The 137,871-nt window shown below is 38.0% G+C and overlaps 10 protein-coding genes and 2 pseudogenes across 12 annotated transcripts; 8 read left to right on the top strand and 4 right to left on the bottom strand.

Moving 5' to 3' along the window:
- Positions 1–3,801: 3,801 nt before the first annotated feature.
- Positions 3,802–4,934, top strand: LOC145890131 (serine protease 41-like). The gene is made up of 4 exons (XM_082981167.1): positions 3,802–3,877; positions 4,001–4,136; positions 4,364–4,490; positions 4,770–4,934. Exons 1-4 carry the CDS (start codon positions 3,802–3,804, stop codon positions 4,932–4,934), a joined length of 504 nt encoding a protein of 167 aa, XP_082837293.1.
- A 13,696-nt stretch (positions 4,935–18,630) lies between these two features.
- Positions 18,631–23,829, bottom strand: LOC145890130 (uncharacterized). The gene is made up of 12 exons (XM_082981166.1): positions 23,778–23,829; positions 23,385–23,512; positions 22,899–22,926; positions 22,586–22,660; positions 22,123–22,206; positions 21,837–21,941; positions 21,453–21,580; positions 21,335–21,393; positions 21,171–21,279; positions 20,954–21,112; positions 20,718–20,848; positions 18,631–18,823 (listed from the first exon to the last, which is right to left on the bottom strand). The coding sequence occupies exons 1-12, from the start codon at positions 23,827–23,829 to the stop codon at positions 18,631–18,633; spliced, it is 1,251 nt and encodes a 416-aa protein (XP_082837292.1).
- Positions 23,830–26,569: 2,740 nt separating this feature from the next.
- On the top strand, positions 26,570–76,417 carry LOC145890129 (uncharacterized). Its single transcript, XM_082981165.1, has 14 exons — positions 26,570–26,689; positions 26,922–27,073; positions 27,495–27,522; positions 27,574–27,648; positions 73,095–73,142; positions 73,351–73,416; positions 74,202–74,255; positions 74,314–74,415; positions 74,532–74,689; positions 75,109–75,167; positions 75,232–75,340; positions 75,543–75,701; positions 75,838–75,968; positions 76,330–76,417. The coding sequence occupies exons 1-14, from the start codon at positions 26,638–26,640 to the stop codon at positions 76,415–76,417; spliced, it is 1,281 nt and encodes a 426-aa protein (XP_082837291.1). The 5' UTR covers positions 26,570–26,637.
- On the top strand, positions 29,368–32,647 carry LOC145890363 (uncharacterized). Of its 2 annotated transcripts, none has more exons than XM_082981353.1 (8): positions 29,368–29,430; positions 29,778–29,879; positions 30,001–30,158; positions 31,544–31,602; positions 31,665–31,773; positions 31,998–32,156; positions 32,285–32,412; positions 32,553–32,647. In XM_082981353.1, exons 1-8 carry the CDS (start codon positions 29,394–29,396, stop codon positions 32,638–32,640), a joined length of 840 nt encoding a protein of 279 aa, XP_082837479.1. In that variant the 5' UTR covers positions 29,368–29,393; the 3' UTR covers positions 32,641–32,647. The 2 variants fall into 2 exon arrangements, with proteins under 2 accessions (XP_082837479.1, XP_082837480.1); XM_082981354.1 differs by having other exon boundaries at positions 31,998–32,176.
- Positions 36,728–48,492, top strand: LOC145888907 (uncharacterized). The gene is made up of 26 exons (XM_082979778.1): positions 36,728–36,891; positions 36,977–37,149; positions 37,291–37,321; positions 37,384–37,458; positions 37,519–37,572; positions 37,701–37,847; positions 38,021–38,116; positions 38,460–38,534; positions 38,721–38,795; positions 40,169–40,261; positions 40,421–40,495; positions 40,825–40,899; positions 41,099–41,194; positions 41,546–41,620; positions 42,057–42,137; positions 42,248–42,322; positions 42,538–42,612; positions 43,267–43,341; positions 43,599–43,664; positions 44,314–44,403; positions 44,638–44,795; positions 44,863–44,921; positions 44,979–45,084; positions 45,709–45,867; positions 45,993–46,123; positions 48,061–48,492. Exons 1-26 carry the CDS (start codon positions 36,834–36,836, stop codon positions 48,146–48,148), a joined length of 2,361 nt encoding a protein of 786 aa, XP_082835904.1. The 5' UTR covers positions 36,728–36,833; the 3' UTR covers positions 48,149–48,492.
- A 2,719-nt stretch (positions 76,418–79,136) lies between the features above and the next one.
- LOC145890127 (uncharacterized) lies at positions 79,137–82,551 on the bottom strand. The gene is made up of 12 exons (XM_082981164.1): positions 82,463–82,551; positions 82,058–82,185; positions 81,573–81,600; positions 81,220–81,294; positions 80,757–80,840; positions 80,475–80,579; positions 80,091–80,248; positions 79,973–80,031; positions 79,809–79,917; positions 79,592–79,750; positions 79,399–79,479; positions 79,137–79,205 (listed from the first exon to the last, which is right to left on the bottom strand). The coding sequence occupies exons 1-12, from the start codon at positions 82,512–82,514 to the stop codon at positions 79,137–79,139; spliced, it is 1,107 nt and encodes a 368-aa protein (XP_082837290.1). The 5' UTR covers positions 82,515–82,551.
- A 6,959-nt stretch (positions 82,552–89,510) lies between these two features.
- Positions 89,511–91,732, top strand: LOC145890126 (uncharacterized). The gene is made up of 8 exons (XM_082981163.1): positions 89,511–89,554; positions 89,613–89,714; positions 89,831–89,988; positions 90,407–90,465; positions 90,530–90,638; positions 90,842–91,000; positions 91,136–91,266; positions 91,645–91,732. The coding sequence occupies exons 1-8, from the start codon at positions 89,539–89,541 to the stop codon at positions 91,730–91,732; spliced, it is 822 nt and encodes a 273-aa protein (XP_082837289.1). The 5' UTR covers positions 89,511–89,538.
- Positions 91,733–100,221: 8,489 nt separating this feature from the next.
- Positions 100,222–105,124, top strand: LOC145889346 (uncharacterized). Its single transcript, XM_082980290.1, has 14 exons — positions 100,222–100,312; positions 100,560–100,717; positions 101,200–101,227; positions 101,728–101,802; positions 102,055–102,129; positions 102,197–102,250; positions 102,314–102,397; positions 102,504–102,569; positions 102,735–102,892; positions 102,975–103,033; positions 103,088–103,196; positions 104,215–104,373; positions 104,489–104,619; positions 104,951–105,124. The coding sequence occupies exons 1-14, from the start codon at positions 100,261–100,263 to the stop codon at positions 105,036–105,038; spliced, it is 1,296 nt and encodes a 431-aa protein (XP_082836416.1). The 5' UTR covers positions 100,222–100,260; the 3' UTR covers positions 105,039–105,124.
- Positions 105,125–105,922: 798 nt separating this feature from the next.
- LOC145890125 (putative 4-coumarate--CoA ligase 2) lies at positions 105,923–106,706 on the bottom strand (annotated as a pseudogene).
- A 1,872-nt stretch (positions 106,707–108,578) lies between these two features.
- Positions 108,579–111,734, top strand: LOC145890124 (uncharacterized). Its single transcript, XM_082981162.1, has 7 exons — positions 108,579–108,658; positions 108,898–109,055; positions 109,688–109,715; positions 109,770–109,844; positions 109,982–110,029; positions 110,756–110,913; positions 111,549–111,734. The coding sequence occupies exons 1-7, from the start codon at positions 108,595–108,597 to the stop codon at positions 111,732–111,734; spliced, it is 717 nt and encodes a 238-aa protein (XP_082837288.1). The 5' UTR covers positions 108,579–108,594.
- A 3,067-nt stretch (positions 111,735–114,801) lies between these two features.
- On the bottom strand, positions 114,802–118,937 carry LOC145890123 (uncharacterized). Its single transcript, XM_082981161.1, has 12 exons — positions 118,886–118,937; positions 118,493–118,620; positions 118,008–118,035; positions 117,677–117,756; positions 117,219–117,324; positions 116,937–117,041; positions 116,552–116,709; positions 116,434–116,492; positions 116,270–116,378; positions 116,053–116,211; positions 115,817–115,947; positions 114,802–114,889 (listed from the first exon to the last, which is right to left on the bottom strand). The coding sequence occupies exons 1-12, from the start codon at positions 118,935–118,937 to the stop codon at positions 114,802–114,804; spliced, it is 1,203 nt and encodes a 400-aa protein (XP_082837287.1).
- A 5,705-nt stretch (positions 118,938–124,642) lies between these two features.
- Positions 124,643–132,391, top strand: LOC145890122 (uncharacterized; annotated as a pseudogene). Its single transcript, XR_014399546.1, has 20 exons — positions 124,643–124,707; positions 124,958–125,115; positions 125,619–125,646; positions 126,128–126,206; positions 126,640–126,765; positions 126,849–127,003; positions 127,057–127,142; positions 127,178–127,368; positions 127,439–127,611; positions 127,661–127,673; positions 128,665–128,739; positions 128,807–128,860; positions 128,924–129,007; positions 129,115–129,180; positions 129,346–129,503; positions 129,586–129,644; positions 129,699–129,807; positions 131,135–131,293; positions 131,410–131,540; positions 131,925–132,391. The product of XR_014399546.1 is annotated as an uncharacterized LOC145890122 (transcript).
- Positions 132,392–137,871: the final 5,480 nt, after the last annotated feature.

The raw sequence follows: 137,871 nt of genomic DNA, 5'->3' as shown, positions 1-137,871 counted from the left end.
TTTTCAAAAACGACGACACGTACAAACCTTTTGTGGTTTATATGTCAAGCGAATCGGATTGGCCGGAAGTGAGACGAATTGAAACATCGCAATCCAATCCTTAATTCGCATGTGTTTACATGTGAGGTTTGGTCATTTTTATTGACTAAAAACGTGGTAAAATAAGCAGAGATCTAAAAATAAGCGAAATTCTCCTGAACAACCTCCCGTTTGCGATGAAATCGGAGAAAAAACAAGAAATAAACTAAAAAGATTAAGTGTGCTGGAATCCATTACACTGCGTGCAATGTGGACGGTCTACACCTAAAACAACTTTAAAACCTATGTCAAGCACATATCTTTTAATGTTTATCATTTATCTAATGCAATGTGACAAACTTAAAAAAACGCACACCTCTTCTGTTCTCCAAGTGGATTGAAAGCGAAGCGAATTCAATACACCTCCTTCGAACGGATTGAGCGCGAGAGCGATTGAGCGCTCCGTCGCTCCTCTTGCGGAAAAAAACGGGAGGAGCGATAGAGCGAAGCGCATTCACTTCAATTGTTCATGTAAACGGGCTTCCTACTGTCGTTTTGCTTTTGTCCACTCCCGGCAAAGGATTAGTATTAAAGGCTAGCAATGACTGTTATGAAAAACCTTAAAACCAAGATAATAATGGACACCATTAACCTATACAACAATAGATAAATTTATTGTTGTCACAGACGTTTCTGTTATTCCACGTCAACCAATTGCACTAAAATCGGATGCGGGCTTCCGCAGATATCATAGTAGTGGTAATAATGGTATCATTTGATCACTAATACTTGAATTGATGCCTAGCAAACTTTGAAGATAATAATAAATGCGCTAATTCCGGAGGAAGGAATTATTCGCCGCTTTCGTCCTTTTTTCAATAACAAAAAAAGGTGTAAACAAGGGGGATCAAGTGGCGTTTATGGGTCACGGGTCCCGCGACTTTTAGTTTTTGACAAGATTTTGAGGAATGTGCGCTGAAGTAAAAGTACTTTTTTGCATTGCTGTGTATTGAAACATATATACTAAGCGCTGGAGTCCTGCAAATAAGGAAGTAGAATTGCGTCTTTGGCGGCAATCCAAATTCACGGCTTGCACCACATGTTACGAAACTAACTGATTTCCAAAAAAATGTTCACTGCAAGATAGCCCTATAGACGGGGAAGTGGCATTGCGGCTACTGGCGCACATTTAAATATACATGGGTTAGAGCTACAACCACGTCACAAACCAAGCAGGAAAACAACACTTAAGGAAACAATTTTATTGAACATAAATGCAAGTCTGATTTTGATTAAAGCAAACTTATTGGGTCGTGATTTTTTGACATCGGCCAATTTTGGTTTCGCATGGTGCATATATCAATCATTGGGATTCACCATGATACATCAATGACTCATTTGGGGCTTTTGGCATACAGCGAAGTTTAAAATATTGCTGATCCGTTGCAGTAGTAGTTAAATCTCCAGGTATATGATTTTATGTGCAGTTAAAACTTACCAAGGACTTACCAAGGGCAGTCATCCTATTAGACGTTTTTGAAGATGAATGGTTTCACAAAATCAACTCAAAAATGAAACTTAATCGCCCTTTATTGCCCATTATAAAGTAAGTGTTTTTACGGCCTATCGCCCCTGTTTCCACTGACATCGTTGTAGGCATGATAACTGTTATCAGTAGAGTCAGGTCGCTGCCGGCAAATTTCCTTAAATTTGTTACCATTCTTTTCTGCCGTTGTTCTCCCTTTTTTCCATCCACCCACCGCTTCTATTGGTTTTATTCAGCAGTTAATCAAGTACCTTTTAGTTTTTGCTGAAGTCGACTGTTCGTTTCACAATGTTACATCTGCAGAGTTGTGAGCCTTTTTTACATTAACATTCTTATATTTATGTTAGTTTTAAAACGTGTTGTTTATGTGTTTTAGTGATACTGATGATGCTTAAAAGCATAAATGAAATATATACTGTGGAAAACCCCATAAATGAAACATATAAGTAACAAGGAAAAACCTTGTCAAACAAAATACTTAGTCTGTCGTTATAAATGCAGTAGTAGTTTGATTCTGGCGTATAAAAACATATCGTCAGCAAGTAAAAGGACGTCAAACATTGCTTTGTGCATACAATCAAAAAAGGATCGGTGTATTTCAGTTAATAGTGGGGAATATATTCACAATTGTCAATAGTTAATCTACAAAATGGGTACGTGATGGATCAAGCATAAAACCAACACAAATTTTCGTGTCTTTTATGGTTTATAGATGGTTTGGAAGACACGAATAAACTCAATCAGAGCAGCCCTCAAGCTTTGTGAACTTGTATATGCAGATGGATGTCTGAAAAAAAAAACTTTTTAGTTCAGGCTTGATTATGTTCATTTCTTCAATCACATTTAAGAAGTCCGTTGCACTCAGGTATGGATCGCATTTTCTGCGTGTTTGAGGCAAACATCAATAAATGAAAGACTTGGCTTGGCCGTTTGATGGGCGAAATGGTAGTATAGTCACTAACGCTACACTGATGAGACCTAACAGGTAGAAACAATGGCTCAACATGCAGCATAATTAAACATAGTATTGGCTTCATTGCTTTAGCAATAAAGTTGTGCTAATCTATAACCAAACAACCTACTGATTTCCAGTTTGTGTATTTTTTTCTGATTTTTTCAAGAAACACATTCTATGCCAATGCACATGACCTCACTTGACAGCCTACACTGTTATACCCAGCGAAAACCCTTAGGTAAGACGATCTCTTGAAACATTTTGTTGATTTATTAAATAAATTGCTCCAACTTAAACATGAAAATCGGCCATATTGTTTACTTGGTTTTCACTTCAAACAAAAATATTAGTTTTTAGGAATTGCCTTTGTTTACAAACTGAAAAGCCAATACCAGAAAACAGCAGTGGTACATTTTTTTACAAAGCCATAATTTTAATTTATTAAAATGAATGCCACCTAACTAACAAAGAAAGTCATCCAGGTGAGCGTGGTCCCGTGAAACAAGAAATTACCACTGACTGTAAATAAATAAAGAAAGAAAGAAAGAAAGACAAAATAAGAGTAAAGAAATTGCACGAATTCCTAATAAATTTGTTTTTGTTTTATTTATTTACCTACAGTATATGTACATCCTTTCTTGCCAAATATAAATTAGAAGGAAGCGATCTTAACTTGGTCCATTAAGGTAAGCTTGACCTGCCACTTTAAATTTTGGCCCAATAATGCGTTACGGTTGGACACAGCTGGTTTAGGTAAAAAATTGTTGCAGTTAGACTGAAAACTTGTATTTGCAATAATACCAACCTTGAAGCGAGAATGTAGCAGAAGTATTGATTGCTGAATTGACCGGAAAGTCGCGCAGTGTTGTTCGTGTATCTTGTACCTGGTTTATTGGCTGTAAAGTGAAGAGTGCTTCTTCCAGTTGAATCAAAAATCTGCAGCAAACAATAAACAAATGCATTGTTTACATGTTAACATTGAACCAATGTGCGGTGTTTTTGTTTCGATCAGGATAACAATATTTCCTGTTACTTCAAACTTTTTATACAATTTCTTACTTCAGTGCTTGACATGCTTAAATATATTAAGATTCGGGTTGGTGTCTCGGTTCGTCCAGTACAAGATGGACCTTTTATTTACTTTCCAACGAATAACAACAGCAGACAAGGAATCAAATTTAACGGAACGATTCCCCTTTCCTCGCTTATTCGCCCTGTGTGCCTTCCCTGCAGTGATTCATGTTTACCAATCCAGAGCATTTTGGACGTAAACGGAAAAAGAATGATTTGCGATACTGATTCGGACGAGGTTGCTTGTCAAAAAAAGGTATTTCTTGCTCTCGTCGCTTGTGACCATGGTCTGGCGACAGTAGAATATCTTGCAAAAAATGATTTATTGTAAATGCATTTAGGTTTGAACTGCACCCTAACCACCCATTTACTGTGCTAGCTCTGCACATATTGCACTTATTTATTTCCAGGGCGCTGGTTAACAGATCGTGATACCACGGAATCAGGAGCAACAGTTATTTCAAAGGGCTTTACAAAGTCCAGTAAACCCTACAAAAAGCCGGCTGATTTACACGATGTCCAACTGCAAATACAACCAGATAATATGTTAGAAAATTAGAAAACTGTGAAACATTTGGTTCAATTTTAAATGTCTGTCACATGTGGCATTTTTTTCCACGTAACAATCTGCGCACAAATTCCTGTCATATACGTACAAGCCTTGTATATAGATCTAGCACCTAGGCCGGTGTTTCTGTTTTTATGACATCGGAATTCCAATCATGGTTTTTCAGGACACTAAACTAACGTTATCATATAATTCTTATCACTAGATGTCGGAAAGGAGTTCAACTTTTACACAGTGAATTTGCATTTAAAGGAATCTTCACAGACCGCATGTTCTGTGCGGGATCGCCATCTAGCTGCTCAGGTGTTGCTGGTGGTGCTCTTATTACAAAGGTAAATATATTCATGCAATAATGGAACGTAGATTTACGCTTAAGAAACAGGGCACGTTTATCTTAACTTTTCTAAAACGGTTTGTTCAATATTTGGCCACGAATTGCAACAAAACGGCATGTTAATGAAACCGCATACCTGCGTCATTACACATTGTGAAGGCAATGATAAACCACTTTTATGATATCATCTTTAGGCATTTGTCCCTTATGTTGTAACGAATAAGACGCAATGCGCGAAAACCTCAAAGAGATATTGCTTACACAATTTTACTTCCAGCACCAAGATCTGAACACTGGAGAAGTTTATTGGATACAGATTGGAATCGTCAGCTTCGGATATCAATGTGCACACGAGATAGGGAACTTTACCCTTCCTGGCTACTACACCGATGTTTCCCAAGTGAACGGGTGGATACAGGAAACGATGGCACACGTCCCATGATCATCTTGACTCAAATTAGAGCTGCAGACAGGGGTACACAACCCGAAATAGTGTGTTCATTTGAGTATGATGGCATTTTAGCGCCCACATTTTGATTTAAATTGTGTGTATATACTTGTATTTGAATTCAACACTTTTATTGTTCTGCGACAGACGCCTATATTTGCCGCATCTATGTATATATGGACGTGTTTTGTTGCCATGTTAAAAACAATGTTTCTAACAATGTTTGTGATAAATATCGCCTGTCTCGTATAAATTCCGGTTGGTGTCGAGGTCAGTATTAATTGTATTTTCTTTCATCGAGAAGTGTTTCATGTTTTCGCAAGGCAAGGCTGCAAAGCTATTATAGCTATCGTATATCGATCATTAGGTTCACTGCCATCGCAGCAGCCAAGCTTGATAAGTATTTTTTTACATGTCAGAACAAAATCTTAAAAATCAGGCTGCACAGGTGAAGTTTGAACTGATAAAACTGGGCTTAGCAGGCTACGCAAGCTTAGCGGTTAGTGGGTGGTCAAGATACACAGGTGAGGAAGCCTTTTCTTGCACTAACGTCAAGTTTTTAAAATTGGTTATCATAAATACTGATAGTTAATGTATACAAAAAATTATTGGACCGACCGGAAACACATTCAACGTTAGCATACTCACTGGACAAACAAACTTCATAAAATAGTGCACCTACATACTGTATGAGACGTGATATTACATTATAGCCACGCAGGGTTTCTCATGACGCGGAAGTTTTATTGTTTCGAAGTTTGGAAGGAATTTTATATGTGATGAACGACGTCACTTCCGTTACTGTGAAGTCGTGGCTATCGGCATTCATGTTAAAAAGCAAACAAACCTTAAATTTTATGAATTAGTGAACCGTTTTTCATATTCGTTTAGTTTGCGAAAATCTTGTAAGGCAATCCATGACTTATCACTGATTTTCATCAACATCCCTTGATTACAGCACCATTTGTGTGGCTAATATATATAAAACGTTGCAAACAAACAACAGCTTCAAAAGCGAAACTTACCTACTTCCTTCTTCTTCGCCGAAACTTGAAGCAGCATCAGGGTATTGTTCCACAAGTCGGAGTAGTGGCCAGACGTTTTAACTGCTTTGAAATTGTCATCATCCACAGCAGAAGTCACGAAATGTCGGTTCGTCCAATACCTGATGAAAACAGTAAGCTGTTTATTTGTTAGACATTTAGCATAACTAAAGTAATTCTCTACCAAAAGTATGTAAACCTACTACCGTTGGTCGACTTAACTGTACAGAATAACTCTCGTCAGTATGATGGTAAAAGTAGAACAGATATATCTTGTTTCTCAAAATGTTCCACGACAATAAAAATATTTTTGATCATTATTTGCTTCCAAAGCAAAAAATCTTCAATGTTTAAGATTTAGCTTAAATGGTTTACGCTGTAGTTTATGAGGAGGCTTCACCACGGCAGCAGCCTCTAGTTGACCATGAAACGGTTTCAAAGTTACGTTCTGAATTTAATCAAAGTTTGAAGAGTATGAAGATTATGCTTGCGGTGTTTGGTGCAGTTATGTTGATGACGAGTGCTGCTACACTTGGCATAGTAAGTAAACCATTTACTTTGTAAGGTCACTATATGGTGTTATTTTAATTGCGCGTTAATTTTTTACGCATTTTTGTAACTCCAAGTATGTTGGAGGGATTGGTTTCCGATATTTATTCACCAAACGAAAAGGGTCAACATGGAAACATATAGTTTATTCAGAAATGGAAATATAGGGGAGATTGTGCATTTTATGAGTCTCACGCTCGCGCAATGGAGTTTTGTAACCACCAATCTAGGCACTCTAAACAAAAAAAATATTGATGCAAAGTTTGTTCAGGTCTGCGATTCTTGATAAACCCCAAAGATCTTCGTTAAGTTATATAACTTTGTTTGGTTAACTTGCATCGCCACTTTTGTGCTACCTTTGCGATCGACCATTACCCGCACCTACAAGTCATCAGTTTTGGGGTTGAGAAACAGTGAAACTGAAACGTTCGCTTATTTATTGGCAAATGCGCTTGTTTCATTAATTATTGCATGTTTTAGGTTTTGATGCAGATCTTCCAAATCAAAGGTACGTGAACAAGAAATTATGCACAAGATTGTATAGAGAGCTCGCGAGTGCTTGGCATGCAGCCTGTACCGAAAGTACGAACTAATAAGTTTGCCACACACTTCTTGCAACATTGAACAGTGCTCATTTCATCCAACCACCAATATTTTTCAATTATAAAATTACATGAGCAATATTTTGTCCTCATAAAGACATTAGTCTATTTCATGCCATTGGGAAAGTCGGCCCGTGAAACTAATTCCTATGTTAAACCGGTGTTTGATCCCCGATCAACAATTTTCAAGTGTTAGAAGCCCAATCTCTGCTACCAAGTAGAAACAATATCGTCAAAGACAATCGCGGGAAGTGTGGCTATGACGCAAAACTGAACGAAACAAACACAGTAAACACCGAACAGCATCAGATGGTCGCAGTTTCAAGAGCAAATAAAACATACAAATGTTTGTTGTGCAGTATGACATAGTGTAGTAAAGCCTTACCATACTTTCAGGTCAAGTGGAAATAAATCATGTAGAAGCCACCCAGGAGGGTAGAGCAATGCAGGAAAGTGTAACCTTGAACCAAGGCAAGTTTCGATTTTAGTACGTTGCAGTAACTTTCCAAAAATGCATGGAAAAGTAATTTCGTTTTAACTGCTACAACAGTGCATATGTGCTGTTTTCGGTAGATGTATTGCCTTGTAGACGAGCTATTAAAGAACGAAACCCGCAGCTAAGAAGGCGGACGATCTTCACAAAACGCGTTTTTGTCACTGCAAGATAACTTACAACCTTCCGAATACTCACTTTTCACAATGTAAACTCTCTCGTTTATTTAGACGAGTTTCAAGATTATGTTGAAGCCACGATTGACAAAATGCAAACCCTGCAAATTGCTGTTACTGGTGTTGAAGGTAATAGAATAACAAATACTTGCGTCCATACCATGGAGTACCCACCACTATTTCTCTTTAGATCAGCTGCAAAGTTACGGGAATCGCATTACTGACAGAGTTGCGTCAATGGAAGGTACTGCAATATCATGCACACACAAATTCGCACTTACGCGACAATAAACTTAACGTTGTGTAGGTAAGCTTTCTAGATTCAAAAACGACACAGCTCAGTCCTTTGAAACATTACGGAATGGAATAAAGATAAATAGAGTTTGTAGCGGTATGTACAAAATACTTCAATATAGAAAAAAAATATGTAAATCTGTAAAATGATGAAACTATGTATGACAGTGTTGCCATTTATAAAAAAGTGTTGATATTTATATAGTTTCAGCCATTGAAACGGCGACCTCCAAATTAGCAACGTGCGTTTGGGACCAGAGTATAATTAAAGGTAGTGGTTGTTCACTATTGCAATAAAGCATCACAAAACCATTACATCAGTTCTTATATCTCGCTTATTTCGGTAAATACACCTGAAACAAATTAGATCAAAATCCTTACAGAACCTTTACGTAACTAAAAGAGAAAGAATGTGTTTTGTCGTTTTGTTTTAAAGACAAATGGTATCTGGCGCGATACGTGCGAGCACTCAGCAGGGCTGCAAACATTACCTTCGGGAACTCAATTACTAATTTTTACCGATTTAACTACGATGGTAACCACAAGGACAGAATAAGCGATGGGGGCCACGACATGTATGACAACGGAAATAAGGTGAAGGATTTGATTTAAATACTTAATTCAATCACAATTTTTTGCAATATTTTATTGAATAAAACTTTGTTGTCGCTTTCAGTTACGAGTTTGGAAAGACAACGATCAAGCAATATCAATAGAATACAACGAAACGTACAGGTTGGTCAGCAGCTGTTAGTAGCCAGATGCAACTAATACAATGCCATTTATCAGTGCTGAAGATGGATCGTTCACGGTGACTTCTGTTACCGATCATCCATTTATCTTGGCGATGTTAATCAGAAACAAAGACCAGCAAAGTGAACATAGTTTCTTTATTGAGGTAAAAATTCCGTGCGGCAAATCGCCTTAAAATGTTGCCAACCTTCCTGTCGAGTTGGATACTTTTAGGGCATACAAAAATGGAGAAACACCAGTTTATAAGAAGCCGCATAACTTTTTTAAAACGATCTGCCAACTCACCATGACTTCGCTAAATGGAAACCTTCGCCAGAAAAAGTAGGCATTTGTTAATTGTAAGCTTGTAGTCATCGAGTCGAGGCATCGTCGGCATTGTAGGCAGTCTAGGCAATGAGTCTAGGCATTCTAGGCATTGTAGGCATTGAGTCCAGGTATGCCTGCAATGCCTGAACATTATTAAATGAAGTACGAATCCGTTTCGTTCACGCTATACTAAAATATTTTTGATTCTATTGTCAACTTTATTAGCAGTATATTTCCATATTTTTTCTGTGATTTTAACTTGAACATTTAAAACAACATGAAAAAAGTAATACACAAAGTAACTTAATAAAACGATATTGCGGGGAAAAAACAGAAGCAAGTGAATAATAAAGTGCGTTATGTGTTAAGTGGAACAAAAACAAGGGGTAAATTCAAATAAAGCAGTGAAAGAAAGCGTTTGTTACTTTCTAACATATGTTGTTTGTTGATGCAGCTGTAAGCGACATTTCACTTCCTATATAGGTCGATCTAAAAAGTGTCTTTCCTGCGGCAGCAGCGGACCGCAAACCGCGTTGCGTCATTTCTAGTTTTGTATATTTTGGAGTCTTTACCTTGAATGTGGCATATCGGGTTGATACTTATACCGACAATATAAAATTGGCGCCTTACCTCCCTGGTTTAATGGTGTCGGTTATTTTATCGCTGTCTTGGCCAGGTGGAAATCACGGCAGGAATACCACCATAAAAAAGACTTCATAATAGCAAAAATCAAGTGGCGTCCCATACCAACACTTTTCATACACAAACAACAGTGCTTACACACCAGCGCCAGGTCACTGCGCTCAATGAACTGCTAGTTTTCCAACAAACGCCTTAAAAGAAAGAAAATTTTTCAGGAATCGGGAGGCTTGGGAACTGATGGACTTGGACAAGACGCAATGGGTTCCGGTTCGTTTACCCAAGGTTCAATCTACTCATCATACCGGACTTATCAAGTGTATGGAACATCCGACCCATCCATCATACAGATATTTCTAAGCATGTCAAGTACTCATGTACGAAATTACATCATAAATTTCAATAAATCCTTTTAACCAAGACTTAATTGAAAAAAAACACCACAAATCGCTTTAGTCCTGTCATGTAAATAAAGTATGTTTTGATTTACAGGATTTCAATTCAACAGGAAGCAGCAATCTTTACTTCAACAAAAACAGCCCAGGTATAGATCCAACAAACAACATTGCACGACTTTCCGGCCGCTTCAACAATCAATATTTCTGCTATATGCTCGCTTCAAGGTAGGTATTATTCAGCTTATACAACCGACTACCTAGCGTTTACTGAATAAAGGATCTGAACCACAAACTGAAAAGGAATATAATATATATTTAATAGGCATGTGCTTTTGATACTGCCTAACTTTTAACAACAACTTTTTTATTGAAGCTCAATATCGTTCTGTAGCATAACTTAAATGCCAATCTATGAAGAAAACAGGCATGACCAGATTGTTGTGCTCACCGTCAATAAGAGTTTGGTTGCGACCCAAATCTCAGAGCGAAATAGATTTTGGGTGATGATAAGTACAGGTAATAATGTCCAAACTAAAATGTATTTTGTGTGTTTCAGGTATCCATCCGCGTATATGAGTTCATCAAGCATGAGAACTGTCTTGGTTGAGTTTATTCGGGTCTTTCAAACGATCTATAAACCTTAAAAAGCAACCGAGGGTCTAAATCTCAATCTACAATAAGTCAAATTGTATTAATGTGTAGTTTGTAAAGGGACTTTAATTCTGTTGTTTCGAGGACAAGATCAACAGGATTTGCAACATTTAGTTGTATTGCGTCATACTTATTGTAAATATGTTAGATTTTTGTACATGAAATCGCCGTTTTATTCAAATATGTTTGTGTTCAAACAATTGTACAAAAATTCATTGTTTTGACTTCAGTGTCAATACTTCCATATGTCAGTTTCATAAGAAATGGCTTTTGACTGTGTAACTTTCATTACCACCAAAATACAATCTTTCAAATCATTCATGCCATGTCAATAAAAATTTATCATGTACACCACATCGTAATCTAGTTATTTAATCCAAATTAGGCAGAAAGTTTAATTCAGAATCAGTCAGTTGAGGATATAATTTCAACACCAAAAAAGCAAAACCACCGTAACATGCATCAAGTGGCAAGTAAAATCACTACTCCAGTGGAGTTTAAAATCGCAAACCCATAGGCATCGTGTGCAACAACCTTCGACTGAGCTACACGGGAAGTTATTAGTTATGTGAGGTAGATTGTCGCCAAGTTAATGTTGTGCACAATTCATGTAGAGTATTTCCACCACTGTTTGCCCTCCTGTTGGGATTATCACTCAGCTGTCGATTTTAATGATGTTAGTTATGGCATATTAGCCAAGCCAAGCCAAGTGAATGTTATTTATGCGTTGCCAGGTTATCCTGTTTATCATTTCCGACCAGCTTCTTAGTCGATGCTAGAAATCGCTCCCATAATTTCCACTATAACAAACGTAATCTACCTCAATAGAGAGATAAATAAATGTTTGGTTTCTGGAGCTTCATGATGTGAAGAGAATCTAATTAGACGAAGAATGTTTTTGTAGTGCAGTTTTGTTTGGTTTTCCAAGGCCATCAGTCTTTGGAATATGATCAATAAACTCCAAACCACCGAAGAGTTGCTGATATTCTGCCACGTGTGCATTGAAGAATTTTAGCAACTGTTCGTTTGTCAGACATTCGTCTTTTTTCACAACAAAGACTTTTGCCGCCTCATTATAAACTGGATGAGTCGTACGAACTACAACCGCTTCCACCACACCTGGATGAGACAAAAGTATTTCTTCGAGCTGGGCCGGAAAAACCGCACTATTTTCGTGAATTTTGATCATATTTTTTAGTCTGTCGACCAAGTAAACGAATCCTTGCTCGTCATAATATCCCAAGTCTCCTGTCCGAAACCAACCACATTCAAACAACACTGCTTCGTTTGCTCCTGTGTTGTTCAAATATCCTTTAAAGACACCTGGGCTTTTTACACAAAGTTCTCCATGTTTTCCGTAACCAAGTTCTGTCCTTTGAGTTGAACATTGGGACAAAGCATTCCTACACCTTCGAATGGAGTTTCTTTCGTAACGTGAAGTGAAATCATACCGGTTTCCGAAGCGCCATACGCACTGGTGACGATCGCATCAAATTTATCACTTGCTTTCTGCATCAAATCTTTTGGTGTTGGAGCTCCACCGACTAGCAAAAACTTCAAGGTGTTGTTGCTTTTCAAAACAGTTTCGTTTGTAATATTGTAAACGTCACAAAGTTACTTATAAAAGCACCATTTACCTCAAAAGGTCCACAAATAATCATGGTAAGAATCCACCAAAGCCACAGACTTTCCGAAGTATTCCATCGTTTCTAACACATATTGAGCGACGCAAACTTGGGGAATCTCAACATCTGAAAACGAACATTTCAGCACCATTGTTATCAGTGCGAAACGGGTAAATTGCGAAGTATTTTTGCTATCCACTCCATCATTCAAACTACAGACCGATTATATTTGTTGGAACAAATCTGAGCATTTTAAATTCAATCAATCATTACATTCATCAAAAAAATCCCTGAAAGTTTTAGATGAATTGGAAGTGACAGTACCACTGCTTTTGTCTATGGTTTGTTATCTGCTTCTTTACTCATTAACGTGTTTGTAATTCATTACATGGCATTTTGTGCTCGCAGTTTGCACTTGTCCTGACCAAATTTCCGATGTTCTACACTGGTAAAGGTTAACACTTAAAAAACCAAACAATTATGTCCTCAAACTCAGATGTTGTCTTAATTTCATAACGTGTGATTGTTCTTGCGAGCATTAACTTAGGAAATTTCGACGAACTATTATGTGCTTACTTCCATGAAACTATTTTTTTCATTTGATCATGGTACTTGCCACAATAGTGATCATTTGCAAAACACAAGTGTCAAACTTTCATGTAATGTCTGCCAATGAGTCATTAGGATATATGAAAATCATTTATTTGTCATTCAGGTATCCAAACGAATATACTAGTTCAAGCACATTGAGAGCGGCAATTGTGAGGTTTCTTCAGGAATATACTAAGCGCAGGAGTCCTGCAAAGAATTGCGTCTTTGGCGGCAAACCAAATTCACGGTTTGCACCACATCTTACGTCACTAACTGATTTCCAAACAAATATTCACTGCAAGGTAGTCCTGTAGACGCGGAAGTGGCATTGCGGCTACTGGCGCACATTTAAATGCACATGGGTGAGGGCTACAGCCACGTCACAAACGCAGATAAACACTTAAAGGAACAACTTTAATTAACGCAGATATTTGATATGCACAGCAAAGACCACATAACCTATGTAGTTTCTAGAGGTGACTGTTTTCTCATTTGTTAGTTAATAAATTTATCCGCCAAAAATATGTTTTGCTTATTATTTGCTTCCAAATAAAAATCTTCAATGTTTAAGTTTTAGTTTAAATGGTTTTTACGCTGTAGTTTATGAGGAGCCATCACCACGGCAGCAGCCTCGAGTTGACCATGAAACGGTTTCAAAGTTACGTTCTGAACTTAATCAAAGTTTGAAGAGTATGAAGATTATGCTCGGGGTGTTTGGTGCAGTTATGTTGATGACGAGTGTTGCTACACTTGGTATAGTAAGTAAACCATTACTTTTTAAGGTCACTATATGGTGTTATTTTAATTACGCGTTTAAAGTTTTTTTTTTGTAACTCCATCTTTGTACTCCAAGTATAAAAGAGGGTTTGGTTTCCGATATTTATTCACCAAACGAAAAGGGTAAACATGGAAACATATAGTTTATTCAGAAATGGAAATATAGGGGAGATTGTGCATTTTATGAGTCTCACGATCCCGTGACGCTCGCGCAATGGTGTTTTGTAACCACCAATCTAGGCGCTCTAAACAAAAAAATATTGATGCGGAGTTTGTTCAGGTGTGCGATTCTTGATAAACCCAGAAGATCTTTAAGCTACATAACTGTACTGTGTTGTTTGGTTAATTGCATCGCCACTTTTGTGCTGCCTATAAGCGATCGACCATGTCATATTAATTGGTCTTTCTAGCCAGTCACGATCTTTACGTAAATACAAACATGTACGAAACAACAAAAGACCGTTGTTTCGAGCTTGCATGGCATTATTTAAATGAAAGAAAGATCACCAATCAAATAAAAGCGCGCTTTTAAGTCATCAGATTTCGCGATTAAAAAGGTTAAGCCAGTAAGCAGAGAGTGCATACATTTTATTAAATGTGTTTTTTTTTCAGGTTTGGATGCAAAACTCCCAAATCAAAGGTATACGTGAACAAAAGCATACATAACAAGAGTGTAACATGAACTGTCTTTCAGACTCCCCAATGATGCATGAAGCCAACATCATGGAAGACATTCGATCTTTGCAAATCGATATTTTGTCACTGCGGGGTGACCTATAAAAAAACATTCCGAATGATTTATTCCTTGCACTAACCATTCTGTTGTTTAAAACAATTAGAAAATGATAAATTAAGTCTGTACATCAGTGCGTTCAAATCAGAATAACCACCTTTATTTCTATTTAGATCAACTGACGAATTACGGGAATCACACCAGAATCAAGTCGACGGAAGGTAAAAACCATGCACAGGCATCAACTAATTGGGCGAACTTTCGGTGCATCCCTATAGTAACTACCGCTTCTATCTAAGGTTGTGAAAAAGCGCATAGTTCAGTCCGCAGATTTGATAAGCATTAAAATACTTGTCCTTATCCTTCAGTGACAGGATAACGCATATTATATTAATCAAAACCGGGAAAAAATCGATAATGGTGTTTTCGGAATTTTCGTTGTAAGACCAAAAATATTAACGATTGAGTAACAGATATTTAGGAACATGAAGAACAAAAGACTTGCAGATTTCTACACTAATAATAAAACGTGTTCCCGAAAATTGGCTAATATGTTAAAATCAGGATAACGAAAGTTGAATTAAACTCGACATTATTACCACTACGATCGTCGTTTAGATCATTTGGATAGATGCGGCAATCATATCACTACCAGAATGACGTCGGTAGAATGTCAAATCGTGCAAAAGATAGCAACCAATTGGGCGTCAATCAACGTTTTGTTCTGTAGGTTGCGAGGTTCAGAAATCTCGCAACACAACTAAGGGTTTTGAAATGTTACAGATTCAAATGGAAACGTCTTTTAAAATTTTAAGTGAGGGTATTTTGCAAGGTAGGCGCAAAAAGATTGTGAGTCGTCCATAAAACGTAAACTAACCAGTTGGTCTTTATGCGACTTTTTCCGAATATTAACTTATTTAACAAACTCTTGTATATTTTTGTGTAAGGTGATTTTAAACTGGCCAGATTCACGAGAGCATTAACAAAGGCAGCAACCAAATCATTTCCAAAAACAATACCAAATTTTTATCGGTATAAGTACGACGGTAGCGACAACCAAAGCATAAGCGACGGCGGTCATGACATGTTTGACAACGGCAATAAGGTACGTACAAAGTCTGAGAATGAGATCTGAAAAATGATGGTTTCGGTGAGGTCAGAACTCACGATCCTGTGCAACTGCATGACTGGCAGGGTCGCCCCAGACAGGTGCGCAAACGCACAACTGCAGTGGGGCGATCTTTCCTGTTGCATGAAACACTTGTGCGTTGCCTGATCATAGTTGTAGAGTTACCCTGCATCATGTAAAGTGCAACGTACCCTGTACAAACGCTTCGCTCCTGTATCTCAGTCAGTACAGGGTTGGGTCTGGTTCAAATCTCACCGGGAGCATGATTTTTCCTATCACGCTCCGAAAAAGAAACTGAACTAACTTGGCTGACAAACCAGTATACCTAGTGATTGTAAAATGCAATTGTTGTTGTTGAAATTGCTGCTTTGATTTGCAAATTGTATCTGGTTTGGTTTCTTTTCCAGTTAACTGTTTGGAAAGACTGCTATGAAACAATACCAATAACATACAACAAAATGTTGAGGTGGGTCAGGAAGTGTCTCGAAACGTTTTTATTCAAATTTTAAAACTGCTTTGTATTTACCTAGGGCTGAAGATAATTCATTCACGGTTACTTCGGTTACCGATCATCCATTTATATTGGCGATGTTAATCAGAAACAAAGACCAGCAAAGTGAAAAGAGTTTTTACATTAAGGTGCTAATCACCTTGACTTTTCAAAACTTCGTGAAAATTATTTGTTGAAAAAATGCTTAACAATGTACATAAAATTATTTTTTTTTCGTCTATAAACCGTACCAGAAGAATCACCAGGTGGACGCGTCAACGTTTTTGACAACCACTATACGGCAGCACATTTTATGATTGATAGCATTTTATTTCTTATTTTATATTTCAGGAATCGGGAAACCTAGGAACTGATGGATATGGAAATTACTCAACGTTTCACGGTTCGTTTAGACAAGGTTCAATCTCCTCTGCATACCAGATATATCAAGTGTATGGAACACCTGATCCATCCATAATACAGATATTTCTTTCATTTTACAGTACTGAGGCAAGAAATAAAATAAAACATTTGTAATTGCAAAAACGGTTTTTATTCTAATTAGTGTAAAGACAAACAACGTATTACTGTAATAGGTTGTTTATGTCATGAAAAATATTAACTGTTCTCTATTACTGTTTTGTAGCTTTTTCAATCAACTGGGAGAAGTACTCTTTACTTAACAGATAACGAGGAAGGAACAGGTGAAACTGACAATACTGCACGTTATACGGGTCAATTTAGCAATAGGTTTTTGTGCTACATTTTAGCTTCGAGGTGAGAAAAGTTTTAAAAACGGTACCGACAAATTTTGGGAAAATATTCTTACAAATGCATTCAATTATTGCTTCAGTTTACGGTGTTACCTTTAAAATAATTATTCCAAAAACTTGTATTGTAAATATTGCTGAATGTTTACTTTGCGTCACGCAGAGATCTGTAGGATTTCAGGTATATTTATTTTATCGCATGCAGATATACATATTAACCATAAATAAAAAAGGCATAAGTATAACCCTGACAGGCTGTCGATCAATAGCTGCGAGAGTTTCTGTGTGAAGCTAGAAATACCGATCAAATTTGCAGCTCTATAATTATGAAACATCCATATAAACCAAAATGTGTTTGTTTTTCAGGTATCCATCTGAGCCTATGAGTTCACAAGCCCTAAAAGATGCTATAGTTGAGTTGATTCGAGTCTTTCAAACGATCTATAAACCATAAAACGACAACCGATGCACCAAGCCCATAACTGCTTGAGGACAACCTTATTATTTTGTAACATACGTCACAGAAACCAGTGCTTGTATTGCGTAATGTTTTGTGTGCAACTTTGCACAAGTATTGCATAATCCATTTCGTTTGCAGGTGTTACCAAATGCATTGAATATTTCGCAATTTCCGACCCAAGTGTAAACATAACCTTATAATGTGACCCAAATGATTAATCCATCGAATGTTCTCGAGTAAAGTGATTCATTTAATATCCTGTTTACCATATAAAATATTCTCACAGGATACATTTTTACTCTTGTATAAAACTAACCATTTGAATGCGTCCCAGATAACACGCGAACGATCACCTTCCGTTAAGTGTTGCACCAGAACGTGTTCACCAGTGACTCTCCAGCACACGTGAATCACCTATATCCGGTTTACATATAACCTATATGTGTCCTGGCGGAGAATATCCTGTATTTTATGTTCTTGTATTGTATTACTTCAAGCGGTTCATGATATCACGTGACATTATTGACCAATCAGCTCTCAGTAGGGAGAGCTTCAAAAAGCCCTGTGTGTGCCTGTGAATTCATTCTACTTATTCTATCGTATTACCGTTATACTGCTATTCTGATATTAACTGCAAGTCTCTCTGAACCTGGTAGAATCAACGTTCGTATTGCAGAGTCGTAATGTACTGTTTCAATGAAGCTGGTAACAGTTTTCAATACAAAAATTACTCGGGAAATTATCCGAGTTCTGGTTGCTTTACAGAACGAGGTAGAAGCAGGTTTTTGAATCCAAGAGACTCATCTCGCGCTCACGCTATCGAGGCACTGTTAAATATCTCTGAGACACAGTTATTTACAATTTCAAGACATATCGTTAAGTTTAGACAGTACTTCGCTATACCACGTCTTGATGTGTGATAAAGAATGTTTGTTGTATTCTTACTGCATCACGTACTTCGTTTCTAACCAGACGAGTAATGCAACATGTCCCCAAATATTTGGTAGTCTATAAATTAGTCATCAAAGTCATCATATTACAAACATCCTAAGGGATTACATTTGTACATAAGCACCCTATTTTCACTATAATGTTAGCTTGAAAGGACAACGTAAATTCAATGATTTTCGTCCTTGCGATATCAATTGCTGTTCATTGCGATTTATTGAATCTACCGTGGTGTTGAAAAACATTTATCACGTTTGTAGCGCTCATTTTACTGTTGGTTGTGCCTGCTGATTTTGTTGGTTCAACGCGTCGACTATTGCCAGCTTTGAGGTCGGCTGTTGGAAAGCTCCTGCAGACACCCACGTCGTGTCACATCCCAAAGAAATTGTTCCGAAGTCGTTGGACACAAGTGAAGTGCATATGTTTTCATACAAACATCGCCCGCCTTTGACACCTCTGTATGAGGGGTCATACCGGGTCATAATGCGAATAAACAAACCGTTCACGCTGGACTTGGGCGGGTGTCAACAGACAGTTTCTGTTGACCGTTTAAAGCCTGCCCACCTCGACCTGACCAAAACGGCTCAACCACCGCGTCGAGGAAGGCATGACAAGCCTACCCTACAACCACCATTGCCACCCCATTCATCTATTAAACGCAAGCGCGCTGTTCGAATTTCGCTCCCTGGCCCGTTTTCGTTTCTAAATTTTGTTGCCCGCTTCTTGTGGGGGGGTATGAAGCGCTCACTTTGCCGCATTGTATTATTAATTGCCTTTTTTCGCCGCGTTTCTCTTGTGCTGGTGTTGCGTGGACTTGTGGATTCATTCTTAACTTGGGAATGCAATAAAGCAGTGCAACGCTTGCTTGGGAGAGAGGAACCTTGAGAGAGAAACCTACGGTTGACCGTTGTACTGCGCACGGGTTTGGCTGGAGGGGATTTTCCTTGTGCTCGCAGTTTAGCGCAACAGGCGGATGCTCCGCTATTGACTTGTCGGAAAGACGAGGAATACGCAGTATTAAAGGTGCGATGCGCAAGGTCCAGTCCTACTTCACCAAAACAAGTAAGAAACGCTTCCAAACTATGTTTTTACCACCAACGTTTCGGTACAAACGCACGTCAGTGTTATCCTCCATGTTCATTTCGGGAAATCTAGCAAGCCGACCGTCTTTAGCCACCACTGTGACGGCCGGCAAAACGAGCAGCCGATTTTTTTTAATGGACCGCGTGTCTGGGCGCAACTTTTTTGTGGACACGGAAGCAGAATTCAGGGTTTTCGGGCGTACGGCTCACATCTGATCTCACTAATTTTTCCACCTGGATATTTTAAATGGAATTTTGTTTATGTCTCCAGGCCACTGCTCGGCGCAGACTTTTTGAGAGCACATTCTTTGTTAGTGGATCTCCAACAACAGCGTTTTATCAGCGCGAAAACGTTTGCTAGTGTTTCTGTTTGCAAACACGCGCGTGCTCGATGTCTTCCTCCTGAGAAACTCACTTTGGCAAGAAATGTGTTCGCCAATATGTAAAAACTGGATTATTAGACGCTCGTCCAGCCCTTGGGCTTCGCCGCTACACATAGTTCCAAAGTCTACAGGCAGTTACATGCTGCTACTTAACCAAACCGTTACTCAATCCCTCACATTCAGGACTTTTCAGCAAGTTTGGCAGGATCTACTATTTTTTCCAAAATCGACCTTGTGCGTGTCTACCACCAAGTTTCAGTTGCTCCCGCGGATGTTGCCAAGACAACAGCAATCACATTTTTAGGTCTTTTTGAATTCCTGCCGGTTAAAAATTGCCACCCAAACATTTCAACACTTAAAGGACACAGCTTGCCAGTTACTTGATTTTGCATTGTGGACCTAGATGCCATATTAGTAGTAAGCAAAACACCTGCTGTTCACTACAACCATTTAAAACGACTTTTTATACGTCTAGTCATCAACGTAGCCAAATGTGATGGTTTGTCACGCCCATTCATTAAAGTCAACCGCCAGCTAGTTGCTTCCAAATTCGTGTGGCATGGGATGAAACAACAATTTGGATTGTGGGCACGCAACTGCATACAATGTCAGAATATGAAAATCCAATATAATGTGCGTTCGCTACTTTCCGCCTCGGGTTCGTTTCACCCATGTTTGCGTGAATATTGTAGGCCCACTTCAGTCTTCACAGGGTAATACATATTTATTTCACAATGGATTTACTGTGTATGAGGTTTGAAGACAAAAGTATGTGGTTCAGTTGGAATTTTGTATGATGCGATGGTCAAGTTTAAACATGTTTTAAATATTTTTATGATTGAGGGAGGTTTCAAAAATGCTGCTTTGCTCTGCGAACAGACTTACCCCGAAGCAAGAAAATAACAGAAGTATCGGTTGCTAAATCGTCCGAATACCTCTGCAAAGTTATCAGTGTAATTTGTCACACGGCTGTAATCCTCAAACCTCAACGTAGCCGTCCCAGTCGATTTAAAAAGCTGCAATCAACAAACATAATTACAAATTAGGTTTAATCTGCTTAAGTATGTCGTTCTCAGCTACATAATGTGTGGGAAGGTTTGCATTTGTGAATATGTTCATACCTCAACACTGTACATGTTCAGAAATACTTGAATGATGGATGGACTGTCCGCTCCAAACACCTGATAAATCCGGTATGAACAGTGGATTGAACCTTGCCAAAACGAGCCGGAATGCATGCTGAAACTTCCGCTACCTTCAGCTCCCAATTTTCCCAATTCCTGAAAATGTGGATTTGTTTACATAGAATGTCGGTGGAATTTTTGGGGCATAGCTGACCTTAATAAAATAACTGTGTTCAGTACGTTGGTCGTGGTTTCTGATTAACATCGCCAAGATAAACGGATGGTCGGTAACAGAAGTCACGGTAAACGATCCATCTTCAGCCCTGAATGAAACAATTTTGTGACCCTTGTCTGTTTATAAATAAGGTCATAACTCACCTGTACGTTTCGTTGTATTTTATTGATATTGGTGGGTGACTGTCTTTCAAAACTTGTAACTTTCAGTAAAAGTGTAGTATTAGTTTATAGAGTAAAGAAATAAAGTTAGGTGTTTTACCCTATTTCCTTCGTTGTACATCCCATGCCCGCCATTGCTAATGCTGTTCTGGCTGCTGCCATCGTACTTAAAACGGTAAAAATTTGGAATGAAAGATGGAAAAGTTAGTGCCGCGGCCTTCCTGATGGCTTATAAATACCTCTCTAGTTCCAATTTGTCTAAGACGAAACAATAGCTTTCCATCCATAGTTTAATGCTTACTATGTTAACATTCCAATCTTTAAAGACTTAGGACCTACATTTATATTAAGAGTGCAAATTCCATTACGTTTTACAGCCTTAAAGTGAGTTTTACTATGTAGTGATTTACAAAACTGTAATACTCGACACATTACTGTCCAATGTTTTTAAACAATTTGTTTGTGACATTAATTTCCCATCTACCTTTGGCTGACGTAGGGTCCTGGTGGTAAGCCGTCAACTGAGTAACTTTTTCTTCTAACTCCTCCAGTTTTACATTCATTTGTTCAAGGTGTTTGTTGGCAGCATCTTAAGTATAGAAGATGCAGAATAGTCCCACATAAAAGGGTGAACTTGTTCCACTAAAGGTATTAAACTTATCTCGCCATTATGCACAAATCGCCCTTTTTCGCGTTGCGTGTTAGTATACCTAGCGTACGCATACACCTATCAGTAACAAAACTCTTTTTTGTTGTTTTGACAGATATACCAGAGAGCTGAGTAGAATTGCGCAAGCGTTTTTCCAACTTCTGAAACGCTGTAGTGAATGTCGGTAAATAGGTCTCAAGAATTTCTGAAATAAATAACAACAAATCCTGTAATGAAGAACATTATGTCATTTAGAAATCAATAATCCTGAAACACAAGGTCACAGTTCTTCTTGTTTTCGTAAAATTCTAGCAGCAACCATTTCCATAAGACTTTTGTGTTCTTGAAATCTTACAAAATCACTCATTCAATGAAAAAAATGGACTTCGAACTAAGAAACAAATTCTTACAAAATGCAAAAGGATAATATCAAGCGGCAGGCGGTTGATGCAAATGGTCATTACATTGAATGATATATGTATAGACATATAGAAATTCTGCATTATGCGAGGTTGCCCATGCCCCAAAGCACCAATGCGCATCACTTTTTGTGTATCCCTTCTGTTAACCAATTGTTCCCATACTTTGCACGGAGGATAGAGTTTTTCCCCAGAATTGTGTCTGTTCTGTAGCGTCATTTTTATCTGTTTTCAACTGGCCTAAACAGTGCAATCTTATGTTAATATCATATAGAGCAATAAACCTGCAAAATAAATTTGATACTTTTTGTCATATAACAGGATGTGATTCTGTAAATTATCTTAAACCATCGTTATCAAATCCTTAATTACGTTCGAGTGTTCTTAAAAAACGTTTCTTCAATAATATCAAACAATCGCTTTCAAGCACAAATTCCAGTAACCTGACGGTTTAACATCTCTGTTTTTATTCACCTACCTTTTATTTGAGAGATCTGTGGCGTGAGCTGAAACAGAAAATTAGTTCGTTAAATCAACTACACCAGATTCAGGTCACGATCATTGCAGTTTATGCGTTTTTGGTCCTCTGCTTGTCAATTATACGCGCGACTTGTTGGATCCGAAACTCTGTAATGATTTGTCATCCCACAGCCGATATTAAACGCGTAATTAGATTAAGATTTCCAACAACTCTCTACGACGATGATGTTTATGAGAAAATGTGATCTTGACTCATAAGGGGAGTGGATATTATGTCTGCATTGAGGATACGTGATCGACAAAAATAAAGTTTACTTTGTTGTGTTTTTTACTTCGAAGTTGAATGGCACTATGAAGATGTAAGTTTTAAAAGCTGTTTAACTTGCAAAAACACAACTGCAATCGCCCTGTCTCTGAACATAATAACTTCGAAAGAACGTTTCTGACATCCTCGAACGAACGTTACACCAAATGCATTACTTACTATAGCGAGTGTTGTTATAAAGGCAATCAACATGAGTGCACCCAACACCACCAGCAAAATCTTCACATTCTTCAAACTTTGCTTCAATTCAGAGCTCAGGTTTGAAATTTTTTCCTGTTGACTGTAAACTGCAGGACAAGGCCAATTAATTATACTTATACTTCAACTATTTCTCGTAGAGTTCCAGTTAAGCATTATTGGTTTAATCATATATATATACACGGCAAACACTAATTACAGTTATTTCGTGCATACTTTGCTCAGCATTTGTCGTTGTGCGGTATGTCTATTGCTTGTTTGGATATCAGAAAGACAAGCCATCAATAATAATCTTTAAATATATTGCTACTTAAAACCGGGCGCTAGTTTTACATGACATCTTCCAAAACTTACTGTTCTGTTGACAATTGCCATCTGCACACATTTCCATTTCCTTTCCATTCATACTCCCAAACCGTCCCGTTACGTTTTATGTGCAAAAATGTCGGTTGTTTAACTTTGTCAACTGTACTAACCACAGATATATGTTGTATCGTAATGTAGGGACTAATTCATCGTGACTAGCTTTACGCGCTAGGAACAGGAAGTGCGTAAGTTTCCCTTTGGTTTTCCCCTTATGTAACTGTTCCTTGATTGCTTGATTTTGTAACTAATGCATGAGCCAAGTATATCACAGCAAAAGTAATTTGGGTGTTTTATTCGCAATAAATTTTCGTTGAGGTCAATCATCGCAAAATGTAGGCATTTGTGTCATGCAATTTTTTTCCACTATAATATTGCTTCACTATGTGTATAGTTAACGTAATAACCATTTTTGTAGCGCGTATGAAGTGAATTCAACGCTGCTGGAGCAGATAACATCTTTACATAGTAGGCTATTATGAGTGAATTCAATCTTTACTTAGTAGGCTATGTGTCTGCTGTGCTTAATACCAAATTTTTGTACAGTCGGTAAACAGATAATTATAAATGGAATTTACCCCTATTGTCACGGCGCACTGCTAAAACCAAATTATCTAACAATTGTTTCACGAAAAGACCGTCTATTCAACTAAATCTTCTACAATTAATGAAACCTACAAATAATGCTTGGAACACACCAATAAACTCTTAAGTGTTTCCTTAATATGTTTGGTTAAAAGGCGAACTGTCTACGTAAAGGCACTGGGAAGTACTGCAACCCATTCTCAACCGCAAATACCGGTTTTTAATACGGATAGTAAAAGAATAAGTGCAGAAACATAGGCACAATTACTGAATACAAAGCAAAGTGAAGCCTTAATGATATGATTTATTTGCCTGCTGACAGCTCACATAAATTTTTGAATACATTCGTTATTGTCGATAAGATATGGCTGCACCAATACAAATTTATGAATAGATTATACACGTTTAGAAAGGGCAACGAAAGAGCGTTCATCAACAATTGCCACATAAGATCTCCCATAAGTCACACAAATATCTCTGGTACGTTGTACGAAAGACGACGAGAGTAATGGCACCTTAGCACGGCCCGCTGTCAACAAATTTTGGTCGTAACACACACTGCAGCGGTTCTTCTGCAGAAAATCCAAACCCAAAATTAAGTGGTGAGCGATGCCCGACGCGACATATAAACACGTGGGAACATCTAGCCCTCCCAGTTTAACATTTACAGTGATTTTCCCAATAACTGAAACCAAACTACCGTTAATTCCAGAAAAACGTTCGTTTTGGCCCAGCGGGGAGATTTTGAGGCGATCATTGTTCAACGTCTCTAAACACTTTTGGCTAACCAAAGAGACACTTGCACCAGTATCAACTAAAGCACATACCGGCTCTGAAGCGATAGAAATGTTGACAAACCGTACTAATCGGGGTTTGGTGGGATTCTCGCTCGTGTTCTGATTATTGGTAGGATTCGAAGTTTTGGGTTCGGTGTCCTTTAAACATAGACTTGCTTTTGCCTCTTGGGTCACAGGGGTACCAGGTCTTTTATTGAAATTCTTGCGAGGCGTAAAACTGGCATGAAAGCAGCGCTTACCTTGCATTGTGCAAAATCTTTGCAAGTGTCCTGGTTTACCACAGGCGAAACAGCGTCGATCCAACCTGTCTACCATCCGATGTGGTGTTGGTTTCCCCAATCGCTGCACCTCGCGGCGTACAAGCTCAATGTCCTTCTGGAGAGCGGTCACAGTTTTTTGGAATTCTCGAACGTCGACGTCTGCATCCTTTTCCGGTTGTTTTGATTCTGATGGACCTTGAACGTCACGACGACACACGCCTAAAACCTGGGACATTTCCGGTACATGCGTGGACAAGACCATCTGAGCGGCCGTCCAAAAGTCCCGTTTATATTGCAACCGTTGCGGCAGGGATCTGGCCATGTGCTGGTCCAACATGCCAACAAAGAGTAATGAATATAACACCTCATTTTTAATAGTCTCCTCCGTAGGATAAGCCTTGTCGCCAAGAGCTTTCAAAGCATACACAAAGTCCTTAATGCTTTCCTGTGGCAACTGCCGCCTGCCAAAAAACATGGCACGTGTTTCATGGAGGCGCGAGTGGTCAGAACCTTGCTTTAGGGCGCGGCTAATTAACTCATCGTACTTCAGTTGGAAAACATTATTGTCGTTTCCCTGAACTAGCCAGCAGAGGTCATCATCAAAAAGATGACGCTTAACTTCCTGACTAGCTTTCACACTCTTACAGTACGATTCAAATAAGGCAACAAACTGGCCAACATCTTGTCCCGGTACAAAGCGCGGTGGCGATAAAAACAAATTAAAAGACATTAAGTTCTCTGAAAGCCGTGTGACCCCTGATAAAAGATAGCAGAGTCCTGGCGTGCTCGCCAAATGTAACCGAAATTAGCTTCTCTCCAAACCGGCTAACGCCCAGGTTACTCCGCACTAACGGCCTATCGCCAAGACCTGAAGTCAGACGACCAAGGTGGCTGGTTTTGTAATAAAATGGAAACGCTAATAGGTATAAAAGAACCTGGCAAACGAAGTTCTTCGCGAATCACCCTTTAACAAAGCTTTCTTCGCGAGGGCACAAAGCTTTGTTTTTCATTGTATTGAAAGGATGGTAAGAACAGGAAGAAGTTCAAACGAAAGCGAAATTGGAGAGGAGTTGCAATGTTATTGTTAAGATTAATGACACAGCCTTGTGCCACTGCAACAAGGAGTTCATTAAAAGTTATACAAAAGTGGAGCTGCATGAAGTGCAATAGTTACTTGTTTTTTTCTGCTATGAACTGACATCGGTCAAAATGCATAGCAGTAGTCACGAAATGACAGTTCGTCCAGTATCTGCTGAAAATGGTGAGTCGTGTTTGTTTCAGAAGTTCTATCGTAAAGCGTAGATACTTCCCAATGTTGGTCAACTTTGTATTATTCTTTACAATACTAAGAGTAGAAAAGAGAACATGAATTTTACTTCTTTGACTGCTGCATGCAACATTGAATTTTATTTTGTTATAAACCACCAAGATACAGTACACTAAAACAAGAACCCACTTGTTTGAAAATTAAAAAAAACTTATTTGCATTGTAGTTTATGAGCAACCTTTACGACAGCCAGCAGATGAACAGGAAAAGTTTTTAAAGTTACGTTCTGAACTTGATCAAAGTTTGAAGAGTTTGAAGATTATGCTTGTGGTATTGGGAACATGCATGTTGATTGGTATTACTGCAACACTTGGTGTGGTAAGTCTAAATCCATTTACTTTCCAGACACTTTAGATTTGTTTCACATAAATAATCCAGGTAGAAAAACAGGGACACAAGATTTATGCACTCGTTTTTTCCGACTAACTCTTTGGTTCACTGCAACCAATAAAAAGACGAAAGGCCAATTTTAAAACAATGACATGACGTCATAGTGAAAGGAAACTTGCAGGGAATAATAGACTTGATCAAATTCTAGCCAGTCACGATCTTTACGTAAATACAAACATGTACGAAACAACAAAAGTCCGTTGTTTCGAACTTGCATCGCTATATTTAAATGAACGAACCATCACCGATCAATCAAAAAGCGTGCTTTTAAGTCATCGGTTTTCTGGAATACAATGGGTTAAGCCAGTAAGCGGAGAGTGCATATACTTTAATAAATGCTTTTTTTCAGGTTTTGATGCCGAACTCCCAAATCAAAGGTATACGTGAACAAAAGCAGACATAACAGTGTAACATGAACTGTCTTTCAGAGACCCCAATGATGCATGAAACCAACATCATGGAAGACATTCGATCTTTGCAAATCGACATTTTGTCACTGCGGGGTGACCTATAAAAAAACATTCCGAATGATTTATTGCTTGCACTAACCATTGTGTTTCGAAAAAAATTTAAAATGATAAATTAAGTCTGTACATCAGTGCGTTTAAATCGTAATAACCACTTCTATTTCCATTTAGAACAACTCACGAAATTAGTTGGCTTTTACCCTCCATCGACTTGATTGTGGGGTGATTCCCGTATTTCGTGAGTTGTTCCATTTAGAACATGCACAAGGTATCAACTAATTGGGCGACAGTAAAACTGACATTGTTTAGGTTTTGACAAAAAACTAACGGCAGTTTCAAACTCATAAAGTGTGCAACAGAAACACATATACATAAAATTTTGATATTGTTTTTGTCATAACATCTTTATTTTAGTTTGGTTGCAATAAATAAATATAAACTTTCATGTTGTTTTTAGGCCAACTGAAAATGCATCGAAATCAAACTACTCAACAGATTCAAGCATACAACAATGTTGTTCAGGGTAAATACCGCTCCTATTATTGGTTGTTAGTTGACGCATAGTTTTGTCTGCCGATTTAAGATTAACTAAATACTGGTACTTGGCATTCGAAAACGCAAAAAAACAATATTGTTCAGGGTAACTTACTAGTGATGCACCGAAACAGCTATTTTTATATTCGGCCGCAACCGAAACTAATTTTGGTATTCATCTCTTCAACACAATAAATTTAAACAAATCGTATAATCCTAACATATACAACCATTTATTGGCGCTTAAAACGAGTAACCTGGTCTTCTGTACCAACTGCTTAAAGTTAATTTTTATCATTTCTGTGACAATAAACAAATAAAACAAACACACGAGTACAGTTTAAACAAAGATTCTAACATTTTCTAAATTTTGTGTATCAGCGTTGAATGCAGTGAAAAAGTTTCGGTTTCGGCCAAATTTTGCAGAAATATTCGTCCAAAATCCAATAATTGCAAAAACCTTAGTTTATGCCGAATAATTTCGGCAAAACGAACTTTCGGTGCATCCCTATAGTAACTACCGCTTCTATTAAAGGTTGTAAAATAGCGCATAGTTCAGTCCGCCGATTTAATGAGCAAAAAAATACTGGTACTTAGCCTTCGGTGACAAGATAACACATATCGTCTTAATCAAAACCGGAAAAACATTTAAAGATTATAGTGTTTTCGAAATTTTTTTTGTAAGACAAAAATATTGATGATTGGGTAACAGACCTTTAAAAACATTATGAACCAGCACAAAATACTTGCAGTTTTCTACATTTATGAATGCTTATTCCACAAAATGCCTATGGACTAAACGTGTTCCAGAAAATTGGCTAATATACTAAAATCAGGATATGGTTCTTGCACACCATTGTCCTAAATGCAGTCTTCATTAAAATCAATACTAAATATTTGCACTTCATTACATTACGTTTAAACAGTTATACGTAGAAACTAACTGAAAACTTTTGTTCATTCCCACAATCGCACACAAACGTGTTCAATAAGGAAGTCTTTAAAACGCGCAATGGCCGAAAAGCCCTTCATTATTCAAGTATTGCAGAGTTTTGTTAAATTTTCAGTGAAAATTGCATCTAAAATTAATTAAATTGCAAACGTTGCTGCCTCTGTCCTAAAAAAAGCAAATTTTTTTTCGTAATTGTGTTGAATGTATAGCAAAGTCACGATGCACAATAATTCAAAAACATGTCATGTTATATTTAGATCAAATGCAATCACATCGAAACGAATTTATTCAGATCATGGAACGGATTCAACAAAGTGTGACGACGATACAAGGTGAGAATACCGAATCACTCTGAACGGCAAGTTATTGTGTCACAAAAAAGCTTGTTTTTTGCATATCAAATTGACACTGCTACTTGCAAATATCGATAGTCATCATTGCTACTGATTAACTAAAATTGTTTTTATTCATTCATACGGACAGAAATTGTAGCAAAGCCAAGTTTTAACCAATGTAATGTTTTGTAAAATATAGTTAAACAGTAGCAATGATGACGATCGACATTTGCAAATTGCATTTTCATCACTTCCGGGTAGCTTAAACTTTTATGTTCAACCCACAGTTACCTTCATCGCATACACTTTATCTAATTAGGCGTCAATATCGTCGCGTTATTTAGGTGAGGTTGCAAGGTTCAGAAACGACACAGCTCAGGAAATCGAAATACTACAGAATCAAATAGAAACGTCTTTTCAAATTTTAAGTGATGGTGTTTTGGAAGGTGGGTGCAAAATAATTTGTGAACCTACGTTAAATCTTCATAAACAAAACTATCCAGTTGGTCTTTATGCGACTTTTATTTCCCAAATATGTATTTATTGCTCTTGCATGTTTCATTGAAGGTGATTTTGAACTGGCTAGATTCACGAGAGCATTGAGGAAGGCAGCAACCCAAACATTTCCAAATACAATTCCGAATTTTTATCGGTTTGAATATGACGGTAGCGACGATCAAAGCATAAACGACGGCGGTCACGATATGTTTGACAACGGAAATAAGGTGAAGACAATTTCGGATAAAAAAAACTTATAAAACATATTCACAATCTTCGGAACACTATTAACGGATTTGCTCATAATTCTGACAATAAAAAGACTGGCCCATACTGTTGTTTACATTGTCATGTTTCATGTACGAAAAACGTTACGGCAAGAACTTATGCCATCATCAGTTTGAATGACGCAGTTGGTGTAGCTCCATCATAATATGGAGCTGACCTGACTGACCTCACAGATAAGGCTCGCGCGGGTAGTGACGTCATGTTGTTATCGGCCACACACCACTAGTGCGCAGTAAGCGATGCAAAACGCAATAGTACACAATAAACGGCATAAAACGCAAAAAAAACATTAAACATTGAATAGAAATAGTGGTGCAAAAGTGCCGTCCACATTAAGTTGTGGTTGTTGCTGTTGTGTGGACAGCCACTCCATCAGCAGGAGACGATACCTGTCTCTCGCCAACGCAAGGATTTGTGGCTCGCTGAACTTAACCTTGTGAGACGGGTGGTCAAGTAGGTGTTTGCACACATCCGACTTTGGCGATCGTTTGTGTTCAGCGATGCGTGTGTGCAAGTTTCGAGATGTCTGTCCAATGTAGGATTGTCCACATGAACAGGATAGCTTGTACACCACGGACCAAGAGGTGCCGGGTCTTCTGGCGATCTTTAAATGAAAACCGCTGCGCAAGTTTGCATGGCTCATGCACGCCACGCAAGACAGTTTTCTTGTTGGTGCAGCGGTCGACAAACCTTGATAGTTCCCTTCGAATTCGGTGGTTAACATGGCCTAGGTATGGCAACCTCATCACACAGAATTTAGTGCTTTTTTGTGTGGGTTTTGTGGTGTCCACCTGATATTGTTTACGTAGCACCGAACGTACGCAGTTCGCAATGAACTTGAGTAGATATACCCATTTTTGAATTCTTCGTGCATGATTTTCCAACCAACACTGGTCTCTATAGTAAATGGTCCAGCTTTGTGCCATTGCATGACAAGGTCAACCTTGTGCGCTCACTCCTTCACCGTGCCTACAGGATCAGCAGCACATACAAAATCATGCACGAAGAATTAGAGTGCATAAAAAATCTGCTAAAGAAAACTAGGATCCACTCAAGTTCATTGCGAACTGCGTACGTCACTACCCGCGCGAGCCTTATCTGTGAGGTCAGTCAGGTCAGCTCCATATAATGATGGAGCTACAAAAACCGCGTCATTCAAACTGATGATGGCATAAGTTCTTGCCGAAACGTTTTTCGTACATGAATCATGACATTGTTAACAACAGTATGGGCCAGTCTTTATATTTACAATTGTTAAATACTTTTGTTATTGTCGATTTTACTGATTGGATTAATAAAAATATTTGTGCGTTGCCATTTTCAGCTACAGGTATGGCAAGACAACGACGAGGCAATATCAATAAAGTACAACAAAAAAATTAGGTCGGTCATTGTCCAAAAATTTGTTAACTTTTAGATGCAGTTAATGTATCGCATTTATTCAGGGCTGAAGATGGATCCTTTGCAGTAAGTTCCGTTACTGATCATCCCTTTATCTTGGCAATGTTAATCAGGAACCCCGATGGCAAAAATGAACACAGTTTCTATATTGAGGTAACTTATCATACTTCCTTATCACATTTCCTGGAAACTTTGGCAGCATATTTGTTCATAAATCGACACATTATGTGCAATTACCTTATTAAAGATACTTGTTCAATATTTTTAATTTCCAAATTGAATTTCTATTTAGCTTGGCCGTCAATCAAACTTTTTGTGAATCTTGTATAAAGAGGTCAAAACAATTTTGAATCAGATTTCTTATCTTTTAATGTCAGGAATCAGGAGACTTGGGAGCTGATGGGGCTGGAAATTTCTCTGTCGATCACGGTTGGTTTGTACAAGGTTCAATCAGCGTCGCATACAACATTTATCAAGTGTATGGAGCAGGCGATGCGTCGGTCATACAAATATTTTTCACAATGTCAAGCGCTGAAGTAGGAAATGAAATAAAAAGGTTTTTTTAAAAAGAATTCTTTTATGATCTATAGTTATGAAATCCACCCCACGTATTGACTTAAGGTTGTAGTCGAAAATAAGACACTGGATTGTTTCTGTGTTGCAGCTGTTTCAATCGACTGGAAGTGCTCAACTTCACCTCACGTACATACCAGGGACTTCAGAATCTAGCAACACTGTGCGACTTTACGGTCGATTTACTAATTGGTATTTCTGCCACATGTTAGTTTCCAGGTTGGCAGTGTTATTATTTTACTAAAACTCACTTTACAATAAATACTCCGACGGCACGGTGGATTGTAATTGTTGTCAACGTTTTGAACTATGTGATGCTTTGGGATATTATTTAAACTAAAATGTTTTTGTTTTTTCAGTTATCCGTCCACACTGATGAACTCGCAAAGCTTGAAATCTGCTCTGGTTGAATTAACTCGAGTTTTTCAAACAATTTTTAAACCATAAAAGACTCGAATCAAAACGAAGATTTCTGTCAATTGAATGCTTAAATTTTGCAGTTTAATTGTTGACAATTGTGAATATATATCTTTATTGTCATTTTAATTACATTGATATATACTTATCCAGCGTTGATTATTGTATATAAAGCAATGTAAAACCGATGTTGGTTGTCAATGTCTTTCTACAATGGTTTATTTAAATTAGCATTATGTCCTGCTGCCTTCCCTATTCACTACACTAAAGCGGTTGTTAAGACACAACTCTACTTGCTTCTTTAACCCATGCCAAACAAATTTGGAGGCAACAAGGTTCTTCGTGGTGCGAATGGACGGGTGAGAACACCCGTGAACGGCATCGAACACCTTTTTTTGCCAGGACGACGGAACGACGGGCCGAGGTCTGCCCAGGGATGTGTCGCACAGCAGTGTGGTTCCTGAATTGCCAAACGGGACATCTTGCAGACGCCACCCGGTAATTGCTGTGCGATAAAATTGCACTTCATCGGTTTGTTGCGCGCGTGCCAGAGCCTCGCAAGCTAGGTCGAACAGAGGCACCCGTAGGGCGCTTAAGAAAGACCTGGAAAGTGCGTCCGCGACAGCATTCGAGTTACCGCTAATGTGACGGACATCGGTAGTGAACTCTGAAATAGAAGAAAGTTGACGTTGCTGGCGAGCGGACCAAGGGTCGGCAGCCTTCTTGAATGCGAAAGTAAGGGGTTTGTGGTCGGTGTACACAGTAAACTTGCGCCCTTCCAGAAAATAGCGGAAGTGCCTAATGGCCAGGTGCAGCGCAAGAAGCTCGCGGTCAAAGGCGCTGTACTTCGTTTTAGGCTTTCTTAACTGACGGCTGAAGAAAGCAAGAGGGGCCCAATGACCGTCTGAAAATTGTTCAAGGATCGTCGTTAAGACGACGATAATCGCCACAAGGGCGCCAACCGCCGGAAGGCTTTTCAACCATGTGGAGAGGGGATGCCCAAGGGCTAGCTGATCGGCGCACTATGCCTAAATCCAGCATTTTTTGAAACTCGGCTTTAGCCAACACTAACTTTTCAGGCGAGAGGCGCCTGACTCGGCAATGCACAGGGCGCACATCAGTTACAATGTGGTGCTGAACACCGTGCTTAGGCAAGGAATCACAAAATCTAGGTGTTTTTACCTAAAGTAAAGTCTTCTTAAAATATTGATTGACTGTGTCGTCCTTTTGCGAGCACGCTTTTTGCCCATTGCCTTGTTATCCACTAAAGATCACTGTTTTCATGAGAAGTTGGGAGATCGACCATTTCATTTCTTCTGCAAGCAGTGCGCAAGCTTCGCTTTCAAGCTACTGTTGTATCTTTTTAGCGGAAAAACCTACTTGGTTAGGAGTTCAAACCTTTACATGCTGTAGTCACAAGAGAAAAAAGTAGCATCAAAAAGAAGTGACTTGATTTGACATGATTTGGCTGCAAATCTACAGCAATCAGATCGATCATTTGAATTTTCAACACGCGCAAGTATTGGGAAAAAGGAGAATTCCTGAATATGAATATTTGTCTCTAAATATTTTAGAAGATGGGAATTTTACAGAAAAATTTATATCAGAAAAAAGTCATCTCTACAAACTGCAATGGGTATGTGGATTTTGCTACGTGCATATCACGCACCTGAAGATTTAACTACTACTGCAACGAATCAGCAAAATTGTAAACTTCACTGTATGGCAAGAGCCCCAAATGAGTCATTGATGTATCATGGTGAATCCCAATGATTGATATTTGCACTATGCGAAAACAAAATTGGCCGATGTCAAAAATCAAGACCCAAAAAGTTTGCTTAATCCAAATCAGACTTGCATTTATGTTGAATAAAATTGTTTCCTTATGTGTTATTTTCCTGCTTGGTTTGTGACGTGGTTATAGCTCTTACCCATATATATTTAAATGTGCGTCAGCAGCCGCAATGCCACTTCCGCGTCTATAGGGCTATCTTGCAGTGAATATTTTTCTGGAAACTGGTAAGTGACGTAAGATGTGGTTGTTTCCTTATGTGTTATTTTCCTGCTTGGTTTGTGACGTGGATATAGCTCTTACCCATATATATTTAAATGTGCGTCAGCAGCCGCAATGCCACTTCCGCGTCAATAGGGCTATCTTGCAGTGAATATATTTCTGGAAACTGGTAAGTGACGTAAGATGTGGTGCAAACCGTGAATTTGGATTGCCGCGAAAGATGCAATTCTACTTCCTTATTTGCAGGACTGCAGCGCTTAGTATATATGTTTCAATACACAGCAATGCAAAATAGTACTTTTTACTCAGCGAACATTCCTCAAAATCTTGTCAAACAGTAAAAGTCGCGGGTCCCGTGACCCATAAACGCCACTTGACCCCACTTGTTCGGGTCCCGTGAACTTTTTTTGTTGTTGAAAAAAGTACGACAGCGGCGAATAATTGAAGAAAACAGGAAGAAAAAAAGAAATAAAGAAATAAAGAAAAAAATACAAGCACAAGGGCGGGAATGGGAACAGAGAGACAAATTACATGGGTACACGTCAAGCAGGGTACGACTACTTTCTTTGAAATAGATTTTCAGTTTTTTTTGGACCAGCAATGTTCAACTTAATAGGTCTTGTCGATTGAAATATGAGTACAAATTCCGTCATTGCCCTTGTTTACAACCTGATTTCAGACACCTTAGAAAAGTGCTAGCGACCCCAGTGGATGTCGCGATCCACCAGTTAAAACCACTGGGCTTTCTTTCTTCCTGAATTAGCACATTTATGATTATCTTCAAAGTTTGCTAGGCGTTAATTCAAGTATTAGTAATCAAATGAAACCAATATTACCACTACTATGATATCTGCGGAAGCCCGCATCCCATTATAGTGCAATTGGTTGATGTGGAATAACAGAAATGTTTGTGACAACAACAATGAATTTAGCTATTGTTATATAGGTTAATGGTCTTCCATTATTATCTTAGTTTGTTGGTTTTAAGGTTTTTCGCAACAATCATTGCTAGCCTTTATTACTAATCCTTTGCGCGGAGTGGACAAAAGTAAAACGACAGTAGTAAGGGTAATCCCCAATGAGGGTTCGTGACCTGGCTGTGTTCTGGTGTAGTAGCATCTACCCCCGTTTACATGAACAATTGAAGCGAATGCGCTACGCTCTATTTCTCCTCCCGTTTTTTCCGCAGGAGGAGCGACAGAGCGCTCAATCGCTCTCGCGCTCCATCCGTTCGAATGAGGTGTATTGAATTGATAAACATGAAAATATAAGTGCTTGACATAGGTTTAATTTTGTTTTAGGTGTATGTAGTCCACACTGCTTGCAGTGTAATGGATTCCAGCACACTCATTTATTTCAGTTTATTTCTTGTTTTTTCTCCGATTCCATGGCTATTTCAAGAGAACCTCGCTTTTTTCAGATGTTTGTTTATTTTAACACGTTTTAGTATATCGTCTCTGTCGGCCCGAGTTTGACCATGTAATGGCTGGGGCAACCGGCGACTCTTTAAGCCTGTTCTTTCTTTGGGACAAAGTTTCCGGCCGCAACTTTTCGGTTGACACTGGTGCTGAAGTCAGCGCACTTCCCCCACTGGCTTCGAACGTCGTACCATACCTAAGGGTTCCGTTCTCAAGGCCGCTAATGGAAGCTCCATAGCCACTTACGGCTACAAAGTTGTTCAACTGCACATCCCCTCTGGTGTTTACAAATGGAAGTTCGTGTTGGCTGATGTCTCACGCCCACTGCTCGGTGCTGACTTTCTCCGCGCTAATCGCCTGCTTGTCGACGTTGTCAGGAAACGTCTTGTTCACTCAGAGGTGTTCGCGAGCTACCCCTTGAAAACGTCTCTACACCAACCGCCACAACTTCGCACTCTCAATTCCGTGCTTTGCCCCTACGAGAAGTTGCTGGAGAAGTTTCCAAAGGTAACAGTAGAGGCTTATGTTGTAATTTTTGGTGGCTCTGCAGCGTTTTTCAGAAATGTATTATGGCTGATAGAGCAATCGGTTGAGTCAGCTCCAGTCAATCGAGGGCCTGAAACTTCCTGCTTCGCCCAACATACCGTTCTGTACCGAAAGTTGGAAGTACTTCACATTCGAGCGGAACATAGGCGAGGCGATTTTAGGCTTCCTTCAAATAGTTGCATTTAAACTATTTCATTTCAACAAAATACAGTTGTAGCAAAGTACGTAACGCGAGGATCCGAAACATGAGTAAAGAAAGAGGAGAATTATTACAACAAATGGCAACGACATCGTTTGATCAAGGTAACATACCAAACCGATCAATATTCATGAAGCTCATTGGGTTTAGTTTTGTAGCTAAAATGTGGCTCTTTTCCGTTTGTTTTAGGTGGCACTGCTGGTTCGTCATGCGAAACGACAAACAAAATTCCCCGCGATGAAACCTCAGGGCAGTTACGAAATATGGAGCGCTTGATGGAAAAGACGATAAAGATTGCGGGAGTTTCAGTGTTGTTATTTGGCATCTTTATGTTAGTTGGTTTTGGTGCAACGTGCTTTTGGGTAAGCATCAATGCATTAAACAAAATACCGTTTTAGTGCGTTTAATGTATGTTGGACTTTAATGAAAACTATAATAATACAACGCATACAGTGCATATATTTCTTGAGCTTAAACCGAACGTTTCATTCATATTTTTGTAGATTGATGCAAAACTTAGTGGCCTCCCAGCAAGTAAGTGGTATTGTTTATATAAATGATACATTATTTTAAATAATACATATATTTTTACACAGAACTTAACGTCGCACCCAGCAAACAACGCGGATCTCCTCAAACAATACTTACCAGTCAGCTCAAAGAACAAAACGGTTAGAGTTATCGATTTGATTATCTTTAGTGACCCCAAACGATTTTGTCAATGGTTTCAGATATTTTGGAAAAAAAAATGGACATCATTACAGAAAATTTTGAGTTTCTCAAAGGTTCGTTGGTCTACAACACGTGTTTCGTTTAATTTTAATACTTATGGATGGCATACTACCATTTTTTATGCATGGCTTGCTACCGACATCGCAAACATCCAAACTCACAGTTTAATCTTTCCACTAAGATTTATACCAGGAAATACTTCAAATTCGTCTCGACCACAAGAACTTCACATTGACTAACGAGGGTCGCCTTTCTGTGATTAGAAGTTTAATTCGTGATAATCATGACAGTATTGACCAAACAAACTCCATCGCAAATGAAATAAAAGGTAATATTTTGTTGTTGCTGCAACCAGGAGGGGTATTTCAATGGACGTAACAACTTCTTGTGTTCACTATTGTTCCTGATTTAACTTTAAAAACAGGAAAAAATATTATGTGCAACTGTCTTAATATGGACATTTCCATGGAGAAAACTTAATAAAATACACTTGGGATTTAGGTCAGCAAAATGCTACACATCACTACATACAAGCGTTGCAGAAACATATGTCCACAACTTCAACAATTCAATCCACGAAAAGTGAAAATGTCCTTGGTAAGTTTTAACTGCACATAATATTAACCAACAGGTTTCAACAAACTTCATTGTAATTACAAATATTAAAAAATTTAGATCTAAACCACAGGCAGCAAATGTTGGCCTGGCAATCGCTATGTAACTTCCGTAATAGCATTATGCACACAACGCACTAACTTTTGACAACAGGGTCAGTCTGGCTGTTGTTTGGAATATATATTTCGCCCTGTGGGCATCGTCAGTTCCTTATCAGTAAACGCAACGATTAAATGTTTTAAAAAGCGTCTTATTCAAATACAACTTCATAATTGATTCGTTATTTGGTTTGTTACAAAAGTTATTTATGCCAATGTTTGTCTAGGCGAAATGCAGATGTATCGAAATGAAACCACTCAGAACATGCAGGAAATTCGGATAAATATGTCCGCAATACAAGGTAATGACCATTTTGATTATTATTTGTGAATTTGTATGCCTAATTCTGCATGACTTTGATGCTAGTAAACCTAACGACAAAAATTCCACAACGGGGATCGCCAAAAATGTTACTTTTCAGTTTGACGATTCCATTTAGTATTTCCTTGACTTTTCAAAGCAATAAAACACATCACGTTATGTTCAGATGAATTGAAAATACATCAAAATATATCTTCTCAGAAGTTGCAAGAAGTTAAAGAAAATCTAAGTTTCATGCAAGGTATGGGTTACCTAACGAAGGCAGAAATTCACAATTTTCGTGTACAGCAATATGATATGGTTTATATTTAAAATAAAAAATGTTTCGACCTGTAAGGTCTCATCAGTGCAGCTGTTGTGTGGCACTGTGCTAGCTTTCACACTAGCAGGCACACTAGTCTCCACTTTGTGGTACCTTTCGGTCAACGTCGATCTGCAGGGTACCCTATACTAGGTACCGAACAACAGAGACGACGAACCACTGTGGAGCGCACTATGGCCAAACGGAACTGCTTGGTAACCGAATCATTTATTTATGCCTTTTGCACTATCGGTTACCAAGCAGTTCCGTTTGGCCATAGTGCGCTCCACAGTGGTTCGTCGTCTCTGTTGTTCGGTACCTAGTATAGGGTACCCTGCAGATCGACGTTGACCGAAAGGTACCACAAAGTGGAGACTAGTGTGCCTGCTAGTGTGAAAGCTAGCACAGTGCCACACAACAGCTGCACTGATGAGACCTTACTGGTCGAAACAGTGCGTGTACACACCCTGTCTGCAGCTTTGCAATATTATGGCTTTTTTTGCACATATAAAAAAATATTTCTTTTCGTAAAAAAGGCTAGTTTTTAACGGTTTTATGTTAAGAGCAATGTTTGTGACGATTGTTTGTTATCCATGAAATTGTTTCAAACCACAGCAGATATATAACCAGATATCCGCGTCGCGATTGCTGTCCAGACGTTGGCACGACTGCCTTAACTATGCAACAGTTCTGTCCCATATAAATTTCATGAATCAGGAAGTAAAACGTGCTTGCACAAAAGATCCCTAATTCGCAAGGATGCCCGGGCGCCATAAGACGTTAATCAGCTTATATCTGAATGCCTAAATTCACCAAAATTTTATCTGCCTAATGTTACTGGAAAACTGTAAAACCTTCAGAGCATGTGAACTTATCATGTAAATAGGTATTTTCAGTGAATAAATTAAAATTGGTAAAACATACATCAAAGATTATTATGCCAAGACAACTTCATCTTTGTATTGGTGTTAAAGTGAGCAAATTCGTACGGAGCATTCATAATAATGCACCAGGCGACTCTCTACCACAAAAAAGCACTTACCTAATTTTTTCGGACAATTAACAAATACCCTCGTTAACAGCATTTGATTATCACATAATCCCCCACGCCTGTCACACTCCTTGAAAAGCATTGACCTTATCGCTCAGAAAGGAAGAACAAACGCACTTGCCGATGTTTAACAAACTACAAATCAAACATTTGCCATGTTGTAAATATGTCAGGGAATGCGCAAAAAAGGAAAAGAAGTTTTATGGAAACAATTGAACCACAATAATGTGGCAGTAAAAAATATTTTATACTTGCCCTTTAGGAAAGATGGAGAGTTTTCAGAATACTTCATATCGTGAAATTCAACAGATGGCCACAACTACACAAATTCAAGCATTGCAGAATTTTGTGATTGGTGAGTAACTTCTGATTGTGTGGCAAAGCATTTAAATCCTCACAGCATTGACAACTTAAACAAAAAGTGCATTCGTAAAATTACAAAGTATCTTAACCGCTTCATAATTGAATCATTATTTGGTTTGTTGCAAAAGTTATTTATGCCATGTGTGTCAAGGCGAAATGCAATTGTATCGAAATGAAACTACTCAGAACATGCAAGAAATTCGGATATATGCATCTGCATTACAAGGTTAGTACCATTTTAATTAAAACTTGTAAATTTAAATGGTTTAGTCCTGTGGGATGTGATGGCAATAAACCTCTTGAAAAAAACTTCCATAACGGACATGTGCAAAAAATGTTGCTTTGCAGTTTGACGATTCCATTACTGCATTTTGTAACTTAAGGAACGCTGTTGTAATGAAACTAGAAGAAAACAAACACTTTTTCCTTCCTGCAGTAACAGTGTAATAATATCCATTAATTTTACCTATCAACCACAAAGAATCATGGGAATAAATAAACAGTAGAAAGTTGTTAAAAAGTCACAAAAATGTTTGATAACTTTGTTGTGTTCAGGCCAAATGGAAATTCTCGAAAATAAAAGTACTACTTTGATGCAAGGAATGCAGAGACGTTTAACATCAATACAGGGTAAGGACCTTTGTTATCTAAATGTTGTGCAAAATATTGTATTACGGTTTGTTCTTAATTGTCGCTCACATGCTCATCCTTTCTATGACTGTTGTTTCTGATTTGAGTTTCAAATCAGAAAAAATAAATATGTGCAACTAATTATCATAACATGACCATGTCAATGGAGAAATATTACCATAATAAACTTGGAATTTAGGTCAGCAAAATGCTACACATCACTACATACAAGAGTTGCAGAAACATATGTCCACAACTTCAACAATTCAATCCGCAAAAAGTGAAAATGTCCTTAGTAAGTTTTAACTGCACATAATATTAACGAACAGGATTGAACAAACTCCATTGTAATTACTTCAAATATCAAAACATTTAGATATAAACCACAGGCAGCAAATGTTGGCCTAGCAATCGCTATGTAACTTCCGTAATGGCACTATATGCACACAAAGCAATAGCTTTTGACAACAGGGTCAGTCTGGCTGTTGTTTGGAATATATATTTCGCCCTGTGGGCATCGTCAGTTCCTTAGTTTCAGTAAACGCAACGATTAAATGATTTAAAAAGTGTCTTATTCAAATACAACTTCATAATTGATTCGTTATTTGGTTTGTTACAAAAGTTATTTATGCCAATGTTTGTCTAGGCGAAATGCAAATGCATCGAAATGAAACTACTCAGAACATGCAAGAAATTCGGATAAATATGTCCGCAATACAAGGTAATGACCATTTTGATTATAATTTGTGAATTTGTATGCCTAATTCTGCATGACTTTGATGCTAGTAAACCTAACGACAAAAATTCCACAACGGAGATCGCCAAAAATGTTACTTTGCAGTTGGACGATTCCATTTCTGCGTTTTGCATGTGAACGAACTTCGTTTTACTTTAAACTTATTCGTCCTTTAGCAACAACGTATTATTGGCCATGTATCAATCTAAACTTTCAACCAGATTTCAGAGTAATAAAATAGGAATACAAACATTTCCTGTGTCATTAAACCCCGCTTGAACACTAACCGTTTAAAACGTTCCCCGTTTAATAGTCCAAGATTGCTATATTTCTTGGACTATTGCTACAAAAGGTACTATGTTATAACTAATCACTGTGCCATCATCGTTCGAAACATAAACATACCAAACTTGTTGTTTAGATCAGCAAAAATCTACATATCACTACATTAACGCGTTACGGAAACAAATGACAACACCTTCACAAATCCAAGCGTTGAGAAGTGATATAACTGATATGTTTTATTTGCGCAAAAAATTAAGGATCATAGGATTACAAAGATAGTGAAAAGGTGTTAAAAAGTTACAAAAAGTATTGCTATGTTGTGTTTAGGCCATATGGAAACTTATAGAAATGAGTCTACTGCTGTGATTAAAGGCATAAAGGGAAGTTTAACATCGATACAAAGTAAGGATCTTTGTTTTCTGAAAGCTGTTCAAAAGATTGTAATATTCTCAATTAAAGCACATAGGGGAGTTTGCCATCACAACGGAAATGCTGTAGATCAGTGTTTCTCAACCTGTGATACCACTACTCCTTTTTCCTGATAAAAAACAATTGTGCTACACTAGGTCTGCAAAATTAAAATGGTGATGAGGAAATGCCGACTATGTTGTTTTCAGGTCAAATGGAAATTCGTGGAAATGAAACCACAGTTGTAATTCAAGGAATTCAGAGAAGTGTAGCATTGATACAAAGTAAGGACCGTATTTACTTGAAACATGTGCAAAATATTATATTATGTTTTGTCCTAATGTGAAGCACAAGGAGTAAATGCAAATATTCGATTAACTTGAATTAAATTTCGCCAACAAAATTAAATTTCGACAACACCCTAATTTTTAATTTCTATGCTTTTGGTGACATGGGAGACATTCTTCGTTATCTGTCTTTATACTCGGATTTTGCCTAAAATTTAAACAATGCTTGAATATTCTAAGTTGAATTAATGGGCCATGTTTATTATTAAAGTTAAAATGCAGTATTCAGGTATGGATTTAACATAACTTATTTGATTGTGTAAAATCTGTTTAAAGTCACACTTTTATAATCAAAACAACACATTACATTAAACTAAACCTGGAGCAACAGTATAGCAAGAGCCTGAAAACACAGTTGAATATCTTAGAAATTGTGGATTATAAAGAAATATATTTCCTTTAAGTGGCCTTAATAAATCTTCACCAGCACAGCATTTGCGAAGGATCTAAAGTTGAATAATTGAACGAGATTATTTTGACAACCCTTGAGAGATACTAACATTGTTGATATTGAAGCACAAAAGCATTATATACTTAAAATGTAACAAATTAAACATCTTGCAATATGAAAAATACATAGCCTACGTTCAGGTCAACTGGAGATACATCGGGATGGAAGCAACCAAAGTATGAGAGCTATCCAGGGAAGCGTAACCTACGTACAGGGTAAGAATATTACCTATAAAATATTTTATTCAATCATTAGGCTGGGCAAAATGTGTAACGGAATTCGTTGAGACGTATAGTTAATATTCACTTATTAAGAGTAATGTTCTGACTTCTGCAGGAGGTAACACTACATGCAAACGGCTACAAAAACCTTTTGAAACGTTTTTGTTTCAGAAAATCACATTATGTTCACTTCGTTGTACAACAAACTTACAAACGATTAACTCTACTCACAAAACTTCCTGTTTATTCAGATAACTTAGAAAACTATCGAAATGGCACCATCGCTGATATGCAAGCCCTGCAAAGTTATGTTACAGGTAAGAAATTTCCATGCCCAAATTTATCGCTACCCCATCCACATTAGATTAGATCAGTGCGTGGTTCTTTCACTTTTTTAGTCGCGCCCCCTGAGATTATTTATTAAATCTAGCACCCCCTTCCAACCCTCAAAGGAATCTAATTCAAAAAGAGGTTTTTATTTATTTGTAATATCACTCACCAACGAGAGAACATAAGAAATGAGTGTTGTTTCTTAATCCAGGTGTTTAATGCGTGGTTTAGTGAATTGCGATGAACATCGCATGTAGGCTGCACCTCACAAATACAAAACCACTAACCAGTAAGTTAAAACTACTTTCGTCATCCCAATGACAAACATCGCATCAACAGTTACCCCGTAGTTTGTTTTGCGGACAAACAGCTAAATCTTTGCTCAAATTTTCATAAGGTTTGGGTACGCAAAAAACTAAATAGATCATAGATTGGTCGCTAGACGGGTTTTGCAAAACTTTTGCTCCACCTTCCGCGCCCCCTAGAGAGCGCCCTATTAGTTTAAGAACCCCTGGTTTAGATCATCTCACGAGATACGGAAGCGCATCACTAACAGTGTGACGTCAGTAATAGATAAACAACCAAGCTTCAAGGAAACGCTCGTCATTATGCAACCACCAATGTTCTGTTGTTTAGGTGAAGTTGCAAGGTTTAGGAACGTCATGGAAACTTTGAAGAATCAGACTACAACGTCTTCTGGAAAAATGAAAGAGAGCGTTTGCGGCGGTACGTGTAAAAATTTAAGCCAAAAAAATTTCAAGTTAACAGATTTCCGCCTATGGGATTACAGCCTAATTGATTCACATGTAAACACGAAAATACTGGAAGATGTAATTAAATGCGAAAAGAATAAATTGCTGTTCCAAGCGTAAAGGTATATTTAAGTGAGCTGCATAAGGAGCCGCTGTTTCGACCTGGGAAGTCTCATCAGTGCATCTTGACTTACGTTTTGTTTTTAAGAAAAAAGAGAATTGGAGCGATATGTGAGAGCACTCAGTAAAGCTGCAACTCGATCTTTCCAAACTTCAATTCCAAATTTTTACCAGTTTAAATACGATGGTAACCGAAATGACAGTATAAATGACGGTGGACACGATATGTACGATCGCGGAAATATGGTAAAGAGAATTCAAATAAAACGAATCTTTTTGCATTTACAACTTACTAAAGTGTTGTGATTTCCAGTTACGAGTTTGGAAAGACAGCGATCAACCAATATCAATACATTACAACGAAACATACAGGTGGTTTGGAGAATAATGAAAGCTTTATTTACTCGCCAAATGCTTGTATTTATTCAGGGCTGAAGATGGATCGTTCACGGTTACATCGGTTACCGATCATCCGTTTATCTTGGCGATGTTAATCAGAAACCGAAAACGTAGTGGACAAAGTTTTTTTATTGAGGTATAAATGTTTGAGTCCTATTGAAGAATCGTCCTTCAAAAGCAAATTTTCACGAATATTTTCAAATGTTGCTATATGTAAAAATTTTAAAGGTCGTATATAAAAATTCCAAGACCAATCGAGTACACAACAGACACGGGCAAACTGCGGCCCGCTGGACAAATCTGAACCGTTGGGTCATTGCACTCTAGCCTAAGTAAAGAACACTGTTTATACTGTTCGCCTATGAACGCTGTTAATGCTGCATGTTACCGCTATGTTAGATCACGTTTTATTTAGCTTTGCTGTTGCAATTGTTAACAGTAAGTTATTTGGAATAACTTAGTTCGTAAATTGTAGCGGAAACGCTCGTTGTTCATTTCATACCCGCATAGAGCAGACCCGTCGGTGAATGATTTTATAATTTTCAAACAAACGAAGGGGGGTTAATTTGATATAATATTGCAGATACCTGCTGTTCAATATTATAGTTTTGAAAATAGATTATTTTCTATGTGCTTTTTTGTCTGTTTAGAGGGGTTAAATGCTATCCTTGCCCTTCTTATGGACGAATATGGCCTCTCTCCTATTTATTGGAATAATTTTATAACTAACAATTAAAATGATAGAAATATCTGACTTCAGGAATCGGGAAACTTGGGAGCTGATGGAGGTGGACATGACGCAACGAGTTCCGGTTCGTTTACCCAAGGTTCAATCTACTCATCATACCGGACTTTTCAAGTGTATGGAGCATCCGACCCATCCATCATACAGATATTTCTAAGCATGTCAAGCACTGAAGTAAGAAATTGTATAAAAGGGTTGAAGTAACAGGAAATATTGTATATCCTGATCCAAACAAAAGACACTACACATTGGTTAAATGTTAATATGTATACGATGTACTTGTTTATTGTTTGCTGCAGATTTTTGATTCAACTGGAAGCAGCACTCTTCACTTTACAGACAATAGACCAGGTACAGGTAACACGAACAACACTGCGCGACTTTCCGGACAATTTGGCAATCAATACTTCTGCTACATTCTAGCTGCAAGGTTGGTATTACTGCAAATATAAGTTTTTAGTCTCCAACAATTTGTTACCTAAACCAGCTGTGTCCGACCGTAACGCATTGTTGGGCCAAAATTTATTTTGCTTTACAAAAAGGAAAGCGCAATGAATTTTGACTCGTCACATAGCACCGGTGTATAATGCAGAATAAATATGGCCATTACTTTTCCATTTTTTTACTGTCGTGCAAGTGTTTCAAAGGCCCTGCAAAACTGCCAATTGATTCATATATATGATACTATAGGAATATTAAACATTACAAACGTGTAAAAATATGCCTCAGAATTTTTTTGCGACTATTTAAACCTGTTTCAATTTAAAACCTACATCAATGTAAGATAAAACGGACCCTCAGACAAAAAGAAATAATTATTTGTAATTTCAACAGCACGTTTTAACCCAAAACGGCGACAATGTTAGAGTTAAGGTCTATACGTTTTATGGAATTCGTGCAATTTCTTTACACATATTTTGTCTTTCTTTCTGTCTGTCTTTATTTACAGTCAGTGGTAATTTCTTGTTTCACGGGACCACGCTCACCTGGATAACTTTCTTTGTTAGTTAGGTGGCATTCATTTTAATTAAATTAAAATTAGGGCTTTGTAAAAAAATGTGCCACTGCTGTTTTCTGGTATTGGCTTTTCAGTTCGTAAACAAAGGCAATTCCTAAAAACTAATATTTTTGTTTGAAGTTAAAACCAAGTAAACAATACGGCCGATTTTCGTGTTTAAGTTGGAGCAATTTATTTAATAAATCAACAAAATGTTTCAAGAGATCTTCTTACCTAAGGGCCTTTCGCTGGGTATAACAGTGGAGGCTGTCAAGTTAGGTCATGTGCATTGGCATGTGATAGAATGTGTTTGCTTGAAAAAATCTGAAAAAAATACACAAACTGGAAATCAGTAGGTTGTTTGGTTATAGATTAGCACAACTTTATTGCTAAAGCAATGAAGCCAATACTATGTTTAATTATGCTGCATGTTGAGCCATTGTTTCTACCTGTTAGGTCTCATCAGTGTAGCGTTAGTGACTATACTACCATCTAAGGCCAGACGAAGCTTCGTCTTTCCTACGTTAACATTGACGTGCAACTGTGGTCGCATTCGGGTTGTATCGAAACGTATCAAATCAACGTCTTTCTTACGTTAACATTGACGTGCAATTGTGGTCGCATTCGGGTTGTATCGAAACGTATCAAATCAACGTCTTTCTTACGTTAACATTGACGTGCAATTGTGGTCGCATTCGGGTTGTATCGAAACGTATCAAATCAACGTCTTTCTTACGTTAACATTGACGTGCAATTGTTGTCACGTTCGGGTTGTATCGAAACGTATCAAATCAACGTCTTTCTTACGTTAACATTGACGTGCAATTGTAGTCGCGTTCGGATTGTATCGAAACGTATCAAATCAACGTCTTTCTTACGTTAACATTGACGTGCAATTGTAGTCGCGTTCGGGTTGTATCAAACGTTTCAAATCAACGTCTGGGTTACGTCAATAATTACGTGCAAATATGGTCGATTTGGGGTTTTCTAAAACGTTTCGAAGTTACGTCCCAGTTACGTTAAAATTTACGTACATAAATAGTTGCATTCAGGTTTTTATCTAACGTATATAGTAAACGTTTTCCTTACGTTATTTATGACGTACTTTTTTGGTGAAGACAACGTTCATTACTAACGTCAGTGTTACCAACTTTCATACGACGTTTAGTTTGAAAATAACGTGGTATGCAACCAATTTTCGACTTTCCAGCGACGTTGCGAACGTCGAAACTACGTTGTGTGTTTGCTGGGAGTCTGCTGTTTGCCTCAAACACGAAGAAAATGCGATCCACATCTGAGTGCAACGGGCTTCTTATATGAGATTGAAGAAATAAACATAATTAAGTCTAAACCAAAATGTTTTTTTTCAGATATCCATCTGCATATACAAGTTCACAAAGCTTGAGGACTGCCCTGATTGAGTTTATTCGTGTCTTCCAAACCATCTATAAACCATAAAAGACACGAAAATTTGTGTTGGTTTTAGGCTTGATCGATCATGCCCATTTTGTAGATTAACTATTGACAATTGTGAATATATTCCGATAATTTTTGATTGTTGAGCACAAAGCAACGTTTGACTTCCTTTGACTTGGTGACGATATGTTTTTATATGCCAGAGTCAAATTACTACTGCATTTATAACGACAGACCAAGTATTTTGTTTGACAAGGCTTTTCATTGTCACTTATATGTTTCATTTATGGGTTTTTCCATCGTGTGTATTTCATTTGTGGGTTTTTCCATCGTATATATTTCATTCATGCTTTTAAGCATCATCAGTATCACTAAAACACATAAACAACACGTTTCAAAACTAACATAAATATAAGAATGTCAATATAAAAAAAGACTCACAAACTTTGCAGATGTAAAGACGGGGTAAGCAACTGTCGGCTTCAGCAAAAACTATAAGGTTCATTAAACTGCCTTGAATAAAACCAATAGAAGCGGTGGGTGGATGGAAAAAAAAGGCAGAACTACGGCAGAAAAGAATAGTAACAAATTTAAGGCAATTTGCCGGCAACGACCTGACCTTACGCAACGGCACTGATAACGGTTATCATGCTTGCCACGCTGTTAGTGGAAACAGGGGCGATATGCCCTAAAAACACTTACTTTATAATGGGCAATAAAGGGCGATTAAGTTTTATTTTTGAGTTGATTTTGTGAAACCATTCATCTTTAAAAACGTCTAATAGGTGGACTGGGTCTGTTCTATACAAAAACAATCTGATAAAATTTTGCGTTGTCGATATTCCAGTGTTGTTTATGTTACACTATTAAGTGGTGAAGCAACATGGCTAGGTCGGTGTTTCCATTATATTTTTCTAATTTCCAAATAGCTTGATGCCTGTTCAAACGTGTGAAAAACTTGATATTTGATCGACCAACGTATTAGGCACGACAAAAAACACAGGTGGCTACATAAATGCCATAGTTTCGGCAGGGTTAATGTCTGGCGATGTGGTATTGGCCCCTTAGGTGTTGGTAACCATTTATGCGTGGTTGCCAAAATTACCGGGGGCTCCGTATTTGCAAGGCTGTGACAACCCTATCTTGTGCGTATTTTCGTCGTGACAATGTGCTATACCTCTGTATACTTGAAGAGTATACGAGCGAGAGTGGGTGGGCCTTGCATACTACCATAGTATGTGGATTGTATGGATGTGCATCGGATAACAGCTTTCCCAGGCGACTATGAGCTTTCCAGGCGACTATGGTAGTCGTTGTCAAGTTCATTCAAGCGGTGCAACCTTCAAGCCTGTCCCTGCAGAACATTGATATTCAAGCCGCAAACTACCTCTGGAATAAAGATCGCCAACCACGTCAGCAATGGTCTAGGCAACATTACACATACGCAAAAAGACGTGGGCGTACTATTTCTTAACGAAGAACACGTCTCTTTCACCTGATCTCCGTTTCCGTTTAAAAACCATCGAATAAAACCAGCTTTGCATCGATGCTTTATCGACTTTCCCACCACCCTCCGACAGTTTCAAAAAAATAATACACGGTTTTGGGGTCAATTTAGCGTCAGGTATTTCTGCTTTCTTGCTTCTGGGCGAGTCATGTTTGAGATCAACGGCATGAAATAATAGAGTTTGTGCATGAAACAAGCCTTGTTAAACAATGGTTCTAATGATGTAACCGTTATACCTAGAGATTCGGAGTTATATTTCCTTACAATGTTCCTTGCACTACTAATACACAACGTAGGTCAGACCGGAATTTAACAAGGCAAGTCGGGTTGTAACGACAAGACTGCACTGCGACTCCTCCCTCACAAGCACGTACCTATCGTCAATTCAACGCTATTGCCAACTGTTCAGCAGTGACACTTGTAGAACAATCAATGGCCAAATGGTTAAACCTTAGCCAACCTTCAATAAACATCTAAAGAATGATCCTTCCCAGGATTCGTGGAAAGATGTTGTTGATGTTTTATTGCTGTGTCTTACAGTTGTAACGTACTTTTCTTGTTGCTTTAATCCTTGCTTTTGTTTTCTTGTACTAACGGCGCGCGTTCGTGCTGCGGGTGATTGTTTCGTTGCGAGTTTACGTGAATCGCAACGCCTTTTATTAATGGGATTAACTTCAATGAAGGTGTGCCTATTAAATATTGCCCTTTGCCCTGCGTCATAATACGTATCACCTTTCGATTTTGCAAATTTTTTTTTGTTCAACTTCCTACAAAGTGTTTTAGTTATCAGGGTCAATTGTGTACGATGTAACCACACCTTGTTCCATATCGGTGATGGGCAGTCACAAGTATACTATAAAGCGGTGTGATCACCTGGTTCATATCCATTTTGCCTCAAACATTTAGTCAACTGCGATTCTCATACTGTCGTCTTGATTAAGAAAAGACATTAATGTAAAGAATTATTTACTTTTATTTTTTACTGCCGACCTACTTTTATTACAAGCAAGAACTAGTTGTTTTGAGAAATTGTGTTTCACGTCCTGATATTGTTGGGATTCAACTTAACAAATACAGCAGCGAAGAGTTTTACGCGAAACGCAAACAGCATTGCAAGCAGTTAAACAACATTTATGCAGAAACAAGTAGAACAACACCAAATGCATGACGTGAATTATTTCCGACGATGCTGGGAAGAACGTTGCTGTCTCACTGATCAAGGCATATAAATTGTTTGGAATATTCGAACAAAATCCATTAGTCCAGCTCGCAAACGGGTATTACCAAGTGACTCCGATGGGTATCTGTAAGTTCTTGAGTACTATTAGTTTTTGTGAATGAAAAACCCGGGGCACAAATACAAGGTAATGCAATACAGTCATTCAACCCGAATATCGATAATCCGAAAATCTCGCTAACCAACACTAAACTTTACTTTTACTGCATTTTACCCTTTAAAATCTCAGGGAACGTCGACGAAAGGTGTGATAAATATTAATTTGGTTTTTAGGCTTTTGTAGTAAAGGTAAAGGCAGTTACTGATTTTATTTTTCTTCCGAAAAGAGCAAAATAAGTATCTCGTTAAATTAAGTTTTACACACATAGTGTATTAATTTAACATAATTTGTAAAGTCTGCAGGTCATCCAGTTTGCGTTTAGTGATTAGGCATCGACTTGTTTTGATGCAACCTACCTTTTACGCACAATTGACAGTCACGTTGTTGACATTTAACCTCACAATTTTTACAATTTCGGTACAATTTATTTTCTCCACTTCTTGACTTACCCCGCAGCAAGAAAGTAGCAGAAGTATTGGTTGCTAAAACGACCAGAAAACTGTGCAACGTTGTCGGTGCGACTTGTCCCAGGGCTGTTGTCGATGAATGTTAATGTGCCCTTTCCAGTCGATTTAAAAAGCTGTAAACAACAATACATTTCTATAGATTTCTCTGTGAAACTTTTTGTACAAACGGCTTGTTTTAGCGCTTGACACTTCTCAAACTGTATACCTCAGAACTTGACATGCTGAGAAATATTTGTATGATGGATGGGTCGCCTGCTCCATACACTTGGTAAATCCGATATGATGAGTAGATTAAACCTTGTGTGAACGAGCCGTAGTCTTGCGCGTAACTGCCAAGACCATCAGCTCCCAAGTCTCCGGATTCCTAAAAGTATTTCTTTGCGTAATCCACTTTTACATGCAAGCAAAAATTTTAATTGCTTTTTGCATTTTCTGCAAGTGTTGCATGCAAAAAATGTTTTTGTACTTGTTTAAGAAACTCTACAATAAAGAAAGTGAGCAAAACCTTAAAATTTACCTTAATATTAAAACTGTGCTCATTACGTTGGTCGTCGTTCCTGATTAACATCGCCAAGATAAACGGATGATCGGTAACAGAAGTCACCGTAAACGATCCATCCTCGGCCCTTAAATGTAATGTAGTAGTTGCATTTGATATTTAACAAGATTTTTATCACTTCCAACCCACGTGTATGTTTCGTTGTATTCTATTGATATTGGTGGATTGTCGTCTTTCCAAACACTTAACTTTCTGCAAAAATAATAGTTTTTTTTTAAATGGTATCTTTCAATCGAAAGTGATTTTACCAGGTTTCCCGTGTCATACATGTCGCGTCCTCCATCCGCTATGCTGTCATTGCGGTCACCATCGTATTTAAAGCGGTAAAAATTTGGAATTGAGTTTGAAAAGGAGATCGAGGCGGCCTTGCTCAGTGCTTGTACATATCTCTCCAGATTCCATTTATCTTTTTGAGATACAAGTAAAATATTGTATGTTATTCGAATGACCTTTCTGTGTGCGATGTATTATTTTATCAGCGGACGAAAACACAGATCTTTGGCAATGCAAATTTGACGCATGAGAAATATGGCTCAACACGTGTATTATAGCATGTGGTATACAATTTGGTGCTTTTCCTTTTGTACGTTGTTTTGACGTTTCGGCCGGGAATAAAATTGATATAGACTTTATATCACAAGCATGTCCGAACAACACACAACACCCATGCTCACGCTCACGGACGAATATATATAAAAATCTGCCGACCACTGGCAGATAACTTTACTTATACGGAATTCAAAAGAAATACGTGATCATTTTGCCGCCCAACAATATGAGATGCAACGCAAATGACTATAATATATATCTCCATGCTTTGTTGGTAATATAACCTAATTAGTAACAAAGATATTTACCGTCAGCTACTTGAAGCTCCTTTTCGCATGTCGCCGCTTCGTAAGACTTAATACTCATAAATTCAAGGTATTTCTTTTCAACATCTGAAATTGATAAGTGCATATAAGGCAACTTATCCTTTTAATTCAGTGGCAAAGATTAAAAAATACATTTATAACCTGTCAGTGAAAAGAACTGGTGTCGCAAATTTACCTGTTAGCTTAATCTCATTTCTTTCACAGTTCTCCAACTGTTTAAACGTTGTGTTGAATGCCGGTAAATTAGTCTCAAAGGTATCTCAAAGACAAAGATGATGGTTATTTGAAACGAAAATTTCTTCCTAAATCTGTTGTACATTATTTCTTTTTTGTCGACATAACGACTACGCATTTAAATACTGCTGAGATATATATGTCACAACTCAAAACTTTATTTGTTAATTGAATCGTACAACGGGGTGAAGATTAAAACCCCGTGGTAATTTCAATGCTTAATGACAACGATTAATTTTTTCGGAATCATGTGCAAATAAACGTTGATATTATTCTTACCTTGCACGGATTTCACTGTATTTTTCGCATGTTGTAACTGTTCTTTAGCATTATCTTGATTTGAACTCAACTGATCTGAAATTATCACATGTTACGAAAAGCTTCCATGGTGTACATTACAAGACTCAATGTTATGATACTGGTTAGGTATGAAAAGTTAAAAATTGTGGTCAATGCACATAGCCACTACCAGTTTGATAAAAGGTCACATACCTTTGATTTTACCGGTCTGTGTTGAAACCTAAAGAAGGAAATATTAATTTTGCTGCATCTTCTACCAGGTATTTACGTTACAAAATATAACTGTAGCGAATACTATAAACGTACCAAACTTAATGTTGTTACAATTAACATCAGAATAAGCACCCCCAACATCACCAACAACATCTTGACCATCTTCAAGCTTTGCATAAGTTCAGAACGTACATCTGACAACTGTTTATGTTCACCAGGTCGTGACTGCTCGTATCCTACAATATATATTTATGGAGTAAATCATAAAATTAAGTTAGTTGAATATACTGAGGAAAAGTACAAATTCCTTTTAACCATCCCAAAACTTACGAGTTTGTTGATTATTCGAAGGCTGGATAAAGGACGTTGCGTAACTTGGACTGTACATATTTGTTTTGAGAGGCAAACAAAAGTTTTGTGGTTGCGTTATTCTACTTCTATCCTAAAAGTAGTACATGTTATACAACAAATACAACAACAGCAAATACCATTGTTTATCGCTTTGGGTATGATCGAACCAACGATTTTCAACTATCTGCCAAAGAACCCCTTTGATGGGCGGACTTCGAGCGAGCTAGAAACACAGTAGGCTATATCTTGCGTTTGCCCAAGCCTGACCTCAACAAAAGCCTGGGCCATGCTGCTCTGACAGTTTACCGCTAAAACCATGCGGAAAATTGCTTCCCATCAAAAACAAACGAATAAATTCCGCATAACGGCAAATCACTTTTGCTAAGTGCACATAACCAGTATCCTGTAAGTACTAATTTTACGAATAAATTGCTGCTCCACTGTACAAAACATCGATTGAAAACGATTAATCAAATCACAAACCACTTTCAGATTAAACTTTAGAAACGCCAGCGGACTGAATCATTAGCGGTTTACGCACCTGCCATCCAAACAAAGTTATTATGGTGTACATATTAAACAGATTTGCGGCGAACAATGCCTATTGAAAAACAAGTCAAACAATTCTTTCTGCCAAAATGAGCATGAAAAGTCTTTCGTTGTAGTAACCCAACATTCCATACCTACTCAACATCATTGTCGTTGTAAATAGAGATGGTCAATACAAGGAACGTTCGCTGGCCGCCGTTTATTTAGCAGCAACCGCTACTGCGCAATATTGTTGCACTAATCGTTTCAGCCACTTTGGTTTTGTTGGTATTGTCACGAAAACTCAAATTTATTATTTATTAAAATAAGATTTTTATTCATCTATTTTTGTAAATGTTGTTGGGTATGACTGCTTAATTGATGTGGCCTATCTGTTTCTTGTCATTTAGACCTCTAAATGTATGAATAAATCAACGTATTATTGTACGTATTTAGCATCTGCACCATGTATGGGGTTAACTGAACTTGTTGGGAGACCATGTTTCATTTTTGTGCAGCGCAATGCAAATCAGAAACGAATAACTTTGAATGAATGGAGCAAGAAAATTTTGTTTTTTTGCAATTCACAAAACGCTGTCTGAACAACAACACGTGGCGAAGTAACGTTTTTTAATGCATTCGCGTTGTTATGTACTTGCTAGTTCCTATTCAATGTTTATTTTTAATTCGACATGCCTGATTGACTTTGCGTGGATGGCAGGTGCACAAACGGCAGAAAGCCTCGGTGGGTTTCACGGTCGTTGTGTGAGTTCGTTAGGGTAATGTAAAGGTTTGGGTACAGCAGTGATGGTGCGCTTGGTAATAAGATATATATGTTTCTATAGTTATGTATGCAATCCATCAATAGCTTTCATAAAATCCAGATCGAAAGATTGCGTTACTATATTTCTGTGTGTCCGTTTATTCGTGAAACTTTTAGTTATTCGGTAACCGAAAATGTAAATACCTTTTCTTGCTTTTCCTTGTCACTAATAGAATATTAACTAATGTCAACTGTATTATACAAAGTTTCCTGACAACACAACATCGAACGCTTTCAAGGTAATTAAATTTTGGTGCGCCGAAATTTGTTTACCTTTTGCTGCCATGTAGGCGATTAATTAGGCAACAAAGGCCAACTAAAACGTTTTTCTTTCAAGTAAATCGAATCGTGTAATGTACTGTGTATACACTCTTTACATAGCTTTAACTTGGCAGAAGAAAAGTCCAGGTACATTTGTTCCGTTTGCAGTTTATGATGTATCTGGCGTATATTTATGCAAAGGCAGTAAAATCCTGGTTTGCGCCAAACAATTTTTGTCTGAATGTTATTTAGAACTGGTATTATATTTTACATGTGGTAGAACTGATCTCATCTGCCGTTTATGAAGCACAGTAAATCAAACTTTTCCCAGCGCATATCTGGAGCTGACTGATACAAGTCCAACGAACTTTACGTTTGACCAGTTAATACTTTGGTCAAATACTATGCACAACAGAGGTTTTGAAATTCCCGCCCGTCCGAATAATGATCAGCACAGTAAGTTTTTAGAGATAAATAGATTTTGCATTTCGTCAAGGTAATTTAACGACTGAAACATATAATTTACGATGTGGCGACCAATGTGGCATAAACAAACTTTATTAGTGGCAGCTGTGGTGGTAAAACCATTAGGCAAACAAGGCACACATTCCTTCGGGTCAGCCAAAAAATCAGGCGACCTGAATAACCTTACGGCGTAAGTTCAGAGTTAAAGAGGTTAAAATGTCCACAACGCCTTCTTCACATCAAAAGTTATTTCTTCTACAAGCTTGATTTAAAATAGATTAAGGAACTGTCGCAGTGTTCGCCAGCGTTGTTACCCTTATTCTTGATGAGCGCAATGAATGTGTATTTTCAGGCCAACCGTCATAATTTAACCCAACACTTGGGACGAGGGCTGAATAGGTTAAGCTCACGAAAAACCTTGTCGTGCTTTGTTTGCAGTTTACGATGAACCACCGCTTGATGAATGTGATAGTTTGTTAAAGCTACGTACAGAACTAAAACAAAGTTTGAAGCTTGTCAAGGTTTTGCTCGTAGTGTTGGTTGTGATTATTCTGATCTCCATTGCAATAATCTCCGCTTTGGTAAGTTCATAGTTATTCTGTCTGGTTGATCTTTTTTTACTTTTTTTAATTAATGTTCTTTCCATTAAAGGTTTGGACTCAGACCATCCAAATTACAGGTTTGTATAAGAACAAAAGTTTGCCACAATAAGATTAACTCTTACATTATGTATTGCATAAAATAAGGTGCATGTAACACGGTCATGGCAATTTTGCGTAAAACTAAAGGTACATCTACAACAACATACGTCCAAAGTTTCTCGGTTCTACGTCAACTAAAAAGTGTAGAAAACTGCACGAAAAGTAGCGGCGACCAAAAATCGTAAATCTTTTTCGCTGTAGCGACTTTGACGCTACACAAGGCGCTCGCGTCAAAAAAATGCATTGTTTTCATTGGAGAAGGCGCCTTATATAGCAGATATCGAAAAGTTTCAATCATAGGAGAATCCACAAATTACGTTGCCTCAAAGGTCAGGACAAGGTTACGTGACATCATTTGGGTGTGATGTCATAACTTTAACCTAACTTTTGTGTTTAACCTCACTTTTGTGATCGACTTTAATTTGATGATTCCAACATTTCTAGTTACAAACTATATAGCGTAAAATACATTGGTGGTTGATTCTGGCCAATTAATTCAATCATTTATGAGGCAACGCTTCTGCCAGACAAAAAGTGGTACTATGACAGAATAACTGTGTTGCATAATCAGCCAAATTGGTCGGTTTTCTCGGCGGTCTTTGCCAGCCTCGAAATTCAATTACTTATTTCTTTCGCTGTGAGTAGACAAAACAACAATGCTTAATTGACGGTTTGTCTCTGTCGTGTTTCAAAAAGTACATGCATCACTTTAGCGATCATAATTGCTTTAACCACAAGAACACCATGTCCCAGTAACTGTTTTATTATTGCGCAACTAAATAAGACTTAATAGGTCGAAACAGCCTCCCTCTGTCTGCAGCTCAAATTAACAATCAAAATCCGTTTGTTGCACTTATTCATTGTTGTGCTCCTGTTTAATAAAAAACTACTAAACCAGTTTTACAATGTTTTCTATTCCTATGCATAACCCTCGCTGCCAGCACTCGCACGACTTAAGCGCCTTCTATGACGTCACGCAACAATAACCTCGCTTTCGCACGATTTTTACGGTCGCAACGGTTTAAACGTAATTTTGATTAGCTGTATCTCACAAACCAGTCGCCGTTTCAAGCTACTTTTTTCGCCAAAAATGTTTTAAAGTTATGACCAACCCTTATATTTTTTCTCATAGCAAGTCATCTTTTGGATGTGCAATATGATATAAACATTACTCTTTTACAAGATGTTGGTTTGCACGAAATATTTTGCAATATCGTATCATCATGATAAAACCCCGTGTGTTTGCTTCGTGCAAACAATATTTGCTTTAAAAAGAACACGCAGTACAAACTTGTATGCAAGATTGCATATTTTCAGATCAAATGGAAACAAATGATACTTCGGCAAAGATACAATTACTGAAAAACCCATTGGTGTTCCTACAAGGTATAAATATGAATATTTGTGTTCGTGGTTGAAAAAAAATACGCTATCTGTATTTTTAGACACCCTTGTTAACATAACGTTCCAGAAGTTTGAAGAATACGAAACTGGAGTTTGGCCAACAGGTAAGACACAAACTGAGACGTACTTGTTCTACAGAATGCTGAAAAAGGGTATGCCAATACATTATTCATTAGATAGCATCAAATACCTCAAACAAATGAAAGTCAGCCTAATGAAGGTGGTTGAAAAATCCTCCAAGTTAGAGACGTGCAAGAAGGAACTTGAAGGAGTTGATGGTTAGATTGTTACATTCACTATAGCACTAGCACTTTACATATGGTACAAACAAAATTTTAACCAAAAACATTGCTGTAAAAGAAAGAATATTTTTGTATGGGTATATAGCTGTGCGTTGCAGTTGGTTTGCCTCTTTTGGTTATTAACAAATCGAAGGAAAAGGAGCCAGAACAAGCTTCGGAAAAACGCAACGGAAAGAGTTAAAGCAAAATTGTGAAGGAAACGTAAAATTGTCGTCTTTATAAAATAATATTCTCTTGTTCTGCCAAATTGATTTTGTAAGCATGGAAAATGATCAAACAAATTTCCTGAAAAAATCTTAGAATTAATGGTGATAAAAATCTTTAAATTTTATTCGTTTTGCCCCAGACAAAGTGGAACTGGCGAGATACGTGAGAGCAATCAGGAAGTCTGCGTCACTCATATTTCCTGCTTTCATCCCTAATTTCTACCAGTTCGATTACGATGGTAGAAGCTGTTACAGTATAAGCGATGGTGGACATAATATGTACGATAGAGGAAATTCGGTAATAGACGCATCCGGTTACTACTTTATTTAGTTCTAAAGCTATTCGTCTGATTATCAGTTACGAGTTTGGAAAGATTACAATCAAGCAATATCAATAGAATACAACGAAACCTACAGGTTAGTTAGGAAATTCTCAGAAAATCTTAACTTCCAGATTGTATTAATTTTTGTTTTTAAGGGCCGAGGATGGATCGTTTACCGTTACTTCCGTTACCGATCATCCGTTTATCTTGGCGATGTTAGTAAGAAACCATGACGAACAAAGTGAACACCGGTTTAATATTGAGGTAGTTTTGTGTAGTGACTAAATATGTAAATAATTGTTTCTTCTCTTTCAGTCATATTCATCAATTTTCCACGTCTAATGAAACTCATATGTAGTTTCTGCCATCATTTCTTTGCAGACAAAATCCGTATTTTCAGGAGTTCGGAGACTTGGGAGCTGATGGAGAAGGAAATGACGTTTTGTTTTCTGGCGGGTTTGTAGTGGCTTCAATTAACACTTTATACAGGGTTTACCAAGTTTCAAGTCCATCAAACCCATCCATCATACAAATATTCCTGACCATGAAAAGTCCTGAGGTATAAAATAACTTTGGCATGAATTGTATAGAGCTTACAATAACTATTTTTTTTGTTTCTAACAGCTTTTCAACTCTACTGGAAGTATGACATTCACTTTTAACGACAACAGCCCAGGAACAAATTACACCAACAACGTTGTAAACATTTCTGGTCGATTTAGCAACCGATACGTTTGCTACTTCCTTGCTTCAGGGTAAGTTGTGCATATAAAGAACATGAAATTGATTATTAGGAATTCTTGAAGATATACAGATTAATCAAATCAAAAGTCAAAATCAAATCATTTTATTTTGCACGCGAGTTACTACGCACAAACGTGAAACATAAAATGGCATAGGCACCGTTAAAACCCAGTATAGCAAAACGTTTTTTCATTCAATACATCCTGTATACGTGAAATTTAACCTATGATGCAGTCTACCCCCGAACGGATTGTAGTTATCTAGATATCGATTTTCCAATAACGTTTTTCAGATAAAAATCAATATTTGTATTTTCCTTTTTTCAGATATCCATCAGTGCAGATAAACGAACGCAGCTTTCAAACTGCTCTAGTGAATTTTATTCGAACATTTCGGACAATTTATAGGCCGTAATACGTGCCTTATTTCAATAACAATTAGACTCGTGGGCATAGCAGCCCAACTGGATCTGCTTATCATGCGATAGTACAAAACATTTCTGCATAACAATTAGGGTAGTGTAGTTTATTTTCTGATACAGTTTATGAAAAATATAAGAGCGCGATGACACAGTTTATTAAAAAAAGTGTGTGCACAACGACATGTAATAATTCTTTTTGACAATAATATGATTAGCGACTCCTGCGCACTTACAAAAAAGGAATTGATTCAATATTGGTTCAAAATACGTATATGGATTATTAGTTAAGGATTATGTAATTTTGTTTTGATGTTTTGTGACAATGTTATCCAGTTGATATCAAATACTTCTACCAAGATTTTATTCAACTAACCTAAACGATGACAAATAAGACTTGCAAACATACCAAACCCAAACGTTACTTCAAACATGACTCGCTTCTGCAAAATATTGTATTGGTTGTAGCCAGTGGTGGGATTCAAATTTTTTGTCAGCCGGTTCTATCACAAAAGTCATATTTTTCAGCGGGTTCTGTTACATTGACAGTAACCAGTAATGCTAACCGGTTCGCTGATCTCATAAAATTTCGTAAGACGGTTCTATAGAACCGGTGCGAACCGGCTGAATCCCACTACTGGTTGTAGCCGCTTTATTGCCTGAGTTTTGTTACTAGTCATGTTCTTCCAAGGTGCAAATCACTTAATAAACCTGACATACAATGTTTGACATCGCTATAACTACTCTTTGTCACCGACTCATGCATCTCTACCAAATTTAGATTACAAAGAAAGCAAATTTTAAGGCGAAAAATGTGCATTTATTTATATTGCCTTCTGTTTTATTTTTGTCACAAATATATCAGATGCGCCTATAAACATGTAGAACAACGGTTTACGTGATACAAACCAACCAGTTATGCGATGTTGTAAACTGGATTATTTCTGGTTTTCTAAACCTCGCCTAAACAAAAAGTGACGTATATTGTCCGGCAGTTAAGAGTGGTTGCAACAAGTTGCTTTCCAGTCACGTAACTCTGTCTAGTCCAATGTTTTTTTGCATCGCAACATCCACTGGGGTCGCAATCACTGGTTGTAAACAAGCGTATTCGTGTCTTTCAAACGAGCTACAAACCATGAAAAACACCAAAGCCCATACTGCTAAAGGACAACCTTATTCCGTTAAATTTAGACAGTACTTCGCCAAACCATTTCTTGTTGCGTAATAAAATATTGAATGCATATGTTTGTTGTATGCTTTCTACATTACGTATTACGTTTCTAACCAGACGAGCCCAGTAGTGCAGCAAGTGCCCAATTATTTGGTAATCTCCTTATTTTCACTATAATGTTAGTCAGAATGGGCAATGTGAACGATGATAACAATGGTATGATGTTAGGAGCACATTTTGTCCCTATAGAGTGATTTATAATACTTATTTTAACACCTAGCAATCATTAAAGATGACGGGAAATGTAGAAACAAAATGCTTTAAGGTAGACCGCATTGTAGAGTAATCCATAGCCACTGATGGATATCTGCAAGTACATAAGCGCTGTTCGTTTTTGTCTATGAAATGGTTGGTGTAGGAAAATTCGTAAATGTACCAATTTTACATTTAAATATTTTTTCGAGGTTTCAAAAATGCTGCTTTGCTCTGTGCACAGACTTACCCGGAGGCAAGAAAATAACAGAAGTATCGGTTGCTAAATCTTCCGAATACCTCTGCAACGTTATCAGTGTAATTTGTCACACGGATGTAATCCTTGAGGATGATACAATGTTATTGGGTTATCCGTCCCAGTCGAGTTGAAAAGCTGCAATCAACAAACATAATTACAAATTGGGTTTAATCTGCCTAAGTATGTCGTTCTCAGCTACATAATGTGTGGGAAGTTTTGTATTTAAGAATATGTTTATACCTCAACACTGTACATGTTAGAAATACTTTAATGATGGATGGACTGTCCGCTCCAAACAGCTGATAAGTCCGATATGAAGAGTGGATTGAACCTTGCCAAAACGAGCCGGAATGCATGCTGTAACTTCCACTTCCGTTAGCTCCCAATTTTCCAAATTCCTGATGTTTGATAAGACCGTATTTGAACCTTTTGGAGTCCAAATACCTCTTGCGATGCCATAGCGTCATATGCTTGGTTGACATCGTCTTGTAACGCGAATGGAACAGGCCTCGGCTTGCAGAATATGGGCTTCACGTCCTTGTAAACTTTACCTCTAGTTCAAATTCCTTCAAACAGATTTAAATGCGGCAAGACGAAAAATTCCACCTTGCTCATGTTTGCCTCAAATGGCCCCACAATCGGAACAACATGTTCTGTCGCCGAGTTGAAACGCCGATTTGACTGCTTCAAAAACGGTTTGCCAACTTTTCTCGACAGAAATAAACAACATGTTCTGTCGCCGAGTTGAAACGCCGATTTGACTGCTTCAAAAACGGTTTGCCAACTTTTCTCGACAGAAATAAAGTTTCCGTTTGTTGCGGGGTCCTTCTCCAATAGACATGCTTTGCCGGTAATGGTAACGGTTACCTCTAAACGGTTACCCTCTTGCTGTTTTATATCGGCAATTGGGTGCAATATGATCTGCCTTTCCGCAGCGGTTGCAAGAAATCTTCTTCTTGAACAACCGTAGTTGGTGACATAACAGCAGTTTTCTTTGCATCCCGAACTTTATGTACCGATCCCCGTGTTCCATAAACGGTTTCCTTTGCAACCTTTGCAGCATCTTGAGTTTGCATGGCAACTTCAATAGCACGCGTCAGCTCATAAATGTCAGCTCATCAGCGTTGATTTTGAAAATTGCCTTCAGCACGGCTTCATTGCCTATGGAGCAAATTAACCTTGTGCGCAGCGCTTCGTCCAGCGGGTTTCCAATCGAGGGAAAATCGCACGTGCCTGCGTCGTGGCGAATGCGTGCAGCCAATTCTTGCACCGTTTCCCCTGGCTTGCGTTGCATGTTGCTCCAAAACTTGAATCGTTTCCGAATAACAAATCGCTTTGGATCGAATATTCCTTCATAAAGGCTTCAATGTCTTTAATAGAAAGATCGTTGACGGTCTTTGCAAGAGAGCTTTATCCAGCCAGATTGGATAAAAGCTTGTACGTTGTGGTAGTTTGGTTGGTCAAAAAACCTGAGCCACCCTCGTTTCTGGTACAGCATGTGTCCGTATAAACGTAGTAAACCTCGATCAGTAGTCGTCCCACAACTCCGATGTTGAGTCAAATGACGAAAACCTTGGCGTAGCAACGGAAGGTGCAGCGTTTCTAATTGAACCAGTCTTTTCAACTAGGGCAAGAATTAACTTCATTTGTTCTTCGTGACACTTACGTTGTTCTTCATAACACCTTCGTTGTTCTTCTCGCTGTTCATCGTGACGCTTTTGCTGCTGTTGTAACTGTTCTTGAATGAGCTTCGCAACTTTTTCCATCTTCGGGCGAACTAAAATCGTTCAGTTGGTTGATCCCGTCCTCGTCGCCAATAACTCTGTTGTGTTTCTTTGTATTCATTCGAATCATAGCAAAACCATAGAATGAAAAACAAGGCAAGCACACACGCATTTATAGGGAAGTAAATTGCATTTAAAATACCACGCACTCAAACACGAATCACGCAGAATGGACTGCGGCACATTCCACGAATCACGCGGCTGTGGCTTGCAAGCGCACTGTTGCTGCGGTGTATATGCAGTCAAGCGTGACCACAACACCAAGCTGTCCCGTTTCCTCATAAACTGCGGAAAAATTGATTATCATATTAATATTTTATACTCTGCAAAGTTATTGGTTACTTAAGAACAGTAAATTCTTTGCGTCATGAGCTTAAACTTACTGTTGTTCTGCAAATTTGAAACAGCGGACATTTCACAACCATGCATTGCCACTCATTTTAGCCATGGTAAAAATTCTAAACCGTCCTGCCACCAGCTACTTCGAGGATCCAAACTATACGCAGTGTAGTAAACGAACCTTTCCAACACTTTAAATACTCTTTCACCAGAATCGAATCATAATGACTTGTTTCACGTATTATCCAAGCAGTAGGAAGTGCGTGGGTTTCGCAATGCTTTTCTAAGTTGTAGCTTAAAATAAAAAGTTAAATGATTCGCTGCAAAGAACTGTTTCATCGAAACTTTTACTTACGTGTTTTGCAGCAATGATCGCTCGGGAAATGTAACAGTTGTGATTCAATTTAACTTTGATTGGGGAAACCATTTTTTGCCCAACAAACAAACGCTTCCTTGTCGATCACTTTGGCCCAACTTACCGAAAAAGGCACAGCCGCTACAATTGCTGGGTTTTAAATCCAGCCCAATCTATTGTTATTGTGATTTTTGTATTCTGGTTACACTGATGTAACAGTCAATATCAGGAGCTTTCAGACGTAACGTCTCGCAGTCGCGCACAACAATGGGTAGAACAAATCATTGGAGACCATTCAAACGCATAAGCGTCACTATCGCATGACTCATATACTCACTTAACAGCAGCCTATACAGAAGAACAAAGGCGATAGTAATGCGAAGGCGTTTGGTCTACAATGTGTTAGATTGGTCTGCTCTGTTTATTCTGATAACCAGGACTGAAACAAAATCAAAGCTACACATTTACAAAAAAGTAGGTACATAAGCAAAAGAAAATGATCAACCCTTATTCTTTCTTTAACGGGGAAGTCCTTTTTCCTCCAATCAGTCTTTTTGTCAAAAAGGTTTTTATGACACATCTATGAGTCACTTAAATATATGCATGTAGACTGATAGACTATTAATCATCTTTGCTATAAGTGTTGCCATAATGACATGCAACACAGAGTTCAAACTAAAAACAAGGTGACAGTTGCGCAACTTCATACACCAGGCAAAAAAATAAAGTTGAAAAAGTTTATCACAAAAGATGATGTTTCAGAAATACGTTTGTTTTGTACTTTACAATGGTTTTATAATGTTATGCCGTTGATTCATTTTTGCGATTAATTCAATGAATCACAGTTGAACTAAAAGTATTCTGGTTTGATTCATACAATCTCGCACAAGTCTTGTGCTCTAAATTTAGATGGAGTTAGTGTCACTTGTAACTGCGAAGGACGAAAGTGCGAAACCACTTTCTAAAAACGAAGTCATATTCAGACAGCTTTCAGTTAAATCGTTTATCCTTTTGGTTACAAATGAACAATACAAGTTATGAAATGGAAGCTTACCCGAATTGTCAGCAAAACGGTGAGTTGCAGAAAGCTGGGCAAGGGATTGGTACCTTATTATAAAGTCAATCAGCTCCCATAGGGTTTAAACAATAAGCCTTTGGATAACGAATATCGTGAAAATAAAGCATCTAAACACAAATTCTTGTAACAATTGGCAACTTTTGTCTTGAATCGTTGTTTTGGTCTAAAATGAACAATAGTTTAGAAATAGCCAGAAATCCGAATATTGAAAAAAACGTTAAATTGGGCAGGTATGGGGGTGAATAATTTTATATATCTAAACGGTTTGCGTTGCAGTTTACGATGAACCACAGCAGATTGCGATGAACCATCCCAGAAGAACGACAGAAACTGATAACTTGTCAAAGTTCGGTGATGAAATTAAACAAAGTATGAAGAACATGAAGCTGTTATTTGTGGGGTTGAATGTAATTATGCTGATTTTCATAGGAACAGGATTTGTTGTGGTAAGTAATATCCTGATGAGAATCAATCAATCGTGAATGCTATTTATTTTGTTTTCAGGTCTTAATGCAGTTTGTTCAAGTTAAAGAAGGTATGTAGAAATATCGACATTATACAAATATAGATGGTGTAAATTATCAAAAAAACACCACAGTGCTTTAGTGTTGTAACCTTCTGCTACTCACAACTAAGTTTAATAAGTTCATGTTGTTCCAGATACGTTGATGAAATACGATGGCATTACTCAAGACAACTTCCAAGCATTTCAAAACTCAGTTTTTTTACTACGCGGTAAAGAAACTATAAAATTTCAAAATGCAGCACACTACAGTTGTACTTGTTTACTATACTGCAGTCGGACGAACTTTAAATGATGACGCCACCTCCACCTTTTCATAGCTGTTGTCACATCACTGACCGGCAATGGCTCCAGCTTGTCGGGATAGTCCGACAGATCATGTTACCTAGCAACTCTATAGCATTGATATTTGTTTTTAAAAGCTTAGTGTTTAGAGTGGCATGTTGGTCAATGTATATAAATATGATTAATCTGCACATCTGGTTTCATTGCAGATACGTTTATGAAGCTGGAAAATCACACTCAAAAAGACATCGGAGCTTTGCACAACTCCGTGTCATTAGTTCGAGGTAAAACCATTCATAAATGCGGAAGTATAGAATTTTTACTCAGAATTTTCTCTCTAAAAGGCCATTTAAAATTGTTTTTCAGATCAACTCCAAAATAATGAAAATATTACAATGGAAATTATTGAGACTTTGCAAACTTCTCTCATTGGTGTCGGGGGTAATAAGAACTAATGTGTTGCTTAATTATACAAAAACTGCCATTTCCTAACCTAGTGAGTTTATAGATCAACTTGGAACCTTTCAGAAATACATCACTAACAGCATAACGTCTGTCGAAGGTAAACAAATTCGAATATCAATCATTATGGTCTATAATACAAGAAACTAACTATGTTAATCATGACGCTAGTTAAAGAAATTATAAAATATCAAACTATTTCGGATATTCCAGCGTTACAATGTCAAGGATCACAATAGCATCAACCAGTATAGAAAGCAGTGAAACCAAAATTGGTCTAGAAGATATATGGTGTTAATTTATTTTGTGTTTAGTGAGTTAGGTTTGTGTTTAGTGAAATATTTGCTTTGTTCGCAGGCAAATGCATCAGTTTTCTAAACGAAACTGCTCAGGACGTCGCAACATTACGGACAGCTGTTTTGGGCGGTAGGTCTAACTATGTACAAACTATGTTAAAACCCCAACCATTTAAGGCCAAAAACTGTGTCACACATGCTAATAAAACATATATGAAACAACACCGAAAAAGTTGTTTAAACAGTGAAAAAAATTATGGATTTTTTCAAAAAACCTATCGTTCTGATAAAAGGCGAATGGCAACTGGAAAGATACGTTCAAGCATTGAGCAAGGCTGCCAACCAAACTTTCCCAACGACAATTCCGAATTTTTATCGGTTTCGCTACGATGGTAACGCAAATAGCATAACGGATGGCGGACTGGACATGTATGACACCGGGAATAAGGTACATATATTTTATGAAATATATCTTAGAGATGGCGCAGTTTTCCCCTGTTCAGTACTTATAGCACGATTTATGTTACAGTTACGAGTTTGGAAAGACAGCAGCCAACCAATTTCAATAGAATATAACAACACGTACAGGTGGGTAATTTAATAGTTTAGAATTGTCTGAAAGGAGCACTAAGGTCTTGTTTATATGTTTACAGTGTCGACGATGGATCTTTTCATGTGACCTCCGTTGCCGATCACCCATTTGTCTTGGCCATGTTAAGCCAAAATCTAAACCAGCGAAGTGTAAACAATCTTTTTATTGAGGTATTGTTGCAGGATTTCCAGATCTTTTTAAAAATACCTTCTTCGTAAATCTTTTTTGGATTTAGAAAGGCTGCCGGGATCACGATTCGCATGGTTACAGTGGTAGATTTTGCACACCGTACTATCTTGATAAAATACGACTTCTCGTGGGAAATGATGCGTTTTTGAGATATAGAGCAAATTAAACTGTCTCCAGTCTGCAAAACTGCATGCACGATCTAACATGGACAAATATTTGACATTATAGGAATCAGGAGACTTAGGAGCTGATGGACGCGGAAGTTACGCAACTGACTTTGGTTCGTTCACACAAGGTTCAATCTACTCATCATACAAGACTTATCAAGTGTATGGAGCAGGCGACCCATCCATCATACAAATATTTCTAAGCATGTCAAGCACTGAAGTAAGAAATAAGATAAAAGCTTCAAATAGTAACAATTGATTGATTGATTTGTATCAATTTGCTAGAAGTTGAGAACCACAGGCAAACACCTGTTAGTTTAACACATTCAAACTACTATTGTCGGTTTTGAGAAGTAGGATGGTTTTATCATGGAGAGAAAAACGTGTATATTTTATAACAGCTGTTTGGTTCCACCGGAAGCAGCACTCTTTACTTCACTGACAACGACCCAGGTACACGAAACACGAACAACACTGCAAGGCTTTCTGGTCGATTTACCAATCAATATTTCTGCTACATCCTCGCTTCGAGGTGGGATACGTAAATAATACCATTGGCGTTGCAAGGGAATATGCAAATTGATGATTGTTATGTTTAGGTTTGTAGTTAAACGTATAGGGTGCGTCTAAACGTTTTCTACTTCATGTAGCGACTTTCTAAAATTAGTCGAAACCTCCAAAGTATTTGGCTTTAATTTTAAGCTGAGTACTGCATTGAATAATACATGCGTTTGGAAAATAACTTCGCTTACTTTACGATATTTGTTTATGTTAACAAGCGGTTCAATACATTTTGCTACAAAATAACACAAAAAACATTTTTTGCTAGTGGATTGCAAACTTTTACCCTTGCTACGTTTCTGCGTGATCATTAACATTCATGAAGATTTAACCAATGTTTTTGTTGCCATAAACATATTACTTCTAAATACGTGTGTTTGTTTCAGGTATCCATCCGACCGTATGAGTTCAAACAGCCTGCGAACAGCCATAGTGGAGCTGGTCAGGACCTTTCAAGCACTCTACACACCATTAACATACATACGCACATGACTGATTGATTGAAAAAATGTTCAACTCCACCAGAAAAAATATTGTGGTATCCCAAAGTCATAATGGGACAATTAACAGATATCTTATAACAATGATTTGTTTCACATTTATTTTAGTTTGACAAATATCCAGTTTATTAACCCGATAAGACCCACCTTACCGATAATGTTTAAGAGTCCTCGACAAACATTGATCTCTCTTATTCTTACGATTGTAGGCTTACATAGTTTACTTATTTCCGTAAATCGCTTTACCTTGTATAATAAAGCTGGGTGAACGCAGTTTCCTTCATTCTTGTATATATTTGCAACATTTTCTCGTTTATATAACAAAAATAAAACTTCTATATAACCTTGCGTTACATTTTATGGGCAATCTCTATCGTTTCTCTTAGGTTTAAAACCGAATGCATTTCACCAATATCATGCTACACGAATCGTTTTACACATGGCACAGCTTTGAAACGTTTCGCAAAATTACTCTAGAAATCAAAACAGTTTGCAGGAGCCTTTACGTTGGCTTCATGTCTATTTTTAATTGTCTCAAAGAGATAAGCGCAAATGAAGCAACGAATTAACAATCATCCAAATGTGAAAAGCAAAGAACAAAGGTGAAAATGCTGTGTATGTCCGTTGTCCTCGATCGTATATGGGTTGATCGCGTAATTCAAGCAAGAAGGTGAGAATAATTTAAAGTTTGATTAAAATAATGGTGACAGACAGGGTGCGCCTGCAATAAATTAGTGAACTGGCTTTACTTTTAGGCGATCGTCGATTTGTGTGCCTTTCAACCCAAATAAACAAAAAACTGTCCTGTTAAAAAATACAAAGGCGTTGCTCATACTGTTTTGTCAATTGACATCAAAGAAAGACAACAGCAGTCCTGCAACGAATTCATAATTAACCAAACTAATTAATGCATAAACGTCATATTGTTATGTCACTGAAGCCAAATTGCTATGGTCGTTGTGTTGTGTGTAATTTCCAGTATATCTTCTCTGCTGGCGTTGACCCAAGGTTGACCATGTCAACGCAAGTTTGTTTTGCCTTTCAATGTATGTTGTACTACGTTGTTTCACACGTTGCTAAGTAACAGACTGATTGACCAAGCTGAAGCCATCGCAGGTCAATGACGTGACGCCATCATTTAAAATTTGTCTGACTGAAGTGTAGAGAAAAGCGTATACAGGGTGCTGCATTTTGAAATTTTATGGTTTCTTGATGCTCGTATTTCATTAATGTATCTGGAACAACATAAACGGACAGCATTGAACGCTGTTTCTATTGATAAGGTCTCATCAGTGCAGCAGGTGACTGTGGTTCTGAACTAACTGGAAAACTAGCCAGGTACATATTTTTAGGCACATATATTTTTGCAAAAATGCGTTCAGACTTAAAAAGTAAGATTCACAAATAAACAGTCATAATCCCTTTGTTGCACTTGTTCACTTGTTGTGCTACGGTTTAATGCAAATTTGACATGCTATCACAACATTTATACCAGATAAATAATCTCTAGCATCCAAATTATAGAGATCAAGTAAGAATGTTTAATTGTGTTGGGTAGGATTGGGTTGTTGATGCGCCATCAAGCTAAAAATTGCTGTAGTCCATCAGTTGTAAGTTTCAAAACTGCTGCAATAACCTGAAAAACACATTTGATTAGCCTTTACAAAAAACAACATTTTTATGCCACTTTTCGCTTGAGAAAAAAAAATCAACCTTATGGCAATTTAGTGTTTCTTTTCAAAAGTCTACAAGCTGTAATCCAGTAACAAAAAGAAAATCGTACAAACACGCACTCACCTTTCGGTAGTTTATTGAAGGCTTTAAACTTGTTCTCCAGTTGATTCAACAGCAGTTGCACTGTGTTTGCCTAATATTATCTAATAACAAGTGTCTAACTTGAACCAAACACTTAAATTAGAATAATTTTGAAATTAACAAAACAAAACTTAACACATCGAAAGGTGCTTGCACACGCCCAACCACTCTCTAAACTGAATTAAAGCAAAGTTTGACTTTCGCGCCGCGACGGAGTTATCTCTCCCCGTTACGCGATACAATGCGTTATTATGAAGTTTGAATATTCTACCAATGAACGGCGAGTATATCCATTGTTTCGCATTACGTCACCCGGCGTTAAACCTCCCGAGGTTTGTGGAGCGCGCGGCGGAACAAAAACTGATAACAATATATGGGCATCGTACTCGCAGTGTGATATTATATCAACATACAATGTCTTTCCCAGGGGGTCGCAACATTCACAGCGCAGTGTGCTAATGTATAAATTATGCCATTATAATTTTAATGACTTTGCGTGCCAACCCTTTGATGAAATGTAAAACCTTGTAATAGTGTTAAATATGGTTTTGACGTGCCATGAATATTCACCTCGCGTATAACAGAGATTTGACAAAATGTTTTGAAAGTTTCAGATACCACTCAAAATCCTAAAATTTCGTTTTAAAGTCTTTAGGGTTTTGGAAAATGCGATTTCACCCAAATTGGTCACACCACACTATAAACATGGAAAAGTCGGCACGTTAACCAAAAAGGTTTAGGTAGAACATTCTGCACCCAACATAATATTAGTTTGAGTAAATCACAAATTTGGGTAGTCTTAATAATACCCAACGACCCATGGGTTTTGCAACCACTTACCCAAAAATGATATTTGAGTAATATTAATTCTACCCTACGTGTTGGGTTTGAACACGTCAAACGGGTGTTTGAAGAAACCGTGGTACGTGAATACGCTCACATATGCTCATCTTAAACCAGTCTTGGGCACAAAACTTTGTTTTTCAATGTATTGAAAGGATGTTAAGAGCAAGTTCGAACAAAAGCGAAAGGAGTTGTTTGGGGAGAGGAGTTGTTTTCATTGTCAAAATTTATGACGAAGCACAGACTTGCGCCACTGCAACAAGGAGTTCAGAAGGAAGTCATACAAAAGTGGACCTACATGAAGTGTAGTAGTTACTTGTTTATACTGCTATAAACTGGGATCCGTAAAAATGAATAGCAGTAGTCACGAACTGACAGTTCGTCCAATATATGATGAAACTTGTAAGTCGTGTTTTTTCAGAAGTTTACATAAAGCGTAAATACTTCCCAATGTTGGTCAACTTTGGATTAATCAGCACAATACCAACAAGTAGAAAATAGAAAAACATGTATTTTACTTCTTTGACTATGCAACTTTGAATTTTCTTTTATTATAAACCACTTAGATACAGTACACCAAATCAAGAACTCGCTTGTTTGAAAATTGGAAAGAATAAATTATTTGCATTGTAGTTTATGAGCAACCTTTACGGCAGCCAGCAGATGAACAGGAAACTCTTTCAAAGTTACGCTCTGAACTTGATCAAAGTTTGAAGAGTGTGAAGATTATGCTTGTGGTATTGGGAACATGCATATTGATTGGTATTTCTGCAACATTTGGTGTGGTAAGTCGAAATCCATTTACATTCCAGACACTTTAGTTTTGTTTTACATAAATAATCCGGGTTGAAAATAATAACAGGGACACAAAATTTATGCACTCGTTTTTCTCAACTAACTCTTCGGTTTACTGCAACCTATGAAAAGACGACAGACCGATTTTAAAACAATAACATGACGTCATTGTGAAAGGAAACTTGCAGCGAACAATAGACTTGATCGAATTCTAGCCAGTCACGATCTTAACGTATATACAGCCATGTACAAAACAACAAAAGACCGTTGTTTCGACCTTGCATGGCCTCATTTAAATGAACGAACCATCACCGATCAAATAAAAAGCTATCTTTTAAGTCATCGGTTTTCTGGATAAAAAGTGTTAGGCTATCAAACGGCGAGTGCATATATTTTATTAAATGCCTTTTTTCAGGTTTTGATGATGAACTCCCATATCAAAGGTATACGTGAACAAAAGCAGACATAACAAGAGTGTAACATGAACTGTCTTTCAGAGACCCCAATGATGCATGAAGCCAACATCACGGAAGACATTCGATCTTTGCAAATCGACGTTTTGTCACTGCGGGGTGACCTATGAAACAATCCGAATAATTTATTTCTTGCACTAACCATTCTGTTTCGAAAAAAATTGAAAATGATAAATTAAGTCTGTACATCAGTGCGTTTAAATCGTAATAACCACCTCTATTTCCATTTAGAACAACTCACGAAATACGGGAATCACCCCACAATCAAGTCGATGGAAGGTACAAGCCATGCACAAGGCATCAACTAATTGGGCGACAGTTAAACTGACGTTGTTTAGGATTTGACAAAAAAACTAACGGCAGTTTCAAACTCACAAAGTGTAAAACAGAAACACATATACATAAAACTTTAATATTGTTTTTGTCACAAGATCTTTATTTTAATTTGGTTGCAATAAATAAATATAAACTTTCATGTTGTTTTTAGGCCAATTGAAAATTCATCGGAATGAAACTACTCAACAGATGCAAGCATACAACAATGTTGTTCAGGGTAACTACTAGTGATGCACCAAAACAGCTATTTTTATATTCGGCCGCAACCGAAACTAATTTTGGTATCCATCTCTTTGAACACAATAAATTTAAACAAATCGTGTGCTGGATTGGATTTAATCCTAACATCGACAACCATTTATTGGCGTAAAAAAAGAATAATCTCGACTGCTGTACCAAATGCTTAATGTTGATTTTTATAATTTCTGTGACAATAAACAAATAAAACAAACACACGAGTACAGTTTAAACAAAGATTCTAACCTTTACTAAATTTTGCGTATCAGCGTTGAATGCAGAAAAAAAGTTTCAGTTTCGGCCAAATTTTGCAGAAATATTCGGCCAAAATCCAATAATTGCAAAAACCTTGGTTTCTGCCGAATAATTTCGGCAAAACGAACTTTCGGTGCATCCCTAGCAACTACCGCTTCTATTGAAGGTCGTAAAATAGCGCATAGATCGGTCCGCTGATTTATTGAGCATCACAATACTGGTACTTAGCCTTCGGTGACAGGACAACACATATTATATCAATCAAAACCGGAAAAAAAAATTAAAGATTATAGTGTTTTCGGAATTTTCGTTGTAAGACCAAAAATATTGACGTTTGAGTAACAGACATTTAGGAACATTAAGAACAAAAAACTTTCTACATTAATAAATGCCTGTATACCGAAAAATGCCTGTGGACTAAACGTGTTCCCGAAACTTGGCTAATATGCTAAAATCAGGATAACGAAAGTTAAATTGAACTCTGTCCACACAACTACCTTCGTCGTTTAGATCACCTGGTAAGATACGGCAATCGCATCACTACCAGAATGACGTCAGTAGAAGGTAAAATCGTGCACAAGAGAGCAACCAATTGGGCGTCAATAAACGTTATGTTCTTTAGGTGCGGTTGCGAGATTGAGAAACGACACAACTCACGGTTTCGAAATGTTACAGATTCAAATGGAAACGTCTTTTCAAATTTTAAGTGAAGGTATTTTGCAAGGTAGGTGCAAAGAGAAAGTCGTCAATATAACGTTAACTATCCAGTTGATCTTTATGCGACTTTTATTTTCCGAATATGAATTTATTTTTCTAATAAACTCTTGTATTTTTGTAAAGGTGATTTTGAACTGGCCAGATTCACAAGAGCATTGAGAAAGGCAGCAACCCAATCCTTTACAAATACAATTCCGAATTTTTATCGGTATAAGTACGACGGTAGCGACAATCAAAGCATAAGCGACGGCGGTCACGACATGTTTGACAACGGCAATAAGGTACATGCAAAGTCTGAGAATGAGATCTGAAAAATCATGCCTCCGGTGAGGTCAGAACTCACGATCCTGTGCAACTGCATGACTGGCAGAGTCGCCCCAGACAGGTGCGCAAACGCACAACCGCAGTAGGGCGATCTTTCTCGTTACATGAAACACTTGTATGTTGCCTGATCATATGTAGAGTTACCCTGCATCACGTAAAGCGTGACTGACCAAAATATACCCTGTTCAAACGCTTTGCTCCTGTATCTCAGTCAGTGCAGGGTTGGGTCTGGTTCAAACCTCACCGGGAGCATGAGTTTTCCAATCTCGCTCCGAAAAAGTGACGAATGAAAAGCCAGTAATTGTACAATACAATTGTTTTTGTTGAATTTGCTGCTTCGATTAACAAATCGTAACTAATTTGGTTCATTTTCCAGTTAACAGTTTGGAAAGACAGCTATGACCCAATACCAATAAAATACAACAAAATGTTGAGGTGGGTCAGGAAGTGTCTTAAAACGTTTTTATCCAAATTTAAAAACTGCATTGTATTTATCCAGGGCTGAAGATAATTCGTTCACGGTTACTTCGGTTACCGATCATCCATTTATATTGGCGATGTTAATCAGAAACAAAGACCAGCAAAGTGAACACAGTTTCTACATCAAGGTGCTAATCACCTTGACTTTTCAAAACTTCGTGAAAATTATTTGTTGAAAAAATGCTTAACAATGTACATAAAATTAATTTTTTTTCGTCTATAAACCGTACCAGAAGAATCACCAGGTGGACGCGTCAACGTTTTTGACAACCACTATACGGCAGCACATTTTATGATTGACAGCATTTTATTTCTTATTTTATATTTCAGGAATCGGGAAACCTAGGAGCTGATGGAAATGGAAATTACTCAACGTTTCACGGTTCGTTTACACAAGGTTCAATCTCCTCTGCATACCAGATATATCAAGTGTATGGAACACCTGATCCATCCATAATACAGATATTTCTTTCATTTTACAGTACTGAGGCAAGAAATAAAATAAAACATTTGTAATTACAAAAACGGTTTTTATTCTAATTAGTGTAAAGACAAACAACGCATTTCTGTAAAAGGTTGTTTATGTCATGAAAAATATTAACTGTTGTCTATTACTGTTTTGTAGCTTTTTCAATCAACTGGGAGAGGTACTCTTTACTTAACAGATAACGAGGAAGGGACAGGTGAAACTGACAATACTGCACGATTTACGGGTCAATTTAGCAATAGGTTTTTGTGCTACATTTTAGCTTCGAGGTGAGAAAAGTTTTAAAAACGGTACCGACAAATTTTGGGAAAATATTCTTACAAATGCATTCAATTATTGCTTCAGTTTACGGTGTTACCTTTAAAATAATTATTCCAAAAACTTGTATTGTAAATATTGCTGAATGTTTACTTTGCGTCACGCAGAGATTTGTAGGATTTCAGGTATATTTAATTTATCGCATGCAGATATACCTATAAACCAAAAATTTATACTGGATCGGCGAACCCTGACAGGCTGTCGATCAATAGCTGCGGGAGTTTCTGTGTAAAGCTAGAAATGCCGATCAAATTTGCAGCTCTATAATTGCGAAAAAAAATCTATATAAATCAAAATGAGTTTGTTTTTCAGGTATCCATCTGAACATATGAGTTCACAAGCCCTAGAAGATGCTATAGTTGAGTTGATTCGAGTCTTTCAAACGATCTATAAACCATAAAAAGACAACCGATGCACCAAACCCACTGCTTGAGGACAACCTTATTATTTCAAGACATATCGTTAAGTTTAGACAGTACTTCGCCATACCATGTCTTGATGTGTGATAAAGAATGTTGGTTGTATGCTTACTGCATCACATACTTCGTCTGTAACTAGACAAGTAATGCAACATGTCCCCAAATATTTGGTAGTCACTAAATTAGTCATCACACTACAAACATCCTAAGGGATTACATTTGTGCATAAGCACCCCATTTTTCACTATGATGTTTGTACAAATTATTAAACGTGCCGTATCAGTCTTTGTATGTATATACGGACTAAATTTTCTTGATTTGGCACTCTTTTGTAAAAGACTGACTTTTGTATTAAACAATGCGCACTAGCTTTCGCGAGAACCTCTCGCTTCATCAGGTGAAAATAAACACAATGCGATTCAACAAGCAAGCGCAAGTCGGTCAAAGAAAAAAGGCTCTGTTAAACGATAAGCTGTCGTTAGTTGGCGTCGTCGTGTAACGGCGTCGTCGTGTTGATAATGGCTCATGAAACCCCAATCTCTGTTGAGCCCATCTTTGATGGTTTTGAAGCGGTTAATGTGGTGTTTCTCGGCCGTTGTACATAAGCACTCTATTTTCACTATGATGTTCGCCTGAAAGGACAATGAGAACTCATTGATTTTCGCCTTGTGATGTCAATTGCTGTTCATTGCGATTGAATCTACCACATGTGGTGTTAATTAAAATATCTCACGTTTGTAGCGCTCACTTTGCCTCATTGTAACGAAGCGGATTAATTGCCGTTTTTCGCCGCGTTTCTCTTGTGCTGCTAGTGTTGCGTAGACTTTTGGAATCTTTCTTAACTTGGGAATGCAATAAAGCAGTGTAACGCTTGCTTGCTTGGGAGAGAAGAACCTTGAGAGAGAAACTAAAGGTTGCCTGTTGTCCTGCGCACGGATTTAGCTGGAGGGGATTTTCCTTGTGCACAGTTTAGTGCAACAGGCGGATGCTCTGCTAATGGCTTGTCGGAAAAACGATGAATATACAATATTAAAGGTGCGACGCGAAAGGCCTGGTCCTACTTCACCAAAACAAGTAAGAAACGCTTCCAAACTACTTTTTTACCACCAACGTTTCGGTACAAACGCACTTCAGCGGTATCATCCAATTTCATTTCGGGAAAACTAGCAAACTGATTTTTTCCAATGGACCGCGTGTCTGGGCGCAATTTTTTGTGGACACGGGAGCAGAAATCAGGGTTTTCGGACGTACAACTCACATTTGATATCGCTGAATTTTTCACCTGGAAAGTTTAAATGGAATTTTTTCTATGTCTTCAGGCCACTCTGCTCGGGGCAGACTTTTTGAGAGCACATTCTTTGTTAGTGGATCTCCAACAACAGCGTTTGATCAGCGCGAAAACGTTTGCTAGTGTTTCTGTTCGCAAAGCCGTGTGCACGCGCGTGCTCGGTGCCTTCCTCCTAAGAAACTCACTTTGGCAAGAAATGAATTCGTCAATACGTCAAAACTGGATTATTAGACGCTCGTCCAGCCCTTGGGCTTCGCCGCTACACCTGGAAGGTCGCTGTTTTGCCACTTACACTTACCACAAACCGTTAAATTTTGCCTTCACAAAAGTTTCCCAATCTTGGTCTGCACGATAACAGTGTTACTTCGCCGCCATTTCCGAGTTCACCACAGATGTGTGGTACATCAAAGGTAAGCAAAATTAGGTCGCAGATTCTCCATCCAGAGCCTCCATCGACCCCATTGAATTTCCTTTGGACCATGAATACTCGGCCCTTGCAACCGCGCAGCTTCATCAGGAAATTCAAGCATACCGCACGGCTGTGGCCAACCTCAAGTCGCAAAACATTCAGTATGGTTAAGGTATGTCCGATGACACCTTACTCTGCTATGTCTCTAAACATGTCCCACGCCCCATTGTATACCAAAGTCTTGGCAGCGAAAGATTATCGTCATTGTGCATGGTTTGTCATGCCCATTCATTAGAGTCAACCGCCAGCTAGTTGCTTCCAAATTCGTGTGGCATGGGATAAAACAACAATTTGGATTGTGGACACGCAACTGCGTACAATGTTAAAATATGAAAATCCAATATAATGTGCGTTCGCCACTTTCCGCCTCGGGTTCGTTTTACCCATGTTTGCGTGGATATTGTAGGCCCACTTCCGTCTTCACAGGGTAATACATATTTATTTCGCAAGGAATTTACTATATATGAGATTTGAAGCCAGATTATCACCACACAAAGCTTTTCAAATCGGAAGTTCTTTGTTTAGATATTTGGTTCAGTTGGAATTCTGTATGATGCAATGGTCAAGTTTGAACATGTTTTCTTTTACTTTCGAGCTTACGCAGCAAACATTGTGCTGTTGAGGCCAACTTTAAAATTTATTTTTCTGAAACAAATTGGAATCAGCAGAATTTCAACAATAATAATAACAACGAAACCTATGCAACTATAGCTAAATTCATTGTTGGCCGAGACGTTTCCGTTATTCACGTCAACCAACTGCACTGAAATGGGAATGCATGCTTCCGCAGATAACAGGGTAATGATAATAATGGTATGATGTTTGTGAACATACAAGGAGCACATTTCGTCTTGATGGAGTAATTTATAATATTTTCCTAGTATTCCTTACGGTAAATGTGCTCATGCAAGAGGGCCACCGGCATCAGGGCCTATAGATTGACTTAAATGTAGAAACAAAATGCTTTAAGGTAGACCGCATTGTAGAGTAATCCATACCCACTGATGGATATCTGCAAGTACATAAGCGCTCTTCGTTTTTGTCCATCAAATGGTTGGTGTAGGAAAATTCGTAAATGTACCAATTTTATGTTCAAATATTTTGTCGATTGAGGGAGGTTTCAAAAATGCTGCTTCGCTCTGTGCACAGACTTACCCCGAAGCAAGAAAATAACAGAAGTATCGGTTGCTAAATCGTCCGAATACCTCTGCAACGTTATCGGTGTAATTTGTCACACGGCTGTAATCCTCAAACCTCAGCGTAGCCGTCCCAGTCGAGTTGAAAAGCTGCAATCAACAAACATAATTACAAATTACAAATTAGGTTTAATCTGCTTAAGTATGTCGTTCTCATCGACATAATGTGGGGGAAGGTTTGCATTTGTGAATATGTTCATACCTCAACACTGTACATGTTCAGAAATACTTGAATGATGGATGGACTGTCCGCTCCAAACACCTCATAAATCCGGTATGAAGAGTGGATTGAACCTTGCCAAAACGAGCCGGAATGCATGCCGAAACTTCCTCTACCGTCAGCTCCCAAATTTCCCAATTCCTGTAAATGTGGATTTGTTTACATAGAATCTCGGTGGAATTTTTGGGGCATAGCTGACCTTAATAAAATAACTGTGTTCAGTACGTTGGTCGTGGTTTCTGATTAACATCGCCAAGATAAACGGATGGTCGGTAACAGAAGTCACGGTAAACGATCCATCTTCAGCCCTGAATGAAACAATTTTGTGACCCTTGTCTGTTTATAAATAAGGTCATAACTCACCTGTACGTTTCGTTGTATTTTATTGATATTGGTGGGTGACTGTCTTTCAAAACTTGTAACTTTCAGTGAAAATGTAGTATTAGTTTATAGAGTAAAGAAATAAAGTTAGGTGTTTTACCCTATTTCCTTCGTTGTACATCCCATGCCCGCCATTGCTAATGCCGTTCTGGTTGCTGCCATCGTACTTAAAACGGTAAAAATTTGGAATGAAATTCGGAAAAGTTAGTGCCGCGGCCTTCCTGATGGCTTGTAAATACCTCTCTAGTTCCAATTTGTCTAAGACGAAACAATAGCTTTCCATCCATAGTTTAATGCTTACTATGTTAACATTCCAATCTTTAAAGACTTAGGACCTATATTTATATTAAGAGTGCAAATTCCATTACGTTTTACAGCCTTAAAGTGTGTTTTACTATGTAGTGATTTACAAAACTGTAATACTCAATACGTTACTGTCCAATGTTTTTAACACAATTTCTTCGTGACATTGACACCCATCTACCTTTCGCTGAGGTGGGATCCTGGTGGTAAGCCGTCAACTGAGTAACTTTTTCTTCTAACTCCACCAGTTTTACATTCATTTGTTCAAGATGTTTGTTGGCAGCATCTTAAGTTGAGAAGATGCAGAATAGTCCCAAACAAAAGAGCGTACTTACTCCACGAAAGGTGACAAACTTATCACGCCATTATGCACAAATCGCCCTTTTACGCGTTACGTGTAACTAGCGTATACGCATACACCTATCAGTAACAAAACCCTTTTTTGTTGTTTTGACAGATATACCAGAGAGCTGAGTAGAATTGCGCAAGCGTTTTTCCAACTTCTGAAAAGCTGTAGTGAATGTCGGTAAATAGGTCTCAAGAATTTCTGAAATAAATAACAACAAATCCTGTAATGAAGAACATTATGTCATTTAGAAATCAATAATCCTGAAACACAAGGTCACAGTTCTTCTTGTTTTCGTAAAATTCTAGCAGCAACCATTTCCATATGACTTTTGTGTTCTTGAAATCTTACAAAATCACTCATTCAATGAAAAAAATGGACTTCGAACTGAGAAACAAATTCTTACAAATAGCAAAAGGATAATATCAAGCGTCAGGCGGTTGATGCAAATGGTCAATTCATTGAATGATATATGTATAGACATATAGAAATTCTGCATTATGCGAGGTTGCCCATGCCCCAAAGCACCAATGCGCATCACTTTTTGTGTACCCCTTCTGTTAACCAATTGTTACCATACTTTGCACGGAGGATAGAGTTTTTCCCCAGAATTGTGTCTGTTCTGTAGCGTCATTTTTCTCTGTTTTCAACTGGTCTAAACAGTGTAATCTTATGTTAATATCGTATAGAGCAATAAACCTGCAAAATAAATTTGATAATTTTTGTCATATAACAGGATGTGATTACGTTTTCCTCTCTATAAATTATCTTAAACCATCGTTATCAAAACCCTTGATTACGTTCGAGTGTTGTAAATACAAAACGTTTCTTCAATAATATTGAAGGTAATTGCAAAAACGAATTCAAACAAACACTTTCAAGCACAAATTCTAGTAACCTGACGGTTTAACATCTCTGTTTTTATTTACCTACCTTTTATTTGAGAGATCTGTGGCGTGAGCTGAAACAGAAAATTAGTTCGTTAAATCAACTACACCAGATTCAGGTCACGATCATTGCAGTTTATGCGTTTTTGGTCCTCTGCTTGTCAATTATACGCGCGACTTGTTGGATCCGAAAGTCTGTAATGATTTGTCATCCCGGAACCGAAATTAAACGCGTAATTAGATTAAGATTTCCAACAACTCTCTATGAAGATGATGTTTATGAGAAATTTTGATCTTGACTCATAAGTGGAGTGGATATTATGTCTGCATTGAGAATACGTGATCGACAAAAATAAAGTTTACTTTGTTGTGTTTTTCACTTCGAAGTTGAATGGCACTATGAAGATGTAAGTTTTAAAGCTGTTTAACTTACAAAAACACAACTGCAATCGCCCTGTCTCTCAACATAATAACTTCGAAAGAACGTTTCTGACATCCTCGAACGAACGTTACACCAAATGCATTACTTACTACAGCGAGTGTTGTTATAAAGGCAATCAACATGAGTGCACCCAACACCACCAGCAAAATCTTCACATTCTTCAAACTTTGCTTCAATTCAGAGCTCAGGTTTGAAATTTGTTCCTGTTGACTGTGAACTGCAGGACAAGGCCAATTAGTTATACTTAAACTACAACTATTTCTCGTAGAGTTCCAGTTGAGCATTATTGGTTTAGTCATATATATATATATATATATATACGGCAAACACTATAATTACAGTTATTTCGTGCATACTTTGCTCAGCATTTGTCGTTGTGCGGTATGTCTATTGCTTGTTTGGATATCAGAAAGACAAGCCATCAATAATAATCTTTAAATATATTGCTACTTAAAACCGGGCGCTAGTTTTACATGACATCTTCCAAAACTTACTGTTCTGTTGACAATTGCCATCTGCACACATTTCCATTTCCTTTCCATTCATACTCCCAAACCGTCCCGTTACGTTATATGTGCAAAAATGTCGGTTGTTTAACTTTGTCAACTGTACTAACCACAGATATCTGTTGTATCGTAATGTAGGGACTAATTCATCGTGACTAGCTTTACGAGCTAGCAACAGGAAGTGCGTAAGTTTCCCTTTGGTTTTCCCCTTACGTAACTGTTCCTTGATTGCTTGATTTTGTAACTAATGCATGAGCCAAGTATATCACAGCAAAAGTAATTTGGGTGTTTTATTCGCAATAAATTTTCGTTGAGGTCAATCATCGCAAAATGTAGGCATTTGTGTCACTATATTTTTTTCCACTATAATATTGCTGCACTATATGTATAGTTAACGTAATACCCATTTTTGTAGCGCGTATGAAGTGAATTCAACGCTGCTTGAGTAGATAACATCTTTACATAGTAGGCTATTATGAGTGAATTCAATCTTTACTTAGTAGGCTATGTGTCTGCTGTGCTTAATACCAAATTTTTGTACAGTCGGTGAACAGATAATTATAAATGGAATTGGACCCCCATTGTCACGGCGCACTGCTAAAACCAAATTATCTAACAATTGTTTCACGAAAAGACCGTCTCTTCAACTAAATCTTCTACAATTAATGAAACCTACAAATAATGCTTGGAACACACCAATAAACTCTTAAGTGTTTCCTTAATATGTTTGGTTAAAAGGCGAACTGTCTACGTAAAGGCACTGGGAAGTACTGCAACCCATTCTCAACCGCAAATACCGGTTTTTAATACGGATAGTAAAAGAATAAGTGCAGAAACATAGGCACAATTACTGAATACAAAGCAAAGTGAAGCCATAATGATATGATTTCTTAGCCTGCTGACAGCTCACAGAAATTATTGAATACAGTCGTTATTGTCGACAAGATATGGTTGCACCAATACAAATTTATGAATAGATTATACACGTTTAGAAAGGGCAACGAAAGAGCGTTCATCAACAATTGCCACATAAGATCTCCCATACGTCACTCAAATATCTCTGGTACGTTGTACGAAAGACGACGAGAGTAATGGCACCTTAGCACGGCCCGCTGTCAACAAATTTTGGTCGTAACACACACTGCAGCGGTTCTTCTGCAGAAAATCCAAACCCAAAATTAAGTGGTGAGCGATGCCCGACGCGACATATAAACACGTGGGAACATCTAGCCCTCCCAGTTTAACATTTACAGTGATTTTCCCAATAACTGAAACCAAACTACCGTTAATTCCAGAAAAACGTTCGTTTTGGCCCAGCGGGGAGATTTTGAGGCGATCATTGTTCAACGTCTATAAACACTTTTGGCTAATCAAAGAGACACTTGCACCAGTATCAACTAAAGCACATACCGGCTCTGAAGCGATAGAAATGTTGACAAACCGTACTAATCGGGGTTTGGTGGGATTCTCGCTCGTGTTCTGATTATTGGTAGGATTCGAAGTTTTGGGTTCGGTGTCCTTTAAACATAGACTTGCTTTTGCCTCTTGGGTCACAGGGGTACCAGGTCTTTTATTGAAATTCCTGCGAGGCGTAAAACTGGCATGAAAGCAGCGCTTACCTTGCATTGTGCAAAATCTTTGCAAGTGTCCTGGTTTACCACAGGCGAAACAGCGTCGATCCAACCTGTCTGCCATCTGATGTGGTGTTGGTTTCCCCAATCGCTGCACCTCGCGGCGTACAAGCTCAATGTCCTTCTGGAGAGCGGTCACAGTTTTTTGGAATTCTCGAACGTCGACGTCTGCATCCTTTTCCGGTTGTTTTGATTCTGATGGACCTTGAACGTCACGACGACACACGCCTAAAACCTGGGACATTTCCGGTACATGCGTGGACAAAACCATCTGAGCGGCCGTCCAAAAGTCCCGTTCATATTCCAACCGTTGCGGCAGGGATCTGGCCATGTGCTGGTCCAACATGCCAACAAAGAGTAATGAATATAACACCTCATTTTTAATAGTCTCCTCCGTAGGATAAGCCTTGTCGCCAAGAGCTTTCAAAGCATACACAAAGTCCTTAATGCTTTCCTGTGGCAACTGCCGCCTGCCAAACAACATCGCGCGTGTTTCATGGAGGCGCGAGTGGTCAGAACCTTGCTTTAGGGCGCGGCTAATTAACTCATCGTACTTCAGTTGGAAAACATTATTGTCGTTTCCCTGAACTAGCCAGCAGAGGTCATCATCAATTGATGTCAAAAAAAGATGACGCTTAACTTCCTGACTAGCTTTCACACTCTTACAGTACGATTCAAATAAGGCAACAAACTGGCCAACATCTTGTCCCGGTACAAAGCGCGGTGGCGATAAAAACAAATTAAAAGACATTAAGTTCTCTGAAAGCCGTATGACCCCTTATAAGCGATAGCAGAGTCCTGGCGTGCTCGCCAAATGTAACCGAAATTAGCTTCTCTCTAAACCGGCTAACGCCCAGGTTACTCCGCACTAACGGCCTATCGCCAAGACCTGAAGTCAGACGACCAAGGTGGCTAGTTTTGTAATAAAATGGAAACGCTAATAGGTATAAAAGAATAAAATGGTAAAAGTTTTCGCTTATTATTTCTGCCGCCAGCACTTACACCAATCATCACTGCCCACGTTTGCCACGCAAGCGTGACCGCTCGGGCGTATGAAAACGAGTAAAATAGAAATAATTACAAATATATTATAAAAGGTGAGTATAAGTAAACAAAGAAAAACATGTGAGTAAAAGTGAAGGTGAAGTGAAAATACAAAAAGAAATAAAGCGTGTGAAAAACAAAACGAACAAAGACGTTTACATTACTAATACTTGAATTAACGCCTAGCAAACTTTGAAGATAATCATAAATGTGCTAATTCAGGAAGAAAGAAAGCCCAGTGGTTTTTACTGGTGGATCGCGACATCCACTGGGGTCATTAGCACTTTTCTAAGGTGTCTGAAATCAGGTTGTAAACAAGGGCAATGACGGAAAATTCATATTTTAATCGACAAGAACTATTAAGTTGAACATTGCTGGTCCAAAAAAAAAACTGAATACAAAAGAAAGTAGTCGTACCCTGCTTGACGTGTACCCATGTAATTTGTCTCTCTGTTCCCATTTCCCGCCATTGTGCTTGTATTTTTTTCTTTCTTTATTTTTTTCTTCCTGTTTTCTTTAATTATTCGCCACTGTCGTACTTTTTTCAACAATAAATAAAGTTGTAAACAAGTGGCGTTTATGGGTCACGGGTCCCGCGACTTTTAGTTTTTGACAAGATTTTGAGGAATGTTCGCTGAGTTAAAAATACTACTTTGCATTGTTTTCAATTGAAACATATATACTAAGCGCTGCAGTCCTGCAAATAAGGAAGTAGAATTGCGTCTCTCGCGGCAATCCAAATTCACGGTTTGCACCACATCTTACGTCACTTACCATTTTCCAGAAATATATTCACTGCAAGATAGCCCTATAGACGCGGAGATGGCATTGCGGCTACTGACGCACATTTGAATACCAAGCAGGAAAATAACACATAAGGAAACAATTTTATTCAACATAAATGCAAGTCTGATTTGGATTAAACAAACTTTTTGGGTCTTGATTTTTGACATCGGCCAGTTTTGTTTTCGCATAGTGCAAATATCAATCATTGGGATTCACCATGATACATCAATGACTCATTTGGGGCTTTTGCCATACAGTGAAGTTTACAATATTGCTAATTCGTTGCAGTAGTAGTTAAATCTTCAGGTATGTGATATGCACGTAGCAAAATCCACATACCCATTGCAGTTTGTAGAGATGACTATTTTCAGATATAAATTTATCTGTAAAATTCCTATCTTCTAAAATATTTAGAGACAAATATTCATATTCAGAAATTCTCCTTTTTCACAATATTTGCGCGTGTTGAAAATTTAAATGATCGATCTGATTGCTGTAGATTTGCAGCCAAATCATGTCAAATCAAGTCACTTCTTTAAAGTTTTAAAAATATGTAGGCTTTTTGATGCTACTTTTTTCTCTTGTGACTACAGCATGTAAAGGTTTGAACTCCTAACCAAGTAGGTTTTTCCGCTAAAAAGCTACAACAGTAGCTTGAAAGCGAAGCTTGCGCACTGCTTGCAGAAGACATGAAATGGTCAATCTCCTAACTTCTCATGAAAACAATGAGCTTTAGTGGTTAACAAGGCAAAGGGCAAAAAGCGTGCTCGTACTGCAGGTGCACACAAAAGGACGACACAGTCAATTAATATTTCACGAAAATTCAGTTCACTTTAGGTAACAGTAGGAGTAAAGAAAGAGGAGAATTATTACAACAAATGGCACCGACATCGTTTGATAAAGTGAGCATACTAAACTGACCAATATTCGTGAAGCCCATGGGGTTTAGTTTTGTTGCTAAAATGTGGCTCTTTTCCGTTTGTTTTAGGTGGCACTGCTGGTTCGACATGCGAAAGGGCAAACGAAGTTCTTCGCGAATCACCCTTTAACAAAGCTTTCTTCGCGAGGGCACAAAGCTTTGTTTTTCATTGTATTGAAAGGATGGTAAGAACAGGAAGAAGTTCAAACGAAAGCGAAATTGGAGAGGAGTTGCAATGTTATTGTTAAGATTAATGACACAGGCTTGTGCCACTGCAACAAGGAGTTCATTAAAAGTTATACAAAAGTGGAGCTGCATGAAGTGCAGTAGTTACTTGTTTTTTTCTGCTATGAACTGATATCGGTCAAAATGCATAGCAGTAGTCACGAAATGACAGTTCGTCCAGTATCTGCTGAAAATGGTGAGTCGTGTTTGTTTCAGAAGTTCTATCGTAAAGCGTAGATACTTCCCAATGTTGGTCAACTTTGGATTATTCTTTACAATACTAAGAGTAGAAAAGAGAACATGAATTTTACTTCTTTGACTGCTGCATGAAACTTTGAATTTTCTTTCATTATGAACCACCAAGATACAGTACACTAAAACAAGAACCCACTTGCTTGAAAATTAAAAAAAACTTATTTGCATTGTAGTTTATGAGCAACCTTTACCACAGCCAGCAGATGAACAGGAAAAGTTTTTAAAGTTACGTTCTGAACTTGATCAAAGTTTGAAGAGTTTGAAGATTATGCTTGTGGTATTGGGAACATGCATGTTGATTGGTATTACTGCAACACTTGGTGTGGTAAGTCTAAATCCATTTACTTTCCAGACACTTTAGATTTGTTTCACATAAATAATCCAGGTAGAAAAAAAGGGACACAAGATTTATGCACTCGTTTTTTCCGACTAACTCTTTGGTTTACTGCAACCTATAAAAAGACGAAAGGCCGATTTTAAAACAATGACATGACGTCATAGTGAAAGGAAACTTGCAGGGAATAATAGACCTGATCAAATTCTAGCCAGTCACGATCTTTACGTAAATACAAACATGTACGAAACAACAAAAGTCCGTTGTTTCGAGCTTGCATCGCTATATTTAAATGAACGAACCATCACCGATCAATCAAAAAGCGTGCTTTTAAGTCATCAGTTTTCTGGAATACAATGGGTTAAGCCAGTAAGCGGAGAGTGCATATACTTTAATAAATGCTTTTTTTCCGGTTTTGATGCCGAACTCCCAAATCAAAGGTATACGTGAACAAAAGCAGACATAACAGTGTAATATGAACTGTCTTTCAGAGACCCCAATGATGCATGAAACCAACATCACGGAAGACATTCGATCTTTGCAAATCGACATTTTGTCACTGCGGGGTGACCTATAAAAAAACATTCCGAATGATTTATTGCTTGCACTAACCATTCTGTTTCGAAAAAAATTTAAAATGATAAATTAAGTCTGTACATCAGTGCGTGTAAATCGTAATAACCACTTCTATTTCCATTTAGAACACGAAATTAGTTGGCTTTTACCCTCCATCGATTTGATTGTGGGGTGATTCCCGTATTTCGTGAGTTGTTCCATTTAGAACATGCACAAGGCATCAACTGATTGGGCGACAGTTAAACTGACATTTTTTAGGTTTTGACAAAAAACTAACGGCAGTTTCAAACTCATAAAGTGTGCAACAGAAACACATATACATAAAATTTTGATATTGTTTTTGTCATAACATCTTTATTTTAGTTGGGTTGCAATAAATAAATATAAACTTTTATGTTGTTTTTAGGCCAATTGAAAATGCATCGAAATGAAACTACTCAACAGATTCAAGCATACAACAATATTGTTCAGGGTAACACTAGTGATGCACCGAAACAGCTATTTTTGTATTCGGCCGAAACTAATTTTGTTATCCATCTCTTTAAACACAATTAATTTAAACAAATCATGTGCTGGATTGGATTTAATCCTAACATCGACAACCATTTATTGGCGTTAAAAAAGAATAATCTCGACTGCTGTACCAAATGCTTAAAGTTGATTTTTATAATTTCTGTGATAATAAACAAATAAAACGAACACACGAGTACAGTTTAAACAAAGATTCTAACCTTTTCTAAATTTTGCGTATCAGCGTTGAATGCAGTAAAAACGTTTCGGTTTCGACCAAATTTTGCAGAAATATTTGTTCAAAATCCAATAATTGCAAAAACCTTGGTTTCTGCCGAATAATTTCGGCAAAACGAACTTTCGGTGCATCCCTAGCAACTACCGTTTCTATTGAAGGTTGTAAAATAGCGCATATATCGGTCCGCTGATTTATTGAGCATCACAATACTGGTACTTAGCCTTCGGTGACAAGACAACACATATTATATCAATCAAAACCGGAAAAAAAATTAAAGATGATGGTGTTTTCGGAATTTTCGTTGTAAGACCAAAAATATTGACGTTTGAGTAACAGACATTTAGGAACATTAAGAACAAAAGACTTGCAGATTTCTACATTAATAAATGCCTGTGTACCGAAAAATGCCTGTGGACTAAACGTGTTCCCGAAACTTGGCTAATATGCTAAAATCAGGATAACGAAAGTTAAATTGAACTCTGTCCACACAACTACCTTCGTCGTTTAGATCACCTGGTAAGATACGGCAATCGCATCACTACCAGAATGACGTCAGTAGAAGGTAAAATCGTGCACAAGAGAGCAACCAATTGGGCGTCAATAAACGTTATGTTCTTTAGGTGCGGTTGCGAGATTGAGAAACGACACAACTCACGGTTTCGAAATGTTACAGATTCAAATGGAAACGTCTTTTCAAATTTTAAGTGAAGGTATTTTGCAAGGTAGGTGCAAAGAGAAAGTCGTCAATATAACGTTAACTATCCAGTTGATCTTTAGGCGACTTTTATTTTCCGAATATGAATTTATTTTTCTAATAAACTCTTGTATTTTTGTAAAGGTGATTTTGAACTGGCCAAATTCACAAGAGCATTGAGAAAGGCAGCAACCCAATCCTTTCCAAATACAATTCCGAATTTTTATCGGTATAAGTACGACGGTAGCGACAATCAAAGCATAAGCGACGGCGGTCACGACATGTTTGACAACGGCAATAAGGTACATGCAAAGTCTGAGAATGAGATCTGAAAAATCATGCCTCCGGTGAGGTCAGAACTCACGATCCTGTGCAACTGCATGACTGGCAGAGTCGCCCCAGACAGGTGCGCAAACGCACAACCGCAGTAGGGCGATCTTTCTCGTTACATGAAACACTTGTATGTTGCCTGATCATACGTAGAGTACCCTGCATCATGTAAAGCGTGACTGACCAAAATATACCCTGTTCAAACGCTTTGCTCCTGTATCTCAGTCAGTGCAGGGTTGGGTCTGGTTCAAACCTCACCGGGAGCATGAGTTTTCCAATCTCGCTCCGAAAAAGTGACGAATGAAAAGCCAGTAATTGTACAATACAATTGTTTTTGTTGAATTTGCTGCTTCGATTAACAAATCGTAACTGATTTGGTTCATTTTCCAGTTAACAGTTTGGAAAGACAGCTATGACCCAATACCAATAAAATACAACAAAATGTTGAGGTGGGTCAGGAAGTGTCTTAAATAGTCTTTATTGAAATTTAAAAACTGCGTTGTATTTATCCAGGGCTGAAGATAATTCATTCACGGTTACTTCGGTTACCGATCATCCATTTATCTTGGCGATGTTAATCAGAAACAAAGACCAGCAAAGTGAACACAGTTTCTACATCAAGGTGCTAATCACCTTGACTTTTCAAAACTTCGCGAAAATTATTTGTTGAAAAAATGCTTAACAATGGACACGAAATTAATTTTTTTTTCGCCTATAAACCATACCAGAAGAATCACCAGGTGGACGCGTCAACGTTTTTGACAACCACCATACGGCAGCACATTTTATGATTGACAGCATTTTATTTCTTATTTTATATTTCAGGAATCGGGAAACCTAGGAGCTGATGGAAATGGAAATTACTCAAAGTTTCACGGTTCGTTTAGACAAGGTTCAATCTTCTCGGCATACCATGTACATCAAGTGTATGGAACACCTGATCCATCCATAATACAGATATTTCTTTCCCTTTACAGTACTGAGGCAAGAAATAAAATAAAACATTTGTAATTACAAAAACGGTTTTTATTCTATTAGTGTAAAGACAAACAACGCATTTCTGTAATAGGTTGTTTATGTCATGAAAAATATTAACTGTTGTCTATTACTGTTTTGTAGCTTTTTCAATCAACTGGGAGAAATATTCTTGGATTAACAGATAACGAGGAAGGGACAGGTGAAACTGACAACACTGTACGACTGGAAGGTCAATTTAGCAATCAGTTTTTGTGCTACATTTTAGCTTCGAGGTGAGAAAAGTTTCAAAAACGGTACCGACAAATTTGAGGAATATATTTTCACAAATGCATTCAATTATTGCTTCGGTTTACGGTGTTTCCTACAAAATAATCATTCCGAAAACTTGTGTTGTAAACACTGCTGAATGTTTACTTTGCGTCACGCAAAGATTTGTACGATTTCGGGTATATTTATTTTATTGCATGCAGATATACATATAAACCAAAAATGAAAAAGAAAAAGGCATAAGTTATACTGGATCGGCGAACCCTGACAGGCTGTCGATCAATAGCTGCGGGAGTTTCTGTGTAAAGCTAGAAATACCGATCAAATTTGCAGCTCTATAATTATGAAACATCCATATAAACCAAAATGTGTTTGTTTTTCAGGTATCCATCTGAGCCTATGAGTTCACAAGCCCTAGAAGATGCTATAGTTGAGTTGATTCGAGTCTTTCAAACGATCTATAAACCATAAAAAGACCATCGATGCACCAAGCCCATAACTGCTTGAGGACTACCTTATTATTTCAAAACATATCCTAAGTTTAGACAGTACTTCGCCATACCATATCTTGATGCGTGATAAAGAATGTTTGTTGTATTCTTACTGCATCACGCACCTCTTTTCTAACCAGACAAGTAATGCAACATGTCCCCAAATAGTTGGTAGTCTATAAATTAGTCATCATACTACAAAATCCTAAGGGATTACATTTGTAGTTTGTTGCTAACGCTGCCAGGCATACTATTTGTGATTAAAAGCTCTTCTGGCAAAAGAAAAACTTGTTTGTTCGACATTTCGGTTGTTATACAACAAACCTTCATCAGGATAATGAAGTAAAAACGCCCACACGGTGATAAATATTCACGCGCATAAAGCAAAAAAAGGCAAAAAAGGCGAAAGAAACAACACAAGCTAGGAAGAGGGGAGGGGGGGAACACCAATAATAGAAAATGCGCGTCAACAGGACGAAACTGAGGTCTAAAGCATAGCGCCTCGAGGTGCGCAAGAACATCACGTTCAACCAGGGGGCATGTCGTGCAGACCGTTTATCAAATTGCGATAAACGGGTGGAAAGAAGGTTTCCCTCTTATCATTAAGTGCGAACCCATGTGCGTTTATATACTTTTCCATCCTGGTGTACGAGCGTCCTGCGGTTACACTACGCTCCTTGGTATCGCATCCTAAAGATCGCGCTGGTGGTACGCTAGATGCTAGAGGGGTAATATACCGCATTCCATGTGGAGGGTGTGAGAAGGTGTACATTGGTGAGACGGGTCGCGCCCTACGAACACGTCTAAAGGAACATCAACGGGATGTTGGCAAGCCCAATAAGGTGGCAGGGACGGCATTGTCGCAACATGTTGCAGCAACAGGACACACGGTTAATTTTGAGAACACAATAATTCTGGACCGGGAAAAGGACAGGTACAAGAGGATGTTTATCGAGTCTGTTCATATAAACGCACATGGGTTCGCACTTAATGATAAGAGGGAAACCTTCTTTCCACCCGTTTATCGCAATTTGATAAACGGTCTGCACGACATGCCCCCTGGTTGAACGTGATGGTCTTGCGCACCTCGAGGCGCTATGCTTTAGACCTCGGTTTCGTCCTGTTGACGCGCATTTTCTATTATTGGTTATTGGTCTTTTGCCAGAAGAGCTTTTATTGGTCTTTTGCCAGAAGAGCTTTTAATCACAAAAAGATTACATTTGTACATATTACTAATCGTGCCGTATCAGTCTTTGTATGTATTTACGAACTAAATTCTCTTGATTTGGCACTCTTTTGTAAAAGACTGACTTTCGTATTACAAAAAGTACACTAGCTTTCGCGAGAACTCTCGCTTTATCAGGTGAACATAAACACAATGCAATACAACAAGCAAGCGCAAGACGGTCAAAGCAAAAAGGCACTGTGAAACGATAAGCTGTCGTTAGTTGGCGTTGTCGTGTAACGGCATCGTCGTGTTAATAATGGCTCATGAACCCCCAATCTCTATTGAGCCTCTTTCATGGCGTTGAAGCGGTAAATGTGGTGTTGCTCGGCCGTTGTACTTAAGCACCCTATTTTCACTATGATGTTAGCCGGAAAGAACAATAAAACTCATTGATTTTCGCCTTGCGATATCAATTGCTGTTCATTGCGATTGAATCTACCACATGTGGTGTTAATAAAAATGTCTCACGTTTGTAGCGCTCACTTTGCCTCATTGTAACGAATCGGATGAATTGCCTTTTTTCGATGCGTTTCCCTTGTGCTGCTGGTGTTGCGTAGACTTGTGGAATCTTTCTTAACTTGGGAATGCACTAAAGCAGTGCAACGCTTGCTTGCTTGGGAGAGAAGAACCTCAAAAAAGAAACCAAAGGTTGATCGTTGACCTGCGCACGGATTTAGCTGGAAGGGATTTTCCTTGTGCTCGCAGTTTAGCGCAACATGCGGATGCTCTGCTATTGGTTTGTCGGAAAACGATGAATATGCAGTATTAAAGGTGCGACGCGTGAGGTCTGGTCCTATTTCACCAAAACAAGTAAGAAACTACTCTTTTACCACCAACGTTTCGGTACAAATGCACTTCAACGGTATCCTCCAAGTTCATTCCGGGAAAACTAGCAAACCGATTTTTTTCAATGGACCGCGTGTCTGGGCGCAATTTTTGGTGGACACGGGAGCAGAAATCAGGGTTTTCGGGCGTACGGCTCACATCTGATCTCACTAAATTTTCCAGCTAGCGCCGACTTTATGAGAGCACATTTTTGTTAGTGAATCTCCAACAACAGCGTTTTATCAGGGCGAAAACCTTTGCTCGTGTTTGCAAACACGCGCGTGCTCGGTGCCTTCCTCCTAGGAAACTCACTTTGGCAAGAAATGAGTGCGACAATATGTCAAAACTGGATTATTAGACGCTCTTCCAGCCCTTGGGCTTCGCCACTACACATGGTTCCAAAGTCTACAGGCGGTTGGAGGCCGTGTGGAGACACATGCTGCTACTTAACCAGATCGTTACTCAATCCGTCATATTCAGAACTTTTCAGCAAGTTTGGCAGGATCTACCATTTTTTTCCAAAATCGACCTTGTGCGTGGCCAAGTTTCAGTTGCCCCAGCGGATGTTGCTACAGCAATCACATTTTTAGATCTTTTTGAATTCCTGCGGGTTAAAAATTGCCATCCAAACATTTCAACACTTAAAGGACACAGCTTGCCAGTTACTTGGTTTTGTATTTGTGGACCTAGATGCCATATTAGTAGTGAACAAAACACCTGCTGATCACTACAACCATTTAAACCGACTTTTTACACGTCTGGTCATCAACGTTCCAGCTCGTCTGGAACAATCGCCTCACTTCGGCATTTGAAAAAGCGAAGGCAGGACATCAAACGTCAACTGCTCGCATTACTGACGCGTCACATACATCGGTTGCAACCATGCTGCAGCAATTCATTGGTGGCGTCTGGCGCCCGTTAGTTATTTTTAGTGAGCGTCTTCGAGCTAAAAAGTACAGTGCATTTGACAGGGAACTTCTCGCTTTGCATTTGTCCATTGGACATTTTCGCTACTCCCTGGAAGGTCGCAGTTTTCCCACTTACACTGACCACAAACCGTTGAATTTTGCCTTGACAAAAGTTTTCCAATCTTGGTCTACACGATAACAGCGTAGTAATATTTAAACTCTTCTACTCGAATATCATCTTGAGGCTTCGTGTAATGTTGGCGTACCCAGAAAATCCTAAAAGGTCAAGTATCGGCCCCATCAGTAAAAGGCAAAAAACAATAAACAAATTTTGTGCGCTCCACGTGGTTTCGTCTGTGTTGATTGGTACCTAGTTTGGTACCCAACATATCGACGATTGACCGAAAGGTACCACACAGTGGAAGTCTGTGTGCCTGCTAGTCTACCAGCTAGCATGTGACACTATCACCAGCTGCACTGATGAGACCTTGTAGGTCGAAACAGTGTGTACACCTGTCTGCAGCTCTCAATAACTATTATGGCTCTTTTGCGCATATAATAACAAATAATTCTCATAATATGGAGGTAATGTCAGAAAAGTCTTTTGTCCAACAAGGTAAACAATGTTCTATGTCTGGTAATATGTGTACATTATTTCTTGTATAACCAATATTTAACAAATTCTATTTGAATAAGAAACTGATGATGCAATTGTAGGCGAAATCCATTTTTCGTATTTCATAAATTAACCGACTGACGATAATCAGAAACACTTGGTTTCAAACTTTAACAAATAGACTACTCTTGTTTATCAGCGAAGAGCACGACTTGGAATACAAGTAAGGCTGGTGGTAAACCTGATTGGTCCTGGCAAGCAACTATCATGGACAATTCAAAGGCCGTTAACATTTACGAGGTACAAGTCACCTATAAATTATATAGAGCTGGTATTTTCATTGTCACATCTAACATAGTGTTTACCTGGTAGTTTCAAAACGGTGCACCTAACGTTACTTAGCCAACTAACAAGGCGCACTGATGGAATATTATAGCATGTTTAGTTCGTTAACCGGTATTAATTGTACCATAACACAAATACTCATTTTCCGTTTCAATTTTAGTGGGTGTATTTTTACTTTGTAAAAACTATAGCAAAATCAATCCAAAGTTTAAAGATTTTTTATGATTTCCGCTAATAAAATACGGAACGTCAGGATATGTGGGGAAACGCGAATTGCATAATGAGCATGACATGATTTTGGAAATATACTATACAATCTTATACATTCTACGCAGTGTTTTGATGCAAAGTTTGGCAGCGGATCTCTTATCAACCAGCAGTGGGTGCTAACAGCCGCACATATCTTCGACAGATATAATGAAAAAAGCCTTGATTTTGTCGTAGCAGTAGGTAAAAACCGTGGTAGTTTGAACAAGGCTGGAAAACTTTTTTGTTTTCTGTATATTATTTTTTTTTTGACAGAATCCAATTGCTGAGTATAATGGTTTTAACTGTGATATACTTAAACAAAACGATAGCATTAAGTAATAAGTGCCTACAAGACTGTTAAAATTGACCAAAATCTAAGAAATGTATGAAAAACTTCAGCTAACACTTCATTTTGCTTATTACTTCAATGTGATTTGATTTTACTGCAATTAAAACCAATACAAAAAAGAAAAACTATAATTTTATTTTGCTATGCACTACGATAGTATTTTTAAGACTTGCAATAATGACATTGTTCAGTAAATATTTTGTAATCTTTAATTGGTATCACATTGTAGGTCCGTTTAACAAGACGAAGCCACCCGAAAGCGTCAGCTCCTTCGTAGAATTCTTCCAACCAAGAAGGATATACATTCATCCTCTATTCAATCAAACGGATAATAATCCCAGATTCAACTTCGATTACGGCGTTGCTCTTGTAGGTGTTTACTTAAAAAACTCTGTTTACAAAAAAAACCTCCAGCAGTGTTATGAAACTATCAGAAGTTGCAGTCAGCTGATTTATTAGCAATCTTGAAAAATCAATTTCGCCTGCACAGGCGTCCTCAGTTTCTGCAAATACGAAATTGCAAGTAAACACAGAAAGCTATTCGGTAAAATAAATCAAAGGATGAAATAAAATAAATAAAATAATACTACTAAAGTAAAAAAGCAAAAGGTCCTGTACTGCTGCCTTCCCTATGCACTACACTGCTATGGAAGGCGTTGTGACTTCAGTGGCGCAAAGATAAGATCAACCGAATGACGTGACACGCAAAAACGATGGACGCAATAGGTCAGACTGGATAGTGACAATAGGCAAAACGGGGAGTACCGACAAGACGGCCCTGCGCCACCATTACTTAAGCGCACATCCCTCGTCAGGTCAACACCAGCCCATTGACAGCTGTTTTGCAGTTACATTTGTTGGACAACCGACGGTTAACAGACTGGATGTTTGAGAAGCCAAATGGTCAAACCTTACGCAGGCCTCAATAAACATCCAAAAAATGATCATTCCCAGATTTCGGTGAATAATATCTTGTTGACGTTTTATTGATGTGTCCCACGGTTGCAACGTATTTCTGTTCATTGGTTTTTGCCATTGGCCTTGTTACGTTCTCATGTGCTGTGTTTACAGCGTACGTTCGAGCTACAGGTGTTGTTGCGTTGCGTGTCACGTCATTCGGCTAGTTTTATCTTTGCGCCACTGAAGTCACAACGCCTTCCATTGCAGTGTAGTGCATAGGGAAGGCAGCAGTACATATTACTTTAGTAGTTTTATTTTATTTCATCCTTTTAAAATACATTCATCGAAGTATTTTACCACATAGCTTTCTGTGTTTACTTGCAATTTCGTAACTGCAGAAACCGAAGATGCCGTGCAGGCGAAATCGATTTTTCAAGACTGCTCATAAATCAGCTGACTGCAATTTGAAACTTCTGATAGTTTCATAACATTGAATTATTATCAAAATAGAAAATTGGTGTCGCTGATAAAATACAATGCCAACCAGAGGGCTAGATTCTGCAAAATTAAGGAACCAGTTAAAAACGTCCAGCATTTGTGACCGAAACGGCCCAAATTATTTTTGTAAATAAAGTGTGCACCTTAATAAGCTATGGTTTGCAAATAAACGTTTTTTTAAAGATTCGGGATGATGTCTCGGTTCGTCCAGTGCAAGATGGATCATTTATTTACTTTCCAACGAATAACAACAGCAGACGAGGAATCAAATTTAACGGAACGATTCCCCTTTCCTCGTTTATTCGCCCTGTGTGCCTTCCCTGCAGTGATTCATGTTTACCAATCCAAAGCATTTTGGACGAAAACGGAAAAAGAATAATTTACGATACCGATTCGGACGAGGTTGCTTGTCAAAAAAAAGGTATTTCTTGCTCTCGTCGCTTGTGACTATGTTCTGGCGACAGTGGAATATACTGCAAAAATGATTTAATGTAAATTCATTTAGGTTTGAACTGCACCCTAACCACCCATTTACTATTCTAGCTATGTACATGTTACACTTATTTATTTCCAGGGCGCTGGTTAACAGATCGCGATACCACGGAATCGGGAACAACAGTTATTTCCAAGGGCTTTATAAAGTCCAGTAAACCCTACAAAAATCCGACTGATTTACACGATGTCCAACTGCAAATACAACCAGATAAAATGTTAGAAAATTAGAAAACTGTGAAACGTTTCGTTCAATTTTAAATGTCTGTCACATGTGGCATTTTTTTCCACTTAACAATCTGCGCACAAATTCCTGTCATACGTACAAGCCTTGTATATAGATCTAGCACCTAGGCCGGTGTTTCTGTTTTTATGACATCGGAATTCCAATCCTGGTTATTCAGGACACTAAACTAACGTTATCATATAATTCTTATCACTAGATGTCGGAAAGGAGTTCAACTTTTACACAGTGAATTTGGATTTGAAGGAATCTTTACAGACCGAATGTTTTGTGCGGGATCGCCATCTAGCTGCTCAGGTTTTGCTGGCGGTGCTCTTATTACAAAGGTAAATATATTCATGCAATAATGGGACGTAGATTTACGAACCGAAACAGGACACGTTTATCTTAACTTTTCTAAAACGGTTTGTTCAATATTTGACCACGAATTGCAACAAAACGGCATTTTAATGAAACCGCATACCTGCGTCATTACACATTGTGAAGGCAATGATAAACCACTTTTATGATATCATCTTTAGGCATTTGTCCCTTATGTTGTAACGAATAAGACACAATGCGCGAAAACCTCAAAGAGATATTGCTTACACGATTTTACTTTCAGCACCAAGATCTGAACACTGGAGAAGTTTATTGGATACAGATTGGAATCGTCAGCTTCGGGTATCAATGCGCACACAAGATAGGGAACTTTACCCTTCCTGACTACTACACCGATGTTTCCCAAGTGAACGGGTGGATACAGAAAACGATGGCACACGTCCCATGATAATCTTGACTTAAATTAGAGATGCAGACAGGGGTACACAACCCGTTTGATTTAAATTGTGTGTATATACTTGTATTTGAATTCAACACTTTTATTGTTCTGCGACAGACGCCTATATTTGCCGCATCTATGTATATATGGACGTGTTTTGTTGCCATGTCAAAAACAATGTTTCTAACAATGTTTGTGATAAATATCGCCTGCCTCGTATAAATTCTGGTTGGTACCGAGGTCAGTATTAATTGTATATTCTTTCATCTAGAAGTGTTTCATGTTTTCGCAAGGCAAGGCTGCGAAGCTATTAAAACTATCGTATATCGATCATTGGGTTCACTGGCATCGCAGCAGCCAAGCTTGATAAGTATTTTTTTACATGTCAGAACAAAATCTTAAAAATCAGGCTGCACAGGTGAAGTTTGAACTGACAAAACTGGGATTAGCAGGCTACGCAAGCTTAGCGGTTAGTGGGTGGTCAAGATACACAGGTGAGGAAGCCTTTACTTGCACTAACGTCAAGTTTTTAAAATTGATTATCAGAAATACTGATAGTTAATATATACAAAAAATTATTGGACCGATCGGAGCACCTTCAACGTTAGCATACTTACTGGACAAACAAACTTCATGAAATAGTGCACCTACATACTGTATGAGACGTGATATTACATTATAACCACGCAGAGTTTCTCATGACGCGGAAGTTTTATTGTTTCGAAGTTTTGAAGGAATGTTATATGTGATGAACGAGGGCACTTCCGTTACTGTGAAGTCGTGGCTATCGGCATTCATATTGAAAAGCAAACAAACCTTAAATTTTATGAATTAGTGAACCGTTTTTCATATTCGTTTAGTTTGCGAAAATCTTGTAAGGCAATCCATGACTTATCACTGATTTTCATCAACATCCCTTGATTACAGCACCATTTGTGTGGCTAATATACATAAAACGTTGCAAACAAACAACAGCTTCAAAAGCGAAACTTACCTACTTCCTTCTTCTTCGCCGAAACTTGAAGCAGCATCGGGGTATTGTTCCACAAGTCGGAGTAGTGGCCAGACGTTTTAACTGCTTTGAAATTGTCATCATGCACAGCAGAAGTCACGAAATGTCGGTTCGTCCAATACCTGATGAAAACAGTAAGCTGTTTATTTGTTAGACATTTAGCATAACTAAAGTAATTCTCTACCAAAAGTATGTAAACCTACTACCGTTGGTCGACTTAACTGTACAGAATAACTCTCGTCAGTATGATGGTAAAAGTAGAACAGATATATCTAGTTTCTCAAAATGTTCCACGACAATAAAAATATTTTTGATCATTATTTGCTTCCAAAGCAAAAATCTTCAATGTTTAAGATTTAGCTTAAATGGTTTACGCTGTAGTTTATGAGGAGGCTTCACCACGGCAGCAGCCTCTAGTTGACCATGAAACGGTTTCAAAGTTACGTTCTGAATTTAATCAAAGTTTGAAGAGTATGAAGATTATGCTTGCGGTGTTTGGTGCAGTTATGTTGATGACGAGTGCTGCTACACTTGGCATAGTAAGTAAACCATTTACTTTGTAAGGTCACTATATGGTGTTATTTTAATTGCGCGTTAATTTTTTACGCATTTTTGTAACTCCAAGTATGTTGGAGGGATTGGTTTCCGATATTTATTCACCAAACGAAAAGGGTCAACATGGAAACATATAGTTTATTCAGAAATGGAAATATAGGGGAGATTGTGCATTTTATGAGTCTCACGCTCGCGCAATGGAGTTTTGTAACCACCAATCTAGGCACTCTAAACAAAAAAAATATTGATGCAAAGTTTGTTCAGGTCTGCGATTCTTGATAAACCCCAAAGATCTTCGTTAAGTCATATAACTTTGTTTGGTTAACTTGCATCGACACTTTTGTGCTGCCTTTGCGATCGACCATTACCCCAAGTCATCAGTTTTGGGGTTGAGAAACAGTGAAACTGAAACGTTCGCTTATTTATTGGCAAATGCGCTTGTTTCATTAATTATTGCATGTTTTAGGTTTTGATGCAGATCTTCCAAATCAAAGGTACGTGAACAAAAATGGATAAGAAATTATGCACAATATTGTACAGAGTGCTCGCGAGTGCTTGACATGCAGCCTGTACCGAAAGTACGAACTTATAAGTTTGCCACACGCTTCTTGCAACATTGAACAGTGCTCATTCCATCCAACCACCAATATTTTTCAATTATAAAATTACATGAGCAATATTTTGTCCTCATAAAGACATTAGTCTATTTCATGCCATTCGGAAGGTCGGCCCGTGAAACTAATTCCTATGTTAAACCGGCGTTTGATCCCAGATCAAGAATTTTTAAGCGTTAGAAGCCCAATCTCTGTTACCAAGTAGAAACAATATCGTCAAAGACAATTGCGGGAAGTGTGGCTATGACGCACAACTGAACGAAACAAACACAGTAAACACCGAACAGCATCAGATGGTCACAGCTTCAAGAGCAAATAAAACATACAAATGTTTGTTGTGCAGTATGGCATAGTGTAGTAAAGCCTTACCTTACTTTCAGGTCAAGTGGAAATAAATCATGTAGAAGCCACCCAGGAGGGTAGAGCAATGCAGGAAAGTGTAACCTTGAACCAAGGCAAGTTTCAATTTTTATACGTTGTAGTAACTTTCCAACAATGCATGGAAAAATCTTTTCGTTTAAACTGCTACAACAGTGCATATGTGCTGTTTAAGGTAGATGTATTGCCTTGTAGACGAGCTATTAAAGAACAAAACCCGCAGCTAAGAAGGCGGACGATCTTCACAAATCGCGTTTTTGTCACTGCGAGATAACTTACAACCTTCCGAATACTAATTTTTCACAATGTAAACTCTCTCGTTTATTTAGACGAGTTTCAAAATTATGTTGAAGCCACGATTGACAAAGTGCAAACCCTGCAAATTGCTGTTACTGGTGTTCAAGGTAATAGAATAACAAATACTTAGCTATGCGTCCATACCATGCAGTACCCACCACTATTTCTCTTTAGATCAGCTGCAAAGTTACGGGAATCGCATTACTGACAGAGTTGCGTCAATGGAAGGTACTGCAATATCATGCACATACTAATTCGCACTTACGCGACAATAAACTTAACGTTGTGTAGGTAAGCTTTCTGGATTGAAAAACGACACAGCTCAGTCCTTCGAAACATTGCGGAATGGAATAAAGATAAATAGAGTTTGTAGCGGTATGTACAAAATACTTCAATGTAGAAAAAAATATGTAAATCTGTAAAATGATGAAACTATGTATGACAGTGTTGCCATTTATAAAAAAAGTTGATATTTATATAGTTTCAGCCATTGAAACGGCGAACTCCAAATTAGCAACGTGCGTTTGGGACCAGAGTATAATTAAAGGTAGTGGTTGTTCACTATTGCAATAAAGCATCACAAAACTATTACATCAGTTCTTATATCTCGCTTATTTAGGTAAATACACCTGAAACAAATTAGATCAAAATCCTTACAGAACCTTTACGTAACTAAAAGAGAAAGAATGTGTTTTGTCGTTTTGTTTTAAAGACAAATGGTATCTGGCGCGATACGTGCGAGCACTCAGCAAGGCTGCAAACATTACCTTCGGGAACTCAATTACTAATTTTTACCGATTTAACTACGATGGTAACCACAAGGACAGCATAAGCGATGGGGGCCACGACATGTATGACAACGGAAATAAGGTGAAGGATTTGATTTAAATACTTACTTCAATCACAATTTTTTGCAATATTTTATTGAATAAAACTTTGTTGTCGCTTTCAGTTACGAGTTTGGAAAGACAACGATCAAGCAATATCAATAGAATACAACGAAACGTACAGGTTGGTCAGCAGCTGTTAGTAGCCAGATGCAACTAATACAATGCCATTTATCAGTGCTGAAGATGGATCGTTCACGGTGACTTCTGTTACCGATCATCCATTTATCTTGGCGATGTTAATCAGAAACAAAGACCAGCAAAGTGAACATAGTTTCTTTATTGAGGTAAAAATTCCGTGCGGCAAATCGCCTTAAAATGTTGCCAACCTTCCTGTCGAGTTGGATACTTTTAGGGCATACAAAAATGGAGAAACACCAGTTTATAAGAAGCCGCATAACTTTTTTAAAACGATCTGCCAACTCACCATGACTTCGCTAAATGGAAACCTTCGCCAGAAAAAGTAGGCATTTGTTAATTGTAAGCTTGTAGTCATCGAGTCGAGGCATCGTCGGCATTGTAGGCAGTCTAGGCAATGAGTCTAGGCATTCTAGGCATTGTAGGCATTGAGTCCAGGTATGCCTGCAATGCCTGAACATTATTAAATGAAGTACGAATCCGTTTCGTTCACGCTATACTAAAATATTTTTGATTCTATTGTCAACTTTATTAGCAGTATATTTCCATATTTTTTCTGTGATTTTAACTTGAACATTTAAAACAACATGAAAAAAGTAATACACAAAGTAACTTAATAAAACGATATTGCGGGGAAAAAACAGAAGCAAGTGAATAATAAAGTGCGTTATGTGTTAAGTGGAACAAAAACAAGGGGTAAATTCAAATAAAGCAGTGAAAGAAAGCGTTTGTTACTTTCTAACATATGTTGTTTGTTGATGCAGCTGTAAGCGACATTTCACTTCCTATATAGGTCGATCTAAAAAGTGTCTTTCCTGCGGCAGCAGCGGACCGCAAACCGCGTTGCGTCATTTCTAGTTTTGTATATTTTGGAGTCTTTACCTTGAATGTGGCATATCGGGTTGATACTTATACCGACAATATAAAATTGGCGCCTTACCTCCCTGGTTTAATGGTGTCGGTTATTTTATCGCTGTCTTGGCCAGGTGGAAATCACGGCAGGAATACCACCATAAAAAAGACTTCATAATAGCAAAAATCAAGTGGCGTCCCATACCAACACTTTTCATACACAAACAACAGTGCTTACACACCAGCGCCAGGTCACTGCGCTCAATGAACTGCTAGTTTTCCAACAAACGCCTTAAAAGAAAGAAAATTTTTCAGGAATCGGGAGGCTTGGGAACTGATGGACTTGGACAAGACGCAACGGGTTCCGGTTCGTTTACCCAAGGTTCAATCTACTCATCATACCGGACTTATCAAGTGTATGGAACACCCGACCCATCCATCATACAGATATTTCTAAGCATGTCAAGTACTGATGTACGAAATTACATCATAAATTTCAATAAATCCTTTTAACCAAGACTTAATTGAAAAAAAACACCACAAATCGCTTTAGTCCTGTCATGTAAATAAAGTATGTTTTGATTTACAGGATTTCAATTCAACAGGAAGCAGCAATCTTTACTTCAACAAAAACAGCCCAGGTATAGATCCAACAAACAACATTGCACGACTTTCCGGCCGCTTCAACAATCAATATTTCTGCTATATGCTCGCTTCAAGGTAGGTATTATTCAGCTTATACAACCGACTACCTAGCGTTTACTGAATAAAGGATCTGAACCACAAACTGAAAAGGAATATAATATATATTTAATAGGCATGTGCTTTTGATACTGCCTAACTTTTAACAACAACTTTTTTATTGAAGCTCAATATCGTTCTGTAGCATAACTTAAATGCCAATCTATGAAGAAAACAGGCATGACCAGATTGTTGTGCTCACCGTCAATAAGAGTTTGGTTGCGACCCAAATCTCAGAGCGAAATAGATTTTGGGTGATGATAAGTACAGGTAATAATGTCCAAACTAAAATGTATTTTGTGTGTTTCAGGTATCCATCCGCGTATATGAGTTCATCAAGCATGAGAACTGTCTTGGTTGAGTTTATTCGGGTCTTTCAAACGATCTATAAACCTTAAAAAGCAACCGAGGGTCTAAATCTCAATCTACAATAAGTCAAATTGTATTAATGTGTAGTTTGTAAAGGGACTTTAATTCTGTTGTTTCGAGGACAAGATCAACAGGATTTGCAACATTTAGTTGTATTGCGTCATACTTATTGTAAATATGTTAGATTTTTGTAAATGAAATCGCCGTTTTATTCAAATATGTTTGTGTTCAAACAATTGTACAAAAATTCATTGTTTTGACTTCAGTGTCAATACTTCCATATGTCAGTTTCATAAGAAATTATTTTTGACTGTGTAACTTTCATTACCACCAAAATACAATCTTTCAAATCATTCATGCCATGTCAATAAAAATTTATCATGTACACCACATCGTAATCTAGTTATTTAATCCAAATTAGGCAGAAAGTTTAATTCAGAATCAGTCAGTTGAGGATATAATTTCAACACCAAAAAAGCAAAACCACCGTAACATGCATCAAGTGGCAAGTAAAATCACTACTCCAGTGGAGTTTAAAATCGCAAACCCATAGGCATCGTGTGCAACAACCTTCGACTGAGCTACACGGGAAGTTATTAGTTATGTGAGGTAGATTGTCGCCAAGTTAATGTTGTGCACAATTCATGTAGAGTATTTCCACCACTGTTTGCCCTCCTGTTGGGATTATCACTCAGCTGTCGATTTTAATGATGTTAGTTATGACATATTAGCCAAGCCAAGCCAAGTGAATGTTATTTATGCGTTGCCAGGTTATCCTGTTTATCATTTCCGACCAGCTTCTTAGTCGATGCTAGAAATCGCTCCCATAATTTCCACTATAACAAACGTAATCTACCTCAATAGAGAGATAAATAAATGTTTGGTTTCTGGAGCTTCATGATGTGAAGAGAATCTAATTAGACGAAGAATGTTTTTGTAGTGCAGTTTTGTTTGGTTTTCCAAGGCCATCAGTCTTTGGAATATGATCAATAAACTCCAAACCACCGAAGAGTTGCTGATATTCTGCCACGTGTGCATTGAAGAATTTTAGCAACTGTTCGTTTGTCAGACATTCGTCTTTTTTCACAACAAAGACTTTTGCCGCCTCATTATAAACTGGATGAGTCGTACGAACTACAACCGCTTCCACCACACCTGGATGAGACAAAAGTATTTCTTCGAGCTGGGCCGGAAAAACCGCACTATTTTCGTGAATTTTGATCATATTTTTTAGTCTGTCGACCAAGTAAACGAATCCTTGCTCGTCATAATATCCCAAGTCTCCTGTCCGAAACCAACCACATTCAAACAACACTGCTTCGTTTGCTCCTGTGTTGTTCAAATATCCTTTAAAGACACCTGGGCTTTTTACACAAAGTTCTCCATGTTTTCCGTAACCAAGTTCTGTCCTTTGAGTTGAACATTGGGACAAAGCATTCCTACACCTTCGAATGGAGTTTCTTTCGTAACGTGAAGTGAAATCATACCGGTTTCCGAAGCGCCATACGCACTGGTGACGATCGCATCAAATTTATCACTTGCTTTCTGCATCAAATCTTTTGGTGTTGGAGCTCCACCGACTAGCAAAAACTTCAAGGTGTTGTTGCTTTTCAAAACAGTTTCGTTTGTAATATTGTAAACGTCACAAAGTTACTTATAAAAGCACCATTTACCTCAAAAGGTCCACAAATGATCATGGTAAGAATCCACCAAAGCCACAGACTTTCCGAAGTATTCCATCGTTTCTAACACATATTGAGCGACGCAAACTTGGGGAATCTCAACATCTGAAAACGAACATTTCAGCACCATTGTTATCAGTGCGAAACGGGTAAATTGCGAAGTATTTTTGCTATCCACTCCATCATTCAAACTACAGACCGATTATATTTGTTGGAACAAATCTGAGCATTTTAAATTCAATCAATCATTACATTCATCAAAAAAATCCCTGAAAGTTTTAGATGAATTGGAAGTGACAGTACCACTGCTTTTGTCTATGGTTTGTTATCTGCTTCTTTACTCATTAACGTGTTTGTAATTCATTACATGGCATTTTGTGCTCGCAGTTTGCACTTGTCCTGACCAAATTTCCGATGTTCTACACTGGTAAAGGTTAACACTTAAAAAACCAAACAATTATGTCCTCAAACTCAGATGTTGTCTTAATTTCATAACGTGTGATTGTTCTTGCGAGCATTAACTTAGGAAATTTCGACGAACTATTATGTGCTTACTTCCATGAAACTATTTTTTTCATTTGATCATGGTACTTGCCACAATAGTGATCATTTGCAAAACACAAGTGTCAAACTTTCATGTAATGTCAGCCAATGAGTCATTAGGATATATGAAAATCATTTATTTGTCATTCAGGTATCCAAACGAATATACTAGTTCAAGCACATTGAGAGCGGCAATTGTGAGGTTTCTTCAGGAATATACTAAGCGCAGGAGTCCTGCAAAGAATTGCGTCTTTGGCAGCAAACCAAATTCACGGTTTGCACCACATCTTACGTCACTAACTGATTTCCAAAAAAATATTCACTGCAAGATAGTCCTGTAGACGCGGAAGTGGCATTGCGGCTACTGGCGCACATTTAAATGCACATGGGTGAGGGCTACAGCCACGTCACAAACGCAGATAAACACTTAAAGGAACAACTTTAATTAACACAGATATTTGATATGCACAGCAAAGACCACATAACCAATGTAGTTTCTAGAGGTGACTGTTTTCTCATTTGTTAGTTAACGTTTAGTTCAGCAGGGGTTTTATGGTTCAGCGGTGACTCATGCCGTACTCACATGCGTTGCTGCGAAGCCGTGAATGTTGCTATTTCCATAGTAGTTTCTTGGAAATAATCACATGATAGTTCGTCGAACTATCCTAAGTCACTGCTCGCACAAGTTTGTATCCACAACAAGAGACCTTTAAAAACTTCCCGATGTCCTACGGCTGCCCCTTGGTTGGCATGAGAGTTGTCCCTTGGTTGGTAAATATAGAACAACAACTGCAACGCACATAACAGCTTACGCACTTCCTGATACTTTTAAACATGAAAGTGGATCAGCTTCGTCAAAAGGTTGGAAAAAACTCTAGTAGCCAGAAGCTTTTTTTTGCTATCAACCGACATCGATAATATAAATCATCATGAGTACAAACTTCAAGGAATAGTGCACCTACATACTGTATGAGACGTGATATTACATTATAACCACGCAGAGTTTCTCATGACGCGGAAGTTTTAGTATTTCGAAGTTTTGAAGGAATTTTATATGTGATGAACGAGGGCACTTCCGTTACTGTGAAGTCGTGGCTATTGGCATGCATATTGAAAAGCAAACAAACCTTAAATTTATGAATTAGTGAACCGTTTTTCATATTCGTTTAGTTGGCGAAAATATTGTCAGGCAATGCATGACTTATCATTGATTTTCATCAACATCTCTTGATTACAGCACCATTTGTGTGGCTAATATATATGAAACGTTGCAAACAAACAACAGCTTCAAAAGCGAAACTTACCTCCTTTCTTCTTCACCGAAACTTAAGGCAGCATCAGGGTATTGTTCTTCAAACTGATGTCGGTCAAAATGCACAGCAGAAGTCACGAAATGTCGGTTCGTCCAATACCTGATGAAAACTGTAAGCTGATCATTTTTTAAACATTTTGCATAACTAAAGTAATTCCCTAACAAAAGTATGTAAACCTACTAACGTTGGTCGACTTAACTGTACAGAATAACTCTCTTCAGTGCGATGGTAAAAGTAGAACAGATGTATCTTATTATGCTCCACGCCAAAAATATGTTTTGCTTATTATTTGCTTCCAAACAAAAATCTTCAATGTTTAAGTTTTAGTTTAAATGGTTTTTACGCTGTAGTTTATGAGGAGCCATCACCACGGCAGCAGCCTCGAGTTGACCATGAAACGGTTTCAAAGTTACGTTCTGAACTTAATCAAAGTTTGAAGAGTATGAAGATTATGCTCGGGGTGTTTGGTGCAGTTATGTTGATGACGAGTGTTGCTACACTTGGTATAGTAAGTAAACCATTACTTTTTAAGGTCACTATATGGTGGTATTTTAATTACGCGTTTAAAGTTTTTTTTTTTGTAACTCCATCTTTGTACTCCAAGTATAAAAGAGGGATTGGTTTCCGATATTTATTCACCAAACGAAAAGGGTAAACATGGAAACATATAGTTTATTCAGAAATGGAAATATAGGGGAGATTGTGCATTTTATGAGTCTCACGATCCCGTGACGCTCGCGCAATGGTGTTTTGTAACCACCAATCTAGGCGCTCTAAACAAAAAAATATTGATGCGGAGTTTGTTCAGGTGTGCGATTCTTGATAAACCCAGAAGATCTTTAAGCTACATAACTGTACTGTGTTGTTTGGTTAATTGCATCGCCACTTTTGTGCTGCCTATAAGCGATCGACCATGTCATATTAATTGGTCTTTCTAGCCAGTCACGATCTTTACGTAAATACAAACATGTACGAAACAACAAAAGACCGTTGTTTCGAGCTTGCATGGCATTATTTAAATGAAAGAAAGATCACCAATCAAATAAAAGCGCGCTTTTAAGTCATCAGATTTCGCGATTAAAAAGGTTAAGCCAGTAAACAGCGAGTGCATACATTTTATTAAATGTGTTTTTTTTTCAGGTTTGGATGCAAAACTCCCAAATCAAAGGTATACGTTAACAAAAGCATACATAACAAGAGTGTAACATGAACTGTCTTTCAGACTTCCCAATGATGCATGAAGCCAACATCACGGAAGACATTCGATCTTTGCAAATCGATATTTTGCCACTGCGGGGTGACCTATAAAAAAACATTCCGAATGATTTATTGCTTGCACTAACCATTCTGTTGTTTAAAACAATTAGAAAATGATAAATTAAGTCTGTACATCAGTGCGTTCAAATCAGAATAACCACCTTTATTTCTATTTAGATCAACTGACGAATTACGGGAATCACACCAGAATCAAGTCGACGGAAGGTAAAAACCATGCACAGGCATCAACTAATTGGGCGAACTTTCGGTGCATCCCTATAGTAACTACCGCTTCTATCTAAGGTTGTGAAAAAGCGCATAGTTCAGTCCGCAGATTTGATAAGCATTAAAATACTTGTCCTTATCCTTCAGTGACAGGATAACGCATATTATATTAATCAAAACCGGGAAAAAATCGATAATGGTGTTTTCGGAATTTTCGTTGTAAGACCAAAAATATTAACGTTTGAGTAACAGATATTTAGGAACATTAAGAACAAAAGACTTGCAGATTTCTACACTAATAATGAAACGTGTTCCCGAAAATTGGCTAATATGTTAAAATCAGGATAACGAAAGTTGAATTAAACTCGACATTATTACCACTACGATCGTCGTTTAGATCATTTGGATAGATGCGGCAATCATATCACTACCAGAATGTCGTCGGTAGAATGTCAAATCGTGCACAAGATAGCAACCAATTGGGCGTCAATCAACGTTTTGTTCTATAGGTTGCGAGGTTCAGAAATCTCGCAACACAACTAAGGGTTTTGAAATGTTACAGATTCAAATGGAAACGTCTTTTAAAATTTTAAGTGAGGGTATTTTGCAAGGTAGGCGCAAAAAGATTGTGAGTCGTCCATAAAACGTAAACTATCCAGTTGGTCTTTGTGCGACTTTTTCCGAATAATAACTTATTTAACAAACTCTTGTATATTTTTGTGTAAGGTGATTTTAAACTGGCCAGATTCACGAGAGCATTAACAAAGGCAGCAACCAAATCATTTCCAAAAACAATTCCAAATTTTTATCGGTATAAGTACGACGGTAGCGACAACCAAAGCATAAGCGACGGCGGTCATGACATGTTTGACAACGGCAATAAGGTACGTACAAAGTCTGAGAATGAGATCTGAAAAATGATGGTTTCGGTGAGGTCAGAACTCACGATCCTGTGCAACTGCATGACTGGCAGGGTCGCCCCAGACAGGTGCGCAAACGCACAACCGCAGTGGGGCGATCATTCCTGTTGCATGAAACACTTGTGCGTTGCCTAATCATAGTTGTAGAGTTACCCAGCATCATGTAAAGTGCAACGTACCCTGTACAAACGCTTCGCTCCTGTATCTCAGTCAGTACAGGGTTGGGTCTGGTTCAATTTTCACCGGGAGCATGATTTTTCCTATCACGCTCCGAAAAAGAAACTGAACTAACTTGGCTGACAAACCAGTAAACCTAATGATTGTACAATACAATTATTTTTGTTGATCTTGCTGCTTCGATTTAAAAATCGTAGCTGATTTGGTTCCTTTTCCAGTTGACAGTTTGGAAAGACTGCTATGAAACAATACCAATAACATACAACAAAATGTTGAGGTGGGTCAGGAAGTGTCTCGAAACGTTTTTATTCAAATTTTTAAACTGCATTGTATTTATCTAGGGCAGAAGATAATTCGTTCACAGTTACTTCGGCAGCACATTTTATGATTGACAGCATTGTATTTCTTATTTTATATTTCAGGAATCGGGAAACCTAGGAGCTGATGAAAATGGAAATTACTCAAGGTTTAGTGGTTCGTTTAGACAAGGTTCAATCTCCTCTGCATACCAGATATATCAAGTGTATGGAACTTCTGATCCATCCATAATACAGATATTTCTCGCTATTTCCAGTACTAAGGCAAGAAATGAAATTAAACATTTTTAATTACAAAAACGGTTTTTATTCGAATTTATGTAAAGGCAAACAAAATATTTCTGTAAAAGTTTGTTTTTGTCTTATTTTTGTTACTGTTTTGTAGCTTTTCCAATCAACTGGGAGTGGTACCATTGGATTAACAGAAAACGAGGAAGGGACAGGTGAAACTGACAATACTGCACGTTATACGGGTCGATTTAGCAATAAGTTTTTGTGCTACATTTTAGCTTCGAGGTGAGAAAAGTTTTAAAAACGGTATCGAAAATTTTGGGAACATATTTTGACAAATGCATTCAATTATTGCTTCAGTTTACGGTTTTTCCTTTCAAATAATTATTCCAAAAACTTGTATTGTAAATATTGCTGAATGTTTACTTTGCGTCACGCAGAGATTTGTAGGATTTCAGGTATAATTATTTTATCGCATGCAGATATACCTATAAACCAAAAATTTATACTGGATCGGCGAACCCTGACAGGCTGTCGATCAATAGCTGCGGGAGTTTCTGTGTGAAGCTAGAAATGCCGATCAAATTTGCAGCTCTATAATTGTGAAAAATCTATATAAATCAAAATGAGTTTGTTTTTTAGGTATCCATCTGAGCCTATGAGTTCACAAGCCCTAGAAGATGCTATAGTTGATTTGATTCGAGTCTTTCAAACGATCTATAAACCATAAAAAGACAACCGATGCACCAAACCCACTGCTTGAGGACAACCTTATTATTTCAAGACATATCGTTAAGTTTAGACAGTACTTCGCCATACCATGTCTTGATGTGTGATAAAGAATGTTTGTTGTATGCTTACTGCATCACATACTTCGTCTGCAACTAGACAAGTAATGCAACATGTCCCCAAATATTTGGTAGTCACTAAATTAGTCATCACACTACAAACATCCTAAGGGATTACATTTGTGCATAAGCACCCTATTTTTCACTATGATGTTTGTACATATTATTAAACGTGCCGTATCAGTCTTTGTATGTATATACGGACTAAATTTTCTTGATTTGGCACTCTTTTGTAAAAGACTGACTTTTGTATTAAACAATGCGCACTAGCTTTCGCGAGAACCTCTCGCTTCATCAGGTGAAAATAAACACAATGCCATTCAACAAGCAAGCGCAAGTCGGTCAAAGAAAAAAGGCTCTGTGAAACGATAAGCTGTCGTTAGTTGGCGTCGTCGTGTTGCTGCATCGTCATGTTGATAATGGCTCATGAACCCCCAATCTCTGTTGAGCCCATCTTTGATGGTGTTGAAGCGGTTAATGTGGTGTTGCTCGGCCGTTGTACATAAGCACCCTATTTTCACTATGATGTTAGCCGAAAAGGACAATAAAAACTCATTGATTTTCGCCTTGCGATATCAATTGCTGTTCATTGCGATTGAATCTACCACATGTGGTGTTAATTAAAATATCTCACGTTTGAAGCGCTTACTTTGCCTCATTGTAACGAAGCGGATTAATTGCCTTTTTTCGCCGCGTTTCTCTTGTGCTGCTGGTGTTGCGTAGACATGTGGAATCTTTCTTAACTTGGGAATGCAATAAGTGCAACGCTTGCTTGCTTGACCGTTGAGCTGCGCACGGATTTAGCTGGAAGGGATTTTCCTTGTGCTCGCAGTTTAGCGCAACATGCGGATGCTCTGCTATTGGTTTGTCGGAAAGACGATGAATATGCAGTATTGAAGGTGCGACGCGAAAGGTCTGGTCCTACTTCACCAAAACAAGTAAGAAACGCTTCCAAACTACTTTTTTACCACCAACGTTTCGGTACAAACGCACTTCAGCGGTATCATCCAAGTTCATTTCGGGAAAACTAGCAAACCGATTTTTTCCAATGGACCGCGTGTCTGGGCGCAATTTTTTGTGGACACGGGAGCAGAAATCAGGGTTTTCGGACGTACGACTCACATCTGATCTCGCTAAATTTTCCACCTGGAAAGTTTAAATGGAATTTTTTTTATGTCTTACGGCCATTCTGCTCGGTGCAGACTTTTTGAAAGCACATTTTTGTTAGTGGATCACCAACAACAGCGTTTGATCAGCGCGAAAACGTTTGCTAGTGTTTATGTTTGCAAACACGCGCGTGCTCGGTGCCTTCCTCCTAAGAAACTCACTTTGGCAAGAAATGAGTTCGCCAATACGTCAAAACTGGATTATTAGACGCTCGTCCAGCCCTTGGGCTTCGCCGCTACACCTGGTTCCAAAGGCCGTGTGGAGATACATGCTGCTACTTAACCAGATCGTTACTCAATCCGTCATATTCAGAACTTTTCAGGAAGTTTGGCAGGATCTACCATTTTTTCCAAAATCGACCTTGTGCGTGGCTACCACCAAGTTTCAGTTGCCCCCGCGGATGTTGCCAAGACAACAGCAATCACATTTTTAGATCTTTTTGAATTCCTGCGGGTTAAAACTTGCCATCCAAACATTTCAACACTTATAGGACACAGCTTGCCAGTTACTTGATTTTGTATTTGTGGACCTAGATGCCATATTAGTAGTAAGGAAAACACCTGCTGATCACTACAACCATTTAAACCGACTTTTTATACGTCTAGTCATCAACGTAGCCAAATGTGATAAATTTCTATCACAGGTTCATACCAAACGCAGCTCGTATCATGTCTCCAATTTATGAAGCGTTTGCGGGAAAAGCGACACAGCCCGTCTGGAATAATCGCCTCACTGCGGCATTTCGAAAACCTAAGGCAGCACATCAAACGTCAACTGCTCGCATTACTGACGCGTCACATACATCGGTTGCAACCTTGCTGCAGCAATTTATTGGTGGTGTCTGGCGCCCGTTGGTTATTTTTGGTAAACGTCTTCTAGCTAAAAAGTACAGTGCATTTGACAGAGAACTTCTCGCTTTGCATTTGTCCATTGGACATTTTCGCTACTCCCTGGAAGGTCGCGTTTTTGCCACTTACACTAACCACAAACTGTTAAGTTTTGCCTTGACAAAAGTTTTCCAACCTTGGTCTGCACGATAACAGCGTCACTTTACCGCCATTTCCGAGTTTTTACGACACCAAAGATGTGCGGTACATCAAAAGAAAGCAAAATCAGGTCGCAGATTCTCCATCCAGAGCCTCCATCGACTCCATTGAATTTCCTTTGGACCATGAATACTCCGCCCTTGCAACCGCGCAGCTTGATCAGGAAATTCAAGCATGTTGCTTCCAAATTCGTGTGGCATGGGATGAAACAACAGTTTGGATTGTGGGCACGCAACTGCGTACAATGTCAAAATTCGAAAATCCAACAAAATGTGCGTCCGCCACTTTCCGCCTCCACGGGTTCGGTTTACTCATGTTAATGTGGACATTGTAGGCCCACTTCCGTCTTCGCAGGGCAATACATATTTATTTCGCAAGGAATTTACTATATATGAGATTTGAAGCCAGATTATCACCACACAAAGCTTTTCAAATCGGAAGTTCTTTGTTTAGATATTTGGTTCAGTTGGAATTCTGTATAATGCGATGGTCAAGTTTGAACATGTTTTCTTTTACTTTCGAGCTTACGCAGCAAACATTGTGCTGTTGAGGCCAACTGTAAAATTTATTTTCTGAAACAAATTGGAATCAGCAGAATTTCAACAACAATAATAACAACGAAACCTATGCAACTATAGCTAAATTCATTGTTGGACGAGACGTTTCCGTTATTCCGTTGCCAACTGCACTGAAAATGGGAATGCAGGCTTCCGCAGATAACAGGGTAATGATAATAATGGTATGATGTTTGTGAACATACAAGGAGCACATTTTGTCTTGATGAAGTAATTTATAATATTTTCCTAGTATTCCTTACGGTAAATGTGCTCATGCAAGAGGGCCACCGGCATCAGGGCCTATAGATTGTCTTAAATGTAGAAACAAAATGCTTTAATGTAGACCGCATTGTAGAATAATCCATACCCACTGATGGATATCTGCAAGTACATCAGCGCTCTTTGTTTTTGTCCATCAAATGGTTAGTGTAGGAAAATTCGTAAATGTACCAATTTTATGTTCAAATATTTTTTCGATTGAGGGAGGTTTCAAAAATGCTGCTTCGCTCTGTGCACAGACTTACCCGGAAGCAAGAAAATAACAGAAGTATCGGTTGCTAAATCGTCCGAATACCTCTGCAACGTTATCGGTGTAATTTGTCACACGGCTGTAATCCTCAAACCTCAGCGTAGCCGTCCCAGTCGAGTTGAAAAGCTGCAATCAACAAACATAATTACAAATTAGGTTTAATCTGCTTAAGTATGTCGTTCTCAGCTACATAATGTAGGGGAAGGTTTGCATTTGTGAATATGTTCATACCTCAACACTGTACATGTTCAGAAATACTTGAATGATGGATGGACTGTCCACTCCAAACACCTGATAAATCCGGTATGAACAGTGGATTGAACCTTGCCAAAACCAGCCGGAATGCATGCTGAAACTTCCGCTACCGTCAGCTCCCAATTTTCCCAATTCCTGAAAATGTGGATTTGTTTACATAGAATGTCGGTGGAATTTTTGGGGCATAGCTGACCTTAATAAAATAACTGTGTTCAGTACGTTGGTCGTGGTTTCTGATTAACATCGCCAAGATAAACGGATGGTCGGTAACAGAAGTCACGGTAAACGATCCATCTTCAGCCCTGAATGAAACAATTTTGTGACCCTTGTCTGTTTATAAATAAGGTCATAACTCACCTGTACGTTTCGTTGTATTTTATTGATATTGGTGGGTGACTGTCTTTCAAAACTTGTAACTTTCAGTAAAAATGTAGTATTAGTTTATAGAGTAAAGAAATAAAGTTAGGTGTTTTACCCTATTTCCTTCGTTGTACATCCCATGCCCGCCATTGCTAATGCTGTTCTGGTTGCTGCCATCGTACTTAAAACGGTAAAAATTTGGAATGAAAGATGGAAAAGTTAGTGCCGCGGCCTTCCTGATGGCTTGTAAATACCTCTCTAGTTCCAATTTGTCTAAGACGAAACAATAGCTTTCCAACCATAGTTTAATGCTTACTATGTTAACATTCCAATCTTTAAAGACTTAGGACCTATATTTATATTAAGAGTGCAAATTCCATTACGTTTTACAGCCTTAAAGTGTGTTTTACTATGTAGTGATTTACAAAACTGTAATACTCAATACGTTATCGTCCAATGTTTTTAACACAATTTCTTCGTGACATTGACACCCCATCTACCTTTGGCTGAGGTGGGATCCTGGTGGTAAGCCGTCAACTGAGTAACTTTTTCTTCTAACTCCACCAGTTTTACATTCATTTGTTCAAGATGTTTGTTGGCAGCATCTTAAGTTGAGAAGATGCAGAATAGTCCCAAACAAAAAAGCGTACTTACTCCACGAAAGGTGACAAACTTATCACGCCATTATGCACAAATCGCCCTTTTACGCGTTACGTGTAACTAGCGCATACGCATACACCTATCAGTAACAAAACCCTTTTTTGTTGTTTTGACAGATATACCAGAGAGCTGAGAAGAATTGCGCAAGCGTTTTTCCAACTTCTGAAAAGCTGTAGTGAATGTCGGTAAATAGGTCTCAAGAATTTCCGAAATAAATAACAACAAACCCTGTAATGAAGAACATGAAGTCATTTAGAAATCAATAATCCTGAAACACAAGGTCACAGTTCTTCTTGTTTTCGTAAAATTCTAGCAGCAACCATTTCCATATGACTTTTGTGTTCTTGAAATCTTACAAAATCACTCATTCAATGAAAATCATGGACTTCGAACTAAGAAACAAATTCTTACAAATAGCAAAAGGATAATATCAAGCGTCAGGCGGTTGATGCAAATGGTCAATTCATTGAATGATATATGTATAGACATATAGAAATTCTGCATTATGCGAGGTTGCCCATGCCCCAAAGCACCAATGCGCATCACTTTTTGTGTATCCCTTCTGTTAACCAATTGTTACCATACTTTGCACGGAGGATAGAGTTTTTCCCCAGAATTGTGTCTGTTCTGTAGCGTCATTTTTCTCTGTATTCAACTGGTCTAAACAGTGCAATCTTATGTTAATATCATATAGAGCAATAAACCTGCAAAATAAATTTGATACTTTTTGTCATATAACAGGATGTGATTACGTTTTCCTCTCTGTAAATTATCTTAAACCATCGTTATCAAAACCCTTAATTACGTTCGAGTGTTCTTCAAAAACGTTTCTTCAATAATATCAAACAATCGCTTTCAAGCACAAATTCCAGTAACTTGACGGTTTAACATCTTTGTTTGTGTTCACCTACCTTTTATTTGAGAGATCTGTGGCGTGAGCTGAAACAGAAAATTAGTTCGTTAAATCAACTACACCAGATTCAGGTCACGATCATTGCAGTTTATGCGTTTTTGGTCCTCTGCTTGTCAAGTATACGCGCGACTTGTTGGATCCGAAACTCTGTAATGATTTGTCATCCCACAGCCGATATTAAACGCGTAATTAGATTAAGATTTCCAACAACTCTCTACGACGATGATGTTTATGAGAAAATTTGATCTTGACTCATAAGGGGAGTGGATATTATGTCTGCATTGAGGATACGTGATCGACAAAAATAAAGTTTGCTTTGTTGTGTTTTTCACTTCGAAGTTGAATGGCACTATGAAGATGTAAGTTTTAAAAGCTGTTTAACTTACAAAAACACAACTACAATCGCCTGTCTCTCAACATAATAACTTCGAAAGAACGTTTTTGACATCCTCGAACGAACTTTACACCAAATGCATTACTTACTATAGCGAGTGTTGTTATAAAGGCAATCAACATGAGTGCACCCAACACCACCAGCAAAATCTTCACATTCTTCAAACTTTGCTTTAATTCAGAGATCAGGTTTGAAATTTTTTCCTGTTGACTGTAAACTGCAGGACAAGCCCAATTAATTATACTTATACTTCAACTATTTCTCGTAGAGTTCCAGTTAAGCATTATTGGTTTAATCATATATATATACACGGCAAACACTAATTACAGTTATTTCGTGCATACTTTGCTCAGCATTTGTCGTTGTGCGGTATGTCTATTGCTTGTTTGGATATCAGAAAGACAAGCCATCAATAATAATCTTTAAATATATTGCTACTTAAAACCGGGCGCTAGTTTTACATGACATCTTCCAAAACTTACTGTTCTGTTGACAATTGCCATCTGCAGACATTTCCATTTCCTTTCCATTCATACTCCCAAACCGTCCCGTTACGTTTTGTGCAAAAATGTCGGTTGTTTAACTTTGTCAACTGTACTAACCACAGATATCTGTTGTATCGTAATGTAGGGACTAATTCATCGTGACTAGCTTTACGCGCTAGCAACAGGAAGTGCGTAAAGGCTGATGCCCACTGCCGTCGTAAGCGCGTCGGAAGGACCTTACGATACGTCGGTTACGACCGTCAGAGCAGTTGTATGCCCACTGCATCGGAGCGCCGTCGGAGAAGCATTCGGCGGCGCCGCTTACGACGAAAGAAGTCGATCTAACGACGCTACGATCGAGTAGAATTGAGTTCTACTCCGTCGTGCGTCGTAAGCACATCGTAGCGAAATAGCGTGTTGTAGAGTTGAAAATATAATTCGCTGTGCTGTTCACATGTGTTTTAGGATTGTTTTAATGCTCACTACTGGTGAATAATGATTTAAGTTTATGTAAAATTAATTTGTTCCTTATTTTTGATGATATTTTTAGAGCAAACTTGTAATGATTCATGTGTGATTAGTGAACATGTGCTATATTAAAACAACTATCATAATAACAATTGTAATAGCTTACAAATAAATGCAATTTTAGGACTCAGTATAAGTAAGAGTGAATATATGCACAAGATTTTAGCATGTAGCAACAGTAGTTTATCAAAAAGTGCTTTTGTTACTGTCATTTATTACTAGGACCGAGAATTTGACTGTGCATCCATTACATATACCTGTAATTAAATTTTTAACACAAAATGTGAGTATAATTATGCTCAAGTTACATAAAGTTTAATATTGTACTGTCATTAGCTTTTTCTGGTTTGCCACAAAACTGTGTTTTGTCAGTAATAATTAAACACTGTCACTTTAAAAATGAATCATCTAATGGCACTGTGATTGATTGCTGAATACCCATAATTTTATATTAGTAAATTTAGATTGTGCTTAATGCTTAAGCACTTATATTGTCGGATATTTATAACATATTGCTGGTAACACCTTTAGTTCTTTATTCAATTGACATATTTATTGTTTACAGAAGAGAAAAAAACAACAGATTATATTTTCAAGCAGTTGGTAATGAAGTGACCTACTTACTAGGCTTGTAATTGGGTTGTTTTTCACATAAAGCATGCTCTGTAAGGACCCACATATTCAAAAAACAACAAATTAAGTTTTGTGAAAATAATAGCAGCAAACTATTTACTATTGTTTCATTTTGTTGATCATGTGTTTTGAAAGCGTGAATAAATTTTGAATGCATCAACATTGTGGTTGTGGAGCATTATTAATTATTTCTCTATAAACAAGATGCTTTGAAGAAGGTTTGCTCGCGAACTTTTAACTTTACTGGAACTATATATAAAACACACCGAAGCACAACGTACGATCGTACCAGTGTGCATGCGCCGTCGCAGCGTCGTATCAGAGACGGTTTGCGAAATCGGGCGAGGCGCGGGTATTTCCCAATCGTTGTCGTATCGTTAGCCAGTGGGAATCAGCCTTTAGTTTCCCTTTGGTTTTCCCCTTACGTAACTGTTCCTTGATTGCTTGATTTTGTAACTAATGCATGAGCCAAGTATATCACAGCAAAAGTAATTTGGGTGTTTTATTCGCAATAAATTTTCGTTGAGGTCAATCATCGCAAAATGTAGGCATTTGTGTCATGCAATTGTTTTCCACTATAATATTGCTGCACTATATGTATAGTTAACGTAATTTTTGTAGCGCGTATGAAGTGAATTCAACGCTGCTTGAGTAGATAACATCGTTACATAGTAGGCTATTATGAGTGAATTCAATCTTTACTTAGTAGGCTATGTGTCTGCTGTGCTTAATACCAAATTTTTGTACAGTCGGTGAACAGATAATTATAAATGGAATTGACCCCTATTGTCACGGCGCACTGCTTAAACCAAATTATCTAACAATTGTTTCACGAAAAGACCGTCTCTTCAACTAAATCTTCTACAATTAATGAAACCTACAAATAATGCTTGGAACACACCAATAAACTCTTTAGTGTTTCCTTAATATGTTTGGTTAAAAGGCGAACTGTCTACGTAAAGGCACTGGAAAGTACTGCAACCCATTCTCAACCGCAAATACCGGTTTTTAATACGGATAGTAAAATTATAAATGCAAAAACATAGGCACAATTACTGAATACAAAGCAAAGTGAAGCCTTAATGATATGATTTATTTGCCTGCTGACAGCTCACATAAATTTTTGAATACATTCGTTATTGTCGATAAGATATGGCTGCACCAATACAAATTTATGAATGGGTTATACACGTTTAGAAAGGCAACGACAGGCTTCGTGTAATGTTGGCGTACCCAGAAAATCCGAAAAGGTCAAGTATCGGCCCCATCAGTAATAGGCAAAAAACAATAACAAATAATTCTCATAATATGGAGGTAATGTCAGAAAAGTCTTGTTTTTTCTGTCCAACAAGGTAAGTCTTATGTCATAAACATCCAGGCCTACAACCTCAATTTTAAAAAGGTGTCACATAAATAGTCCTGTATAATGTGTCATTTAACGCAAAAGTCCATAAGACCATATCACGTTTAGAACGACCGTATTTGGAAAGTTAAGCAACGAAATTCCCAGTTAGTGAGTTGTCACAACAAAGCAAACATTTTAAAGCTTTGCGAAATGATGTACACTGAAAAGTGCTTTACTGCATCAGCCTTGCAACGGATAGCGCACTATAGGTAGCCCCTCACGTTCTTTAACTTTAGTCGTTAAGACTGACTTCCTTTGAATATCATGAATGTTTTCAGTCTTTTACGTTATATGTATAATTTTATTCTTACCAAATGTCGTTTGACGGGACATGAGGCAGACACAAAATCTTTCACTCTTATTACATAGCAGTTGACGTCGCAAGCATGTAAAATAGAATAAAATGCCAAGCGCAGCACTTGCAAAGCTATAACGATAGAAAGGAAATGACACAGACAGTGTAGCGCGCGAACAGCGTTTCTCTCCGATGAGGTATTAATGTTGTGGCTATTTTGCACACATTTAGAATGTTAATTATTAAATCCTTGGAATATCATTTCATGACCACACAAAGCATCGTGATGCGCAATTCAGACGTTCAGTTCAGCAGGGGTTTTATGGTACTGCGGTGACTCATGCCGAACTTTGAATGTTGCTATTTCCATAGAAAATAGTTCCTTGGAAATAAGCACCTAATAGTTTGTCGAAATTTTCTAAGTCACTGCTCTCACAAATAATCACACATTTCAAATATAGGTACGGTATGACAACTATGGGTATACATCTTTTTACAACAAGAGAACTTCAAAACGACGAAAAAAACGACGCGATGCCCTACCGCTGCCCCTTGGTTGGCATGGCATTTGCCCATTGGTTGGTAAATATAGAACAATAACTGCAACGCACAAAGTAGATTAAGCACTTCCTGATACGATACTTGGAAGTGGAAAAGCTCCTTCGAAACGTTAGACGAAAACTCTAGTAGTCAGAAGCTTTTTTTTTTGTTATCAACCGACATCGATGAAAATGCATAGCAGAAGTCATAAAGTGAGCGTTTCCTCACATGTTAACAGTAAGTAGTTTATTCGACACTGTAGGTTGTAATACAATACTTAAACTGGAAACTTTCTACTGTTGGCATAAAATACAATGGACAAAGTAGAATAGGGAGCATATGCCCCTGTTTTCAAATTGTTCCATGCGCTAAACTGTAATTCGGTTAGCACCAAGGGACGTGGGCCATCCAACTGCAAATACAACCAGATAATATGTTAGAAAATTAGAAAACTGTGAAACATTTGGTTCAATTTTAAATGTCTGTCACATGTGGCATTGTTTTTACCACGCAACAATCTGCGCACAAATTCCTGTCATATGCGTACAAGCCTTGTATATAGATCTAGCACCTAGGCCGGTGTTTCTGTTTTTATGACATTGGAATTCCAATCCTGGTTTTTCAGGTCACTAAACTAACGTGATCATATAATTCTTATCACTAGATGTCGGAAAGGAGTTCAACTTTTACACAGTGAATTTGGATTTAAAGAAATCTTTACAGACCGCATGTTCTTTGCGGGATCGCCATCTAGCTGCTCAGGTTTTGCTGGTGGTGCTCTTATTAGAAAGGTAAATATATTCATGCAATAATGGAACGTAGATTTACGCTTAAGAAACAGGGCACGTTTATCTTAACTTTTCTAAAACGGTTTGTTCAATATTTGGCCACGAATTGCAACAAAACGGCATGTTAATGAAACCGCATACCTGCGTCATTACACATTGTGAAGGCAATGATAAACCACTTTTATGATATCATCTTTAGGCATTTGTCCCTTATGTTGTAACGAATAAGACGCAATGCGCGAAAACCTCAAAGAGATATTGCTTACACAATTTTACTTCCAGCACCAAGATCTGAACACTGGGGAAATTTATTGGATACAGATTGGAATCGTCAGCTTCGGGTATCAATGCGCACACGAGATAGGGAACTTTACCCTTCCTGGCTACTACACCGATGTTTCCCAAGTGAACGGGTGGATACAGAAAACGATGGCCCACGTCCCATGACAATCTTGACTTAAATTAGAGATGCAGACAGGGGTACACAACCCGAAACAGTGTGTTCGTTTGACTATTATGGCTCTTTAGCGCCTATATTTTGACTTAAATTGTGTGTAAATACTTGCATTTGAATTCAGCACTTTTATTGTTCTGCGACAGACGCCTATATTTGCCGCATCTATGTATATATGGACGTGTTTTGTTGCCATGTTAAAAACAATGTTTCTAACAATGTTTGTGATAAATATCGCCTGCCTCGAATAAATTCTGGTTGGTACCGAGGTCAGTATTAATTGTATTTTCTTTCATCGAGAAATGTTTCATGTTGTCGCAAGGCAAGGCTGCGAAGCTATTATAACTATCGTATATCGATTGTTAGGTTCACTGGCATCGCAGCAGCCAAGCTTGATAAGTAATTTTTTACATGTCAGAACACGATCTTAAAAATCAGACTGCACAGGTGAAGTTTGAACTGACAAAACTGGGATTAGCAGGCTACGCAAGCTTAGCGGTTAGTGGGTGGTCAAGATACACAGGTGAGGAAGCCTTTACTTGCACTAACGTCAAGTTTTTGAAATTGATTATCATAAATACTGATAGTTAATATATACAAAAAATTATTGGACCGATCGGAAACACCTTCAACGTTAGCATACTCACTGGACAAACAAACTTCATGAAATAGTGCACCTACATACTGTATGAGACGTGATATTACATTATAACCACGCAGGGTTTCTCATGACGCGGAAGTTTTATTGTTTCGAAGTTTTGAAGGAATTTTATATGTGATGAACGACGTCACTTCCGTTACTGTGAAGTCGTGGCTATCGGCATTCATATAGAAAAGCAAACAAACCTTAAATTTTATGAATTAGTGAACCGTTTTTCATATTCGTTTAGTTTGCGAAAATCTTGTAAGGCAATCCATGACTTATCATTGATTTTCATCAACATCCCTTGATTACAGCACCCTTTGGTTGACTACTATATATAAAACGTTGCAAACAAACAACAGCTTCAAAAGCGAAACTTACCTTCTTCCTTCTTCTTCGCCGAAACTCGAAGCAGCATCAGGGTATTGTTCCACAAATCGGAGTAGTGGCCAGACGTTTTAACTGCTTTAAAATTGTCATCATGCACAGCGGAAGTCACGAAATGTCGGTTCGTCCAATACCTGATGAAAACAGTAAGCTGTTTATTTTTTAGACATTTAGCATAACTAAAGTAATTCTCTACCAAAAGTATGTAAACCTACTACCGTTGGTCGACTTAACTGTACAGAATAACTCTCATCAGTATGATGGATGGTAAAAGTAGAACAGATACATCTTGTTTCTCAAAATGTTTCACGACAATAAAAATGTTTTTGATCATTATTTGCTTCCAAAGAAAAATCTTCAATGTTTAAGATTTAGCTTAAATGGTTCACGCTGTAGTTTATGAGGAGCCATCACCACGGCAGCAGCCTCTAGTTGACCATGAAACGATTTCAAAGTTACGTTCTGAACTTAATCAAAGTTTGAAGAGTATGAAGATTATGCTTGCGGTGTTTGGTGCAGTTATGTTGATGACGAGTGTTGCTACACTTGGTATAGTAAGTAAACCATTACTTTTTAAGGTCACTATATGGTGCTATTTTAATTGCGCGTTAATTTTTCACGCATTTTTGTAACTCCAAGCATGTTGGAGGGTTTGGTTTCCGATATTTATTCACCAAACGAAAAGGGTCAACATGGAAACATATAGTTTATTCAGAAATGGAAATATAGGGGAGATTGTGCATTTTATGAGTCTCACGCTCGCGCAATGGAGTTTTGTAACCACCAGTCTAGGCACTCTAAACAGAAAAATAATGATGCAAAGTTTGATCTGGTTTGCGATTCTTGATAAACCCCAAAGATCATCGTTAAGTTATATAACTTAATAAATTGCACTGTGTTGTTTGGTTAACTTGCATCGCCACTTTTGTGCTGCCTTTGCGATCGACCATTACCCGTACGTACAAGTCATAGTTTAGGGGTTGAGAAACAGTGAAACTGAAACGTTCGCTTATTTATTGGCAAATGCACATGTTTCATTAATTATTGCATGTTTTAGGTTTTGATGCAGATCTTCCAAAACAAAGGTACGTGAACAAAAATGGATAAGAAATTATGCACAAGATTGTATAGAGTGCTCGCGAGTGCTTGGCATGCAGCCTGTACCGAAAGCACGAACTCATAAGTTTGCCACACGCTTCTTGCAACATTGAACAGTGCTCTTTCCATCCAACCACCAATATTTTGCAATTATAAAATTACATGAGCAATATTTTGTCCTCATAAAGACATTAGTCTATTTCATGCCATTCGGAAGGTCGGCCCGTGGAAACTAATTCCTATGTTAAACCGGCGTTTGATCCCTGATCAACAATTTCTCTGTTACCAAGTAGAAACAATATCGTCAAAGACAATCGCGGGAAGTGAGGCTGTGACGCAAAACTGAACGAAACAAACACAGTAAACACCGAACAGCATCAGTTGGTCGCAGCTTCAAGAGCAAATAAAACATACAAATGTTTGATGTGCAGTATGGCATAGCGTAGTAAAGCCTTACCATACTTTCAGGTCAAGTGGAAATAAATCATATAGAAGCCACCCAGGAGGGTAGAGCAATGCAGGAGAGTGTAACCTTGAACCAAGGCAAGTTTCGATTTTAATACGTTGCAGTAAAGGTGGCTGTACACAGGATGCGTTTCGGTCCGTTTTCGTCCGTAAGCGCATACGCGCGTAAAAATTCGGTCCGTCGCCTTCCGACGGGGTCTTTACACAGAATGCGTAACGTCCGAAACTTGCAAACCATGCGTAAACGCAAGGCCATCCGACGCGATCAAACATGTTTGATTTTTACGCACGTACGCATGCGATTTTGTTGCTGTGAAAATATACCCATCTTTAATAAAGTGGGTTTTTGTAATATTTATGCATACTTGAAAGGTTAAAATGGTACTTTTAAGATCAACAGTTGATTTTTTACCCTTTTTGGGGATAAATATCTTTTTGAGGCAGTGATTATCAGTAATAATAGCTGTTACAATGGCATAACAACTGGTAGGCCCCTAAAATGGAATATAGTAAAGAAAAAAACTGATTGAACTTGTCCGTGAAAGACCAGCTTTATATGATATAAAAAATACAAAACATTGTGTCAAAATATATTTTCAAAAATGCATGGGATGCTGTTGGCAAAGCGTGTGGTATAACAGGTAACAAAAATTATAAAACTTCGAAATTTTATTGTTGTACAATTTGTCCAAGCAAAGATAATGTTTTCGCCTGCCTTTGAAAGATAAAAGTGCCAAAGAAAAATGGAGAAACCTAAGAGATACGTATGTACGCAAAAAGAAAGAAGCAGAGACCAAGTGGATCTGGTTACATACCTACACCAACCTGGCCATACTTTTCATCAATGATGTTTTTGGACAATTATACAAAGCATCGCATGCAATATTGTTGTTAAACTTATTTGGTTGTATCTGAACTTACTACATGTTTAGGACTGAGTCTCACATTTTGCAAGAGGACCCAACTTTGACAGCAGAACAACAAGTTTACTCTGCTTTTTGTGAGGCAGCAGACATTGGTAATACAATCAACAGCATGTTAATAAACTGTTAGGCATAAGTCCTGATACTTCAGGTAAACAGCCCGAAGTACATGAAATTGGTACACCTGAAAGTTTAGAAACCCCCCAAAAACGAAATCCACAAGCATTAACTGGTCGTTCACCCAGTTCAGTTGGTAGAAAGAGAAGGAGGAAGGCAGCGGGTGTGGATCTATCGGTAACAGTATTTAAACCTAGCAAGAGTATATGTAAAATAATTTATATCATTTAATTGCAATGATTTTGCATGGGAACAATTTGGTAAAACTTTACACACAACCAATGCTTTGATTTCTGAACAACTAAAAAACACTCAGCATTCCATTATGCCAAAATTATTGAACAAAGATTAGATGCATTGCCAAACAACATGCATAAAGCTTTTGTAGCCATTACTGTAATACTGGCAGATTATGACAATGTTGAGATGCAGGAAACTGCGGAGATTGTATAGCTTTGTATTCATTGTATATATGCAAATATCAATCTGCTTTCAGGTCTTTTTCACATGTTTGACTGCAATTTACTTGAAACACAAGTATTGGTACTGCTCTTTTCATTTCACTGTTCACTTTCTTTAGTATTTTACTGCCAGTGTTCTGTTCTATTCACCTGTAGTGTTTTTTATTTCCTTCAAATACCTCTTCAATTTGCATTGTTATATATGCCAACATTCAGTATGCATTAACTGTTATTTTATTACAAAAAAAAAACAATAAACATAAAAAAGAAAAGCAGTCTGTCTTATTTAAGGGTTGTTCCCTGTGAAACAGGGAAAAAAAATTGTTGTAATGCCAAGCAACTTCCCCCTGGCTGCTGCTGAAGTAGTCTCTTATTTGCCTTGCATACAATGAATGGTGGGAAATCTTTGATGTTGGGAAGACATACAGTTTCCTCTTGTCGTCAAGCTCCCTCAACAAGTTCAACAGTTACTTCATAGGCACCAATGCACTGTATTCCCTAGTTTCCAAAGACTTCTTTAAATAAACCACAGTAGCCTTGACAACTAAGTATCCGCCATCTTTGAGCAAGGATACCAAAGGAAAATCACTGATCTGCAATTGTATTGTACATGTGCGCAGCAGCAGCAGTCATCGGTCCTTTGTTGACATGCGCAACCAAGCGAAAATTCGTACGATAACGGATTCTGTGTACAGTGCCTTTTAACGGATGGTTCGGAACGAAAATTCGGTCCGTTTACGTACGTAATCTGTCGGTCCGTTTTCGGATGCGATTTACGTACGTTCACGCATTACGCATTCTGTGTACAGCCACCTTAACTTTCCAAAAATGCATGGAAAAGTATTTTCTTTTTAACTGCTACAACAGCGCATATGTGCTGTTTAAGGTAGATGTATTGCCTTGTAGACGACTATTAAAGAACGAAACCCGCAGCTAAGAAGGCGGACGATCTTCACAAATCGCATTTTTGTCACTGCGAGATAACTTACAACCTTCCGAATCCTCACTTTTCACAATGTAAACTCTCTCGTTTATTTAGACGAGTTTCAAAATTATGTTGAAGCCACGATTGACAAAGTGCAAACCCTGCAAATTGCTGTTACTGGTGTTCAAGGTAATAGAATAACAAATACTTAGCTATGCGTCCATACCATGCAGTACCCACCACTATTTCTCTTTAGATCAGCTGCAAAGTTACGGGAATCGCATTACTGACAGAGTTGCGTCAATGGAAGGTACTGCAATATCATGCACACACTAATTCGCACTTACGCGACAATAAACTTAACGTTGTGTAGGTAAGCTTTCTGGATTCAGAAACGACACAGCTCAGTCCTTCGAAACATTGCGGAATGGAATAAAGATAAATAGAGTTTGTAGCGGTATGTACAAAATACTTCAATATAGAAAAAAATATGTAAATCTGTAAAATGATGAAACTATGTATGACAGTGTTGCCATTTATAAAAAAGTGTTGATATTTATATAGTTTCAGCCATTGAAACGGCGACCTCCAAATTAGCAACGTGCGTTTGGGACCAGAGTATAATTAAAGGTAGTGGTTGTTCACTATTGCAATAAAGCAACACAAAACTATTACATCAGTTCTTATATCTCGCTTATTTCGGTAAATACACCTGAAACAAATTAGATCAAAATCCTTACAGAACCTTTACGTAACTAAAAGAGAAAGAATGTGTTTTGTCGTTTTGTTTTAAAGACAAATGGTATCTGGCGCGATACGTGCGAGCACTCAGCAAGGCTGCAAACATTACCTTCGGGAACTCAATTACTAATTTTTACCGATTTAAATACGATGGTAACCGCAAGGACAGAATAAGCGATGGGGGACACGACATGTATGACAGCGGAAATATGGTGAAGGATTTGATTTAAATACTTACTTCAATCACAATTTTTTGCAATATTTTATTGAATAAAACTTTGTTGTCGCTTTCAGTTACGAGTTTGGAAAGACAACGATCAAGCAATATCAATAGAATACAACGAAACGTACAGGTTGGTCAGCAGCTGTTAGTAGCCAGATGTAACTAATACAATGCCATTTATCAGTGCTGAAGATGGATCGTTCACGGTGACTTCTGTTACCGATCATCCATTTATCTTGGCGATGTTAATCAGAAACAAAGACCAGCAAAGTGAACACAGTTTCTTTATTGAGGTAAAAATTACTCGCGCAAATCGCCTAAAATGTTGCCAACCTTCCTGTCAAGTTAGATACTTTTAGGGCATACCAAAATGCAGAAACACCAGTTTATAAGAAGCCGTATAACTACGCTTTATTTCGACCAGCGTTTTTTAAAACGACAAGCCAACTCACCCTGGCTTCGCTAAATGGAAACCTTCGCTAGATAGGCATTTGTTAATTGTAAGCTTGTAGGCATTGAGTCCAGGTATCGTTGGCATTGATTTAACAAGTTTATTGCTCCACAGTTTTTAACTGTTACTGCCGGAACTGGTTGACAACTTACCTAGTTGACAGTTCCATTGTAGGCATTGACTTGTTTTGTAATGCTGTCTGCAATGTCTAGACTCAATGCCTACGATGCCAGCATTGCCTATGTCTTTATGCGCTTGATGCATTATCGTGTGACATAACCCTGAGGAAGTCTCGCCGGGTGGTAGACGAAACGTCGGTTTCAATAAACACTTTCGAAACTTAGGTGCCAGTAGAGCAATTCCCATAAATTGCCTACGATGCCTAGACTCAATAATGCCTGCAATGCCTGAACATTATTAAATTAAGTACGTATACGTTTCGTTGACGCTATACTAAAATATTGTTGATTCTATTGTCAACTTTATTAACAGTATATTTTCATATTTGTTCTGTGATTTTAACTTGGACATTCAAAATAACATGAAAAAAGTAATACCCAAAGTAACTTAATAAACGATATTGCTGGGGAAAACAGAGGCAAGTGAATAATAAAGTGCGTTTTGTCTTACAAAAACTGGCGGTAAATTTAAATCTAGCAGTGAAAGAAAGCGTTTGTTACTTTCTAACATATGTGGTTTGTTGATGACCACAAATGTAAACGAAATTTTCCTGCGACAGTAGCGGAAGGCAAACCGCGTTGCGTGCAATTGATAAGGGTGTACGTGGCCGGCACCTTTCCTTTAGGTGCGACCAATGACGGTCATTTCTAAATTTGCATATTTTGGAGTCTTAACCTGAATGTGGCATATCGGGTTGATACTTATACCGCCAATATAAAATTGGCGCCTTAGATCCCTGGTTTAATGTTATCAGTTATTTTATCGCTGTCTTGGCCAGGTGGAAATCGCGACGGGAATACCACCATATAAAAGACTTGATAGTAGTGAAAATCAAGTGGCGCCCCATACCAACAGTTTTTATACACAAACAACAGTGCTTACACACCAGTGCCAAGTCATTGCGCTCAATGCTATCAACGCACCATCTTCCTTCACCCGAGAACTGTCAGTTTTTCAACAAACGCCTTGAAAGAAATTTAATTTTTCAGGAATCGGGAAACTTAGGAGCTGATGGAGATGGAAGTTATACAACTGACTTTGGGTCGTTCACACAAGGTTCAATCTCCTCATCATACAAGACTTATCAAGTGTATGGAGCAGGCGACCCATCCATCATACAGATATTTCTAAGCATGTCAAGCACTGATGTACGAAATTACATCATAAATTTCAATAAATCCTTTTAACCCACACTTAACTGAAAAAAAAACACCACACATCGCTTTAGTCCTGTCATGTAAATAAAGTATGTTTTTATTTACAGGATTTCAATTCAACAGGAAGAAGCAATCTTTATTTCAACGACAACAGCCCAGGGACTGGCTTAACTAACAACACTGCACGACTTTCCGGCCTCTTTAACAATCAATATTTCTGCTATATTCTCGCTTCAAAGTAGGTGTTATAACTGACTACCTAGCGTTCACTGAATAAAGGATATGAACCATAAACTGAAAAGGAATATAATATATAGTTTTCAGGCAAGTGCTTTTGTTACCATCTAACTTTCAAAAATATTTTTTTATTGAAGCTCAACATCGTTCTGTTGAGTTCATTTTCAAAAATAATTTTCTAACGCAAATAGCAACACTAGGATGTTTGTTTGAAGTTAAGCATAACTTCAAGGCCAATCGCTGAAGAAAACAGACATGACCAGATTGTTGTGCTCATCGTCGATAAGAGTTTAATTGCGACCCAAATCTCAGAGCGAAATAGATTTTGGGTGATGATAAGCACAGGTAATAATATCCAAACTAAAATGTATTTTGTATGTTTCAGGTATCCATCGGAGTATGTGAGTTCATCAAGCATGAGAGCTGTCTTGGTTGAGTTTATTCGGGTCTTTCAAACGATCTATAAACCTTAAAAAGCAACCGAGGGTCTAAATCTCAATCTACAATAAGTCAAATTGTATTAATGTGTAGTTTGTAAAGGGACTTTAATGCTGCTGTTTCGAGGACAAGATCAACAGGATTTGCAACATTTAGTTGTATTGCGTCATACTTATTGTAAATATGTTCGATTTTTGTAAATGAAATCGCCGATTTATTCAAATATACCAATGTCCACAAAAAGTTGGGGATATACAAAAATATTTTTTTTATTGCAAAGTTTGTGATCAAACAATTGTACAAAAATTCATTGTTTTGACTTCAGTGTCAATTGTTCCATATGTCAGTTTCATAAGAAATGGCTTTTGACTGTGCAACTTTCATTACCACCAAAATACAATCTTTCCAATCAATCATGCCATGTCAATAAAAATTTATCATGTACATCACATCGTAATTTAGTTGTTTAAATCAAATCAGGCAGAAAGCTTAATTCAGAATCAGTCAGTTCAGGATATAATTTCAACACCAAAAAAGCAAAACCACTGTAACATGCATCAAGTGGCAAGAAAATTCACTACTCCAGTAGAGTTTAAAATCACAAACCTATAGGCATCCTGTACGACAACCTTCGACTGAGCTATACGGGAAGTTATTAGTTATTTGAGTGTTGCGACCTATATGCCAAATGTTGTTAACCTGACGTTGGATATTAACAAGATTAATTAACCCTTAATGACAGAATCCTATTTGAATATTTCATTTGACATAAGGCCACTCGTGAGTTCTAACCGTTGTGTTCCTGACCTGCTTTTAATGGCAAACCTGAGACCAAGTTACCATTTATTAGATTAAGGATACGCGATTATATTGAATATGTCGAATCAAATTACAAGTTACGAGATCACGATATTAGCTGATTACAAGCAACGCATAGCTAAAGTAGACAGATGCTGAGAGTAAGCGTGACTGGGTTAGTCTAGAAAGCATGCACATATATACACAAAAATACAAGTCAGTTCTAAGTTACGACAACGAAAAATGTCGGTCGAAGTTACCATGACAACAGCAGCCTATTCTCTACACAAAACAATTACTTGAAAACCAAACCAAAACGATTGATACATCACATCAATTATTGAGAAACAAACCCTTTGCAAACAATGACCGGACGGTTCGTATTTCAATCTAATGCGGACACAATGCGTGCGAGCATATGCTTGCGAGTACAATTCGTGCGAGCATATGCATGCGAGTACAATGACTATTCAGTAAAGTGACCACACGTCAATCAAACAAAACAACGAACATCGCGTGAGTATAACGTGAGATGTTTGCAAAAGCACAATTCTACCGTAAACAAAGAAATGAGGTCACCAACGAATGTGCACCCTAATATACCGCAGTACAGTCCGAATTTGAGAGGTCCCGAACTTTAATGACGTAATTTGGCTATTTTTGATCAATGTTCATGATATGCGATTTTAACTCAGCTGTCGATTAGAAAGATGTTAGTTAACACTGTCATACATAGTTTCATCATTACAGATCTACGTATTTTTTCTATATTAAAGTATTTTGAACATACCGCTACAAATTCTATTTCTCGTAATTTTATTCTGCAATGTTTTGAAGGTCTGACCTATGTCGTTTCTGAATCCAGAAATCTTACGTACACAACGTTAAGTTTATTGTCGCGTAAGTGCGAATTAGTGTGTGCATGATATTGCAGTACCTTCTATTGACGCAACTCTGCCAGTAATGCGATTCCCGTAACTTTGCAGCTGATCTAAAGAGAAATAGTGGTGGGTACTGCATGGTATGGGCGCATAGCTAAGTATTTGTTATTCTATTACCTTGAGCACCAGTAACAGCAATTTGCAGCGTTTGCATTTTGTCAATCGTGGATTTGTTATAATTTTGAAACTCATCTAAATTAACAAGCTGTGTCACTGGCATAAGCAGTGTCCATTAGGTGTTAACATGTTTGGGTGGCAATTTTTAACCGGCATGCAAACAAAAAGACCTGACAATGTGATTTCTGTTGTCTTGGCAACATCCGCGAGGGCAACTGAAACTTGGTAGTAGCCACGCACAAGCTCGATTTTGAAAAAAATGGTATATCCTGCCAAACTTGATGAAAAGTCCTGAATATAAGGGATTGAGTAACTGTCTTGATGCATTTATTCGCCTGTAATCTTCACACGGTCTCCAACCGACGAGCGTCTAATAATCCAGTTTTAACATATTGCCAAACTCATTTCTTGCCAAAGTGAGTTTCTCAGGAGGAAGGCACCGAGCACGCGCGTGCACACGGCTTTGCGAACAGAAACACTAGCAAACGTTTTCGCGCTGATCAAACGCTGTTGTTAGAGATCCACCAACAAAGAATGTGCTCTCAAAAAGTCGGCGCCGAGCAGAGTGGCCTTAAGACATAAAAAAAATTCCATTTAAAATTTCCAGGTGGAAAATTTAGCGAGATCAGATGCGAGCCGTGCGCCCGAAAACCCTGATTTCTGCTCCCGTGTCCACAAGAAAATTGCGCCCAGACACGCGATTCATCGGCTGCTCGTTTTGCCGGCCGTCGCAGTAGCTAAAGACGGTCGGCTTGCTAGTTTCCCCGAAATGAACATGGAGGATAACACTGACGTGAGTTTGTACCGAAACGTTGGTAGTAAAAGCATGGGGTGGAAGCGTTTCTTACTTGTTTTGGCGAAGTAGGACTAGACCTTACAGGTCGCACCTTTAATATTTCATATTCCTCGTCTTTACGACAAACCAATAGCAAAGCATCCGCCTGTTGCGCTAAACTGCGATCACAAGGAAAATCTCCTCCAGCTAAATCCGTGCGCAGGACAACGGGCAACCTTTGGTTTCTCTCTCAAGGTTCCTCTCTCCCAAGCAAGCAAGCGTTGCACTGCTTTATTGCATTCCCAAGTTAAGAATGAATCCAAAAGTCTACGCAACACCAGCAGCACAAGAGAAACGCAGCGAAAAAGGCAATTAATCAGCTTTGTTACAATGCGGCCAAGTGAGCGCTGCATTCCCCCGCACAAGAAGCGGACAACAAAATTTAGAAACGAAAACGGGCTGAGGGGCGAAATATGATCAGCGCGTTTGCCCTTAATAGATGAAAGGGGTGGCAATGGTGGTTGTAGGGTAGGCTTGCAAGACCTTCCTCGGTGCAGTGGTTAAGCCGTTGGGGACAGGTCGAGGTGGGCAGGCTTTAAACGGTAAACAGAAACTGTTTGTTGACATCCGCCAGCGTTAACGGTTTGTTTATTTGCACTATGACCCGGTATAGTGAACGCTACAAACGTGAGAAATGTTTATCAACAACACATGAAGTTGATTCAATAAATCGCAATAAACAGTAATTGACATCAAAAGGCGAAAATCATTGAGTTCTCATTGTCCTTTCAGGCTAACATCATAGTTAAAAATAGGGTGCTAATGTACAGATGCAATCCAAATATAATCCAAATGTAAAATGTAATGCAATTGGGGACATGTTGCATTACTCGTCTAATTACAGACGAAGTACGTGACGCAGTAAGCATACAACAAACATTCTTTATCACACATCAAGACATGGTATGGCGAAGTACTGTCTAAACTTAACGATATGTCTTGAAATAATAAGGTTGTCCTCGAGCAGTGGGTTTGGTGCATCGGTTGTCATTTTATGGTTTATAGATTGTTTGAAAGACTCAAATCAACTCAACTATAGCATCTTCTAGGGCTTGTGAACTCATAGGCTCAGATGGATACCTGAAAAACAAACACATTTTGGTTTACAAAGATGTTTCATAATTATAGAGCTGCAAATTTGATCGGTGTTTCTAGCTTCACACAGAAACTCTCGCAGCTATTGATCGACAGCCTGTCAGGGTTCGCCGATCCAGTATAACTTATGCCTTTTTCATTTTTGGTTAATATGTATATCTGCATGCGATAAAATAAATATACCTGAAATCCTACAAATCTCTGCGTGACGCAAAGTAAACATTCAGCAATATTTACAATACAAGTTTTTGGAATAATTATTTTAAAGGTAACACCGTAAACTGAAGCAATAATTAAATGCATTTGTAAGAATATTTTCACAAAATTTGTCGGTACCGTTTTTAAAACTTTTCTCACCTCGAAGCTAAAATGTAGCACAAAAACCTATTGCTAAATTGACCCGTAAATCGTGCAGTATTGTCAGTTTCACCGGTTCCTTCCTCGTTATCTGTTAATTCAAGAGTACCTCTCCCAGTTGATTGAAAAAGCTACAAAACAGTAATAGACAACAGTTAATATTTTTCATGACATAAACAACCTATTACAGAAGTACGTTGTTTGTCTTTACACTAATTAGAATAAAAACCGTTTTTGTAATTACAAATGTTTTATTTTATTTCTTGCCTCAGTACTGTAAAGGGAAAGAAATATCTGTATTATGGATGGATCAGGTGTTCCATACACTTGATATACATGGTATGCAGAGGAGATTGAACCTTGTCTAAACGAACCGAGAAACGTTGAGTAATTCACATTTCCATCAGTTCCTAGGTTTCCCGATTCCTGAAATATAAAATAAGAAATAAAATGCTATCAATCATAAAATGTGCTGCCGTATAGTGGTTGTCAAAAACGTTGACGCGTCCACCTGGTGATTCTTCTGGTATGGTTTATAGGCGAAAGAAAATTTAATTTTCTGTGCATTGTTAAGCATTTTTTCAACAAATAATTTTCACGAAGTTTTGAAAAGTTAAGGTGATGTGCACCTTGATGTAGAAACTATGTTCACTTTGCTGGTCTTTGTTTCTGATTAACATCGCCAAGATAAATGGATGATCGGTAACCGAAGTAACCGTGAACGAATTATCTTCAGCCCTGGATAAATACAATGCAGTTTTAGAATTTGAATAAAAACGTTTCGAGACACTTCCTGACCCACCTCAACATTTTGTTGTATGTTATTGGTATTGTTTCATAGCAGTCTTTCCAAACTGTCAACTGGAAAAGGAACCAAACCAGATACGATTTGCAAATCGAAGCAGGCAATTTCAACAAAAGCAATCGTATTGTACAATCACTAGGTATACTGGATTTTCGGTCAAGTTAGTTCAGTTTCTTTTTCGGAGCGAGATCGGAAAAATCATGCTCCCGGTGAGGTTTGAACCAGACCCAACCCTGTACTGACTGAGATACAGGAGCGAAGCGTTTGAACAGGGTACGTTGCACTTTACATAATGCAGGGTAACTCTACACTACGATCAGGCAACGCACAAGTGTTTCATGTAACAAGAAAGATCGCCCTCCTGCGGTTGTACGTTCGCGCACCTGTCTGGGGCGACCCTGTCAGTCATGTAGTTGAACAGGATCGTGAGTTCTGACCTCACCGAAACCATCATTTTTCAGATCTCATTCTCAGACTTTGTACGTACCTTATTGCCGTTGTCAAACATGTCGTGACCGCCGTCGCTTATGCTTTGATTGTCGCTACCGTCGTACTTATACCGATAAAAATTTGGAATTGTGTTTGGAAATGATTGGGTTGCTGCCTTTCTAAATGCTCTCGTGAATCTGGCCAGTTCAAAATCACCTTTCACAAAAATATACAAGAGTTTGTTAGAAAAATAAATTCATATTCGGAAAACAAAAGTCGCATAAAGACCAACTGGATAGTTAACGTTATATTGTCGACTCACAATCTTTTTGCGCGTACCTTGCAAAATACCCTCACTTAAAATTTGAAAAGACGTTTCCATTTGAATCTGTAATATTTCGAAACCCTTAGTTGTGTTGCGAGATTTCTGAACCTCGCAACCGCACCTATAGAACATAACGTTTATTGACGCCCAATTGGTTGCCGCATCTATCCAGATGATCTAAACGACGATCGT

This window comes from Ascidia mentula, chromosome 2 (genome assembly GCF_947561715.1).
Source record: "Ascidia mentula chromosome 2, kaAscMent1.1, whole genome shotgun sequence".
Taxonomy (NCBI): Eukaryota; Metazoa; Chordata; class Ascidiacea; order Phlebobranchia; family Ascidiidae; genus Ascidia; species Ascidia mentula.
The sequence above is the reverse complement of the archived record's forward strand: the minus strand, read 5'-3'. Positions and strand labels throughout refer to the sequence as shown.

What these genes read in the sequence shown, in the direction of transcription:
- LOC145888907 (XM_082979778.1), top strand. Translation starts at nt 36,834, where the DNA reads ATGAGTAAAGAAAGAGGAGAATTATTACAACAAATGGCAACGACATCG. An exon ending in AAATATGTCCGCAATACAAG is followed by an intron (nt 41,621 to 42,056) that starts GTAATGACCATT and finishes CTTGTTGTTTAG; the next exon opens with ATCAGCAAAAATCTACATAT. An exon ending in AAGTTTAACATCGATACAAA is followed by an intron (nt 42,323 to 42,537) that starts GTAAGGATCTTT and finishes TGTTGTTTTCAG; the next exon opens with GTCAAATGGAAATTCGTGGA.
- LOC145889346 (XM_082980290.1), top strand. Translation starts at nt 100,261, where the DNA reads ATGCACAGCAGAAGTCACGAAATGTCGGTTCGTCCAATACCTGATGAA. An exon ending in GTGCTGCTACACTTGGCATA is followed by an intron (nt 100,718 to 101,199) that starts GTAAGTAAACCA and finishes TGCATGTTTTAG; the next exon opens with GTTTTGATGCAGATCTTCCA. An exon ending in TAAGCATGTCAAGTACTGAT is followed by an intron (nt 104,374 to 104,488) that starts GTACGAAATTAC and finishes TTTGATTTACAG; the next exon opens with GATTTCAATTCAACAGGAAG.
- LOC145890129 (XM_082981165.1), top strand. Translation starts at nt 26,638, where the DNA reads ATGCATAGCAGTAGTCACGAAATGACAGTTCGTCCAGTATCTGCTGAA. An exon ending in TCCAGTATCTGCTGAAAATG is followed by an intron (nt 26,690 to 26,921) that starts GTGAGTCGTGTT and finishes TTTGCATTGTAG; the next exon opens with TTTATGAGCAACCTTTACGA. An exon ending in CGACATTTTGTCACTGCGGG is followed by an intron (nt 27,649 to 73,094) that starts GTGACCTATAAA and finishes ATTTCCATTTAG; the next exon opens with AACAACTCACGAAATACGGG.
- LOC145890123 (XM_082981161.1), bottom strand. Translation starts at nt 118,937, where the DNA reads ATGAATGGAAAGGAAATGGAAATGTCTGCAGATGGCAATTGTCAACAG. An exon ending in AAATACAACGAAACGTACAG is followed by an intron (nt 116,379 to 116,433) that starts GTGAGTTATGAC and finishes TGTTTCATTCAG; the next exon opens with GGCTGAAGATGGATCGTTTA. An exon ending in AACACAGTTATTTTATTAAG is followed by an intron (nt 116,212 to 116,269) that starts GTCAGCTATGCC and finishes CCACATTTTCAG; the next exon opens with GAATTGGGAAAATTGGGAGC.
- LOC145890130 (XM_082981166.1), bottom strand. Translation starts at nt 23,829, where the DNA reads ATGAATGGAAAGGAAATGGAAATGTGTGCAGATGGCAATTGTCAACAG. An exon ending in TTATAACAACACTCGCTATA is followed by an intron (nt 22,927 to 23,384) that starts GTAAGTAATGCA and finishes TTTCTGTTTCAG; the next exon opens with CTCACGCCACAGATCTCTCA. An exon ending in GGACCCTACGTCAGCCAAAG is followed by an intron (nt 21,581 to 21,836) that starts GTAGATGGGAAA and finishes GGTATTTATAAG; the next exon opens with CCATCAGGAAGGCCGCGGCA.
- LOC145890131 (XM_082981167.1), top strand. Translation starts at nt 3,802, where the DNA reads ATGATTTGCGATACTGATTCGGACGAGGTTGCTTGTCAAAAAAAGGTA. An exon ending in TCTCGTCGCTTGTGACCATG is followed by an intron (nt 3,878 to 4,000) that starts GTCTGGCGACAG and finishes ATTTATTTCCAG; the next exon opens with GGCGCTGGTTAACAGATCGT. An exon ending in CAAATACAACCAGATAATAT is followed by an intron (nt 4,137 to 4,363) that starts GTTAGAAAATTA and finishes TCTTATCACTAG; the next exon opens with ATGTCGGAAAGGAGTTCAAC.
- LOC145890124 (XM_082981162.1), top strand. Translation starts at nt 108,595, where the DNA reads ATGTCGGTCAAAATGCACAGCAGAAGTCACGAAATGTCGGTTCGTCCA. An exon ending in TCCAATACCTGATGAAAACT is followed by an intron (nt 108,659 to 108,897) that starts GTAAGCTGATCA and finishes TTTACGCTGTAG; the next exon opens with TTTATGAGGAGCCATCACCA. An exon ending in GCAAAACTCCCAAATCAAAG is followed by an intron (nt 109,716 to 109,769) that starts GTATACGTTAAC and finishes ACTGTCTTTCAG; the next exon opens with ACTTCCCAATGATGCATGAA.
- LOC145890126 (XM_082981163.1), top strand. An exon ending in AACACAGTTTCTACATCAAG is followed by an intron (nt 90,639 to 90,841) that starts GTGCTAATCACC and finishes TTTATATTTCAG; the next exon opens with GAATCGGGAAACCTAGGAGC. An exon ending in TGCTACATTTTAGCTTCGAG is followed by an intron (nt 91,267 to 91,644) that starts GTGAGAAAAGTT and finishes TTTGTTTTTCAG; the next exon opens with GTATCCATCTGAGCCTATGA.
- LOC145890127 (XM_082981164.1), bottom strand. Translation starts at nt 82,514, where the DNA reads ATGAATGGAAAGGAAATGGAAATGTGTGCAGATGGCAATTGTCAACAG. An exon ending in TGGCAATTGTCAACAGAACA is followed by an intron (nt 82,186 to 82,462) that starts GTAAGTTTTGGA and finishes CTTGTCCTGCAG; the next exon opens with TTCACAGTCAACAGGAACAA. An exon ending in TGTACAACGAAGGAAATAGG is followed by an intron (nt 80,032 to 80,090) that starts GTAAAACACCTA and finishes TTTCACTGAAAG; the next exon opens with TTACAAGTTTTGAAAGACAG.
- LOC145890363 (XM_082981353.1), top strand. Translation starts at nt 29,394, where the DNA reads ATGGAACGGATTCAACAAAGTGTGACGACGATACAAG. An exon ending in AAGTGTGACGACGATACAAG is followed by an intron (nt 29,431 to 29,777) that starts GTGAGAATACCG and finishes CGCGTTATTTAG; the next exon opens with GTGAGGTTGCAAGGTTCAGA. An exon ending in TCACAATGTCAAGCGCTGAA is followed by an intron (nt 32,157 to 32,284) that starts GTAGGAAATGAA and finishes TCTGTGTTGCAG; the next exon opens with CTGTTTCAATCGACTGGAAG.